The sequence below is a fragment of the Meriones unguiculatus genome, chromosome 2 (assembly GCF_030254825.1).
Source record: "Meriones unguiculatus strain TT.TT164.6M chromosome 2, Bangor_MerUng_6.1, whole genome shotgun sequence".
Taxonomy (NCBI): Eukaryota; Metazoa; Chordata; class Mammalia; order Rodentia; family Muridae; genus Meriones; species Meriones unguiculatus.
The window spans coordinates 136124143-136259474 of record NC_083350.1 but is presented as its reverse complement, the minus strand read 5'-3'; the positions used below and the strand labels follow the sequence as shown (position 1 = coordinate 136259474).

The 135332-nt window shown below is 41.7% G+C and overlaps 2 protein-coding genes across 6 annotated transcripts; one reads left to right on the top strand and one right to left on the bottom strand.

Moving 5' to 3' along the window:
- Positions 1-832: 832 nt before the first annotated feature.
- On the bottom strand, positions 833-59686 carry Nceh1 (neutral cholesterol ester hydrolase 1). Its single transcript, XM_021653712.2, has 5 exons — positions 59338-59686; positions 21085-21313; positions 19833-19902; positions 6254-6425; positions 833-4761 (listed from the first exon to the last, which is right to left on the bottom strand). Exons 1-5 carry the CDS (start codon positions 59473-59475, stop codon positions 4144-4146), a joined length of 1227 nt encoding a protein of 408 aa, XP_021509387.1. The 5' UTR covers positions 59476-59686; the 3' UTR covers positions 833-4143.
- Positions 59687-75760: 16074 nt separating this feature from the next.
- Positions 75761-133604, top strand: Ect2 (epithelial cell transforming 2). 5 transcript variants are annotated; one of them, XM_060378152.1, is made up of 26 exons: positions 75761-75903; positions 77366-77448; positions 80432-80583; positions 81156-81235; positions 81341-81433; positions 83421-83603; positions 85926-86015; positions 86784-86891; positions 89683-89756; positions 91103-91233; positions 91656-91771; positions 91870-91932; positions 93411-93633; positions 95229-95365; positions 100493-100612; positions 102235-102303; positions 104260-104370; positions 105397-105493; positions 108303-108384; positions 109847-109925; positions 110308-110427; positions 114651-114789; positions 117349-117503; positions 127711-127818; positions 128616-128759; positions 132342-133604. In XM_060378152.1, exons 3-26 carry the CDS (start codon positions 80454-80456, stop codon positions 132429-132431), a joined length of 2742 nt encoding a protein of 913 aa, XP_060234135.1. In that variant the 5' UTR covers positions 75761-75903; positions 77366-77448; positions 80432-80453; the 3' UTR covers positions 132432-133604. The 5 variants fall into 5 exon arrangements, with proteins under 5 accessions (XP_060234135.1, XP_021509391.1, XP_060234137.1 ...); XM_021653716.2 differs by having other exon boundaries at positions 75761-75917; XM_060378154.1 differs by lacking the exon at positions 77366-77448.
- The last annotated feature ends 1728 nt before the right edge of the window (positions 133605-135332 follow it).

The window sequence follows — 135332 nt, the reverse complement described above, 5'->3', positions numbered from 1 at the left end:
AAGAGCATTGACATCAGGCACAGAGATGCACTATTTGGAGATTGCCCTGCTGGGTTTCGGTCTTGCTTTGGCATTTCCTCACTATTTTTCCCTTTCCTCACTTTTGAAATGATAATGTATATCCTGTGCCATTATAGTTGGAAGTATGTGATCTGCTTTTTTATTTTAATTTGATAGGAGGCTTCAGTTATGAGTCTCAGAAGAGACTTTGGACTTTGAAACTGTGTTGAGGCTGATGGGTTATGGGGTGTGATGCTGGACTGAACGCATTCTCACATTATGAAATGGCGGCAAACCTAAGGGGGCCAGAGAGTGGGATGTGGCGCTTCCTGCCACGCTGATAATGAACAAACCCTCTGAAAACAGGAAAGCAAGCCCCCAGTTAAATATTTTTGTCTTTTAATAGTTGCCTTGGCCATGGCTCTGCACAGCAACAGAACAGTGACAAAGACAATACTGACATGAACTTAGCATGATAAATTCCTAAGATTAATAGGAGTACAAGATGAAACGGGATAACGAGAGTCAGCTTGAGAACTTGTTTGCCCTGTCGCTACTTCTCTGGCTGAGATCGCTCAAGGCCACATTTTTCTAATGTCAGCACTGAGGACCAACATGGGACATGACAGCCTGTCCATGACAGGCTTCTTTTGGACAGGGAAATGAGTGTCATCAGGAAGGCCACAGACTCACATGTCTGTGACAAAAAAAGACAGAGTTAGTCTAGGGGAGAAGATCTGGGCTGTAACCTGGATTAAAAAAAAAAAAAAATGGGGTCAGTGGCTCCCGTTGGAACCAGGCAGGGCAGGCAGTGGAAGGAACAGAGGCATGCTTCCAGATGGACCCATTTTATTTCCAAACAAGATTCCAACATAAACAAACTTCCCCCGTACCATACTGGATTTTCACTCTATAAAATGCATTTGTTCCTAAAACTCTTCATAAAATCTGCCTTTCCCTTTGCAGTGGGAAACTGGCAACACATCAAAGATTAAAAGGTCATGCACAAAATATTTCATTCACATCATTATACAAGTCTTTGAGTCTTCACAAATGAACATGAAAACACCAAGATGAGTCATGCTTCCCAGTGCTTTGCAGCAAGCACCTCAAGTACTTCCTTCAGTATTCCAAACCTTTTCACAAAACAGGAAGATGAAACCAAGCTGTTCTATACCGGAAAAAAGAACAGTTTGAAGAGCATAACACACCAAAGAATAACACCCCAAAGAACAGCGAAACTCAAGTATTTCATTAGATGCAGTGGTAGCCCGTGTCCCCTTCATTCTCTTTTCACCTTTGAGAGAGCTTCCATCATCTGCCATCATTTACTGTCTGTGATGTCCGTAGAATTTGGCTCATAGTTTGGGAAGAAAAATACCATTTTAAGGAACTCTTTGAACAATTACATTTTCCTCTTTCTTAGAGGTAGATAAATCCAAAATATTATTTCACACCTTTAAATGGTGTAGAAGAGGACAGTAATGGAGCTTCCGGTATAACTCAGGGGCAAAGCACTTGCCAAGCATGTAAGTCCCTGGCTTCCATGCCCAGCACCTTGAGACGATGGCTGTCACTCAAATAAGGACTAAAATATCCGGTTTTAAAACACCCTGTGGTCGGATGCAGTGGCGCACACCTGTAATCCCAATGCTCCCGGAGGCAGAGGCAAGTGGATCTCTGTGAGTTTGAGACCAGCCTGTTCTACAAAATGAGTCCAGGATAGCCAAGGCTACACAGAGAAACCTTGTTAAAAAAAAAAAATTTAAAAACACCCTGTGATTGTTTTTTCCCTCCATAACCTCAGTTGAAGATGAGCATCAATTTATATCCTAAATGTGAACAATAGTAACCCTGTGGAGGCACTAATGCTATGTGGCCAATAAAAAAAAAAAAAAAAAAAAAAAAAAAAACTATAAGTAAAATCAGTCTTCAGAGATGAGTAGATTAGTGTAGACGGAATTATGAGCTACCAAAAATTACCCTACAGAGGGATGCTACTGGAAGAGACCTCAAAGATCAGGCAATTCTGCTCTCAGATTTTAGACAAAAGGGAGACCAGTAACAGTGACTTGGTCACACCAGCAAGGTAGCCTGAACAATTCTTTTCATATGCAGACAGCAGACACAAACACACATACATTGTTACATTTGTCTTCTACATAAAGAGTCTAGTAGCTTTACGATAGATGAAAAAGTCAGTATCCAAGTTTTCATTTGTTGTCTCGTTGCTGGAAACGAGAAACACTCATCCTTCCTGGCCCAGAAAGATCCTGCTCTCTTCAGGATGCACTGGACCGTGACCCAGCTGAGTGTTCTCTGTACAACTCCTAAATGAAGCATAGATTATCAGCAGAAGTTGGGGGTGACAGGAAGGAGGGCAGGGTGCTCGGAGCATATCTAATCTGGAGTCCCCTATCATGCTCAAGATGCCCAAACTGGCAGTGAAAACCTTTTATTAAGATAAGGCTGGGCAGTTATAACTTTTAGACCAGAATGGAAGGAGAAACAAAGGAGTGGGCAGTGTTGGCATCTGCCCTCCACTCAGAGGGATTCCCCTGGGGCTCCCTCTGGCCACTGTGGGCAGAGATGCAAGTGTGTCTTCCCTAAGCTATTACACTCTAGGTTGGGTATCCCTCATCTGAAGAGCTTGGAACCAGTGTTTCAGGAGTTCTGATTTCTCTAGACTTTGGGACAGTTGCACACACATAATAAAATATCTCTCGAATGGGACCCAAATCTAATTGAGACATTCATTTGTGCTTTTTATCTACGTAGCCTGAGGGTAACTTCATACCACTGCTTTAAAATTTTTATACACAGGATAAATGTTCATGGCCTGGAATTTTCCACTTGCCCCATCAGAACAGACTCAAAATTCTAGCTTTTTGGAATCGTTCAGATTTGGATTAGGGGATGGCCAACCAGCATAACCTGGGTAACTGTACAAGGTAAAAAGTTTCTAATTATTTTAATTTGCATATGCATATAAATATCAAAGTATTTGATCCTTACATGTGGTACTACTGTTATTAAGCATATCCTCACAAAATTACATGTGCATATAACTCTATGATAGTTTCTTTTAAAAATATCTTCTATCTTAAAATTTTTATAATGTCTTTCAGAAAACCCTGTTTAGCTATATATTAGCACTTAATAACTTAAAAAATAAACAATACACTCTACCAAAATAGTCCCATTTTCAGCTACAAATGAAAGAGTCCAGTTTTCAAGAATGCACTAGCCCTCCTTCCAAAAATGGACAAGACTTTCTAAAGGTATTTCTCATAATCTTAAGCTATTAATAAGCATAATTTATTCCCTTACTATCCCAAATATATACATACCACTCTTAGTGTTTTATGCCAGGAGTACTCTTAAGTAACAATAGGCTGTTATTTTTCTATCTTTACCTATTTCCTAATAGGAAACTTACTCTACATTTAAATAAGTTTGTTCCCAAAAGATTTACCCAAGGGAATATCCAGTACACGTTTTCTTAGAATAGAAATAGAAAGTAGCTTTCAGCCCCACTGAATTTAGAGCATTTAGCTCATAAGATTAACACTCTTGAGGAAGATGAGCTTTTGGGACGAAATCTGTCTTGCTAGAGATACTGTCAAAATTCCCACAGGAAACAGAACCATCCTGGAAGGCAGAGGACAGGCAGTCCCAAGGGCTGGCCTCCAAGGGTCCCCAAGACCCAGCTCTGCAGCCACGTCATCCTGAGCAAACTGAAGAAAAGCTCGTGATTTTTGTTTGTTTGTTTGTTTGTTTGTTTTCTTTTCTTTTGTTCTAGGTTGCTTAGGTTCACTACCTCATCCACAGCTGGGAAAACAGCTTCCGGAAAGAACACAATAGGGGCAGGACCTACGGCTATTTCTAGCTCCTCAAACTGCAGCCACCTGTAGCCACTTCCGCTACAGAAGAGCAGAGAAAATGACCCATGTGGGAAACCACGTTCAGATGGTCTTAAAAGTGTTAGCCAAAGTCACTTTTCAAACGCGGATTACTGTGAGATCTGTAGGGTCCACTACTAATGAGAAACAGGGAGAAGGTGCAGGGTGATTGAAAAGTGCGGGTCTTCCCAAAGCAAACGGAGGAGTTCAACAGCTCCGTGCATCTCAGGAGATGACCCCGTTACAGGTTTTGATCCAGCCATTTGATGTAACTATTCCTAGTCCGGATTCCCACGGAGAAGTTGGTTGGCCAGCTTGTAAAAATCATGCAGCCGTGGAAGCCGTCCTCGAAGTGGTCCAAGGTCACGTTCACACCTACACTCTCCAAGCGCTTGGCGTACATGATGCCATCATCCCGCAGGACATCGTGCTCGCACGTGAGGATGTAGGTCTTCGGGAGGGCCTGAAGCACTTCCTCGTCTGCGATGAGGGGCGACGACGTGGGCTCCAGCAGCTGAGGGATCTCCCGGACGATCCTGGCGTCCCCTGTGGTCTGTAGGACCGGCTTGTAGTTCTTTCTGATGGACGGGGGCAATAGGGACGTCCAGTTGAGGCGGGCCCTGAGGGCGGTAGCCCTTTCCACATCAAGTGAGGTGTGATTGTTCACGATCATTGCCTCCACAAAGTCGTAGTCGCCCTTGAAGTAATCTACCCAGTACGTGACCATGACGTGGCGCGGCAGAATGGGCGCGTTCACGCTCTGCTGATAAGAGGGTGTGTTGAAGTCCAGAGCCTGGAGGACTGGGTAGATCAACGCTTGCAGTTTGATCTTATTTTTCAGGCTTTCAACGTAAGTAAACTAGAATAGAAGAAACATATTATTTCATTTTGCATGGATCCTTTTACAGAATGCTTTAAATAAATGAACTTTCTTTTCCCCCAGAATTAAGTAGAGCAGTCAGCATCAGCATGGCCTGCCAAGCTGATGGACAATTCCTAAGGAGTATTACTGTTTGTGACTCGTAGTTTCGAATGAATTCAGTTATGTGACCTCTGACGAGGCTCTCCAAACCCCCAATGACACTCAACTTCTATCTTTTCATATCTATACACCTTGTTGCATGTTACCTGTGAGTAAACTGTGGGCCTTATTTACTTTTTTGTTCCCTTTACGATGACAAATAACTACGGCCTCTGGAAGAGGAAAAAAGTCACAAATCTTCCTGCTCTAGAGGCTAGAAACAGTGAATGAAGGAATGGAGGGACTTCAGGGTTTGTAAGTGCTCAGTGACAAGCTGGGCCCTTCGTCTCTAGCCTGGCACAGTGAGTTTACGCCAGCAAGCCATGAGCGCATGCCCAGAGTGAGTTTACACCAGCAAGCCATGAGCGCATGCCCAGACTGAGCTTGAAGCGGAAGGGAAATAACTCCCTGTCCCAGCGACCTCAGCTCACCTATGACTCTCCACAGGGGTACTATATTGCCCCATTTTGTGTTCTAGCACTTAAAATCTGACATGTGGATGCTGCGTATAGAAAGGAGATGGTCTGTTTCACAGCAACTGAACAACCCTCACGTTAGAACCCCATCTCCTGGCAAGAACTGTGTGCGTATCATCTCCCGCAGTCCTCGCAACAGTCCTGCAGTGTGATGATGACATTACCCTCACATTACCGAGGCTCATAAAGCAAAGGGATTTAGCCATGGACTTATTTATACCTCTCCAAGGTGGAGCCAAAATTCTGTGTATCTTTGAAGCCTATGAGCCAGGAATGGTGGTATGCACCTACAACCCCAGCACTCCAGATGGCTAAGCCAATAAGATCAGAAGTTCTAGGCCAGCCTTTGATACAGAGCAATATAAACTGGGAGTGATGGCATATGCCTATAATCCCAACAGAAGGACCAAAGGTTCAAGGTCACCCTAAATCACAGCGAGTTTTGAGCCTAACCAGGGCTACATGACATCCTATCTCAATCAAATAATAATAAATAAATCTGAAAAAATGGCTTAGTATTTTAACTTCTCGTAAAGCTCTTAAGAAAACAACCGTAGGAAATGAAATTTAATATCCAACAACCCCACTTTGCAAGTCAAACGGTATGAGGCAGGTGAGGCTATTTAGGGTCCACGCTATTCAGTATCATCTTCCTGAGCAGCAGCAGCCTTTGCAGAGACAACCCTCAGTGGCCACTTCAAAAAGCCCTGTGAGAAAGCGCTCCGGACAGTCATATGAGGGCGCCTGCTAACATGGTGGGCAGGCCAGCACCACGTGTGAAGAACGGGGGAGATAGCTGGGCGTGCTCACCCTACCCAACTACCACAAGCACCCTGCGGCACTGCTGCTGTTACCTGCTGTCCAAGGGCAGCAGCCAAATTCCCACCAGCACTGTCTCCGGAGATGCCGACTCTGCCAGGATCCACCTTGTACTTGTCTAAGACTTCTGGCTGCAGGAAGTATTTTGTGGCACGGATGACGTCATAAATCTGCTCGGGAAAGTAAACCTGTGGGACTAGCCTGTATCTGTGAAGACAAAATCCGTGCATTTTAGGATGTCACAACATCTTTGTGGCCGCAGGACATTTAGAAGAGAGAAAAATGCAAAAGCCAGAAACAGACAAGAGCTTAAAATAAATATAAAGCATGAGCCATTTATTTTCTTGTAAATGATTTAGTAATTTGGTACTAACAAAGTCTTTTTTAAAACTGAGCTGGCTCTCCTAGTTACATTCAGCTGTTAACTTGGCACAGTGTTATCTGAGGGAGTCTCAGCTGGGGCACTGACTCCACCAGCCTGGCCTGTGAGCTCCGTGTGTGGGGGGGGCATTTTCATGCTTATTAACGTGAGAGGGCCCAGGCCACTGTGGCCGGTGCCACCCTGGGCAAGTGTCCTGGGCTCTTGTGAAAGCAGGTTGTGCACCATCCAGAGGAAGCAATGAGCAGCGATGCTCTGTGGACTCTGCTTTGTGTCCTCCTCAGATCTCTACCCTGATTCCCCTTGATGTGGACTGGAGGCAGGATGTGAGCCAAATGAGCCTTTCCCTCCCCGACACTGCTTTCAGTCATATTTTCTCACAGCAACAGAAAAAGCAAACTAGGACACAAACCGTGGTGTCCCAGAGGAGGCTGCAGCAGGAGGATTTGCGAGATTGATTTGGGGGTGTCGGGGGGGCTCTGTGTGACCACAGAGGTTAGCAGTGTCCATCAGTGTGAACCAAGAAGGAAGTCTTGCTCAAGGCGACTCCGTGGCTGATTTGGTTCAAGCTTCAAGACTCTGATACTAGGCAGCTTATTTCATGCATGTGTAAGCACAGTACAGTTGGGGCTGGGGTGGGGGAGGGATAAGTTTCCTGGTGATGGCTAACTCAAACCCATGTGCCCAATAAAGCTTAAGGCATGAGCCCATCAAAAAACCTGTGACTTCTTCCATAAAGATGGGTTCTACAGATTGACCACATGTAACATGTTAAGGATCTGGGGTGGATCTGGTGACAGGCGGCACAGAGGTCACCGGGCTATTAATGACATCCATTCTCAGCCTTCCGGGAGAAAAACAGGTGTACATCTCTTTCTCTGAAGAGACAACCCTGTGTGTGTAACCTTCCTGCTTCCCCTAGTGCCTATCTGTGAGCCCAAGGACCTGTGTGCTCACTAAAGGCTGAGGCCAGCCTGGGCTACATGGCAGGATCCTATCTCAAAACCAGCTTTCAGATATCAGACTTTCCACCACCACCCTCGAAAGGCTCCACTGGGGGTGCTCCTTATATTAAGACATAGATGGCTCCGTAATGAATTTGGGGGGTTTATTTCTGAAAGTCTACGTACCACTCATGGCAGCTGTGGGTTAAACGCTAACTAGACAGCATGAGCTGATTAACTGGCCTCACATTAACCACAATTCATCTGATAAATACAATAAAGCTGTCTGCTAAAGAGCACCATGCCAGCAGCCATTAAATCCAAGGAATGCGGGTGCACACTGGAACACCGCTAAAATGCCTTTTTAACCAGAAAGGGAAAGCTGAGTTGGCACACAGCCTCGTGGAGACCCTCTGGGACATTCCGGGGCTTCCTCCTAAGTCATACTTTGCAACAGCAGAGGTCTCTCTGTCATCTGATTCTGTCAGAGCCCTGATCTTGACAAGAGCCACGCTCGAGATGCTTTCAGTTCAGTGTGCCTCCTCACAGTTTCTCAGTCTCCAGCCCCCTCCTGTGCTTCATTTTACTTATCCTTTGAGCCTTAACTGGGAAGGCTGACTGCAATTCCACTCGCTTCTGGGGCTGAGGTAGGCATTCAAGGGTTGCCTTGGCATGGGCTTTGTAATCTCAGCCACTTAAGAAGTTGAGGCAGAATCCAGAATTCAAAAGTCCTGCTGGATTACACAGTGAGTTCAAGTCCATCCTGGGATACTTAGTGGGGCATCGTCATAAAATGAAAGAAAAAAAAAATAAGGCCTGGGGACTCAGTTCAGTATACCATTCAATACTAGATCCACAGACGGGGAGCAGAGGTGGTTTACACTGTTTATTCCACTAGGTGGCGACATCTCTTAAGATTGTATTTATCCCTGATCTTCCCATGTAATTTCTGATATGAAAACACACACCTCAAGAGTCAAGACATGAAAATATCATTGTTCTTCCCCCTTATTCTACCACAGTCATAGTTATGGTTTTTTAGTGCTGTGATGAAACACCACGAGCCAAATGCAAGCTGGGGAGGAAAGGGTTTACTCAAGCAGGGCTGGAACCTAGAGGAAGGAAGGAGCTGATGCAAAGGCCTTGGATGGGTGCTGTTTACCTAGTTTGCTCTTCATGGCTTGCTCTACCTGTTTCTTATAGATCCCAGGACCACCAGCCCAGGGATGATGCCACCAAAAATGGGCGGGGCCCTCCCCCATCAATCACTAATTAAGAAAATGCCCTACAGCCAGATCTTTTCGAGGCATTTTCCCAATCAAGGTTCCCTCCTTTCAGACAACTTTAGTTTGTGTGTCCAGTTGATGCAAGCCCAGCCAGCACGGTCACTACCCGTGTATCACAATCAATAATTTCTAGCTGAGCGGGAGGTCAGTACACATTTGTACCAGGATACCCACACGCATGAAGCTGAGTTTTCAGGCGCTCTTCTACAAAACGCCAAAGAACCTTTGGGTTGAGTTAACTAAGATCTGAGAAAACTGGTAACCTACTGACTAATCATGTCAGTTAATAACTTGCTGAGCCAACATGGCAAACAATCCTGAAAACAAACAGAGCATCATGCTAACATCTACGGTGCCACTGAAGATCCAGTCTAGTCCAGCCTGGTGGTGCCGCCTTTTGTTTAAAGACAAAGGCTAATAACTGTATAGCTCTGACTGGCTCGGAACTCACAGAGATCACCGCCTATCTCTGCCTCCTAAGCACTGCGATCGAAAGTGTGCACCGCCATGCCCCACATGTTTGCTGAAGATAAAATATCCATCAGTTTTACTCAGTAAGAAAAGCTACTACAGCCGGCGACGGTGGTGCACATCGTTAATCCCAGCACTCTCGGATGCAGAGGCAGGCGGGTTAGCCTGTGCAAAGCGAGTTCAGGACAGCCAAAGCTACAGAGAAAAACCCTACTTTGAAAAAACAAAAAGAAAAAAGAAAAAAAAAGATACTACTTTTGTAGAGCAGAGAATGAATACACTCTGCAGTACTTCAGTCACTTCAATGTGGTAAGATTTACCTGAGACATCCAACAAAGTCTGGATGTATCCACAGACACAGACAACTTACAGAGTCAGGAGGAAACTTACGGATGATGCCTCATCTAAAGAAAGTAAATGGCTTGGTCTAGCGGCACAGGCCAATAATGCCTCCTACTTGGGACTGGAGTAAGTCAACAGTAAGTTCAAAGCCAACCTGAGTAATTGCCTGTCTCAAAATAAAAAGCAGAGCAAAAGCCTGGATGGAGAGTTCAGTGGTACAGGGCTTGCCTAGTATATATGATGCCCAAGGGAGGAAGGGCAGAATGGATGCAGAGAGGGTACCTACTGTCTGCTGCTCAAGCTCCAAGTTATGTCCCTGGAAAGTACTGAAAAGCATGTGCCAGCATACCCAACTCAGAGCTAGAATCTTGTGTGTGTATGTGTGTGTGTGTTCCTGAGTATATAGTTTGTGCTTGTGTGGGTGGGTGCATATACCAAAAGAGGATGTGGGATACACTGCAGAAATTGAATCTTAGATAAAACAACTTTAAAACCCATGCCTACCTCCCTTTCTAAAATAAATCTGCAGTCTTCAAAAGCCTCAACACTGAAGGTTCACAGTACCTCATTTGAGCAGTTAAAGCCTCAAACTAGGTTTTTGGTATCTCAGAATCTATCTCATGATTTTGGTGGGTTAGCAATGTTCCTGATACATTAACAACACCCTTTTCTTAATGTCAGGAGAGGTGGCCATACACCTGTGATCCTGGCAGGAGGATCAGAAATTCAAGGCCAGCCTCAGCTATTGAGTGAGCTTGAGGCCAACCTGAGCGGCATGTCGTAAACAAAAACCTTACTCAACATAAGACATATTCTCTTCCTCACTAGATGTGGTAATCTACACACATGTAACTCCAGCACTGCACCGCGCTCATCTGCACACACATTTAACTCCAGCACTGTGCTCATCTGCACACACATTTAACTCCAGCACTGTGCTCATCTGCACACACATTTAACTCCAGCACTGTGCTCATCTGCACACACATTTAACTCCAGCACTGTGCTCATCTGCACACACATTTAACTCCTGCACTGTGCTCATCTTTACATACATGTAATTCCAGCACTGAGGAGGCTGGGAAGGAAGGATGCTGCAAGTTCAAGACTAGCTGAGATTCATCAAAAATACAGGCCCAGTCAGAGCTATAAATGTAGACAGTGTCCAAAACAAACAAACAAACAAACAAACATGATCAATATCACACACACACACACACACACACACACACACACACACACACACCCCTTCTAAATTCTGCCTGCTGGCAGTTTTCAAAAACACTGAGGTGTGAGCCCTGCCCTCAAATATTCCAATTCCAGTACCGTAGGGTGAATTCCTGCATCTATTTTAGAAGAAAAATCCCCAAGGAATCCCAGAGCTGCACCAGGTTGGACATGTTGAAAACACATCGCACACGCTCCTTTCTCTCTCTCTCCCTATCCCTACCAGGCCACTTCCGGTTGCTATCCCTCCTCATCCCCTGGATTTCCTCATCAAAAGTTCCCTACCTTTCATTTTAAATAAAATTAATTTAAATTGAATTTTAATTGAAATTTATTTCTTTCAGTAACTTTCTGAGTCCCTCTCCTTCCTAGCAGCCAAGGTCTCTCATAATACACCTCAACTCGGACATCTCAAATGTCTTGAGAAAAGAAAGGTTCAGAATGGTTCATCAAAGAGTTCTACTGGGCATTGGACCTGTGGGCTAATGCTTCGTTTGTTTTGCTGAGGCAATGTCTCCTGTAGCCCAAACCAGCCTCAAACCACAAAGCTGAGGATGACCCTGACCATCTGATCCCCCTGCCCCCACCTCCTGCGTGCCAGAATTACAGACACGGGTCAAGTCCTGCTCGCATGAAAACCAGAATTTTATGCAATGCAAGCATTCCACCGCCAGCTTCCAACAGTTACTTTAATATTTATGACAGTGACTGGGGAGAGGAGGCGGTGCAGAGAGACTGATAATCCGGACTATCACTGTCCAACAAGGCCAGAACAAGCATTGCCTGTCCCTCAGAAATGACATCACCTGCAAGCCATGCTGCCTGCAGGAGGACAATGTTTGCATCAGGTTGTGCCAGGTGGGTGAAAGGTTGAGTGAGTCAAGAGTGAAATCATCTTCCTGCTCGATTCAGAGCAACAGAGAGAAGGCTCGCAGCCTTTCCAGCTACTTCTGTCTCAGTTTTTTTGTTTTTTTGTTTTGTTTTTTTCCTCTCCAAAGAAAACTTCAACAAATTCATTGTGGGAACCTTAAAAGGTTCCAAGTTTGGAGAACCTATATCTTCAGTAGGGGCGTATCTCAAATAAATTAATAGTTATATCACACTCTGTATTGGATACAGATAACCCCAGAGGTGTGAGCTATGTATTCCTTTAACAGAGTTCTTCTCATTAAAAGAACATAGAGTGGGGCCTGGGGATGGAGATTGGTTTGCCCACTGTGCAGGAGGCCTTGGGTTCCATCCCTAGTGCACATAAAACCAGGCATGGTGACACAAGCCTATAAACCCAGCCCCCCAAGAAGCACAGGCAGGAAGGTCAGAAGTATAGGGTCGTCCTTAACTATATAGCAAGTTCAAAGCCAGCTTTGATTACATGAGAGCCTGTTTAAAAAAAAAAAAAAAAAAAAAGAGGAGCAAGCAGGAGGGAGGAAAAAGGGAGGAAGGGTAGGTCAGATAGCAGGACTGGGAATCAACAGCTCTTTGTCTTCTTTTGGAAGTGCAGTTTGGGTATGGACATTTGCGACCAGTCTCCCTTGCCCTTTCTGCTTTCTTTTTCTTTAATTTAAATTTATTTTTTATAATGTATTTACTTTATATCCTGAATGTAGCTCCCTCCCTTGTCTCCTTCCAGTCCCACTCCCTCTCTCTTCCCGCTCCCCCTCCCCTATGTCTCAGAAAGGGGGAGCCCTCCTCCCCTACCATCTGACCCCAGCCTATTAAGTCTTATCAGGACTGCCTGCATCCTCTTCCTCTGTGGCCTGACAAGGGGGAAGTGATCAAAGAACAGGCAACAGAATCCATGTCAGAGGCAGCCCCTGCTCCCCTTTCTAAGGAAACCCACATGCAGACTCAGCTGCCTATGGGCTACATCTGAGCAGGGGATCTAGGTCCTCTCCCTGCATGGTCCTGGGTTGGTGTATAAGTCTCTGCAAGACCCCATCAATAAAAGCCGCTTCTGCTTTCAACGTGGGCCTACTGGGAATAAGAAGAATTGACACCACTTTGACCACCAACACTTCACCAAAGGAGCATGGAAATTAGAGCAAAGGCTTGACTGACTGGGTAAGAATAATACTCAATAAGCCACGTGTGGTGGCTCCTAACTGCAACCCCAGCACTTCAGTGGCCGAGACAAGACTGTAGTGAATATGAGGCCAGCCTGGTCTGTGTGGTAAGGTACAGGCTAACCTTGGCTACAGGATGTGATCCTGTCTCAACAAGGTCGGGGAAGGCAGAGAGCTCAGTGGGTAAAGCACCTGCCTTGAGTACACAAGGAGGGCCTGGTTTTGATCCCCAGAACCCGCAAAACAAGCTAGCCGTGGCAGTATGTGCTTCAAATCCAAGTGGAGGAAAGGTGGGGACTGTCAGAGTCTTTGGGCTTCCTGGCCAGCCAGCCTACTCTGCTTCGTGAGTTTTAGGCCAGTGTCAGAACCAGTCTCAGGGGGAGAAAGTGGAGAACTCCTGAGAAAGGACTCCTGTGGTTGTCCTTTGACCTCTACACATGCGCACATGCGTTCACAAGCATACAAACACACACGGGCAGGGATTCAAAAGATTAGACAGATATTGGAGGCTCCACCAACTTCTCAGAGGTTGAGCGCCAGAGCCCAGGCCTGAAGTTTTTCGAAACAACGTGAATTTCCCAGTGTGCTGGGTCCCGGCTAAAGACTTCGGGGGCTCATGGCAGCTCAGTGGCAGAACACTTGCCTGGAGTGCATCAGGTCCTAAGTTTGGTCCCCAAGGCTGTGAGAAGGAAGTGCCTTCCTGAGACGTATCTGTGAAGCCTGAGCAGCCCCAGCTCCAGGTGCTTATCTCAGCTGCCTCCCCCAGTGCAGAGGCAAAGCTCTCCCTGAACCCCAGCCAAGATACTCTGCCAGCCTAGACAACCCAGGGAACCATGGGATTCCACCTTCCTCTCTTGGTGGAATCTTAGTTACAGAGGGGGATCCAGAAGACCCAGCGTGAACAACGGGACCAGACTGACTGCGAATGCAACCCAGCTGTGTGCACACGTGTCTCCTGGTACAAGCACCCGTGTGACTATATATATGTAGTGGACAGAGGTCAACCATGGCTAGCATACTTCAGTGCCGCTTTGCTTTGGAGACAGTCTCTCGTTGCCGGGAACTCACCGTGTAGACTAGGACGGCAGGCAAGTGAGCCCTGGGGATCTCGTTTTCTCCACCCCCCTTGTACTGGGATTAAACAATTGTCCTTTTCTCCTGTTTAAATTAGTTCTGGGGCAGGCACTTAGGCCTCCATTCTTGCACAGTGAATACTTTATCTCTCTGAACCAATCCCTCCCACCTGAAACACTAAAGCACCGAATGTTTTAAGAGAAAGGCCTGGGCTTTTCTTTCCCCAGTGGGTTTTTATTTAAGGAGCAATCAGAGACAACATAAATTAAAGAAGAACATTTGAAAGGAGTGATTTGCTGTTTAGCGTTAGCAAAGAAATCAAACAGTACTTTTTTGGAAGCAGCCACAGGATCTTCTTTCTGTGGAATTAGATTTTGTGATGATGATTAATGCTGGCTGGGCAGACATGGCTGAATAGGCATGGGTTAGCTCATCTTCTAAGTTTGTGCTGTTCTGTGCAGAGAGGTTTGAGTTGGGCTGCTCTTCCCAGCTTTTTGCTGCTTTGTGTGTGTGCGTGTGTATGTGCACGTGCGTGCATGCGTGCGTGAGGGGTTGGAACTCAGGGCCTCACACATTTGACGAGAGCAGCCTGCTTCTGCGTCGCCTCCCCATGGCTCCACTTACCACTCGAGGGAGGAAGAGCAAAGACTTAGGGTGCAGTCTCTGTGTGCTTTTCAGGTTACACCTAAAGCCACTGACGCAGACGGGCACTGCACGGCGTCCCAGAGAGGCACGGTGGCTTTGGAAGCTTCTAGCTCAAAAAAGCAAAGCCCTGAAGTCTCCAGTGCTTATACCTCGATGATCAAAGCCCACCACACCAGCGTCTTGTGTGACCATCAGCAACAGGAGCCTCCAGCTCTGCAAAACTTCAAGCTCTCACCTGACATTTGGCAAAATGTAATGTGGTTTGAGGCACGTAAAACGGTGTACAAATGCAGAAAAAAAATTTTTTTAGTTAAAAGCAAAAACTTGAACATTCTTGACAACGAAAAGGGGTACATGATAAACCCCCTGGAAATGTAATGTTACCCAGCATTCTGTGTGTACTGACAACCAAGATTAGCAAGCCCTATTACTGTGATACTCACCTTGGTTGAGACAGCCACTGTTGAACCACCCAAACCACAGCCTCTGAGCCACTCTAATAAATAATCATTGCATACACGTTCATACGTACATACGTACACACACACATATCCACTCTACTGATCTGTTCCTTTAGACAACCCCAACTAACAAATAATCTCACACTGGATCTCTGAAAGAAACACATGAATCTTTCTTCTCCCTTACATCTTACGGTCCTAGTATTATGTTTTACCAGACAAAGCAGAGGTTAAATGGCAGAGTGTTGGAAATACCCCACTTTATGAATATCAAACATGATGGTCCTAGGCTATATAAAAAAGAATACAACCATGTGAATTAGATATAAGATACCTTTCATTTACCAGATACATATTGTATAACTGATATGTGATAATTACAAAGTGCCATAGAAGGCACTTAGTATTAGGCCCTGGCTTTACTGACTTTTTTTTTTTTTAAACTAAAGGCCTGTATGTATGTCAGCTGCTAAGTCTGTCCCCTGACCCCTGCAGACAGCACAGGCAATGCCTACGTAGGAAATCCAACTCTTGGTGCTTATATCCCATGAGGTAATTGCATTTCCAGGCTGCTCAGCCCTTGCCTACCAGCTCCCACAGATATAATCTTTACCAAAGTCCAATCCTCATGAAGCAAAGACACGACACCACTCCCTGCCCTCAGGGGACCCTGCTGCAGACAGTCTCTCTGCCAAGAGAAGGAGAGGCTCTGGCAGAAGCCAGCTTCTACCGAGTTCCGGGACTCACAGGATCCTCTGCCCTCATTCCTATTTTCCTAGGTGGGATCATCTCTTTCTTTCCAAAGGCTCTTTTATCTCATCGCTCTAGACTCTAGAACCATGATGCTCTGTCTACTTAGGTCCCAGTTTTTCCTTAAGGAGCTCTGTTCTGACATCACTCTTTTTTTAAAAAGTTGTTTGCTTTGTCCTTTTGCTTCTTGAAGACAGGATCTTATGCAGCCCAGGCTGATCTCAAAGTCGCTATATCGAAAGAATCCTCCCACTTCTCTGGCTCCAGTGCTGGGATCACACCACCATGCATTTCTGGGGACCAAAGCCAGGGCTGCGTGCATGCTAAGCAAGTATCTCCAGCCCCAAATATCACTTTTTTTAAAGGTGCCTTTTCTGATCCTTCAAACAATACACAGTCTTGCCCACAGATGCCTGTCACTGCTCACCAACTGCTTCATCACACTGTAACTACTAGATCAAAGTTTTTAGACTGTAAAGCCTGCTGTATCACCAGGCCTTAACACTCTGGCACAGGAGAGAAATTAAGTCAGTATTCACAGAATAGAAGGACAAGGAAAGAACTGAGCCAGTTAGAACTATGCTCCCAAGTTAGACGTCTGGATGTTCTCTTCAGGTACGACACAATGGTCACATGATACTGGCTATCCTTCAGCTAAAATACGGGATAAAAGACTTTCTGAGGCTACCCTGGACCGTAACCTTCTCATCTCATTATTTCTGTCCATAATAAATGTGTTCTGAATTCCAGGTGTGCACTGAAAATTTTGTTAGTTGACCCTTTGTCATTTTACTGTAGCAGTATTCATGCAGACCTGCTCAGTATTTTATTTTAATGAAACACTGCTTCAGGGTTTCACTGTGACAGGAGGTTGACATCTATAAATATATTTGATTCATTCTATAGTCATAACTCCCCTGCGCCATATGTAACCCATGGACTGGCCCCAGGTTGGACAGGCTTACTAGAACAGCAGAAGCCCTTTTATCCCAACTATATAAACTGATCTCTAGGCAGTTCCTTATCCCAAGTCAGCATGAATCTACTTAGTGTTTACCACACAGCCTTACATAAGGTGCTGGGAACCCATGTAAAGGGCCCTGGTTTTCTGTTCCCAGGAAGGACTGTTACCCCCATGTGGCTTATGAGTCTCAGTGAGCTGCCTGAAGGTGTCCCTGCAGTGAATGAACCTCTGGATGCCTATCATACAGAGAGAGCACAATGGGGAGTTAAGAAGAAAATAACTGCTTCTGCGTCTTAGCATTTGCTAAAAGGCTTGAAGACATCTCATCCATCTGACCATGTTCTTTGTTGAGCCCAGACTCCGAAGTAACGCCTGTGTCACTGGACTCAAGAGAAAGAGGGCATGTTGCAAGAGCTCAGCGAGTGTTGCCTACTGTTGAGACTGAAGTTCCAGGGTCTTCAAGAAAACAAGATCCTGCAGTGAACAAGAGCCTCTCGGTACCCAGTGAGGCCAGCCTGACTTCCTTCCTTCTCGAGGCCTTTGAGTTACTATAGCTAGCAGAAACCACTGAAGGGTCTATGAAGCTTCTTCAACACCACACTCTGGGTCCTTGCTCTAGGGCTGGGCCCCTTCAGTGTCCTTCTGTCCCCTGGCCAGTGGACCAGGCCTACAGACACAGTTGTTTCTTGGATTATTCCTGCGTTGCTGAACTTCATTTACCATGGGTCCTCATGGATCCAAAAAGCCTGACTGCATAGCCTAGGAGCTACGCAGAACAACTGTAGCTAAATCTGCTGAGGTGGCAGCCTCCTCAGCCACACTGCGTGACCCACCCCAGGCTTCTGTTTGTATGGTGGGGTTGCCTGCTGCCTCAGTACAGCAGCTCTTCACACAGACTCCAGCAGGAGGATTCTCTTAGACCTCATGTCTGCAGGAGTGTGAGAGGAAGGTAAATGATGAATGGGAAGAAAGCGGGGGGAAGGGAGAACTGGATGGGCCTGGGTCTTATCAGCAGACAGTGAAGGCACTGTCTGGCCACTTGGCATTATCAGCTTCCTCCAATCCTGTCTTGATCATCAGTAAGGTATGGGGTCCTCTACAACGTCTAACCTGGAGTCAGTCCTGCACCCACGTACTTAGCCATTTGACCTCACATAGATGATTCACTTCTGTGAAGGAAATAGTCAAATACCTATCATGTGGGGGGGAGGGGGAAGGAAGGGAGGGAAGTTAACAATCCATGTGTGCTGGTTCATGCTCCGGTGTGTGAGGAGGCCAGAGGTTAACACTGGGTGTTCTCTCTATTGTTCGATACTTATTATTTTATTTTACTTTACTTTATGCACATTGGTGTTTTGACTCCATGCATGTCTGTGTGAGGGTGTGTCAGATCCCCTGAAACAGGAGTTACAGACAGTTGTGAGCTGCCATGTGGGTGCTGGGAACTGAACCTGGGTCCCACTCTGGAAGGGCAGGCAGTGCTCAGCCATCTCTCCAGCCTATTGCTACTTATTTTTTAAGACAAGGTCTCTCAGTGAACCTGGGGCTCAGCAACTCGGCTAGACTGGATTACCAGCAAGGCTCTGGAATCCCCTAGTCTCCTTCTCAGCACTGCAATTATAGCATGCACAACCACGGGTGGTCTTTTTTTACATATGTGTATGTGGGGAGGAGGCCTCCACACCCTTGGTTTGTTTTTTAATTTTGTTTTGAAACAAAGGACCTTACTCGGATCTAGAAATTATTACACAGCCCAGACTGGCCTTGAACTTGTAGCAACTCTCCTGTCTTTAGCCAAATGCCAGGGTTACAGACATAAACCACCATGCCTGGGTGATTTACATGAGAATTCAGAAACCTAGACTCACACAGCTAACGACCGAGACGTTTCTGATCACAACTGATTCAAGCAATGGACAAAAGTCCCAAACATCCCCACATGCTTTAATTCCTACTGCAAACATGGATGGCCCGCCAAACGTGGAGGATGGCTTTAGAGATATAATAAAACATAGAAAAGTGGCTGGACTTTTCCATGGAGCTAACAAGAAAGGCCTTCATAACGGGAAATCTGAAGGAAGATAGAAGTGAGAGATAAGGGACTGAAAGCCCAGGGACAGTGCTGGCATGAGACAGAGAGGAGCTGTGTCATCACCACAGCAACAACCATCAAACTATTCAGACACTTCAGAGTCGCTCAAGAAACAGCTTAGAGGAGAGCCAGCAGAGACAGGCCTAGCACAAAGTTTTCTGACAGTTATGTGTCGCTGAGCACAGTGCTAGCTATCTCCAGGAGTCGCAGAAACTTATTCAGTAGCTTTCAGCCCCACTGAATTTAGAGCATTTAGCTCATAAGATTAACACTCTTGAGGAAGATGAGCTTTTGGGACGAAATCTGTCTTGCTAGAGATACTGTCAAAATTATTTACAGAAAATAGCACTGGCTGCAAACAAGATTCTCTTTAAAATCCCACCTGTTTTTGGTTTTAAAATGTTACTATCAAAGTTAAAGTAAAACTGCATTAAAAAGGCACCTGGGACTCCAGCTCAGGGGTAGGCCCTTTCTGAGCGTGTATGAGATGCTGGGTTGAGTCTCTGGCATTGCAGACAAACAGCAAATGCATAAACATTTAAGATAAAGTAAGTAATAACAGTTCAAAAATATTAAGTAAACAGACAAGGTGACACATACCTGTAATCCCAACATTTTACATTATATTTTATTTTTATTACAAAGTTACTAGACTCTTACTTAGAATTTCTTCCTAATAAAAATTAAGAAGAGGCTGGAAAGATGGCTCAGTGGTTAAGTGCACTTGCCGCTCTCTCAAAGGACCAGAGTTTTATACTAAGCACCCACATTAGGCAGTCCACAAACACCTGAAACTCCAGCTCCAGGGATCTGACACACTATTCTGGCATGTGCACATACCCACACACAGCACGGACACAAACACATAAATACAAAATAAAAATCTTAACGCTCGTGACCATTGGTAACTACTCACTCGATTGAAACAATGACGGCGTTCAGCTCCTCGGCCATTACTGTGCACAGCTGGTCGTAGTAGCTGATTTCTAAGAGACAAGAATGCATCACTACAAAAGTGGCCATTTAGGTTGTCCACTCTTACACACTTCTGAGTCTAGATTGTTTTTAGACTAATGTAATAATAGCAACAAACACTGAAAAAATGCTTGTGAGCCAGGAGTGGTAGCACCTGCTTCTAATCTCAGTACCGGACAGGTAGAGGCAGGAGGGCTGGAGTTTAAGGCTAACATGGACATCATTCTAGGATACGTGAGCGTGTCAAAAACCAAAAGAGAGGAAGGGGTTAGGGGAAGGGAAAGGAAGAAAGAAGGGAAGGAGGGAAGAAGGAGCAAAGAAGGGACAGAGGGAGGAAGAGAGGCAGGAAGGCTTAGAAAGAGAGGGAAAGAAAGAATGAAAAGTGATCAAGTAGACACACTCAAGTCTATTTTATAATAAAATGTAATTACTGTGACTAACAGGAAATCAGTATTGGGTTACTTTTGAATGTTTTTAACTTCATAATGGGCTATATGAAATACATCAAATTAATTCTGATTTTAAAGCTCTTCAAATACACCCTATCAAAACAAATCACAGCAAATTAGCAGTTTTCTCCTTAGAATTATAAGATTTTTATACTTTTAACATCCTCATTTGCTGTGATTCAGGAAAATCAGCAACGTGAAGAATTCAGCAGTTTCTTGAAGCCAACAGAAAAGAAACAGAATTTCAGGAAGTTTTAGCATTTCCTAGAGAGGGGACTCAAATCTGGTTTATGGAGCGCTGCGGATCAAACTGAGAGCTTCAAATCGAGGAGGCTGTGCACACTGGACAACACTGCCATCTAAGCTACATTCCCAGCTCAGAAAAATATTTTCAAAGCAATATGCCAGGGCTAAGAAGCAAATCAGCAAGGGCTGGGGCTGCCGCCCAGCGGTAGAGCCGTTGGTCTTACATGCATGGCGTAATACTTTCAACCTCCAGTGCTGCAAACAGGAAAAAATGAAGGACAGGGGGAAAAAAAGGAAGGAAGGAGAAAGGGAAGGGCCCAATACGCAAAACCTTTCCAGACCAAAATCGTATAAACGAAAGCGGCACTGCTACCGTGGTTAGGATGACGGTAGAGACCAGGATGGTCCCGGAGAACACAGCCCAAGCTTCCCATTCTTAAACAGTGCTTACACCCCCTCCCAGAGCCAAGCACAGCGAAGCACCTGGGGGTGACTTACTTGCACTTGCCAAGGCCCAACCTCCTCCGTGGATGTAGACCACACTGCGCCGGAGCGGCTCATCGGGTTTCGGAGAACCTTCGAACACTCGGACTTCCACCCCGTCAAATTCAGTGTCCGTCACCTTCACTCTCGGAGAAGACCTTGCACTTTTCTTGCCCAAAAAGATGATGATGAAATTCAGTGCGATCAGATGGTGGCTCAGTCCCAGGGAATGGATCAGTTTACTCTGCAGGGTTGCGGGGAAGAAAATGGAGCGCTGTCAACAGTTAGCTCCAGACAGGTACCCAGCGTGACGCTCACCAACGCATATGGATTGTTTAGTTTGCCTTACTTTTTTCTGAGCGAGAACAATGTGTACATGTGTCCAAGCACGTATATAAGTGTGTGAGAGAGAGTGAGAGAGAACACAAGAGTCTCACTCTGTGTCTTCCTTCCCCCAGGCTGTGAACTTGCTTTGCTAGACCAGGCTGGCCTCAGACCCCCCAGAGCTCCACCTGCCTTTGCAACTGAGTGCTGGGAATAAAGGCAGGCATGCACACCTGGCTCATTTTGCTTTTCTGAAATAGGGTCTTCACTTAGTATTCCAGGATGGCTGGTGATAGTTGAGTTCTGGACTAGAGAGGCCACTAGACACTTAGAACATGACAACAAACTGTATTCACTTTCACAGCATTTTCTCCTTCCCTTTCTCTCTTACCCCCTTATCTACTTGCACATCCTTTCTTTTTTTGTTTTTTGTTTGTTTGTTTGTTTTGCTTTTGGTTTTTTGCTTTTCCAAGACAGAGTTTCTCTGTGTAGCCCTGGCTGTCCTGGACTCAAGGCTGTCTTGTCCTGTAGACCAAGCTGGTTTTGAACTCACAGAGATCCGTCCCGTCAGCCTCCAGAGTGCTGGGATTACAGATGTGTGCCACCACACCGGGCTTCACACCCTCTTGTTTTAAGGGTAGTTTTTACATAGAACCTGTGCACTTGCTCCAAGACTTTATTGCATGCAGTGCTAGGGGTGAAACCCAGGGCACCAAGAGTGCTCGACAAGTTCTCTACCACCAATCCATACCCCAGCCCTGACAAAAAAGATTTTCAGCCCTCTTTAAAACTCTCTTTCGGAGACAGGGTCTCACCAAATCGCCTGGAACTCTTTCTGTAGCCCACTCTGAAGGACCTGGAATTTCAGAATACACCACCAGCCTGAACTGAGTTGGGCAGAAGGTAAGATATGAGCAACTAGGAAAAGTGCTAAAGCCAGGTTCAAAAGGGTTCGGCAAACGCCGACGGCTCGAAAAGGCAGAGCAGCAAAGAGGAGGCAAAGGGGCAGACGGTGGGGGAGGTGTAGGAGGGGGATGCCAATAAACCCTTCAATTTGGTGCTCAGAACATCTATATCATGTTCCCCAATCCTACCCTGCGCTTCCCAAAGGCTAAAGGAACATCATAGAAGAGAGGGCAGAAAGGATGGGAGAGCTGATGACAGGGAGGAGGGCTATGAAATGCTGTTTTCACGACATGCTGTGGCCACTGTGCCCACAAACTCACTGCAGCTGTAACTACCTAAACAACATCAGTCATCGCTCCAACGGGCACAACTAACTTGACTCAGCAAGTTAGAAACAAAAAAGAGAGAGGACAGGAGTGGGAAGAGGGACAGGCTGGAAGTGCCTTAAGGGAGTAGAAAGGGAATCTGGGGTGGATGCCATGTACATGTGTGAAATGATCAGTGATAGATTGATGTACATATTTATAGAGAGACGGTCACTCTGAAAGCGACAGGACCATTGTACAGAAGCCAATGGTGTCAACTCCCCAGAGCCACTATGGCAAAATCCCAGCTCACTCGTACCTAAGTCTTGGAACTCTGGGTCAATTACTAAGACCGTCTATACCACAACTTTCCCCTATTAACACTAGCAACCATGTCAGAAGTTGGTGGTGGCCGTGTAATCCCAGCACCTGGGAGGTGAAGCAGGAGATCAGCAGTCCAAGGTTATCCTCTGATACATAGTCTGAGGCCAGCCTGGGCTACAGTGAGACTCTCTCTCAAAAATAAAATAAAATGCAAAACAAAAAGACTGATAAGCATGCTGTGAAACTGTTGGATAAATGTTATTACCTCCAGAAGACTTTCACATATGTGTGCTGGCTAGCTGTTATGTCAAGTTGATACAAGCTAGAATCATTTCATAGGACAGAACCTTAATTGAGAAAATTGCCTTCACCAGATTAGCGTTGCTACTTTTTTTTTTTTTTTTTTTTGATTGATGTGGGAGGCCCCAGCTCACTGTGGCTAGTACTAGCCTGGGCTAGTACTAGTCTTAGATGCTGTAAGAAAGTGGATTGAGCAAGCCAACAGGAGCAAGCCAGTAAGCAGTCTTCCTCCAGGGCCCCTGCAGTCCCGGCCCTCACTTCCCTGGATGATGGGCTATAAACTATAAGCTGAAGTAAACCTTTTCCTCCCCAAGTTCCTGCTGGTCAGGATGTTTTATCTAAGTGATAAAAAACTTAATAAGGCAGTTAGCACTCGTGGCTCCCAGGGGAGAAGAGGTGGCCCGGGAAGAGCCTGCTGTGTGGTGCTCACCCACATAAAGATCTTAGTAAGCTGCAACATGAGCCCCTGCTCTGAGGACTCCACCGTAGCTCCCGGCCTGCTTCACTGCTCTTCTCCTGTCTGATGGTCTAGCTTCTATGTCAGTGCTTCAATTTTTCTAGCATGTTCACTTCTTTCTGTCTAGCATCTTTTTCATTCCTCTCATCACATTCTGCTCTTCTGAACTAATTATAGCAAAATACATACTTGGATAAAAAAATCTTTTTTCTGCATCAAAATCTGATCATATTTATGGACTTTTTATTACAGTTATTATTTGGGGTGGGTTTGTTTTGAGACAGTCTCATGTCTAAGTATACTTTTAAGTGCATATTTGGGGAGACGGGGGTTTAAGACAGGGTTTCACTATGTAACCTTGGCTGTCCTGGAACTGGTTATGTAGAAAAGGCTGGTGTTGAACTTATGGAGATTTCCCTGCCTCTGCCTCCTAAGGGCTGGGATTAAAGGCATGTGCTACATGATCAGCTTGAAGGACAGATTTAATTGTGATTGCTGTTAGCGCTCAACTTCCATGACTTTATTGTGGGCTAGAGAAGGAGGGGAGAACAGTGGTGGAGAGATGTGTTTCTGGTTGTGCGTAGGGGTCCCACACTTCAACCACAGCAAGGATAGGAAGAGAGTGTGAAAGCATCAAAATGACCCCATTGTGATAAGATGACAAAGCTTCATCCCCGCAACCCTGCCCATCTGCCTCTGCCCTCAGGAAAGCTGCAAACCTTCCTGTTGGACCTGCTCCATCTTGACTTCCAACTCAGAAAAATGGCACTTTCTTCCCCTTCCTATCTCCTTTACCACAGCAGCTGCTGAGAGCTCTGGCTCTCATGTTTCCTCTCTCCAGCATATCATTGTCTAAATCTCACATGTGCCATTTTTCATTCTTCATATACAATACTAAGAACTTTTTAAAGAGATTCTGTGCCCATAGAGACATAAACATTCAGGATCCTGAGGCAAACGGGTCAAACATGAGTTTAAAATAGATATGTCAAAACAGAAACAAAATAGAACCTTGGAGCACAACATGATTTAAATGGCAAGTTGGCATGAGACAGACAGACAGACAGATAGATAGATAATGCCACCTGTAAGCAATCCTATCTCTGCTCCCTTTCTAGGTCAGGTACAGAACTGCAAGACAAAGTGGTTGCAATCCATAGCACACAGCCAAGACTTACTGAAGCAAAGGCAATTCTCCATTCAGGCTATTTTTTAGGGTATATAACAGGGCCAGGTCCCCTTTTCCTTCTTGAATTGGATGGGCAAGATACACTTTGTGGGCTGGGCTACTTTAAGTGACAGCAGGAATCAGATGGAAGCAGACAGACTTCTGAAATACCCGTGGAGAAAAAATCCTGTGCCTGGAATAGGAATAAACCCTGCCAAAACAGGGATTCTTTCAGACAAGAACCGGGAATTAAGCCATTTTGGATTAAATGAAAAGTATTCAGAGAATCAGTTCAGGGCCTCTGTGTCTAGCTACTTACCTATTCAAGAATTAACTATCTCCTATCTTCCCTTGGCTAGATGGATGGATGGATGGATGGATGGATGGATGGATGGATGGATGGATAGACAAATGGATATATAAGTGGATTATAGATGGATGAACTATAACGGGTTGGCTTTAAAGAAGGCAGTCTGAAAATGCACTAAATTCTTTGAGCTAAAAGTAGAACTCAGCCAGGCCTGTAGATCCAAGATTATAGCAACAGTTTTCAAGAGTCAAGGACAAAAAGATCCCCAGTGTCAGACAGGCGTGGACTACAGAGATAAAAAAGAAAGGGGGCAGGGGCACAAAACAGGGAGGATAAAGGAAGATTAAGGTAGAACTGCCCCAGTGGAAATCACATTCTCCATGGGGTGAGACCTACCCTCCTGCCTGCCGCCTATAAACAAGCTTACTTGTGAGACCTCTCTGGAGACCAACCCTGCATTTGCTATTCAGGTCCTATCTTCTTTCTTCTTTCAGGATTGTAACTCACACCATTCTTTTCTATGTCTTGTCTGTCACAAGCTTTCTCAAGCTGCACACCAAGTCCTTCTATGCTTAAAGTCTTCACTTTCTCTTTCTTCTGACCCACTGCCCTCTTGATCTCAGTGAAGTTGTCTGTCCAATTAACACTCCTGCTTCTTCAGCTCCCTCACCATGCGACCGACAACATTCTGACTTCCAGCCCCACATCTCCAAAATAAATTCATCAATGGCCTACTCAGTCAAGTATCTATCAACCTGCTACTCAAAGTTTCTTCCCCTTTAATTTTTCCAGGCTCTTGTGTATTGTGCCAAAAGACTATCGATCGATGGATCTATCTATCCATCTATCACTGGGGGAGGGTGTCGTATTTTTTTGAGAGAGTCTCATGTAGTTCAAGCTGGCCTCAAACTCACCATGTAGGAAAAAAAAAAATAACATGGGCCTGAACTTCTGATCCTCTTGCTCTTAATTCCCATGAGCTATGATTACAGGGATGTATACCATGCTCGGTTTTTGTACTGCTGGTAATCCCATGGCCTCCTGTATGCTACGTAAGGTGGCTACCAACTGAGCCACATTCCCAGACCTTGTTTTGGGTTCTGAGACAAGGTCTAGCTTTGTAGCCTAAGCTGGCCTCAAACTCAGGATCTTTCTGTCTCAGCCTCCCAGATGCTGGGATTCCAGATGTGGCCAACATGAACTTGTGTATATGTGTATGTCTTATAAACTCGTTCTTTATCTCTGTCCCAGAGCTTCTTTGGTTTGTTTGGTTTTGGGGGGGGGGGGAGAGCAGGATATTGAGACAGGGTTTCTCTGTGTAGTTGTGGCTATCCTGGAATTTGCTCTGTAGAGCAGGCTGGCCTCAAACTCAGAGATCTCCCTGCCTCTGCCTCCCAAGCACTGGGATAAAAACCTAGCTCAGAGTTTTCTTAAATAATGGTGTCTCCAAAGATCTATTTTTTTTATTCTGTTTCATTTTGTTGTGGAACTAGTGCTTGATCCCAAGGCTTCTCAAATAGTAGGTGAGGGCTCTACCACTGAGTAATCCCTCATTACTCAGTCCACACACACACCTCTTTTAAACTATTCTGTTTTGAAGCATAGTCTCTCTCACTAAGTTTCCCAAAAGAGTCTTGACACAAATTAAAGCCATCACTTAGGAAAATACCTCCATGAGACTGAACTACAGGTAAGCCTGTAGGGCATTGTCTTAATTGGTGATTGATGGAGGAGGACCCAGCCCATTGTAGGTGCTACCATCCCTGGGCTTGTGGTCTGGGGTTCTATAAGAAAGCAGGCTGAGCAAGCCATGAGGAGCAAGCCAATAAGCAGCACCCTTCCATGACTACTGCATCAGCTCCCGCTTCCTGGTTCCTGTTCTGTTTGAGTTTCTGCCCTCAATGATTTTGATGATGAACTGTGAGTGAAATAAACTGTTTCCCCCACAATGTGCTTTTGGTCATGATGCTTCTTCACAGCAATAATAACCCAAATTAAGTCAAGGTCAGAGGACAACTTTCAGGAGATAGTGCTTTCCTTCCACCGTGGGTTCCAGGAGTTGAGCTCTGGTCATAGGCTTACATAAAAAGTCTTTTGAAACTGCCGAGCCATCTTGCTAAGCCCAATGTGGGCTCTCAATCCTCCTGCCTCAGACTCCTGAGTAACTGGATTTATAAGCTTGCATTTGACAAAGCTCAATATTTTATTGTATTTAGTGTCACAATTCCTGCTTGCCTTGCAGAGCAATGAACTTCATAATGGCCTGGTTGCTGGCATGAAGGTACACTTGCTGCTTGCTAACTTGAGCTGAACTGACTCTATCTGGGTACTGATCACTTTGGCACTGCCTCCCATCCATTGTCTGTCTTTTTCAAACTCCAGATCCACCTTTCCTACCATGTCCAGGTTCTAGTCTATAAATTCCCCAAATTTGTGTAGACAGGGCTGGGAACATAGAGCGCCACACATCCTGCGATGGTTAATCTTTATTGCCAAGCTGACAGCATTTCCAGTTACCTAGAGACACACCTCTGACAAACTGCTGAGGTCACTTCCAGAGCGCCATAACTGGGGACAGAAGACCCACCCTGATTATGGGCAGAAACTCCCATGGGCCGAGTTCCCAAACAGACCAGGAAAGGGAGAAGAGAAAACTAGCTGAGTACCAGTATCCGTCTGTCTCTGCTTCCTGACTACAGAGGTGACCACATGCCTCATGCTCTTGCCAGGACGACTTCCAACCTGGATGGACTGTATCCTCAAACCATAGAAAACCACAAAACTATCAGCTTTTCTGTGGGTGTTTTGTAGTAGTAATGAGATAAGTAACTAATAAAGGTTTGATCCCAAGCACCACAAAAGAATTAACACCTGGTCAGGTATTAACAGTTCTCAATCTTTAGGTTGAGACCCCTTTGTTGGTAAAATGACCCTTTCACAGGGGTCACCTAGGACCACTGGAAAACACAGATATTCACATTGTGATTCATAACAGTAGCAAAATTACAGTTATGAAGTAGCAATGAAAATAATTTTGTGGTTGGGGGTTACCGTAACATGAGGAACTGTATTAAAGGGTTGCAGCATTAGGAAGGGCCACACCTTTAATCCTAGCACTTGGAAGGCAGAGGCAGGGAGATTACTATAAGTTCAAGATCAGCTTGGTCTACACAGCAAGTTCCAGGGCAGCCAGAGCTACATAAGCAAAACCTCTGTTCAAATAAAGAAAGAAGAGAAAGCAAGGAAAGCAAGAGAGAGTGAAGAAAGAAAGGAAAGAAGGAAAAAAGAAAGAAAGAAAGAAAGAAAGAAAGAAAGAAAGAAAGAAAGAAAGAATTAGCATGGTCTACTCTTCCACAACAGTAACACACTACGTTGTTAGCTTGATTCTTTGCTCAGCTCCTTCCTTTGTTCTCAAGATTTCCAAGCAGCCCCCAATTCACCTCTACATAACGTGCCAATGTTTTCTGAATATAGCTCTAATCAGTCCCACTGTCACAACATCCCTCTGCTGTAGCCCTGGCAAGAAGCAGATATTACACCGGGAAACACTTGTGCTCTCTGTTCAGCAATCCGACTGCTGAAATAGGGATCCTAAAACCAAAGCCCCAGAGAATGCCATGCTCGGGGTACCAAAGAAGACCTGATGTCAGAACACAACCAGAGGAAGAACTTGCCTGGCAGGAAGTGATCTCACACTGTCTCTCCATTAAATTACCATGCACATTTTTTTACAGGCTTTTGTCTTATCTTTTCCATAGAACTGTAGCCACTGATGTTGACATCGGCCAATGGGGTGCCTGCAGACACTCTAAATTGTCTATTAGCTGTCACACCCTGAGAGACTACATTTCACAAGCAGCATTTGAGTCTGTTCAGCGGAGAAAGGATGACTGTGCACTTTGCTGGACCCAGAAATGGCACCATCTGTCTGGCATCCCCATGTGGCACAGCCTGATAAAGGACTTACGCCTGGGAGAGGAGTGCTCTTCTGTAAACGTGTAGGGATGACCTGGGGGTATAGGAGCACATGAGCATATTTAAATCACGTGAGGTAAACAGGCCCGAGGACTTACCAGGCATTAGCCTGAGGAAAGGATGTAACTTTCCCACCTCCACCCTCTAAAGTGGAAGAACCTGCACTGGTGATGGCATCCACTGACTGGGTCATGTGACCACCACCAGTGTGTGTATTCATGAACCAACAAGCAGACGACTCCTTGACTCCAGGGACTTCAGCTCAGCCCAGGCAATGCCCCTGATGTGGCCTACTTGGAACTGCTGTCTGTCCTGTCCTCTTTGTCCTGCTGCCTGCACCTGCTCTTTGTCTATCACCACAAATGTTCATCTGGATCTGGTCCTACCCTCTGCCACTACCACGTCCAGCATCCATTCAGCTCAAACCTCGACACGGAGGACTGCAACCAACAGGTTTCATTAGTTTACAGATGGCAAGTGTTCTGTGCACGCCCAAAGGCTCTTTGCATTCCTATCCTCCTCAAATTCAGCCACTGGTAGGCCTCCTTGAAACTCCTGGGATTCTGCAGAGACCGTTTTAACCCTATGTAGCTATTCTGTAACCTAATTATGCACCTAAGCATATTACATATGCAGACAGAGATAACGTATATTTGCTTTGTGATATGTGTTTGCCTCAGCCAGCTCAGGGAATGCCGGGACTCTTGGCAACTGCTGCTAGCAAAACCACTGCACCTTGTGAGTTTACTGTTATTCAAAAAAATTCTGACACTGAGAAAAAGACACAGATGTGCCCATCTGTTTCTGGCATAGAGTGCTCACTGCAACTGCTATAAGGAAGGTAGAGAGAAAGTTGGAGTCTTTGTTCCCAGCTTGGCCAAACTGTAAACAAACACACCTTCCTGTTACCACACCTTTCCTTTTAAACTAGTCCATGGATTCGTAGACCTGTATGCCTGGCCACACCACCAATAACCTTATGCTGCCTAGGTTACATTGCTCAGCATATCCAGGGCTTACCAATGAACCTGAACTGCAGATAACACCCTCTAATAACCTGTTACCCATTGCTGCCAGAGCTCCTGCCCTGAAGGCTGACATTATTCTGGCTCCTGCTGAACACCCTGTTTCCTGGGGCAGGGGTTATGTGTGTGCACTAAGCATTCCAGTTTGGTCTTATTCTACATAGCAATCTCATTTCTTGGCACCCCACCCTTCGTATTCAGGCATAACTTGCATAACTTATCTGTTACCTGCTGTCCCGTTCAGCAGTGCCTTTGGAAGCAAGCAGGCTCCGAACTTGCACACACAAATAGCAGCTGCTGCCTTTACAGAGACTCAGTACATCAGTTGACAGTAGTCAGGAACTTGGGCCTGGGTGGAGTGTGGATGTTCTGATCATGGAAATCAGCACACACTACAACTCAGTGTAGACCTACTCAGACTCCTGACTGTTAGGAGAGCCTCCATCGGGTTCCAAATCATCCCTGTATCTTCCTGGCTCTGTTCTTTTGTTCAATGTTATTTTGTCACATAAACCTTTTCTTCCAACACGGAGACTATGTTGGACCCAGCGTTCTTTCTGGTGCCCAGCTGTATAGCCTCCACAGAAAACCAGCACAGAGCATCACTAGGCCACGCTGAGGCTGGATTTGTACCTCCTGCTGGTAAAATGCTTCCTTAGCAGAACTGGGTTTGATCCACAGCACTGCGTGAACTAGGTATGGAAGTGCATGCCTGTAATCCTGGCATGTGGAAGGCAGAGGCAGGAAGAACAGAAGTGCAAGGTTATCCTTCGCTATACAGCAAGTTCAAGGCCAAAGTCAAGAGACTTTGTTGTCTAAAGACAAATAAATGAGTAAAACTAGCTAGGCAGTGGTGGCACATGCCTTTAATCTCAGCACTAGGGAGGCAGAGGCAGGTGGATATCTTGAGTTCTGAGCTCAAGGACAGCCTGGTCTACAGAGAAAGTTCCAAAGATAGCTAAAGCTACACAAAGAAACCCTGTCTCATAGACAGATGGACAGACAGATGATAGAGGAAGACATCCTCTGATACCTCAGCTCTATAACAAGGCTCTCATGAGGTCATTCTATTAAAGAGCTGTTTAATTTGTTTCAGCTTGTTTTTCTCTCATTTATTTATTTTATTCACTTTATATCCTTGTAGCCCCTTCCCAGTCCTACCCTCTCTTCTTCTCCCCTCCCCTTTTTCTCAGAAAAGGGGAGCTCCCTTTCCCTTCTAACCCAGCTCATCAAGTTGCATCAGGACTAAATGTGTCCTCTTCCCCTGGGACCTGTCAAGGCAAGGGAAGGCTAGCAAGTGAGTCTGTGACCAATGCAGTCCCCATTTCTTTACTGGAGTACCCCCACTTGGAGCCTAAGCTGCCATTTTGCTTCAGGTTGTTAATCTGCACATTCAAGAATTCTATCACAGGTCAAACCTGAGAACCTTAAGTCCCCAAGAGACTCTTGGCCCAAGACAGAGGGATCCAATACACCCAAATATTTCCCTCTAAATGCAGTGTATTGTCTCCCTCCCAAAACACCTCAAAGGCTATATAGCTTCATCTCAGGAAAGCAAAGAGGATGTGCTAGCCTCTTCAGTTCCTTATCTGTGGCTTGTCTGGTTTTCTCACTGTTGTCTGTTCACTACCACCAGAAATTAAGTAGTTTCCATAAGGCTAATGTACGAGTTAAATTCCAAAAGCCTCCTGTACTCTAAAAGATCATCCAACGGAACAGATTGCATGTGCTGCCACAGGCTGCTCATCACTATGAAGAAAGTTCAGACAAAACTGACCACAGATGAGAACTGGGGAACTGAATTTGCTCCAAGTACCATTACTACCTACTGTACAGGTACATCTACTCTCAAAAACAGACACATCTAAAATCGGATCTCCATCACACACCGTCTGGAACACTTAGCCTTTCATATCACACACATTGAAGCTAGGATAGCAAAGGATATCTGAGCATCTTGGAAAGGATATGGGACTCTTCCAGGCTCAACAACGATGGTCAGGACCAAGGATGGCTCCAGCATCACCTCTCTCCCTGCAATCCTCCCTCCCTGGAACACTCTCGGCCCTACTCACATCGTCTCCCTTGCCTTCCAAGCACAGCGTGAAAGTTAGAATAAATGGTCAGAGTTCAGGCTGGGGGTATACTTAGTGGAGGCTCAGCACCACCAAAAGAGACAGACAAGAATTAGGCTCTTTTCTCCTCATGCTGTAAACACCCTGGCAGGAATGAAGATCTTCTAAAGACACACCTGCCACATTCCCCTAGGCTATTAGATTATTGATATAACAGTCCCCAAAGAAATGGAATTTCCTCAAGAATGTTACCTTGAGAGAAGGAGGAAAAGGCTGAAGCCTGGTGCCAGCCAGCTGAGGAACCTGTCTCCCAGGAGGAGATTTCATAGCCTGACTTGTCAGAGGACAGGCAGGAGAGACCAGAGCATGCCAAAAGTGGGAACACATGGAAGCCAGGCCTGCTAAGAGCTACCTGGTTTTACCCCTCTGGTAAAGCTGAAATCTCCTGTCAAGACCTTGAGGTTGGACACAGAGTCCACAGAGTCTTTATTTATGGTCGCACTACTTAAATCTTCTCCTCTTCATTACCACTATAACTGCTCTGTTGTGGACAGGTGATGAGTCAGGTTGGGAGGGTGGCCAGGGCCAGTCTCTGACCTTAACAGTTCTGGAAACAATTTCACATTAGCTACTTATCACATTGCTAACTAGGTCATGAGCCCAGTCAGATAAGATCTGGGTCTGAGGGCCCAGGTTTTTTTGTTTTTTGCTTTCCTGGGGTGGGCTGTAGCTTATTAGTAAGGGAATAAAAGCCTAGCATATGAGAGACCCTCGGTTTTCCCTAGTGTCAAAAAGAAAAAGACCCTAATGGCTGCTGTGATGCCAAGCACTTTTTATGTGATTATTATTTGAGTTTTAAGAGCTTTATACATACTGGATATAAGTCCCTTTTCAAACACATTATTTGGAAATATGTCCTTCAGTTTTGTGGGTTTATATTCATTCTTTGTTTTTTGTTTTTTCTGTATAGGTATGTGTGGTATAGCATATGTATTTGTTAGCATGGGGCGTGTTCATGTGTATCTATGTATATGTGTGTTTATATGGAGGCCAGAATTCAATTTTGGTATCTTTCCATCATTTTTTTTTTTTTTTAATATAGGGTCTCTCACTGGACCTGAAGCTCACTGGTCCTGCTAGGCTGGCGATTCAATGAACTTCAGTGGCCTACATGTCTCCATTCTCTCATACTGAGATTGTAGGGATATGCTGTCTGCCCAGCTTGTGGAAAAAACAAAACCAACCAACCCAAACAAAACAAAAACTTGGGTTCTGGCAATCTAACTTCAAGTCTTCATGCTCACTTGACAGACATTTAACCATGAGTCCTCATGTTCACTTTCTGTACACTGATTATTTTTTAATATCCGTGGAAGTGTTATTTTCTTACCACCCCCTCAAAAAAAAAAAAAAAAAAAAGAAAAGAAAAGAAAAGAAAAAGAAAGAGAAAAAAAAGAAGGAAAAAGAAAAGCAATGTTTTTACTGCCTTGGGTACTGATCCTCTGAGGCTGTCCTGCTCAGAGCCTCTTCTGATAGCCAGGACAAGCGGCTTTTGTTTTCGCTTCATTGTTCCAGACAGCAGCTGATTCAATCTGTGAAAGGGTTAAATATGCAGAACTAACTCTGTGTTGTTTCTCAGACTCCATCCAAGGTTAGCTCGTCCCTGGAGTACCTTGGTTCCCACCCTTAAGTGCTGAGATAAAAACCACAGAATGTTCTCAGCAGCCTGCAGCAAGACACAGCAACTGAGGCAGACTGATAAAGACGGGGTCAGTTAAGAAAACATAAGCTGTTCCCAGGGTCGCGGTGCTCCTCTTGGCAAGCTGTTCCTCTCTGTGGTTTGGCCAGGGGCCGTTAATCAACTAGGTGTATTTCATTCCTTTATCCTTTGTCCAATCATGTAACACCAAGGCTTGGAAGCCCCTGCTTGCATTTTTTTTTAAAGATTTATTTATTTATTACTTATGCAATGTGTGTTAGCATGTACACCTGCACGCCAGAAGAGGGAACCAGATTTCATGTTTAGATGGTTGTGAGCCACCATGTGGTTGCTGGGAATTGAACTCAGGACCTTTGGGAAGAGCAATCAGTGCTCTTATCCTCTGAGCCATCTCTCCAGCCACCTTGCATTTTTTTTTCCCCTTTAAAAACCCTGTTCTCTTGGAGCTGGGGGCCATTCTCCCAACTTGCTATGACGGGTGGGATTGCGACCCAAGCTGGAGCTTGAATAAAGACCCTTGTGCGTTTTGCATCGGACTCGTGTTCCTGGTGGTCTCTTTGGCGGGGGGCGGGGGGGAGTGTCTCATGACCTAGGCATAACACCTGCTGCATAAAAGGTTGCAAACAAAAACTTCCAACTCCCTTCTGGAATATAGCAATCCATGCTTGCCCACTCATGACCTTTGCCTGGCTTCACACACAAGTTCTGCAGAGCACTGCAAAAGCTGGATTTATCTGCTTTCTATAAAGTTCAGGAAGCAGAAAATTAGGTGAGCTCTTCAACAAATGACTTCCTGTTTTTACATCTAGGGCTCTCTATACCTTAAGATCTGACTAGCTCCTACATGATAGGATATACATTATTCCTCAAATGGTACACAAAATCTAAACATGCAAGGAAAATTATTTTTAGAGATATTTACTAATGTCTGAGGAGTTGGGCAACGATAACCTGTTCATGTTTATCCATAATAATAATAATAATTAACTAATGTATTCTATATAATTTTTGTTTCTCAAGACAGGATTTCTCTGTGTATCCTTGCCTATCCTAGACTCTCTTTGTAAACCAGGCTGGCCTCAAACTCACAAAGATCCGCCTGTATCTGCCTCCCCGAGTGCTGGGATTACAGTCGTGCACCACCACGCCTAATTTGAAATATTTAAAAACACATTTTGGCCGGTGGCGGCTGCAGAGGGCGGGTAGATCTGTTTGAGTTCAAGGCCAGCCTACTCTACAGAGAGAGTTCCAGGACAGCCAGAGCTAAAACAGAGAAACCCTGTATTGAAAAACCAAATCCAAAACTGAAATAAAACAAATAAACAACACTCAAACATTATGTACCCTTTGTATGGCTTTAAATCATTTGAACTTTCACTCTCTGGATTCTTTGAGTCTTATGAATGAGAAAGGCGAGCAGCCCACTTAGTTGCTGCTATTTCAGGCTGAGATGTTGATTGCCTTTGCCCAGATTTGACAGCACCAGATCATAACCTGAGTATCTGACTCAGCAGTCCACCTGCTTCTGACTCATCACTGAATTACATCGCTCCTTTGGAAGGCAGCCACTATCCAAACAGCGCTCCAAAGCACACCTCTCCTCTCACACATGCTTTGCAGCATTAGAATGTGCAAAATTTAAAATCCGGATGGAGAAGGGGAGAGGGATATGAAATGTCTCCCAAACTGTCTTCCTGGCAGCACACTCTTTCCGCCAGCAGCTCTGCTCAGCTGTGCAGCAGGACCAGGGTGTCACCAACAATGGAGCCTGAGAAAATCAGCCTCAGACTCGTTCAGTCGGGCTTGAAAAACTACTTCTTCTGCCCTCTCTTCCCTAATTCATTGATTATAGGTGTAGGTCATCATATGGCATAATGGCTCTCCAGAGCAAAAGCCCAAGCCTCTTCAGCATGAAGAGTTTCCACAGCCAGTGGATAGCTTCCAACCTCCCTTCCAACCCTAGGCAGCAGAGAAAGAAAGTTAGTAGGGGCAGGGGAATGTAACCTCTTTGGATGTACTTCCTTGTGGTGCTTCCATTCTTCACCATCAGGTTTCCCACAGTTTAGCAAACCAGCAAACCAGCAGCAGCGGTAAACACAGCTGCAGAACAAATCAGCAAACCAACAAACCAGCAATCAGCAATCCAGGAATCCAGCAATAGCAAAAAGCAGCAACAAGGATATGAAGCAGTCTCTGAAGTGCTCTCTCTAGGAGAGTGCAGAAGTGAAGCATTCTCTTTCTCTCAGGGCTCCTATTTACATTCTCCAAGTCCTCCATAGGATGCTTCTCAGGTGGCAAAATCGTACTCCTACATTACAGGAGGCAGTTTCCAGATGACAAGGATCACATGCCCTCTCACAAGGCTGTTTATCAGTTGACAAAGATCAGGTATGGATACCTGCATCCCACACTCGGGATTACAATAAAAACATATTTATATAATATAACCAAAGCTTCCACTACATCAGCAGTTAAGAGCTTGCTGCTCTTTCTGAGGACTCAAGTTTGGTTGCTAGCACTCATGTCATGAGACTCACAACCACCTACAATTCAAGGTCCAAGGGATCCAATGCCCTCTTCTGCCCTCTACTAGCATGCACACTCAAGCACACATACCCCCACATACACACACATAAATTAAAAAAATCTTAAAAAGGGAAATCATTTAATCTAGACCTATAGTTACAATAATGCAAGCTCTTTAATACTAAACACATCCAGTCAACAGCAAACATCTATAGACAAATGGGATAATAACCTATTACTAGTCCCCTCTAAAGGGAATTTATGGGTTAATTACAAGCAAAGGGGTCCATGTGTTTAATTTTCATTAATTCTTTTTGTTTTATTGTTTTTGGAAATTAGGTCTCACCCTGTACTGGAGGGGCGGGGGAGCTAGGAAGATGCCAGGGACTCAGGGAGCTAGCTCTAGGTCCAGTGAGGAGACTGTCCCAAAAACTAGAGAGGGATTCTAAAGTCGATCTCTGGCCTCCGTGTAATGCACACACAAGAGGACACGCACATCTGTGCACACCGTGAATAAGGAAGTAAATGTCTGCTTTGAAGCTGGGTGCCCATCCACACAAGCCATAAGAAAAACCACAATGCATTTTTCTTCTTACTTACATGCATTTTACAAACTATTTTTTCTTGTCACTTACTTACAATGCATTACTTCTCCTTAACACCGACAGTCAACAAACTGTGGCGGAATCAGCAAATGCTGAAATAACGCCCAAAGGTGAATATTTAAAATTGGCTCATTTCAATAACATTTGCTAAAGTTTGGGGCTTTACAATCTCTCAGGGCTACACTTCCCCCCACCTCCACCCCCGGGACAACTTTGAGGCAAATTCTTTTTTTTGACTACTTTAGTTTTGGTTGTTTGTCTTTGACACAGGGTATCTTGTAGCTCACCCTGGCCTCTAGCTTGCTTCAAGGAATTGCTGGAATTCCAGGAGTGTGCCATACGTGTATGTGCTTACGTGTGCTGAGGACCGAGGGCCAAAACCAGGGCTTTGTGCACGCTGGGCAAGCATTCTACCAACTCAGCTAGCCCGGCCCTTAGGCAAAAATGTTAGGCTTCAACTCACTGCCAACAGTCTCAGCAAAAATAATGACCCCACAGTCTTTTCAGATGCCGCTGAAAGGTTCAGTGGGATCTAACCTCGTTGGTGCAGACACGTTCATAAAGGGCCATTATGCCATACGATGACCTACACTTCTAATCAATGAACTTGGGAAGTGGGAACAAGAGAAGCAGCCCTGACTGAACTATTCATCAACTTTGACAGCAGCCTGGACTACATGGGACCTTGTTTCAAAACACAAATAGCCAGATTTTATTTATTTATTTTTATTTCTAATTAGGTGAGAGAGAGAGAGAGAGAGAGAGAGAGTGAGCACCTGAGTACAGTGCCTGTGAAGGCCAGAAGACAACATGGGATCCCCAGACATGTAGTTACTAACTATTGTGAGCCTCTTCCTATGGTGCTGGAAACCCAATTCCATTCCTCTACAAGACAATAGCAGTGTTCAGTCTTAATCACTGAGCCATCCCTCCAGCCCTGATAGATACATAAATGATAGGAGACAGATCCACAGACAATACTAAGGACCTCCATGCATTCCTTCTCAGCCCTGGTACCAAGTTCTCATTCTGCTACCAGGTTCCTCGAAAGGACAAGTAACCGTGTGCTGAGAATTGCCTCAGCCTCTGAACCCCTCAAGCAGTAAGGACATCTTCAGACCACCATGCTAGACTGGAGCTGAGAAATAACGGGTGAGACCACACACTGACCAGGACTGCTTAATCATGCTATCTTCTGCCCAACGCCTCAATTTTATTTAACCCTTGAGATGAAATCAACCCCCCGTAAGAAGGACTCAGGGTCGCTGCACCCCTTTATGGACCACTTCTTCCCAATGTGGCCACATCAATCATACATCCTCCTCACTCTGCTTGTTACACTTACTCTCCCTTTAACGGGCCCACTGGGGATGAGTGGCCAAGCCTAGCCTGCTGGGACTGTCTGTGTCCAGAATGTTGGCCTAAAAACTCCAGTTTCAGTAGCTGTGTGCTGACAACAAAGGAGGAAGAGCTCTGTGACTATGAGGCAGGGCTCCGTTCTCCTCTCAGGTTCACAACGGCGCAGCCCTTCAAAGACACCAAAAAGCCCTAGTGCTAAAAAAGACACCTCTAAAACTCTGTTTAATCTTTTCACATCTACTGACTTCTCTTAAAACTAGTTGAGGGGGTGGACTGAAGGGATAGCTCAGTGGTTTTAGAGCACTTATTGCTGGTGCAGAGGAGAAAGGCTCAATTCCTAACACCCGCATGCTGGTTCACAGCCATTGATAACTACAGTTCTGGAGGGCCCCAGGCTCTCCTCTGGCCTCGGCAAGTACCACACATGCATGTGATGCATATACATACATGTAAGTAAACACTATTTCTTATAAAATCAAACAAGTTATGAAGACTAGGTTGGAGAAGCCTTGCCTAGTCCTGCACATTGGTTTTACAAATGAGGCCCAATTCCAACCACGCAAAGAACTGGCCTGGGCTCTAGCCTAGCAGAGTGAAAAGCTGGACCTACTTCTGAAGCACTGCTTGTCCCTTGCAGTGTCCGCCCACCCACCAAACCCTGACTCCCAACTTTTCACCTTGAAGACCACAGATGTTCACAGAAACTGCCAGTCAGGGGCAGGAGCAGGATGGATGCTCACACTTATTCTAGCCTGGTCCAAAATCCAAAGGGCTGTGCTGCTGGTGCCAACCTGTACAACTTCTTCTATGCATTATTAAATGTTGCACCACAGACAAGCAAAGCCACCTGAGGACTCCTCTCACAGGTTCCAAGAGAGAAACAAGCCCAGAACAAAGCATCCCAGAGATAGCACGCACTGAGACCCTTCACAGCAGAGGATGAGCTGCTGTGAAGCCTTGGCCCTCACGGCTTAAGCAAGGCTTAAAGCAAGGCTGTCCACATATGCAACTAAGCCCCAGCCCCACACAATATGAAGAAAAGACACGCCATTCTACAAACGGTGCAGGGTAACTGGATATACACGTAGCAAGTGGAACTAGAGCTGTATCTTTTGCTGCTTACAAAAGCGCAGCCAAACTGCATTGAGGACCTTGATGCTAGATCTAACTCAGAAACCACCAGAGAAAAAGGTAGGAAAACGTTCTAAGCGACAGGCAGAGGGGAGGGTCTTCTGAAAATGACTCCAGTAGCACAGGAACTGATTCCAGGAATTGCCACGTGGGAGTGTGTGAAACCAAAAAGCTTCTGCACAGCAAAGGAAACAGTGTTGGAGTGAAGACTCACCCCCGGACAGGAAGGAGAACGCTGCCCACTGTCCATGGCACAGGGCTTAATACTTAAAACTCAGTAAGAACTGCAAACAGAGCTGACGGCCCAGAATTTTGTAAAAGCACTTACCATGTAAGCCTGCTGCCCTGATTTCAATCACCAGGGCCCTGTATAAATGTTGTGGGAGAAAGTGATTCCATAATGCTGTCCTCTGACTTCCACACGTCAACAAGTAAAGTAATTAAAAAAAAAAAAAACTGCAAAACTAAACACTCAAATCACAAATTACCCATAAATAGGCTAATGAACCAAAGACGCAGTTCTCTCTTCTGTGTTGAGGTTGTAATAGTTTTTCAAATCTGTTCCTTTTCTTCCTGGTTGTTAAAATAAGCTTCATTTTTTTTTTAATTTTAATTTTTGAGATTATAAGTTTTGTTGTTGTTGTTGTTGTTTTTTCCAAAACAGGCAGTTCTCAAAAGAAACACCCATGGATAATACACATCTGAATAATGGTTCAACATCCTTAGCTATGGGGAAACCGAAATTAAAACTGTCACAGTTCTATCTTGGCCCAGTCAAAATGGGTATCTCCAAAACAATGAAAACAAATGCAGGTGAGGTGGAGGAGAGGGACTCTTCTATCCTTCGGGTAGGAAGACAGCTCTGCATAGTCACTGGGGAGATCAGTGTGAGCTCCCCCCAAAAAGGAGAAGCAGAACTGTGAGCCAGCTGTCTCACTTCTGCGTCTTTACCTAAGGGGTTTTAAGTCAACACATCACACAGACGTGTATGTGCCCACAGTGATCTCTATTCAACGTAGCTAAGATGGAACCAGCTCTGGGTGTCCATCGACAGACGAATGGATAAGGAAAAGATGGCACCCGTGCATAATAGCATTTTATAGCCATTCAAAACATGAGCTCATGGGCTGGGGATATAGCTCAATGGTAGAGCGTTTGTCTAGCTTGGGCAAGTTTCTGGGTTCAATCCTCAGTGCCAAAGTTAAAAAAAAAAGGAAACATAACATTCTCAGAAAATGGTTAAAAGTATAGAAGTGTGCGTGTGCGTGTGTGTGTGTGTGTGTGTGTGTGTGTGTCTTTCTGTCTGACTTTCTGTAGCTCATGAGAGTAAGAAGAAGGCTGACCATTAGCAATGAGGAAGACAGAATCTAATAGAATACACATGACAAGACAAGGGAAGAGGGACCGATTTGGGTGCAGAAGGAGGATCAGCAAGAGGCAGCGTGGCAGGCAAGAGGGAGGGTGGCACACAAAGACGGAGGAAGAAGAAAAACAATATTGGCATATATGTATGAAAATGCCACAACGAAACCCATTACTTTGTATGCTAAGTCTTAAACATGCAATCAGAAAGCTGAGCATGGTGGTACACAAATTGAATCCCTGTGCTCAGAAGGCAGAATCAGGGGAAATCTCTGTGAGTTCATGGCTAGCCTGGTCTACCTTGTCAGTTCAAGACCAGCCAGGGCTCTAGCTAGCTCAAGCCAATGACTTAATTAATCTCCGTTTTAAAAAGTCAGTTGTGGTAGCGAAACCTTGGAATCCCAGCACTCAGGAGGGTGAGGCAGAAGAACTGGTCATAATTTCAAGGCCAGCCTAGATTAAAAATAACAAAACTTTATTTACAACAACAAAAACCCAGAAAGTAGAGAATGGAAGTTATTTGGGATGAATGGCATTGGTAGAATGCTTGCCTAACATGGTGGGGGGAGGCAATAGGTTCAATCCCACATGGCATACATCACAGTCTAAAAGAGGGGAAAAGGGGGAACAAAAAAAGTGAGAGAGAAGAAAAAAAAAACTATAACAGATTTTCTCATAAGCAGAGTCCAGATGTAGACACACCCACAAGCAATAAATGTGAACAATAGCTCTCTTTCCGCCATCTTGGCGCCTGTGGAGGCCTGCGGGGAACAAACATGCCTAGAAGGCTGTGGTGCAAGGTCATTTTTGCTGGCTACAAGCAAGGTCTCCGGAACCAGAGAGCACACAGCTCTTCTTAAAACTGAAGGTGCTTACCCGAGATGAAACTGAATTCTACTTAGGCAAGAGATGTGCATAAAGCAAAAAATAATACTCTGGTTTTGTTATCTTTGCCTCCAGGAGTGATCTGGGGAAAAGTAACTCGGGCCCATGGAAGCAGTGACATGGTTCCTGCCCAATTCCGAAGCAACCTTCCTGTGAAGGCCATTGGACACAGAATCGGTGTGCTGCTGTACCCTTCCTGGATTTAAACTAATGGAAAGTAGTTAATTAAAAGTGGAAAATAAATAAATGTGAAAAATGTGTTTCAAAGGAACACCACTGACCTATAGAGAAAACCCAGCAGCCACTGCTGTCTCCCTCGGCACTTACCTGAGACACTATTTTCATATCCACTAACCACTAAGAGGAAGGCTATTTATAACCTGGTGTTAGAATGAATGATGCCCAAAACTGTGCTAAGGGTCACAGGCCATGCTTAACAACAGTTCATCTGACCCTTGTCCTTGAGGTTGGCAAATAGCTGTAGACTGTGTGGTAGCCCAGAAGTGCCCTGGACAACCAAGGGCTGAACAACCAAGCATGGGTGGAAGCTGACCGTGACCCAACAGAAGAGCATGTCCAGAGCGGATAAATGTCTCCCCACCTGGCAAAGTAGGTGCAAGTTCATGTGTGATCCCTCATGGGTTTTTATTAACTACTTCTCTGCTATAATAAAATGCCATGACCAAGGCAACTTACAGAAGGAAGTGTCTGGGCTTACCGTTGCCAGGGATATGAGTCGATCATGGCGGGAAGCATGCCAGCAAGGAGTAGGCATGGGAGTCAGAGTGGTAGGCTGACAGCAAATGGAAGCAGGGCAAGGCTTTAAGCTCTCTCTTTAAGCCAGTACCCAATGGCATACTTTCCTTAGCAGGATCACACCAATGAAACCTCTCCAAACAGGACCACCAGCTACAGCCAAAGTACCTGTGCCACACTGGGCCATTTCTCATGTAACCCTCCACATTACCACTGGGTAAGTTTAATTGTGTAACTGCGTGCAGAGGCTTTGCTTCACTCCTTTAACATAAAGCTGTGGGAATAGCGCTCGGGATGTAACTAAGTTGGCAGTGTACTTTGTCTAGCGTGCATAAAGCCCTGGGTTCAATCCCACCACTCAAGATGTAGGAAGTCAAGGTTCAACTTGCTTCGAAGACCCACACCAAGCTGTGATACAACTGAAGGCTTACCTTTGTTCATGAACACGGTGAAATTTTATGAGACTTAAGTTCACACTGACTTACGAAATGAGTTGGAATGAACTATTTACGGACATAGCTTAGCAGTGTCGTGTGTGCTAGCAACGGACCCCACGCCATTGCACATGCGCCTTAGATCAACACTCCTGAAGGAAGGCACCAGCCTAGAAGGCCCTGCATCTGCCTTTCTACTGCACCACAAGGACTGGGGAAATAATTGCAGAACTGAAACCAGACAACGTGCACTCTTTCTCCAAGCTACTTGTCACCTGCCTGAATTTGAGCAGCTTTTGTTCCGGTTTGGTTGCTCTGTTGTTTTGCCAGACTGAACCCAGAACTTCCCTCATCCCAAGCAAACACTCTGTCCATTACGTTACACTCCCGCTTCTCTTTCTCCACTTTTTGTTTTGAGACAGGGTCTCACCAAGTTGCCCAGGCTGGCTCTGAGCTCTTTTTGTAGCTCAGGCAGGCCTTGAACTTGAATTCCTTCTGTCCCAGCCTCCTGAGCAGCTGGGGTGTTCAGGCTTGTACCCCCAGGCCTAACTGAAGATGGCGTCTGAAATAAATGGATGCACGGTGTCACTGCTTATGTTTCTCTTCCCTGTCACTTCTAGTTTCATGTTTTCTGAAGCAGTGGACCATGTATCCTATCCACTTCTTACTTAGGTTCCTCATGGGAAGGAAACAGATATGATGGGCAAAAGCAAACAGGCTGGCTGGCTGGCTGGCCCTATAGGATGCTGCCTGGCTGGAGAGATGGGCTGTAACTTCCTGTGAGGTGTCATCACCCCTGCCCTCTCTGGTCAAAGCTTCTGGGGAACTCCTGCTCTCTTACCCACGTATTCATTTAGGAAATTTACAGATGTTTACTTGGTGCCAGGGACTTTTCAAAGCTAGGTCCGCAAGGTGGAGATGGGGGGAAAGGGGGCACAGACATGTCCCTTCCCCGCTAGAGAGTCTTCCAACCAGTCAGAGAAAGACAGATTTAGGTGGGGAGACAAATTATTTAAAGATAACTGAGCAAAGCTGGGAGTAGTGGCTCACACTTATGATCCCAGATGCAGAAGAATGGCCATAAGTTCAAGGCCAGCCAAGCTAGAGAGTGAGACACTGTCTCACCCAATACCACAGGACCTGTGAATACTGACCTTCTGTCCTCAACAAAAGTATCATTGCGTTTCAAGTGGCCAACTCCTGACTAAGGAACTAAGGAGTCTAGATTTTAGCTGGGGAAAAGAGAGGAAGAGGGATGGGAAGAGATTCATTAATGGGTAAAAAGAATCAGCTAGATAGGAGAAATGCATTTAAGCTTCTATTATGCAGAAGGGTGATTATAATGAACATGATAGATAGATAGATAGATAGATAGATAGATAGATAGATAGGTAGATAGATAGACAGATAGATAGAGAAAGAGAGTATGTGTGTACATGCACACATATCAAGTGTAGGTCACCAAACCAGAGGCATTAAATCCCCTGGATCTGGAATTACAGGCAATTGTGTGCCACTACATATATGGGTGCTGGGAATAGAAGTCAGGTCTTCTGCAAGGGTAGTACACAGTCTTAACCACTAAGCCATTTCTCCAATCTCAGTGAATGACTTTATAGCACCTATGCCATAATAGTTAGGAAAAGAATGCTGAGTGTGGTGACACGCAGCTGTAAAGCCAGCACCTGAGAGGTGAAGGTAAGGGGACCAGGAGTTCAAGACCAGTACACAGCAAGGTGGAGGCCAGATTCTGTCTCAAAAGAAACAGAACAATGGTAAAACGTTAGGAACGTATGTAGGATGTTCTCAACCTCAAGAAATGATAAATGTCTGAGATGATGGATGCATTTACTGAAAATTACTGCACCCACATTTATACAATTACCTGCCAATTCATTAGTTTAAAGGGGCAGAAGAGATGGCTCAGTAGTTAAAAGCACTGACGGTCCTTGCAAAAGACCTGGGTTTGATTTCCAGCACCTACAAGACAGCTCACAAGCATCTTTAATTCTAGTCCCAGAGGGTCCAATGTCATCTTCTGGTCACCTTGGGCACAAGGCTTGCATGTTACAAATGTATTTGTTTTTTGAATTTTTGTTGAGACAAGGTCTCACTTCATAACCCTGGCTAGCATGGAACTCTGGCCTATACAGGGCAAGCTGGCCTAAATTTCAGAGAGATATGCTTGCCTCTACCTCCCACATACTGAGATTAAAGATGGGTACCACCACACTCAGCTTTTTAAAAAAAAATGGGGGAGGAGGGACGACTTGGTAGCACATGCCTTTAATTCCAGCACTCTGGAGACAGAGGCAGACAGAGCCCTGTGAGTTCGAGGCCAGCCTGGTCTACTAAGTGAGTCCAGGACACCCAGGGTTACACAGAGAAATCCCGTCTCAAACAAACAAACAAAACTTAAAAGGAGTCCAGGTTGTAAAATATACCTTCACAAATTTCCCACCATTCTCCTTAACCTTGGAACTCTTTGCAATGTGTGGCACACCATGAAAGCAAATAAGAAGGCTATCAGCTGCAGGCTCTCCCTAAAGCCAGACTTTCAATCAACAAACCAAAACCCAGTTCAATATAAACAGTAAAAGGAAACTTAAAGTTACCCAATCAGAAACCGCCAACTAACCTCTGACCAAGAACTTTCCATTGACTCATACCTAAGTAAGGCAAGGCCCTGGGCTGCTTCACCATTCTCCCCTCTTAGCCTTCCTGTGTTCCTTAACTCATAATCGCCTTGCCTCTGGTTCCATTTTCATTTCCTTTGAGGCTCGTTAGGAGTTTAAGTCACACCCTGTAATTTTTGCTTTTAATTCTGATTATCTGTTTGGTTCAACAATAAAAAGACTTGTGATTTTTAATCAACAGACTCCAGGATAGTCTGCTGTTGTGCAGGGATTACAGTTCTTCCCATTCACACAGTTTCAGTAGTCGCTGCCTCACCTGCAGAGCCGTCTCATTTGTTGTAACCCTGAGAGCTGCTTTCTTCCTTAGAGGTGTCCTTTACCCCACATGAGTGGGGCTGTTCAACACAAATGTAGCCGTGGATTTTTGTGAATGAGGGTCGGCCTGTCAAATTCATCTTATGGAAAAATAGTGGGATAGTCTTAATAAATGTTAATATCATGAGTTATATTGTGAACGTTCTGACATTCAGGATCTTTTACTCAAAATAAAGAAATCCTTGTTAAACCAGGAAGGAAAAAAAAAAAAAAAAAAAACAGATTAGGTAGATGGGGGGTGAGGGGAGATAGGTAGATAGGCATACAGACACTCTAAGCTTTGCCAATGAAATTATATGTTTTGTCTGTGTACCTCTGGATGACCTGGAGCTGGCTTTGTAGCCCAGGATATCCTTGAATCTTCCTGCCTCAGCCCCCAAAGCACTGGGAGGACAGTGCCCCACATCGGGCGGGGATCTGTGGTTTCTGCTGATTCTGTGCTGCCTGACTGACCAACTGTTCTTCACTCAAATATACCGTTCAATTTGCTCTGTCTCAAGGTTTTTTGTTTTTGTTTTTAACAATATTAAAGTTTCCCAAGACAAAATTTATCTGTTCACATGTTTATAGGTTTTTTTGAGACAGGGTTTTCCTGTAGCCCAGGCTGGCTTCATGCTCATTACATAAAGAGACTAGCCTCAAACTTCTGATCCTAACCTGCCTATATCTCCCTAGTGCCAGGATGAAAGGCATGCATTACCACATCATCCTTAAAAGCTGTAACATGCTTGTCCTGGGTAAAGCATTCACAAGGTATGAAAGAATTTAAAGTTGGGGCAGCAGAGTAGGAAGAGGTAGAAATGGGAAAAACTAGACTAGAAGTTTCTAAATAAAAGTGAAATATATATATATATATATATATATATATATACACACACACACATATATGGAAGCCAGTAGCTTAGCAATCATGCTTCTGTAAACCAGTTTATGAATTTTTTCCCCTCCCCCTGTGCCAGGGATTGAACCCAGGACCCCATGCAAGCTAAGCAAGTCTCTGCCACTGAGCCTCACCACCAGCCCTCTGTTTCTTCTCTTATAAAATGAGAACATTACTACGTTCCAAAGTGGCTGAGTTTCTGATTCACTACATAGCTCCTCCACCTCAACACCTGCAGCAGGCAGGAGAGCTGGCCCTGCCTCTCCACGACAGCAGCACTCCAGAGAGCAGGCTCTGTACTTCACCTGGACGGCACAGTAGAGCTGGCCCTGGTGGCGCGAATGTGGGTGAGCCAGCCCCAAGGGCATGCACACAGGACAGCTGGTCCCACCACTCACCACTGTGCCAGTAGTCCGCTAGTGAGGTGGCGTGGGCACAGGAGAGATGCCCTCCCCCCCCCCCTTGCCACCTACAGGTGGGAAAGCTGGTCCCACCTCTTGCCGGCTGCAGCATTGGGTGAGCTATCCAGGGCAGCGCTGGAGAGCTCACCCTGGTTGGTGTGGGCTGAGCAGCTCAGCTACTACCCAGGCTCAGATCCAAGGCTTTGAGTTGGCTCACCCCAACAACTGGCCCATGTATAAATTGCTGGAGTGTTCGAAGGGGCAGATCCTGCAGAACCAGAGCCACAGGATCTCCATGACACAGAGCAGCAGTAGGATATCCAAGAGGAGGCCCCGTGAGGATCTAGTGTGATAGTGTAGCCGGAGCCAGAAGCATTGAACCAGACCAATGACTCAATGCAATGAACATGTGAGAACAAAGATCTGTGGACAAGAGTATACTGTGTAACACACAGTACAGCTTTAACAACCAGACTTTTTTTTTTTTTCTGTTAGGGGTAGGTTGCCCGGGTGGAGGGCAGATAGGAAGGAATGGAGAGATGAGTGGGATTGGGGCGCAATATGTGAAATTCACAAAGAATTAATAAAAACTTAAATTAAAAAAAGAAAAAACAAACAAACAAATTTAAAAAATAAACAAAATTTAAAAAGTAGCAAGCTAAACACCCTTACCAAAATGGACATTAAAACATTCAGAGGAGGGGCAGTAAGATGGCTCAGCAGGTAAAGGCACCTGCTGCTATCCCTGATGACCTGAGTCCAGTCTCTGCAGCTGATGCAGGAGAGAACCGAGTCCCAAAATCTGAATTCTGATCTCCGTAAGTGTGCTCTGACAGAACTGTGCCCACCTCACACACAAAATAAATAAAAATAAAAGGAAGTTTAAAAAAAAAATCAAGCATTCAGAGCAGAAAAAAGTTAAGCTGCCTGTGGTAACATGAGCCTGTAATGCAGGCACGTGAGAGGCTGAGCAAGAGAAGGTTGCATTCAAGGCCATTTTGTACAGAGTGACTGTGTCTCATTAAGCAGGAAGGAAGGGAGGGAGGGGAACTCTGAATAAAACCCATAGAGTTGGGGGTCACCAGTTACCCACTAAGAGAGAAGGCTAGGATACTTTCATGTAAAGATGGAAGCTTGCCTGCCATCTTTGAGGATGGCGTAGAAGGACAGCTAATATTTACCGAAGAAAACCTGTTGCTAATTCATTCCAAAGTCAAAAAGAAGCATAAATCTTTTATTAAAAAAAAATATTATGAGGAAGTTGGAAACCCAGAAAACAGCAAGGCTTGCAAAAGTAAAAGAAAAAGAAACTCAGAAAACAGCAAGGCTTACAAAAAAAAAAAAAAAAAATCTGCAAAGGAAACAAAAGGCCGCTTGTAGCCAAGTTCAGAGTCAGAGGCACTTGAACACTAAGGTCAGACCCTTGAGGCAGTTAGGGCAACAGGCTGAAGGAAACAGAACCAGAAACTCCTCTGGTTTCTCTATCATAAATGACTGTCAAGAACCAGAAACAGTCAGAGGAAAAGCATGTCTGGTAGATGAGAATGCTGGGGATACACTGATGCTCAAAGATGTGTGGGGTATTGGCCAAGGCGGAGGGCTGGAGGGCCTCTGAAGCAGAAGGGGCAGGACGAAAGCGGTCAGACACACAGATACAACACACGTTCACAGCGAGGCTGCAGGTCTCCTCATTCCAGGAACAGGAAGATGTGGGTACAGACCTGGTGACTGGAAGTTAAGTAAGACAGGAGCACGCTCCACAGCCACAACTTCCGGGCCCAATGTCAACAAGTCTGCCTAGGTTAACTGTGATTAACATGCTGGCCTTGGGTCAGTGAGACGGCTCGGTTAGTGGAGGTGTTAACCAAGCTGACAAGCCGGGACCTGACATGACAGAAGGGGAGAACCAATTCCTACAATTTGCCCCCCCCAACTTACATAATGCAGTGGCGTGTGTGCGCGCACGCACACACAGTATATTAATTATTAATAATTAATTACTGCTTATTATTAAGCAATAAATATTGGTTATTATTATTATTATTAAGTGTCCTTGAGCTAGGGAGGAAGCTCACTGGCATTTCCAGCACGCAAGAAGTACTTGTTTCAACACCCAACATCGCAAAAAGCTGGGGGTGGTTATTACGAGTGCAGTCTTAGTACGGTTGGTGGAAGCAGGAGGCTCAGAAGTTCATAACCAAGGTCATCCTCAGCTTTTTGGCCAGTTCTGCACATCCTGAGATAAGTTAAAAGGAAAGAAGTCAGGATGCAAAGAGTTCCACAGTAGCAAAGTATACACCGCACCCCAGCAGGAAGCATAGAAGCTAGAGCCTAGAGCCTTTCACTGCAGCTCATCAAGTGACCTTGAGGTCACTGACCTTTGCTGAGCCTCACGTTCTCAACGGACAAAAGGCACAGCAGTGCCAACCAGTTAACAGTTTTGTTTCTTTAATCTACTAAATGAGGCAGGAAGTAAAATCTTTCCCAAATCCTACAGTGCTACACAAAGTACATAAAAGCCATGTTTGTTTGCCTGGTTGGCTGGTTCTGATTTTCTAGGACAAGGTCTCCATATACAGCCCAGACTAGCTAAGACTATGTAGGTCAGGTTGGCCTGGAGCTCTCACTGCTCCTACCTTGGCATCGTGAGTGTTGAGATATTAGGTGTGTCAGTGATGCCCTAGACAAGATGCCCCAGTCTCCCTCTATCCCCATACAAGCCCATTTGCAGTGACCCTCAAGTGCGCATGAGCAGCCAGGTCACCATCCAGTGTGCCAACACATTCAGCTGCGTATTATCATCTCCCTGGACTGATCCCAGCGATGTTCTCCAAGGTCCCTAACCCTGCCTTCCCCACCAGCAGACCCTCTAAGCCAGGGTCGCTGCTACCTTTCATGCAGCTGTCTGTCTGTCCCAGGCTCAACACAGCTCCTTTCTCTCATTCCTTAGCATATCCCACAGCAGCAGCCCTGGTCAGTTGCCTTCAAAATCCACTACTGACACACGTCTTCATGTTCTCCGCTGTATAACATCTCTTCCCTGGATTCTGCTTGAAACTTCCGTTTCTACACTACCAACGGGGACTCTTCTAAAGACTTATGGGTGTAACTCAATGATACAGTCCTTGCCTCTTATGTATGAGGCCCTAGCAACAAACCAGGACCAGGAAGCGAACAAACAAAACCATTTTTGCGTGCCGGAGGAATGCCTTACTTGAGATGTGCTTGCCTCTCATGGTGGAAGCCCTGGGTTGCCAGAGCTCATCAACAGTGGTGCATGGGTATGATCTCAGCACTTTGGAGGGCATAAGAAAGAGCATCGGAAGCTCAGGGTCATTACTAGCTACATGGAGTTCTTGGCCAGCCTGAGCTATGAGAGTCTTAAAATAAAAAATGCTGGGTATTATTCTAAAACAGACTTGACCACGTGACTTCCTGCCTTTTTTTTTTTTCTTGACCACAGACAAGAAGCCACTCCTTTGCCCAGCCCATGCTTCCCTCTGACCTCCACTCTGTTCTTTCCACTTTTAAGGCTCTAGCTGGTCTAGTCATTTTTAGGTCTTCAACTCTATCACCATCTCCCCTTGGGCCCTTCATTCATGTACTGTCACTCTGGCTGAAAAGCCCTTTCACCCCTCTCTGCTAAGTGCCTAACTTCTGTTTTCTCACCGGGTCTCTGTGCAAAGTCAATCAGCCCCTGAGCAGGGGCAAGGCAGCCTTGCCTTCTCCAGAAAAAACGCAGTTGCAGTGATAAAACTGAAACACATGGAAGGCACTGAGCACAGGGTCTGAGAGGAAGTGCTCAGAAAGTTTAAAGATGCTAAGTGGGCTGTCAGCATTCAGCCTTGAACATGCCGCAGTACCCGGGGCCACTTTCTGTTGTTTGGTTTCAGCTCTCCAGTACTGGGATTACAGTGTAGTCTGCCCTGCCCTGACCCCAGGTCTATGTCCGAAGTCCTTTTCAAGGATATTACAGGAGCTCCTAAAGGCCCCATCTTTAATAAGTAAACAGTTGCTGCGGAAAGCTGCCCGTCTCTGGTGGAGCTGCAGGACACCATCATGCATGCTGGGATGGGCTTTCCCGTGATCCTCTGAATCACCCATGCTCCTGTAATATGCTCATACCTTCACTGTCATTAGTGCCTGTCTGACTGCTGTGAAGAGACACCATGATCCCGGCAACTCTTATAAAAGGAAACATTTCATTGGGGCTGGTTTCCAGTTCAGAGGTTTAGTCCATTATTGTCATCATGGGAAGCACCGTGGCATGGAAGCAGACATGGTGCTAGAGAGATAGCTGAGTGTTCTAGATCTGGACTGGCAGGCAACAGGAAGAGAGACTGACACTAGGCCTGCCTTGGGCTTCTGAAACTCCAAAGCTCCCCTCCCCACTCCCCCATGAAACACTTCCTCCCACAAGGCCACACCTCCCAATAGTGCCTCTCCCTGCGAGTCTCTGGACGCTATTTTCCTTCAAACCACCACTTTATCTTGGATACATAGATATTTGTTTGCACCTCACCAAGAAAATCTCCACAGTGAGATTGGTTACCTGTCTGCCATTCATTCTGCCGCTCCTAGCATTGGTGTTCAGTTAGTATTTCTTAAGGGTTGGAGGGATGGCTCAGTAGTTTAAGCCCTTGCTGTGTGAGGTTGGAGTCCCCGGAACCCAGGCAGATGTGGAGTGAAGAGTACTGGCTTACCAATGATTCCAGCCTGGGAAGGCAGGGACAGGGGATCCTTCCAACAGGCTGACAAGAGACAGTGGCTTTTGCAGCGTGCTAGATTTGATCTAGAATAAGGTGGAAGACTGACTTCAGAGTGTTCTGGGCTCAAGGACAGTGAGATACCTGAGTTAGTTAAGACACCTAGTGGCAAGTTCAATCTCACAGTGGAAAAAGAAATCTGAGTCCTGTACGATGCTCTCTGCCCTCTGCATGAGTGCCATGGCATGTGCATGTCTACACATGTCACATATGTCCACATGCATACATACAACATAAAAAAATGCCCAACATTAACCTCTAGCCTCCTCTGCCGGCACACACATGCGACACACATGCACTCACCACAAACACACACCAAGAAAAAGAAAAAAAATTTCTCTATTGAATAGGCCTAGGAGTGTGTGGCTCAATGATGGAAGACACCCTTAACATGCATGAGGCTCTTGGCTCAATCTCTAAGCACACACAGTATTTATTCACATAATATATATGACATATAGACATTGGATGTAATATATCTACGATATGGCGACTTCTAGGTGGTAGGATTTTTAACTTGATTCTAGAAACACTAAAAAAAAAAATTGCTACTGTTTCATAATATGACATACCTCAAATTGTCCTGGGAGTGCTGCCAGGCTTGTCACTTGGCAACTTAACGGCAATCCAACTCAATGCTTTCTTTCCTTTGTGTAGTGCTAGAGAATGAACCAAGAGCCTGATGCAGGCTCGGCGAGTACTGTGCCACTGAGCTACACTGCCGGGCCCTATGCCTTCACTCTTCCATTCCACTTGGTTTTGAGATAGGGTCTTACTATGCAGCTCAAACTGACCCTGGAACTCTTAGTCCTCCCACCTCACATTCCCAAGTTTGTATCACCTCACACTAGCTCTTTTCTTCATAAGCATAAAATAAAGGGAATAAATAAGCTATTTCAACAAAGTCTCACTGGAGGCTAAGATAACACAAGCTAGTTATTCACTTACTTGTTATTGTAAACTATGCTTGAACCCAAGGCCTTGTGTTTGTTAGGCGCACATCCCCCATCTCTCCCTACTCACACCCCCTTTGAGTTCTTATTTTGAGGTAAGTGTCTCAATAAGTTACTCAGACTAGCCTTGAACTTGTCATTTTCCTCTGTCAGCATTTCCAGCCACTGGGATTGCACAAGTATACCACCATGCCTAGCTAAAACCAGATCTCTCTCTCTTCCTCTGTGTGTGTGGGGGGGTGAGGGGTGTTTCTCTCCCCTTCCCCTCCTCCATCCCTCTCTTCTTACTTCCTCTGGGGTGCTAGGAATAAAATTCAGGTCTTACTCATGCTAGAAAAGCACTCTACTGTTTCCACGCCAGCCTCATACTCATCATTTTTACAGTAACAGCGCATAAAAAGAAAATTTTAGAATCAGTGCTGAGCCACACTTCACAGAAACGTCTGTGGATCAAGCTTGGGCTGCCTGTGAGAAACAGGATAGGTTGTCTCACAGAAGGCCACAGCAGAACGGTAGCGTCTCTGTGCTCAGGGCTGTATTTGCAGAAGTGCGAGAAAAAAGTTAACATGAGTCTGATGCTAGCCACTGCCTTCCACATCTGGTGGCTGAGTCGGTCTGACCTTAGCATTTCCTAAGTGCAGTCTGCAGAACACAACTCAGTCTGCTCAACTGGCAGACACCTCCCTGGAGGTGAAGCCTTTCGGCTGCCCTGTGTTTGTAAGAAACCCAACCAAACCAGCTAAACATCACTATGGTTACGGAACCCTCCAACTTCCATGAAGCTGGAGGGGGCATGCAAAACTGGTTTCCGGCCAAGCATAGCAGCCCACAACTGTGGTCACAGGGCTCCAGAGGCTGGCGGTGAGTTATCGCAAGTTCAAAACCAGCCCGCACGAAGGACACAGTAAGTTTCAGGCCAGCCCGGCACACAGTGTGTGATAATGGTTCAAAAAAAGAAAATCATTAAAACTTATTTGCTAATATTTTAAAGTAATGAGATCACCACTATTCATCTTTTCTTCCAGGCCACAGATGCATGTGAGCAGCTGCCTCAGCTCCCATCCCATCCCTTCCCCATGGACGGTATCCCCTCAACCCACATGCCAAAATAAACTCTTCCTATACTGAGGAATAGTTCAAGTTTATCCAATATCAATGTAATTTCCAGTTCAAAAGTTATGGCAAAGGTCAGCACAGGGGATCTCTGCACTTTCCAGCTAGGCTGAAATTTCAGTCACACCCACACAACACAGGAGCCCAGAGAGGCCTGTAGAGCGCTCAGGTGAGGTCACATTACAGCTCCAAGCATGAGGAGACACCTAACAGCTTTGCTTAAGTAGTCCAAGAGCTTGACTGTCTTACTATTTCCGTAAGAAAAAGAAAGACAGAGCCTGGTGGTGTGGTGCTGTGCTCAAAAACGGGGAAATCAGCAGACTTACATGCCACGTGCAGTAACCTTTCTTTTCCATTACACCATTAAGAAGATTCATAACTGACATACCTAGAGCTAACAGACTTTGCTAGAGTGGGTGCCCAGAAGCCTCCGGTCTCTGCCTCTATAGTGCTGGGAATTCAGACATGTGATGGAAATACAGACATGTATACTGTATACAGGTTTTACATGCACACTGAAGATTCAAACTCAGGACCTCATACTACACAGAAAGCATCTTACTTTGCTGTGTGAGCCACCTCCCAGCCCCTACTAAACATTATTTTACAGTACAAGCATTCTAGCTGCTTAGCACTCCAAAAGTATGAGGTGACTACAATGACTGCAGGGTGCCGGAATTGAACTGAAGGGCTAGCCCATGCAAGATGAGCACTCTGTCACTGAACTGCATCTCCAGCCGGCTTCTTTTTAATGCAGAATGTTTCCTCTACTTCTTACAAATGACCATGCACTTTGCTGGAGGAGGAGGTTCTCCATCCTGTAAAATACCTGCATCTCTATCAACAGCTTTGCCTCTATCTATCATGACGTAACAAAGTCCACCCCAAAAGACAGGTGGCCAAGAAAAAAAAAAAAAAAAAAACATGCTTCAGAGGTTTCTCCTGATGGGCACTGCCAAACCTCCACGCTCTCCCCGGTAGTGCTCTCCCCTGTAGTGCTCTCCCTTAGACCAGTGGTTCTCAACCTTCCTAATGCTACAGCCCTTAAATACAGTTCCTCATGTTGTGGTGACCCCAGGCATTACATCATTTCATTGCTACTGCATAGCTGTAATTTTGATACTGTTGTGGGTCATAATATAAATACCTGATATGCAGGATATCGGATATGTGACCCCTGTGAGGGTCAAGATCTGCAGATTGAGAACCACTGACTTAGACCTAGAAGATCACCTAACTAATTTTTATAACTTAGTTCTATATGTGCTGGATTACCCAGCTAGGTCAAGCAAAATATATATATTATCCATAATATATGCAAATAACATCCTAAATAAATATTACCCATTACAGTATTGAGTCTTGTTTATATTATAGTACAATTTGAAGGTTTTTTGTTTGTTGGTTTGTTTTTGACAGAAGATTTCAGTATCTACTCCCTGTTAGTCTTGAAATTGAAGCAATCATCTTGCCCCACCCATATGAGTGCTAGAACCACGATTCTTTGATAGAACAGAAATCACCCTGGGGACTCTTTAAAGAAAAGACTGCTTTACCTGGCTGGCATAGCCAGTGGCACAGTGCCTGCCTAGCAGGGGTAAAACCCTGGTTCTACAGGCACAAGGCAAACTACTACGAAAAGCACTGAAAACACCCAGAATTCTGAGTAAATGTGGCATGAAGGATGGCCCAGGCAGGAGGAGTTTTCAGGCAGTCCTAGCACTGAGGAGCTAAAAACAGGAGGATAAAGGGTTCGAGGCTAGCCCCTGCTACAAGGAACACTTTCTCAAACAAACAACAAAAAGCAAAAGAAAGTAAGATCCCTGAGCAGCTTCAAGGGACCCAAGGAAGAAAAGCTCAATAGACATAATCCCAATGACCTGACACAGGGCACAAGATTAAATATGAGAATGGTGTAGGCCAATGACAACAGAATAAAGAGGCACTCAAATTATTTTTAGACAGAGGCTCACTGTGTACCCTGGCTAGCCTGAGCTCACTATGTAGAGCAGGCTGGCCTGAACCCACACCCACAGAGATCTGCCTGCTTCCACCTCGTGGGTGATGGAGAGGTTTGAGTGATCCTACCGTGCAGCACTCAAATATCTTGCTATTAGGAAGAACGCCAAGTTTAATCTCTTAAATAACTTCAATGGCTTTTGTAATTGAGCCAAGAGATCTAACCTAAAATTATTTGGCAAACAAGGTTATGCCAACATCACAGCAGCTCTCTAGGTTTTAAAGCTATAAATCAGATTATCTTATTGTTTGAAGAAAATTGGACAATACTACAGATTTTCCCCAAATTTTTACCTCAGCTGTGGGAGAAACTCTCAGAATGACAGACAATCATCAGCCTTTAAATAAACTCCCAGGACACTTGGGAGGCTGAGGCAGGAAGATTGTGAGCTGAAGACCAGCTTGAACCACATAGCAAGCTGAGGACAGCTTGAAACAGGTAGCAAGATCTGGATTGTAAAAAACCAAAACTAAAAAACAAACAAACAAACCTATAATCTGAACACTACTACGGACAGTTTAAGGACTATACAGCAAGTTCATAGCCAGCCTCAGCTACATGACACTGTCTCAAACAATGAGAGAGAGAGAAAAGAGAGAGAGAGAAAACTGCTAGGAATTTGAAGGGAGCTTGGCTTAGTATATTTCAGGTCAGCCTGGGCTATATACAGTGAGAGATCAAGTCTCCAAAGATCCAACCAAACAAAAACTATAACAATAGTTGAGGTACGCGGTGGTATACATTTTTATCCCAGCACTTGGGAGGCAGAGACAGGTGGATCTCTGTGAGTTCAAGGGCAGCCTGATCTACATAGTGAGCTCTAGGCCAGCCAGAGCTACATAGTGTGACCCTAGAGACAGAGATAGAGAGATGGGGAGCAGAGGCAGAGACAGAAAAAGGGAAAAAGAAAGGGCCACAAACATAACTGGGCCAGGGTGAGGCTGTAGTTCACTGTCCACTCCTTGCCCAGCATGTACAAAACCCTAAGTCTAATCTCTGGGAGAAAACTCACGAAAATTGCATGCCAACTAGAATGTGCTTTCATCTGTTCTGACTGGTCTTGCCAACATTCTCAGTTTAGCAGGAAGGTGCTCAGAGTCACTCTCTGAAAACTCACTTCCAAGCCAGCATCAGGTAAGAACACTCATGACCTCACCAGTTCCTGGACTGCCTGCTATTACACTCCCCAGTTCCCAGCATGTAGGAGGGACCGCCATAGAAGCCTAGAGTAGGCTTGCCCTGGTGATTTGAAAGGCATGTTGGAAAAGAAAAGCTTTTCCCGAAACCTAGACTTTGCTAAATTTCTATGATTGGGAAGAGTTCTTCAGTGACCTAAAACATGAATAGACAAAGCGTCTTCACACCACCACGCCATTCTTCTTTCCTTATTCTAACCTACTGAAGAAGGCCAGCCCTGCCCCTTGCTCTCCAGAATCTTTGTGAAGCGCACACTCACCTCCTGAGGGCTTCCTACGAGAGACTGACTTTCTTGGTAGCATGTAGAGAAGAGAACACCATCGTTCCAATACTCTACTAAGGCCCAAAGGTTGGCTCCGTCCTACAAATTCAGCACTTGGGAGGTAGGAGCAGGATCAAGAATTCAAGACCAATCTGGGCTACACATTGAGTTCCAGGCCAGCTAGAGCTACACACTGAAACTCTGTCTGAAAAAAAAAACAAAACAAAAACAAAAACAAACAAACAAACAAAAAAAAAAACAAAAGGAGCTGAAGCTTTTGGGTTAAGAGCGCCTGCCCTGGGTTCATTCCCAGCACCCACAGAGAGACTCACAACCCTCTGTAACTATAGTCCCAAGTGATCCAACACCCTCTTCTGATCTCTGTGGGCACGGAACCCACGTGGTTCATGCGGGTAGAACACCCATACATAAAAATAAATAATAATAAAAAATAATGGATGTTTATATACCTTATTTAAAAAGGGGCCGGGGGAAGAGGCCCACGCCTTGATCCCAGCACTCCTGAGGCAGAGGCAGGCAGATCTCTGAGTTCGAGGCTGGCCTGGTCTACAGAGCAAGGTCCAGGATAGCCAGGGTTACAGAGAAACCTTGTCTCGAAAAACAAGACAAAACAAAAACAGTATTAAGGCTCAGTGTTGGCCAGAGGCAGGGGATGGCTTGGTTGTGGAGGAGCAGTGGGAACCCGCATAACACAGACCACTCAGAAACACTAAGCAGCCATAGTGTTCAGCCTTGGCTGCATACTGTGCTTCTGATACTAAAAACAATCTTCCTACCAGGGAGGAAACCAAACAGTGACACTGTCCTCCCCACGGGGGAGCAACATACTTGGGCAGGACACAATGCAGAGAAATGCCACCCTACAGGTTAAAAGAGGCCACACGGCCCTGGCTCAGACCAAGGTTATCTCTGGGACATCGAAGGACGCAAAACAAACGCTGAGGCGGAAAACAGACAGAGCCTACAAACGAGGGCCTTTTACAGCCCTCCGGGCTTCCCAGCCTCCGGGCTTCCTTTTCTTCGGCTGCGCCGAAAGGTGCCAGGGACGGAAGCAAAGGTCAGAGCGGTTCCTCCTAGCCTGCGGTCCCCAGAAGGAGCGCTGGGGCCTGGGGACATCAGGAGGCTGGCCGCGCCCGCTTCAACCCTTCAGGGAATTAAAATCCCTTTCGTTAAAAACATTTAACTCCTCCTCTGCCAGCCGGTGGACCTAAGAAGGTGGGGGCGGGGTGGTTTATAAACTGCCGAAGGCTTTGGCTCAAGACACAGCAAACCAAGAAAGCCGGGAAGCTGTTTAGGGACTTAGGGAAGGTTAAACAGCTGTCACAGAGACTCCGCGAACTTCACCTATTTCCAGACTCGTATCTGCCCGCAGACTTCAAGGATGCGAAGACCCTCGGTGCCTGGGCTAGGGGCCCTGCGGAAGCAAGCACTCGGGGATGCGTGGGTGACACCGGGTGTCCCCATTGCATTACAAGGATGCAACCATGACACCCTCAGCACCCAGGGGATCAGAAGCGATGGAAGGGGAGGGGGCGGGGAGATGCGCGTTCACTGGAACACGGAAGACACGGATTATCCCTATTGCAGTTCCAGGATGTAAATGTGGCACCCTCAGTGGGCAACCTGGAAAAGCGATGCGGGGCTCGTTCGGGGGAACAGGGACGACAGACACGGGGCATCCCCTCCGCTCAGCTCACCACTTGCTGTGCGCCGCGGAAAGTGGCGTCCAGCAGCATCAGTTTCCAGGGGTCGGACACCGCGCCGGGCACAGGGATGTACACGTAGTAGGCGGCCAGCGCCAGCAGCGCGGCCAGTAGGACGCACGACGACCTCATCGTCCGCAGGCCGGGCTGTCCGGAGCTGACCGCGGTACGGTGCGATGCTACCCGGAGACGGTCAGCAAGTTTATGCCAGCCGCAGCCGCTGCTTCACGTGTTCCTCCTAAGGCTGCGAGCCAATCACAGGCTGCGTCTGGAGGAAGTGGGAGCGTGGATGTGCCCCCTCCGCGGTGTCCTTTCGAAGAGCTGCGGGCTAGCCAGGTTGCAGGAAGCGCGGTGGTGCTGCAGCGCCCGGAGCACGCACAGCAACCCCTGGCGGACACTGTGAGCGTGGCCGCCTGCGATGCCAGGCTGCCTCTGCCGGTTCGCAAAGGGCGTTCCAGGCAAGCCAGAGCTGCTTGAAACAGTCTCAGAAGAACAACTGACAGTAAGAAGCAAACAAACGAAAGTTGTCTTTAGTACTCTCCCCTGCCCATTTTAAAAGTAAGTAGAGGTAAGTAACTGACATGGGCCATAGGAATTTATATCCCACAACTGTTCTCAAAGGTCTCCCTCTCTCATGACGAATTCTTCTGTATTCAGTATCAACCCTTCAGTCATTTGTGAGATTTAAACTCAGTATCTTTGTATGTCTTTACCTCACAATTAGGAACGATGTACTTAGTAATATACTGCTGGATAGTCTGTACCTTCCTTTCAGAAATACCTCTTCATATCCTTTGCCCGTTTTCATCAGGTTGTCTTTCAACTTAGATATATTTTGGACATTTACCGCTTACTGACTGAATGGATTTGAAACACATTTTTTAGATCTTTGCCCTACATGTGCATTCTGTAGATTGTTTTGCTTTATGAAAGTTCTTCGGCTTTATGAAATCTTATATTTCTGGTTCTTTGATTACATTTGTGTCTTTTGATTTATGCCACACTGTTTGTTTCCCAAACTCATGTCGTGATATTCTGACGAGTGTTCTCATTGACTGTGTAAGGCAGTCAGCTGTCATAATTAAGTCTTTAGTCCATTTGAATTGGTGTGTTTATGTGTTGTAAGATGAGGATGTAATCACACTCCACTTTATTTTTTTAATATTTATTTATTATGTATACAGTGTTCTGCCTGCATGCCAGAAGACAGTACCAGATATCATTATGGTGGTTGAGAGCCACCGTGTGGTTGCTGGGAATTGAACTCAGGACCTGTGGAAAAGCAGCCAGAACTCTTAACCTCTGAACCATCTCTCCAGCCCTGCGCTCTACTTTAAATATATATATATGTATTATAAAAAGCTTGTAAATGAAAAAAAATCCCTTTTCAAAAAAAAATCATCTGAGAACTGGGGAGAAGGCTCACTGGGTAAGAATGCAGTGCAAACTTAAAGACCTGAGCTTGAATGCACAGTCCCATGTACCCTCAGGCCTGTGAGAGGTAATGGCTGGGGCTTGCTGCCAGCCTAGCACCAGGTTCAAGGAGAGACTGTCTTGGAGAGTCAGAATAAGGCTGAGAGATATAGAACAGGACAGCCACTATCTTCCTGTAGCTTTCACGTGCCCCGTGCTGAGGTTACAGGCTTGGGCCAAATGCCCCGTGGCTCTTTGTATTATGATTGTAACTTCTCGCTGATGTAAATTTTCCTTAATCCGAGGAAGGTAACCCAGCAGATATAAATTTACCATTAGTTCCAAGGTATGTATGTGTGATGGCTATTCTTGGTTGTCACCTTGACTACATCCAGAATTAAAAACTCACTGGAGCAGCTGGGCATACCTGTGAGGGGTTTTTTAATTAACTGGAGCATTTGACGTTGGAAGACCCACCTTAAGTCCAGATCACTTGAGGTCAGAGGACTCTCCCTAAATCTAGGCCACACAGCTTCTGGTTAGGGGCAAAGTCATATACTATGCTCCTCAGGCTTTCCTTCCTGGTCTCAGGGTGTACTTCTTCAGGATCCTGCCATACATAGAAGACATATTATATGTTTATAATATATAATATTAACATGTTATATGTTTATAATATAAATATATATGTATATCTATTATCAGTCTGTTCCTCTAGAGAATCCTGAGTAATTAAATTTTCTCGGTATGGAATTCCTTCCTGGGCTCTGATGCCCAACAAATTTAGGACAGAGCTTTTGGCCTTGTCACAGGAAGGGGGAGACATAGCTGGGGAGGGGAGAGAGGCTGGCTAGGCAAGCTTTACAGATTGAATTGTCTTGAGGGCTAGAGGCTGGCGACTGCCTCCAGAAAAAGCTGTAACTCTGATAGTGAGTGCCTGCTACTGGCAGGAAGAAAGGATCTAAATATGTGTTTTGAATCCATACAATCAAAAGAGGTAAATGTCCAAGATATCTCTGAGTTGAAGGACAACCTATGAAAATAGCAAAGGATATGAAGAGGCATTTCTGGAAGGAAGACACAGAATATCTAGCAGTATACTATTAAGTACGTTGTTCCTAGTTGTGAGGTAAACACATACAGAGATACCGAATTTGAACTTCACAAACGACTGGGTGGCTGATACTTAACATAGAAGGACTGGAAAGTGTGTGACAGATGTAATTTTGTTTTGATTTGGGTGTTTTAGATTCTAGAGGCACTGTCTTGCCTTACACAGGAGGCTCACTTTGAACCAGACACCCTCCTCCTTTAGGCCTTGGCTAACAGGGCTTACAGGCATGAGCTACGGAATCTTACCTGGGTTGAGGGACTTCAGAAGTGTAGGGTGTGCTAGATTGCTACTACATCTTTGGGAAACAGATGAATATTACAGGGCTCCAAGAATTCCAGAATTATGGGCAACTGGGTGGATGGTCCCCACAGGAGAAGAGCTAGGTGTTATACACGCCTGTAATCTCAGAACTTGGGTGGTAGAAGGAGGAGATGCTTAAAATGAAGGTCAGTTGATGACCAGCCTGGGCTACATGAGATTACGTATCAAAATGAAGAGGAAGGTCTGTGGGGAAAAGGTACTATCAGGCTTTCTGAAACTAAAGTTGAAAAAGGTCTTTTCTTTCTTCTTCTGAAAACTTGTGTTTTCAAGGGCGAGAGTCTGGTGGGCAGTTCAGTGTGTCGATTTGGATCTGAAGAGAGATCTGAGGTAGATATTAAATTGAATATTTAAATATTAAGTTGAATATTTAAAATATTAACAGTATGAAAAGTGAGAAAAATGTCAAGTGTAGTGGCCAGAAATAACAATGCTTATGCAGCCCACAAGCTCTTTTGTTTTCTCTTTTAAATGTATCTTGGGACTAATTGGCAGACGATGATGTCCCTCCAATGCACCAGCTTCGGGATCTGTTCTCAGCTTCTCAGAAGAATATTTTTAATTATGATATTTCTTATCCTTGCGACAACATACACATATACAGTAAATTATGTTGATATCCACCCCTCATTTCCCTGCCCCAAATCCTCCTCAACATGCCCCACCCCAACTTATGCCTTCTTCTTATGTCTCCTCCTCCTCTTCTTTTTTGATAACCCAGCAGGTCCAATTAGTGCTAGCGATATGTGTATGAGCGTGGGCTCATCCCCTGGAGCATGGGAAACCGTGGGCATAATCTCTTGTGTACTGTGTGGATTCTTCACCTGTCAATAAATTGCTGACTGGCCTATAGCTGAGGCAGGAAATTGGAAGGAAGAATTCTGCCGAGAATGAATGCTGGGATAGAGTGAATCCTGGGGAGTCGCCTGCAACACTGAAGAGGAACAGAAGCATGAAATGTGAGAATAGAATAAATGAGATTAATTATGAGAAAGTCAGGGAACATGCCTAGCTATATTGGCCTAGGCTTTTCTAAATATATTGAGGTCACAGAGTCATTATTTCTGGCAACAAGGGCTTGAGTGAAAAATATGAGTTACAGAAAAACCTCCAACTTCAGGAAACCTGTCAGTTGGCCCAGCCTCAAAATAGAGTGATTTCCACTCCTCCAGCATTTCCTCAGGAAGGGATGGGATGAGAACATCTTTCCTATCTATGGCTGAATTTTGTCTGGGTTGATCTCATGTAAATCTTGTACCATTAACCGCACTGCTGTAGGGGTGTGTGTGTGTGTGTGTGTGTGTGATAGCAATGTCATATCCAGAAGATAGCATTTCATAGCCCTCCCTTCTACCCTCCAGCTTTTATATTCTTTCTTCTGCCTCATCTGAGCTATCTGTTGAGCCTTTTCAGTGGTGCAGGAGGGTGGGCAGAGTTGGGATAGGAGACTTGATAAAGACAAAGACATGCCATGTTAATTAGCTAGGAGCACCCACTCTCTCATTCTCAAGTGCTTTGGTCAATTATGTCTCTGACTGACTGACTGACTGACTGACCACCGTAAAAAGAAGCTTCTTCGACCAGAACAGCCCATGTTTATGCGTATAAACGTAAGTATTTAGAAGGCAATTTGGCTAGAGGACCATTGAACCAGATTTTGACCAGGATTACAGTGCTAAACATGAATTCCATATTCTGGAGCAGGCCTCAAATCCAATCAGAAAGCAATGCATTACCCTGTAACAGTCGTGCCACCATTGAACCACTGAGTACATCTTGCCTGTCCAGTCAGCAATGTAGCATGCAGGGTCCACTGCTGAGTAATCACTGGTCTAGATAGCAAGTCCAGGACTGCCAGGGCAGCAGAGTGAGACCTTGTCTCAAGCACTCATCCACAAGCCAAGCTCTAATTTCAGAACTTGGGAGGAAGTGGAGACAAGAGAAATAGGAATTTAAGGTCATTCTTGGCTGCATCCTGAACTCAAGACCAGCCTGGGTTTCATGAAACCAGTCGTAACAACAACAGCAAAGAAGGAGGAGGAGGAGGAGGAGGAGGAGGAGGAGGAGGAGGAGGAGGAGGAGGAGGAGGAGGAGAAGGAGGAGAAGGAGAAGGAGAAGGAGAAGGAGAAGGAGAAGAAGAAGAAGAAGAAGAAGAAGAAGAAGAAGAAGAAGAAGAAGAAGAAGAAGAAGAAGAAGAAGAAGAAGAAGAAAAAGAGGACAGGCAGAATGTTTGGGTTTATAATCACATCCACATTCTCAGGAGAAGTGATGTGTTAGTTCCTTCATTCTTCACCTTCCTGGAGGTGAGACAACAATAATAAAATCACCACCACCAAGAAGAAGAGGAAGAGGATTTTAACTTGAAACAATGAAACAATGTAATTTAAGATTACTGATAATGATCTTAATTATACAATAGTGTATGTAATGACTGTGTAATCTTCAAAGAAGAAGCATGCAAAATGTTAATGAAAAATTAAAGAAAATTATGTCTAGTGAAGGAGAAAATAGCCCAATATTTTAATAGCATCCATAAAATTAGTTCAACTGGGTGTGAAAAAAAAGGTGAAAATAATGAGCATTTCCCCCTTACAATGGTGACTGTATCAAGCACCACAACGTTCACATTAGTGCTCATTAGGGAAACATTTTCTTTTTTACATATATTAACCAAAATTACCTCTCTATTACAGATAATTAGTACAGCTATAAAGCTTCCTGTGTTCCAGTTATACAAAAATGAGAGCAGTGTGGTAGGATTAGAGTTATCTGAGGCTGGCGGGGACAGGAGGGGGGGATGCCCAGTTGGTGGGGTGCTAGCCTAGCATCCACGGTGCCCCGAGTTTAACGACAGCACAGCACAAACTAGGCACGGTGGTGCACACCTGTGATCCCAGCAGTTGGAAGGGGGCATTTTATTAGCTATAGACCGAGTCTCCAGAAGCCTGGGCTTCATGGGGTCCTGCATGAGTCATAACAATATTACATCAGTGTGGTTCAGTTTTATCCCAAGCACCCAGCATAGTACCTGGCAGGTAAATGCCTAATGGATAGAGAGCTGTACTGATTGGCTTTGTAGTGTTACGAGTACTGCCCGGCTACATTATTTGATTTTTGGTGTGTTAGAGTTTTGAGACAGGATCTCGTGACCTTAAACTTCTGATTCTCCTGGAGGTGGAGGTGGAGACTTCCAAAATACTGCCATTGCAGTGCCTGCCACCACACCTACCCTGCTGGCTCGCCTGAATTTTAGGTTTCTCCCGATTTCCTCCTGTTATTCACATAGAAGTATCTATGTCCAAGTTACTTCTCTTTCTCTCCCCCTTCTCCTTTCCTGTCTCAAGAGCTCCTGGTGGTTCATTAATCTCCTACAAAAAAAAAAAAAAATGTTCCCTTATCATCTACTTGCTTAAACATTTGATAGAATTCCCACTAAAACATAAGCTGAAACCTGATAATGTCATATAGGCCTGAAATCAAGGTCAAAGAGCCACTGCTTGTTGTTGTTTCTGCTATCTCTTTATTTCCTTATTCGTTTTTTTGTTTTTCTTTTTTTTAGACCAGGCTGGCCTGGAATCCACAGAGATCTACCTGCCTCTGCCTTCAGAGTTACATCACTGGGAGTGGTTGGGCTTGAAGTTTCAAAGCCTCATACCATTCACTCTCTGCTACTTGCTTACAGTTCTAGATGTTAGCTCTCCTCTGCTCGCTGTGTCAGCTGCCTGTGGCCACATTTCCCTGCTATGGTGGACATTAGCTTTATAGAACCATAAGCACAAATAAACTCATTCTTATACTGCTTGCCTTGGTTACCGACTTTTATCACAGTAATCGAAAAGTAACTAATACAGGTAACTTGTTTCTTTGCGTGGCCCAGAACTCACTATGCCAATCAGACTAGTTGGCTTCCTCTGCCTCCTGAGTGCTTAAATTACAGGTATGTGTCACCATGCCAGGCCACACTTTTATTTTAGCTGTACTAGCAATTATTCTATTCATTTGACTATAATCACACTCAAATTTTCGTAAATGAATTGTCTAGATTTAAAAACTCTACCATATCTTAAGTGAATCCATTTGGTAACCTGTCACATTAACACTCTTCCTTTCATAACTGGGATGGCTATGGCTTAAAAATTCATTCAGTTCCTGGGTAATGTTCTCAAATGTCAATTAAAATGTAAGTTATTTCAGCCTTGATGACCACTAAATTTACTACATCTAGGAGAAACAATATGATTACAAACACACAATAAAATAAAAGTAAAAAAATTGCGATTTCATATTTTATTATTTCAATGTTTTTGTTATTTACCTGATTTTTGGTACTGTGATAAAATGGTGAGCAGAAAGGCAGCGCCCTTTCAAGTGCCAGAGATAGAAAATAAAACAAACATCTCACCAGTCATTACACCAATACATCAATAGAAGAGGTATTTATGGTTGTTAGGGGTTAGGGTATGGGATTCTGTAACCGGAATTTTTAGTACTTTGTGGGTTCCTTACTCTCTTTCACCCTTATTGCACCCTTCCAACTGCCCTCCCCCCCGACACTAGGTAGAAGAGAAAGAAGGATGGGGGGCAGGAGGATATCATTAATTTAGACTACTTCCTGCTCATTAGGGGTGTTCCTTGGGAAAAATTTGATCTTCGTTGTCAGATTATCTAATTTCTTCTTGTTCTTTGTGTGCAACCACCTGACCAACCACCAACCAGCCAACTGAAGCATTTATATACCTCCTGGAAAGTTCCCAGAATGTCAAACTTCACACACACACACAGAAACTATCCGCAGCTGGTAAAACCACACCTCTGCTAGAGCATGAGGCAGATCATAGTCACCGGCTGTGAGGCAGCCTTCTATCCCCACACCTAGGATTAAAACGAAAAGCTATTCCCATAATATTTAAAGAAACCCAAATTACAAACTTCTTACTACAGGATTCTGACACTGTGAACAGTTAGAACAGTCCTTGAAAGGTTTAAAATTAAAGGAATAGAGAGGTTCTGGGGATGTAGTTCAGCTGGCAGATTCTTGCCTAGCATGCTGAAGTCCTGGGTTTCATCCCTAGCACCCATGAACAGGGCATGGCAATGCATGCCTGTAATCTCAGAACCACACCTGTAACCTTAACAAGGAGGAGGATCAGAAGCTCAGGGTTATCCTCAGCTCTAGGATACCATGTCTCAAACACAAGCACACACACACACACACACAAATGGGAACTAGGTGATAGAGGAACAAGTAGAGAAAGGCAAATATATGTAGAGAGACCCTGATAAGGAAGAAAAGTGTAGTTAGAACTCAAGAGAAGGACACTGAATAGTAATGAGCTCAGTGGTAGAGCTCTTGCCTAATGTACAAGAGGCCCATAAAACCCTGAGTTCAATCTTTGCACTATAGTGTGTTGGAGGCAGGGGGTATGGATGAGTGTGTGTATCTGTCAGATAATAATCAGGTATAGTTGAAATCAGACCTACTAAGATAAAGCACTTTCTGGAAGACATGACTTGAGATTTGTGCCATGTCACCTTGCATGTTGAAAGTAGTATTGATTCTTGATCATGTACAATGTGATTCTTATGGTAAGTTTTGTGAATGGCTAGTGACTGTTACTAGGCTCTGGGAATAAACTGAAGGGCAAATCAGTAAGGCTCCCATAGAGAGAGCTTCAGTTATTTATTCAGTTTTAGTTGGTTGTTTTTGTTTTTGAGATAAGGTCATATGAAGTAGGAGATAACCTTGAACTGAGGTAGCCCAGGCTGGCCTTTAACTTATGATCATCCTGCTTCAGCCTCCTGAATACTGACTTTTGTTTGTTTTGAGACAAGGTCTTTTCACTCTATAGCTCAGGTTCGCCTGGAACTCACTATGTAGGCCAGGCTGGCCTTTAATTCTTGACCTCTCTGCTTTACTTCAGCTTCATGAATATTATTTTTTCTATTTAAGATAGGGTCTGTATCCAGGTTGGTCTGGGACTCACTATGAAGTCCAGACTAGCATTAAATTTATTCCAATCTTCCTGCATGAGCCTCCTGAATCTTATAATTACAGACATAAGTTACTGCACCTGTCCCATTCCCAACTTTTTAATTTATGTGTATGTCTGCATGAATATATGCCGCATGTGTCTGCTGTCTGCCGAGGAGGGTAACAGATCATGCCTTCACCTCTCCAGTTCCTAAAAAGGTAAAACTTATAGATAAGTATATTGGCACTTTTGCATGCATGCTGTAAACTGTAAATATCCCTAATAAAAATTATAGATTAAAGCCAGGCGTGGTGGCATACGCCTTTAATTCCAGCACTTGGGAGGCAGAGGCAGACAGATTGCTGTGAATCTGAGGCTAGCCTGGTCTACAAAGTGAGTCCAGGACAGCTAAGGCTACACAGAGAAAGCCTGTCTCGAAAAAGCAAAAAGCAAAAAGCAAAAAAAAAAAAAAATGTAGGTTAGTATAAATGAACCTTTGATCTTGGTTTGGCACTTAATAGTTAGCTAACCTTGTGTGAGCCCTCTGTGGCTAGCCTTGCAAAAGGTCACATGTAAAATAGAAAAATGAGACAATGTGAAGTCTTCTTTCCACAGCTAACATTTTGCTATTCAAATTACGCGATTTGAAAGAATGCTTTTCTCTGCTTGGCTCCACTTTGGTCTACCAGAGGAATAAATTCTAGTGCGCAGAGAAGCACCTGAGCTGTGGCTACAGTCTTGCAAATCAGTGTCAAGTGATTTTTAGCTTAATGATTCACATGAATAAAGCAAAAGATTCATGTATTAATTATTGACTATTGAAGTGTGCGGAACAGCTTCCTCCGGCTCACAGTGGTTATAATATCTAAAGCTTGTTTTACAGGAAAGGTGACAGGTTAGAAGATGCTAAAGCATAACCATCTTGGAAGTATTACAAGTTAATTAGAAGATGCTGCTAGTTTTTTTTTTTTTTTAAACATTGACAGAAATTTCATGGCTATTCATTAAAAAAAAAAAAAAAGCCTTAAATGAAGTTCTTAGAGGGTCTGAATCTTTGTAACTCTATTTCGTGTGACATTGTATATAGCTTTGTTTATAAATGAGGGTAGTGTAAACTGTCTGAGATTCTGTCTCAAAACAAAAACAAAAGCAAACAAACAAACAAACAAACAAAAACAGGGTATCATACTCATTACAGCCTTTAATCCTTGGCTTCATGGCTGTGTGTTGGAAACCTTGATGTCCAAGTCTAAAAGGACCCACGAACCTGTGTAATTTAGATGACCCCCCAGCCTCAGGTCACAGGTATTCCAGGAGTGGTCCCCACAAAAGAGGACAGTCTGCCCATCTAGGAACCAGACGTGAGGCAATATGATGGGCATCAGAGGCAAGTCTGTGAAGGAGGGCCAATCCTGTCAGCTGTACCTGATAATGGGCTAATAGGCCTGGCTTTGAAGGTTCTGAGGGAAGTTTGAGAGTTCCCTTAAAGATTCCATCATGGCCATTCATGACCATTTGGGGCTGAAAAACTAGTAATATGCAAAAGCCTTTGCTTTGCTGGGATAAGAGATACTGGCCAGTTGGAGCTAAGAAATTATTTAGGACTAAGAAGAGGCCAGAATTGTTGAGGTGAAATCTCTGAAGTGTTCCCTCAGGGTCAGCACCCAGAGGTGGTCCAGAGAGGGCCAGGGTTGCATCTTAGGCTGGCAACGAAACTCAGTAATATACAAGAGTCACCCAGGGAGCGCTGGTTTTTATGCCATTCATTGTGGGTTGACTGCTGAGGACAGCAGCTCTGTAATGAAGCTGGTCTGAGCCCATGAGATGAGCTCTACGAGCTGAGGCAGGCAGAGAGAAATGAAGCTGCCTAGGCCCAGCTCTTGAGTGGATGCCAGGTACTGGTCACTGTTGGGCTTCGGTTTTGCTGTGATCTTTTTGTAACTGTGGTACGGTTCTTCTCTCTTGGTTTCTTCAAATGACTAGCCTGAATTGGTAAGTTGATGGGTCCTAGACAGATGCAGATAAATTGTGGCTCCCGGGCTTCCTCAACTTATCAGTGAGCCAGTGAGCTGGAGCCTATTGCTTCTTTCTGTATCTAGCTTGTCTTCAACCCCATGGCTGATCACTCGCACAGAGCAATGCTATCACTAGAGGAGGATGCCAGGACTCATGTAGATGTGCCTATAAGGGGAATGGATATCACTGGACTCATCAGCAAGTCTCTCTCTCTCTCTCTCTTTCTCTTTTCTGTGTAGACTGCTAGATTCAGTCTTACAGGGGAACAAAGGCCTTTCTCTACACATTACACTGTCACGTGCTGTTTGAGAAACTAGCTCTGGAGGTGGGACTTGGCCTTCACACTTTAGACTCTAGCATTTTTTTTTTTGTTTCAAAATATCCTCCAAAGCCCCCTTTACTGCCCACTAACTCTGTAACAAGGAGAAAGGAGAACAAGAGAATGTTCAAAGAATAAAGATGATGTGACCATTATTTATCTCATGATATAAAGCCCTGTCCCTATCTGCTACTTACACTTATTCAAAATCAAAAGTATGGGTATGATAGCTTGCTCTTAGTGTATAAAGACTGTCTTGCTGTGTTTTCTGTAGATTTTACCTGGGAATTTACCAAGCCCAACAGTTTAACAGTGCATACTCAAGTAATATTAATTCACTATGTATGCTGTTTGGATATATGAATTCCTTCCATTAACGTGGCATTATGTAATACCATCTCCCAAGACAAACAACTGCTACTACCTTAGCTGTGCCATTTTGCAGTTGCCATGGCTAGGCTTACTGAGTATTGGTTTATTAATGTTATTATGTCTTCTAAATTGGCTGGATAATTTTTGAGCAGGGAAAAGAAAGCTTGAAAGTTTTAAAAAGTCAAACGGGTCTGAGAAAGGTATGTAAAAAGTCAAAGTTCAAAACACTGATGTCAAATCTCTACTTAAGTCCAAGGAGCTACTGGTCTTTTTTCCAAAATAATTACAAGGACTGGGTTAAAGAACAAAATTATGTCTGACCAAAGTGAATTTAAGTATTTGGTTTTTTTCTTAAGTTATATCTAAATATTAAACAGTAATTTACAAGAACCAAAATGGTATAACCAAACTTCTGGCAGTTCAATGGCCGTATTTGGGGGCTCATCTATGTGATAAGAAGAATTAAAGGGGAGAGTCTTTCCCCCTTGTTCTCCAAGGTCAAGTACTACCAGGAGACTATAGGCATTTCAAGATGCTCTGCAGCTGTGGGAAATCACCTGTTCTCTTGTGTTTTCTTTTTCTTCCTTTCTTTCTAGATTTATTTATTTGTATGAATGCTCTGCCTGCATGAACACATGAAAGTTAGTAGAGGGCATTAGACCCCATTACAGATGGTTTTGAGCCACTGTGTGGGTGTTGGGAATTGAACTCACTACCTCTGGAAAAGCAGCCAGTGCTCTTAACTGCTGAGCCATTTCTCCAGGTCCCCCTCAGTCTCTTTCATTCTTTCTGCTTCCTCTTCTTCAGTGTTCTCTGAACCTTGGAGTGGGAGAAGAAGCGAAAAAATATCCCACTTAATGCTGAGCAACCCAATGGTCAGTTATCCTCAGCTCTTTGTCCCATTATGAGTAGCTATGTTGTCTTCTGCAAAAAGAAGCTTCTCTGACCCAGATTAAGAGCAGCACTAAGCTATGGGTGTTTGACATCCCTTTGTCCCTACATGATGCAAGGCGTGGCTGGCACACCCTGCCCTCTATCCTGAATCCCTCACCGTGGGGGCTGGGCTTCCCCTCTCCCAGAGGCCCTTCACTATATAATCCAGACATTTGGTTCCTCTGCACCTTCCTCCCTTCCTTCTTCTCTGCCTCTTCCTGTCCTGTCTTTTTTTCTGTGTCTCTCCTCTTTTCCCTCCTCTGTCTCTGCATGCTTCTCCCATCTCTCTTTCCCCTCCCCTCCGCAGCCGCTTCCAGTAATCCTGCATTTATTTATATATAACACCGTCTTGTCATTAGCTCATTCTGTTATTTCAATCAATGGTTATACGCATAAGTATTTTATAAGGCAGTTTCACAACAATGTCTGTGTAACGAAATAATGATAGCAGATTTTTCTTAGGGTCTAGGACCTCCACAACCATGGGTTTTAAAGCAGGTTTACAGCACCAAGCATGAATTCTCTTCTCTGGAGCAAATCTAATCAGAAAGCACGTGGTTACCCTGTAACAGTTATGCCACTTATTGCACAAGCAGCCACATGTTTGCTGGCATGGCCTTGAACTCTGGATCCTCCTGCTTTTACCTTCCAAAACTAGAACTGTCAGCATGCATCACCATGCCTAGTCCTTTGGACTAGTCCTAGTCCACTGTCGAGCTTAGGGAAGCCTGGAACTGACCGTGTAGCCCAGTCTGGTCATGAGCTTCTGCCTCTACTGCTGTGTGCTGGGATTATTGGTGTGTGAATTATTCTGAGCTTTTTTTGAGAGGTTGGCCACAAGTAAGTAAATAAATCAGTGCCTGGTATTTATTTATTTATATTTAGAAGTTCAAGGTTACTATGTCTTCAGTTAGTTTGCTCATACCCTATCTATAAATGTGTTATTAAAATGATTGCTAGATGTAGACTCAGAAGCATGAAAACACTTGAAAGAGCTTCGGAATCAGACAGTTATTCATGTTGTTGCCCATGTATCCAAAGTTTTCGAAAACCTTTGTGTAGAATAAATGTTAATTTCATCCTGAAGTCAAGGTCCTTGTCTATCTTGTAAAAGGTCTAGCCTCATTTCTAGCATTCTTTTAACTGGATGCTCAGTAGTTACAGTGTGATTGATAACTGTGAGTAAAGGACTGAGAACAGCTTTAACTTAGTCCTTGTAGAAGTTTGGCACACTTGCTGCTTATCTGGGAGCAATATAGCATTTAAAATAAATTCACATTAAAAACATGCTTGGATTTACATTTTTTATTTTATGTGTATGAGTGTTTTGCTGTACGTATGTATATTTACTGTGTGCATGCCTGATGACCACATCTGGTTAGAAGAAAGCATAAAATATAAGATCCCTTGGAACTGGGGTTAGGGGTGGTTTTGAATCACCATGTGGGCCCTAGGAACCAAAGCCAGGTCCTTCAAGAGCCACAGAGCTCTTAACTGCTGAGTCATTCCCCACAACCCCACTCCTTTTCCCCCCCCCTCACACTGCAAATATTTAGGCCATTGAGATGGCCTAGTGTATAAAATTCCTTGCCATGCAGACTTGATGACCTAAGCTGGATTTCTCAAACCCACAGTAGAAGGAAAGAATTGTCTTTTCAAAGTTTTCTTCTGACCTCCAAACAACTGACACACACAGAGTGAGGATTCAGAGTAAAGATTGTGGTTTATTTCACAGGATCTGCACTCTGTTAAGTATAGTTTGGTAGCAATCATCTCACATACATAATTATCTAAAATGCTCCCCATACATTATTTTCTCTATTAGGTTTCCTTTACATCCATCTGCTATTTCTGAGTTCCTTTATATTTTTAGACAGGGTTTCACAAGCTGTCATCATTATAACATCAGGCTGGCCTGTATCCAAGGCTGACCCTGAATGCTTGCCCTTGAATCCCTGGTGAAGAGATAACAGGTGTGCACCACTACACCCTGACTGAAAGGTCGGAACGAGCTAATTTGCAAGATGAAGTTATAATATATAAATAAATGCAGGTTTATCGGAAGGAGTTCTCTTGGCTGCCATGCAGGAGGGAGGGAGAGAAAAGGGGGGAGGAGAGAGAGAGAGAGAGAGAGAGAGAGAGAGAGAGAGAGAGAGAGAGAAAGAGAGAGAGAGAGAGAGACTCACAGTGGAGGGGCGGGGGCCGGGGGTGGGTGAGGGGGAGGAGGATGAGAAGAAGAGTAGAAGTGGAGAGGAGAGGGCAAACAGGGAGCCAAAATGTGAAGGGAAGCCCCTGCCGCCTCTGGGCTGGAAAGTTCAGGTTTGAGATCTGGTCATGCCAGCCACGCCCTGCAGCAGGTAGGAACTGAGCGGAGGCCTGAAACCGAACACACCTCACTGCATTCTGCCAGGCTAGATCTATACTTTTATTCATGTTTTTACCCCAGGCAAGTACGGTGGCTTTCTTACAGTTAATACACATTTGCTGAGCACCTACAAGTGAAGACGGTATCCCTCATTCGCTTCTCCTCAAACCGCTGCACGGGCTTTGAAAGGCCAGCCTCACCTGCCTGCACTGACATCACTTCTCTCCCAACAGACTGGGAAGCTTGTTTTCCTAAGGCCGAGGCAAAGGAAGCTGGGCTGTCGTCAGCTTTAGTGAGGAGAATGTTTGGAATGCCAGACACACCCAAGCTTAAGTTACAAGCACACTCGGGAGGGCAATTTCAAAGCCTATTTTTCTTTTCTTCTGCACTTGCCCTAACGGCTAGCAGGGAATTCTAGTGAATGAAAGGCCGTAGATGTTGGTGAGCAGGAAAAACTAGGACTACAAACTGTCTTCCTCATTCTGTGAATAGCATCACGAACTGTTCAGGCTGCTAAAGCTCTCAGGGAGTTAGGTTGTTTGACAGTAGGTTTTTGGCTGCAGAGCTGTTTCGGTGGTTAACCCTTGGTACTTTCCCAGAGGACCTGGGTTTCATTCCCAGCACCCACAAGGTGTTTCATAATCCTCTATCCTCTGTAGTTCTAGTCCCTGGGAATCCAGCCTCCTTACCTCCAAGGGCACCAGGCAGTCACATGTTGCACACACATGCAGGAAAAATACATGTATGCAGGCAAAAAGTCAGACTCATAAACAAATCTAAAAAAAGAAAAGTAGTTTTCTATCTCTTGAGATTTGCGGCATAGCAACAGATCCCCTCCTCCCTTTTCATTTAATTCAACCATCACTCGGTTGGGTTTTACTTAAACTAGAAAAATAATCGTTTTGAGACAGGCTTTCCTGTGTAGCTCAGGTTGTCACCTCCAGCCTCATCCTCCTCAGTGGTGGGGTCACAGGCTTTAACAACCACACTCAGCTAGAAGTGTATGTTTAAGAGATCGTGTTATAAAACGTCATACCTAGAAACAATTTTCAGAGTAGCCATACTGACACCCAGGAAATAATTGGTCACTTCTGGTCTAGATTTCAAAGGACAGGCACTAACATTCTTAGGCTGGGCCGGAGGGGGATTGGGAGAAGTTACCCAGAAGCACTTTTGCCTCAGGGAATTCTTTTTTTTTTTTTTTAATTGCTCAGATGCAAGCTCGTCTTTAAGAATAAAATCTGGGAAGTAGGAAGAGCAGAAGGACTTGCGGTGCTTGGTACTTTTTCTTCAAGTTGGAGGTGACGGTAGAGAGACTGCTCCTCAGGAAATGGACTGTTTACTCAATAAACAAACGGTAACCACAGAAACACCTGCAGCTTCTAGAGGCATTGCGGAGCCACGCCCCCTCCCGGCCACATCCGGGCCCTCCGCTGACGTTCGCACGCTTCATCCGTTTAGCTTATTTGAAACACACGTACAGCCAATTAACCGGTGTCTCCTCGGGGGCGGGCTTTGGGAGCTGACCAATCAGCACTCCCCTAGGGGCTCCAGCCTATCAGAGAGAGCTTGACAGGGCGCGCCAATCAGCATGGCTCTTAGAGAGAGCGGCTGGATTTTTGAATCGGCGGCGGCAGCCTCCCGCGAGCCATGGCGGCGCCAGCGGGGAGAGTCGGCGTCTGAGGAGAGTAACCAAGGACCGCTGCGGAGGGGTTATTTTTTTTTCTGTCTGAGCCTGGTGAGCACCGCGGGGTGAGTTGGGGACGGGCGGGGATACGGGTGGCCGGAACCGTGGGCCTCGGCCTCCGAGGCCGGCGTGGTCCCCGGGGCCCCCGTCACGGGCTCCATACCTGCCTGTGTCCCGCTCCCCTCCCACCCCTCCTCCCCATCCGCCCCTTCTCCGGCCTCCATCCCCGGCCCGCTCTTTCCTTGCGATCTTCCTCCTCCCTGTGGTGCTCCTGCCGGGCGCCCCAGGGCGAAGGACGGTCTCGGGACCGGGATTTTGGCTGGCGGCCCAGTCCCGCTGCCGCCCTGATTGTTTTGTGGTTTCCCTCTGGAATTCCTGCAGAATTCCGATTTTCGATTTTTTACATATAAAACCCGGGCTGCCCCGCCCCTTCCTGGCCACAGATGTGTGTGGTTAGTGGTTAACAAAGCGCTATCAGCGGAGTGAGACCCGGCTTGGAGTCGCTGTGGAAGCAACTTTAGCCACAACTGGATATAGCAGCAGTATTCGTCTGTTAGGGCGGCTGCAAAAGTCAAGTAAGCGGCAAGAAAAAGAGTTAGGACAGCACCTGTAAACTGTTAAGCTCCAAGGAAATGAGGATTGCTAATCACACTGTTATTAAGAACGTGCATACTGTTGTAATTTTGGTTCTTTGCTTTGGATAACTTTTTATGAAAAAGAGTCTATTTAAAAGGAAAGCTAAAATGACTGTTTAAAAGAACCTATGTGTTGTGAGACAGGGTTTCGGGGAGCCCAGCATACGCTTGAGTCATGGAGCCAAGGGTGACATTGAACTTATGATCTGCCTGCCTCCCCCTCCTGAGTGCCTGGGTTACAGGTGCACGTTCACCATGCCTGGTTTATGAGGTGCCTGGGGATGACTTCTTGCATGCTACAGCGGAGCTACAAATACATACAATATGTGAAAATGAAAAAAAAAAATTGGTGCATTTCAGTTTGAAATCAGATTGTTGGATGCTAGTTACATCATTACTTTACCATATAGCTCTTCTGCTGTAAATTCTGAAACTTTTGAAGATAAATGATACATGCATTCAAGCATTTTTTGGGGTGTGGTGAGAAAGAGCTTAGCTGTGTACTCCTGTCTCTGGCTTGTGGGTCCTGGAATTTCAGGACCATGCCTGAAATTAATTATCAATCAACTGTTGTAGTGATTTTAAAAGAGGGTCAAGTAGCTGGGAGGTGGTGGCACAGGCCTTTAATCCCAGCACTCAAGGAGGCGAAGGCAGGTGCATCTCTTGGGGCCATCCTGGTCTACAGAGTGAGTTCCAGGACAGCCAGAAATAAAATAGAGAAGCCCTGTCTTGAATAACTAAAACAAGAACAAAAACAAACAAACAAAAAAGGGTCATGTAAACTTATCAATAAAATCCCATTGTAAAGCTTTGGTACATAGTTGTATGTAATTATGGGATGTATGTTGACATTTCTTTTTCCTTTTATTTTTCCCCAGAACCTCATCCAGACTTTACCACTAAGCTATATGTCAAGCCTTAGTATAATTTTAGTACATTTATGCAGTGTGTAATGATCAAGGTAATGGTTTTATCACTGGAAGCATTTTTTGTTGTTGTGGTTTCTCTCTCGTTTTTTTTGTTTTGTGCATGTTTCTTTTTGTTGTTGTTTTGGTTTTTTTCGAGACTAGGTTTCTCTGTGTACCCCTTGCTGCCCGGAAACTTGCTCTGTAGATCAGTCTGTAGGCTAGCCTGGAATGCAGAGATCTTTTGTCTCTGCTTCCTGATTGCTGGGACTAAAGATATGTTTGCTCCACCACTGCCTGGCTATTTTTGTTTTTTCATACAATACATTCTAATAATTTCTACTAGATCCTCCCCATCTCCCCACCCATCCAACTCTACAGCCTCTTTTGTTTCTTTAGAAAACTAACAAGCAGAAACAAAAACAAAACAAAGAATAGAAAAAAAATTCAAACAGAAAGAAAATACAAAGAAAAAGCGTGAGAAGCGCATACATAAGCAGAGACACAAACAGAGAAAACCACAAAATTGGAAACCATGGTATATAAACAAGGACCAGAAAGGTTTAAATAAAAATACCCAGACAAAGTATTATGAGGCAGAATATCGCCACAAAAATACCGGAGTTCATTTTAAGTTGCCCATTTACTGTTGGGTCTGGAAGCTGCCCTTTGTGCTCTGTATACCCAGTGAGACTCTTTGGGAGAACATTATATTTTGTTTCGTGGGTGGTCAGTTTGTGATAGCTTCTTGGTTAGGGGTAGGAGATCATGTCGACCTCCTCCTCTCCGCTGGAACCCCATTTGGCTGGGACCTGTGCAGGCCCTGCGCATGCTGCGTCTGTCTCTGGGTTCATATGTGCATCAGTCCTGTTGATTTAGAGGCCTTATTTCCTGGCGTCCCCATCCACCATGACTCTTACTCTCTTTCCTGCTCTTCTACTGAGGGGTTCTCTGAGCTCTAAGGGGAAGGATTTGATGGAGATATCCATTTAGGGCTAAGTGTTCCAAGGTCTCAGTCACTATGTAATGTCTGGCTGTGGGTTTCCGTATTTGTTTCCCTTTGCTGCAGGTTTTAGCTTCTGATGATGGCTGAACCCAGCACTGATTTATGGGTATATAGCAGAATGTTGATAGAAGTCATTTTGTTGTGACATTTCCTTAAGTGACTGAGAACCTTGTGTTTTTTCACTAGAAAGGATTTTTAGAAGATGAAGGAAAAGGCTGTATGGAATTTGTATGAACAAAGAGCTTTTCTGTAGAGAACTTTAGAATATTGATTGCTATAGATAATAAACAATACCGAGTTGTGAATACTGTATAAATATGAATAGCTATTTGTCCTTTCAAGATGCCTATATAGTTTCTATCACAACCTGGATAGGAGTCATATTACTATGTCTGTTTCTTTCATATGGAAACTGAGACTTAGTGCAGAGCTGAGCCAGACACAGGTATCAGACTTAAGTGTATGATTTTGACAATTGTGTGTAGTGTGTACATTTTGCACTACATAGACTCACCGCGCAGAAACAGAGATTCATACCATACTGTTTCTCCAAGCACACAGTTTAAATTGTCTTTCCTAAGAATCTGGAGCAGTCTCTGAGTACTTTATGAGTCTGAAGTAGGACAAGTGGGTCAGACATTTTTTAATAAAGTGAGGCTAAGCTCTGAGGTAAAGATGAGACTGTTATATGTGTTGAATATTTAAGATATTTATTCCACCCCCTCCCCTTCCCTAGTTGGGTATAAAACCCAGAGTCTTGAGTGTGGTAGGCTAGCACTCACCACTGAGCGACAACAATCTCAAGCTCCATACCTGAATTAAACTTTCTTCCCTGCCTTTCTTACCTACCTTTGCAATTCTTAGGTCCTAGATGCCTTTCATAGTCTAGATTTAAATTGGTACTAATTTATATTTATTTTTCTTGTCAAATCTTAGAGATGGTTGGGAATTAATATAAAAATACCAATAATTATGCGCTGGACAACTACCTATAAAAGGTTCTGAGAATCCATAAAGGTTGAGTCAAGAGTGATGATTGAAGTTGATATGCTAAGTAGAGCTGATCACTAATAAAGCAGTTATGAAATACATTGCAATTTGAGCTTGACAGCTGCTCAGAAATTCATTGTTGGCACATAGAATTTGAAACTAGAGTTACTTGATTTGAGACTGATGTTGGGCCAGGAGAATGAGTTGAAGAGTAAAGGTGGGATTATTGGTGGGTAGATAGACATGTAAACATTTAGGACAAGAAATAGGTTGAAGATAGATATAAAAGAAAGGTAGAAAATTATTTGTGCCTTTTGTGTGCTTATATCACTTTCTTATCTATCTATCTATCTATCTATCTATCTATCTATCTATCTATCTATCTACCAACCTGTCTACCTATCTATCGGTTTTTTGAGACAAGATTTCTCTGTGTAGCCTTGGCTGTCCTGGACTCCCTTTGTAGACCAGGCTGGCCTCGAACTCGCAGAGATTTGCCAGCCTCTGTTGCCCAGAGTGCTGGGATTACAGGCATGCACCACTGAACCCAGCTAACTATTTTTTAATTTATTTCTATAAACTAGGCCTGAGCTGTTTTATTTTATAGAAGGGAGAACTTAGATTCATGGAGATTTTAAGATAGGGCCTCTTGTACCCCACATTGCCTCTGAATTCATGGTGTAAGGGATGATCTCCAACTCCTGATTTTTCTACCTCCAGCTCCTATGTGCTGAGATTATGAGCATGACCTCCTACCCTGCCACCTGGACCTAGCTTATAAATCTTGCATACACAAATACAGTTTCTAATGTAGTGTTTCTGACCCCTTTGGTCATCACAGATATTCTGCTTTTCAGATGCTTATATTATGATTCATAATAGTAAAATTATGGTTATGAAGTGGCAATGAAATAATTTTATGGTGGGGGAGGAACTATATTAAAGGTTTGCAGCTTTAGTAAGGAGAGAACCACTGTTCTAAAGCTTGTTGCAATTGACCGTGTTTGTTTCGTATGTTCACATTTCAAATTTTATTTTTTTAGCCTTCATAAAATATTACCAACAATGGCTGACAGCAGTGTATTAACATCTCCTACTGAGATAACTAGCTTGGCAGACTCTTCCATTTTTGATTCTAAAGTTACTGAAACTTCTAAAGAAAACTTGTGCATGGCATCTACTTCAAATGTTGATGGTAAGCTTATTACCTGCGTTTAAAAACACAGAATTATTATTTTAATCCTTAAGTACTTCTGATGTTTTGCTAACTGATGTAACAGTTGTTAAGTTAAAACATGGGTATTCAGTAATTAGTGTTCTGTGTCTGCATTCTCTGTCCATCATTTGGGCTATTGCTCCCCCACTGTGAGAAATACTTACTGTTGTTACTGCTTTATTTGTATTGAGGCAGTCTAGCTGTACGGTTGTTTAGCTAGAATTTATTCATGGTTAAGGGAGGAGCCACTGTATTTTACTGCTTTGTTAGATGTACTTAAAGTTTGATGTACTTTAGAGGGGGGTGGGCCATGCTTCATAATGTTTCTTTGTGGGGCTGGAATTGTTTCTTGATGTTGTATGCTTTCTGATACAATGTATTTTCTCTTTTTAAAAAAAGCGATACATGGTCAAATATTTTTGTAGGAAATTTAGAATTAGGTTATTTTAACTTCTGGGAAAGTTCTGCTCCCAGAGATAGGATGAAGGCCTAGAAACTAATTGTGCTCTTTGTATCTTGTTACTATGTTGAAATGTTTTACATTTTAATAGAAGAAATGCCTCAGGTTGAAGCAAGAGTGATAGTGGTCCAGGAAGCTGGGAAACAAGAAGATCTTCTAAAGGCCTTAAAGGTAAGGAATTTGGGTTTGTAGTTCATTTCTAAAGAGATTCTTCACCCATCTTTGTAAATACTTTCCTATCTTTCATAATCTTATACTTAAGTCTCTTTTCTACAGACTGTTAAGATAATGGAAGTCCCTGTTTTAAAGATAAAAGAAAGTTGTCCTGGAAAATCGGATGAAAAATTAATAAAAAGTGTTATTAATATGGTAGGTCAAGCATCTCATTGCATGTGGCATGCTTCACTTCCCTCGATTGAATTGCTTCGCTCTGGTGATTGGAATCAGGCATGACGTGTATTGTACACTCTGAATTAGAAATGTAGGAAGTAGTTTATTTTAGAATTCTAGAATTGGGTTGTTTCTGAAAGCCAAAACTATAGCATCTATTATAAGTTCAAATTTTAGAGACATTGTTATTTTAAGTAAAGGACAAAGATCTGTAATTTTCTTTATAGGTTTAAGTACTTTTCCTCATTAATTTTATGTTTAGTTTAAATTCTTGCTGTTTTTTTTCCCAAAATATAAATAAGCAGTGATTATTGATTACGTTGCCTCACTATTTTCAGTATATCTAATTCTCTAGTCCAGCTTCATAATAATCATTATTTATTATATTTTGGCAGATTGAACCCAGGATCTCACGCATGTTAAGCAGCCATTTCACTACCAAGCTAACAGCCTGGCCCTCAGTTACATTGGTTTGCTAGGCCTGTTCAAACAAAGTAACACAGATAGCTTACACAGCAGAACTTAGTTGTTTCAATTTGGGGAGCTAGTCTAAAATCGGTGCCAGCAGGTTTAGTGTCCCTGGAGGCCTCCCTTGGCCTGCACATGGCTTCCTTGCCACAGCTGACATGGCCTTGTTCATGTGTAGTACGTTGCTGCTGTTTATTACATATGTTCACATTTCTTTCTACTTCTCTGTCTCTCTTTTTTTTCCCCTTTGTATTTCGAGACAAGGTTTCTTTCTGTGGACAGCCTTGGCTGTCGTGGAACTCTCTCTGTAGACCATGCTGGCCTGGAACTCACAGAGGTCTGCCTGCCCCTGCCTCCCAATTGCTGGGTTTAAAGGTGTGCGCCACCACCACACAGGGGATGTTCAAATTTCTTAAGAGCACCCTAGTGAGATTGGATGAGGGCCACCTGGGACATCACGTTTAACTTTAGTTGCTTCTGTAATGTCCTTAGCCACATACAATTACATTGTGAGCTAAGGCATTCTTCATTTGGGTTAGCTTTCAACATAAGAATTTCAGGGACAAGTGGTTTGGCCCATCACTTTCAAATTAAAGCCCAAATAATGTATTGATCTATTCAGAGTTATTTTTTCTCTTCTTTTCACACAGGAATTAACATTCAGTATGTTGATTTTTTTTTTAATGAAGCATTATAAGATACTTGCCTTTGTATATTATACATCTGTCCTATGCAGCCAAATTGGCTCATGCTCTCTCTATACCATGTCTGTATTGAAATGAGGCTGTTAATTGGTATCCTTTTATCTTTTTAGGTGTTTTTTTATGATTTTGAAGACAGAATGTATATTAGCAATTTTCTTGGTCAGAAAAAAAAAACCGCTGGGGATTATATACTTAATGCAATGCATCAAAAATACGTATACTTGATTTATTTATTTATTTATTTTTATTTTTAAAGTGGGGCCTGGTGGTTGACGCTTCTAATCTTATCACTCAGCAGACTGAGGCCAGGAAGTTTGCTGAGGGCTTAAGGCTAGGCTGGGCAACATTGAAACCTTGCCTTTAAAAAAACAAAACTAAAAAGGCTGTGGCAATAGCTCATTGGATGAGTGTTTGCCTAGCATGTTTGGAGTTCAAGATTCATTCTCCGTTACTACCAAAACCAAAAACTATAACAACAGAAGGGACATTTTCTGGTGTCTTAGTACATCGAACTTAGCATGCCTTCTAGGTGGTTTATAGACCACAGAGCCATAGAGCCTACATTTATGTCTTCACAGTATCGATCTGAAAGTCTTAATGTGAATGGAGATAGATGACCTAAGTAGAGAAATGTGGTTTTTCACTATTATATGTTATGTCGAGAGTTGTGTCCTTTAACACTTAAATTTTCTACAAATCTTAAAGTTGTCAAAAAAGTACAGGAGTCATTGCTTATTTTATATGACCTATCAATTATTTTTATTTGTAATAACCATATGAAAAAAAAAATCTAGGAACTTAAAGTGCCCTGTGTAAAGATGGACTCAATGGAAGAATTTGGAAGTTTGGATTCCCCAGAATTTGAAAATATATTTGTAGTCACTGACTTCCAGAATTCTGTCTTCAATGACTTGTACAAGAATGACTGTAGAATTGTTGGACCACCAGTTATACTCAGCTGTGCACAAACGGGAGAGGTAAGAAACGTGCTTTTTTTTTTCCTCCAAAGATTTATTATGTATACAGTGTTCTGCCTATATTTATGCCTCCACCCCAGAAGAGGGCACCAGATCTCATTGTAGATGTTGTGAGCCACCATGTGGTTGCTGGGAATTGAACTCAAGACCTTTAGAGGAGCAGCGAGTGCTCTTAACCTCGGAGCCATCTCTTCAGGCCCCAAGATATATGCTTATCACGCACGACTTTTCAAGAGTAAATTTTTATTAACAAAATTTTTTTGAAACTTCATAATTAGAAAATCCTGTTACTTGTTGAGTGTATGTATCACTTAGAACAATTCATAGTTGCTGGGTGTGATGGCTCATGTCTAGAATTCTAGCATTTGGGGGTGAGTATAGGAGCATCAAGAGTCAAGTTCATTCTGGCTGCTTGGTGGGTTCTAGGCCAGTCTGGCTTCATGAGGTCTCTCCTGCAACAAAAAGATAATTAATAGGGGCTATTCTTAGGTATTTCTTTTTAATTTTTTAGCAGGAAACCCAAGGCTATTGGAAGTCACACAGTGAGGACTGTGTGTGCATGTAGAAGCACGCACATACGGCCTTACTGGTACACCCGTGGTGTCTTAGGGGAGACTTCCTGAGACTCACCTTCCAGACGTGTGTTCACACACACCTTTTCTCTTTCTACTGAAAACTGGGTCATAGCCGTTACCATAAGTCTGTAATTAGGGAAATTATTTTAGCTTTTTTCCCCCTAATTTTATTTATGTTTACTGTGTGTATGAGAAAGAGAGAGAGAGAGAGAGAGAGAGAGAGAGAGAGAAGACAACTAGGGGAACTTTTTTTTTGAGACAGGTTCTCAGTTCTCATGTAGGCAGGATTTGAACTTGGTGCACAGCCAAGCATGACTTGATCTTGACTGTTCCCACCTTCCTAGTACTGAGATTACAGGTGTTGATTTTAAACCACTCCCCTGTCCCTTGCTCTCTTTCATTCTTCTTTGAGACAAGCACTCACCATGTAGCTCTGGCTGTTCTGGAACTTACTATGTAGACCATGCTGGCCTTGGACTCATGGAGATCCTCCTGCCTCTGCCTCCTGGATGTTGGAATTAAATGTATAACCCACTACACTTGGCTTAAATCATAGTTCAGTATAAGAATTCTAATGTATTTACTTCCTATTTGGTTTGTTGGTTTTGATGTATTTTTTAGATTTATTTTATGTGTATGTGTAGTTGCATTTATGTATGTGCACCATATGCATGCCTGGTACCAGTGGAGGCCAGAAAAGGGCAGCTGATTCTCTACAACTGTAGTTTCAGGGGTTTGTGATGCCATGTGGATACATGTGCTTTATAAGAACAGCAAGTACTGTTATAACCTCTGAGACATCTCTTCAACCTACTTTTGCCTTTTTCCCCCTCTAGTTTGAAACAGGGTCTCACTCTGAGCCCTGGTTGACTCTAGGCCAGTGTGGTTTATATATGGTTTAATGTTGAGTCCGAGGCCAGCTAGGGATACACAGTGAGACAGTTTTCAGAAACCAAACAAAACAATATAGCAGTAACAACAATAAAAACTAAACCAAAGAAATTGAAGTGTTTTGTATAAAGATGGACTGATGTTTGAGCATGTATTTAAAGTATGATCTCCAGTCTATCTGTAGTATATAGGCTCAAATAATTCATGTTTTAAAGTTAAAATTTGGTTAAAGTGCATGCATCATATCACCTAATATTTATTTAAGATGCCTTTGAGTTTTGTTATTATTACATTTTATTTAGTGTGTATGCACACGTGTGCTGTTGTGTACTTGAGTTCAGAGGACAACTTGGTTAGTTTTACCTCTATCATGTAGGTCCTGGGGATCAGTTTGGTAAGCTTGACTTCTGGAGTGAGCCTTCTCACTAGCAGTGCTGCTTGAGGTTTTCCTAGCGATGGGAAGCTATTACAGTAGTGTCTGACTCTGGAGTCCAGTTATAAGGTATTAATTAACTATGGTTTGAGAATCATAAGATGTTTTTAAAATTTTGAGGCCAGGTCATTTTATTGATTCCTGAGTGTCCATGAACTTATGGTCTTCCTGTCTCAGCCTTCTGAATGCTGAGATTGCTAGCAAGTGTGTTTGACTAGACCTGGCTGGGAGATACTTAGTTGTGAAATTTACAGTCTGACTTTTGTTACTTCCCCCACCCCCCCATATCGGAAGAGTCAAGTAAACCTTGGGTATTGAAAAGTTAATTGGCAAGAAGAGAAATTGTTAACTCTAGGAAATGTTTTCTAAACTAAATGTTTTCTTAACTAAAAAGAAAGCTCATGTTTAAATTCTGTCCTGCAGCCCTTGCCATTTTCCTGTCGGCCGCTGTATTGCACGAGCATGCTGAACCTGGTGCTGTGCTTCACTGGATTCAGGAAGAAGGAGGAACTCGTAAGTGTGATGGCAGCTTAGCAGCCAAGACAGCTCCTAGTCACACTGATCCAAACTATTCAAACTGTTTTACTTTCTTGCTATTTATTAGTCTCATTGGCTAATTGAAGTTTTTTGTTAACACAAAATATTGTTATACAAGCCAAGTATAAAGTATTCTCACCACCATAAACAAGTCATAGAAACTCTTTTGGTTCACAATATTTTCTAAGTTGGAACTGGTAAATATTACTGTAATTTTGTATTTGGGGCTGGAGAGATGGCTCTGTGGTGAAGAGTACTTGTTGCTCATTAGAGGACAAAAGATTGCTTCCCAGCACCCCTGTCAGGTCGCTCACCACTGCCTATAATACCAGCTTTTGGGGAGTCTGACCCCTCCTCTGGCCTCTGGTACCTTCTTGTAGGTGTGCATACTCACAGACACATAAAGAAAGATAAACTCACATGAAAAATGAAGTCAAATGTATTTGTTTGTGGGTGTATGACCTTGGCTTTGATCCCCAATATTGTAAAAAAAAATAAGGCAGAGAAATGAAAATAATAAATCTGACCGTGTTTGAGCCATTTGTCTGTTCATACACTCTCTTATTTGTCTCTATTGTTTTGCCTGTAACGATAGCAAGTGACTCTTTGAAAAAGTTTTTTTTTTTTTTTACATATAATTTAGCATTTATAAAAACCTTGTGTAGTTTTGTAGTTATGCTAAACAAGTTATTAGTACAGATTTTGTTCACATTAAAATAAATTTTGTTCAATTTTTCTTTTGAGGTCAAATTGGTGACATTGGTTCATCACATGGGTGGAGTTATTCGAAAAGAATGTAATTCCAAAGTAACACATCTGGTGGCAAATTGTACACAAGGAGAAAAATTCAGGGTATGCAAACTTACTCTTGTTCTTTTTTTTAATATAGTACTCACTGCGCTAAAATGTTTTTTTTTTGTTTATATGTTATGAAATGGCCTCACACTATATAGTCCAGGATAGTCTACAAATGTACAAATTATTTGGCTAAGCTAGCTTTGAAGTCATGAATGCCCTCCTGTTTCTCCTGTTCAACTTCTTCATAGGCATGATCTACCTTGCCTGGCTTGGGTTATTAATGTCACTCTTGTTGATTCTACCATTTTTTAGGATCAGATTGAAGTTTGCCATTGGATTGTTGAGTGAAGGGTTTGTGATGTAGCTCAGTTATAAGAGTGCTTGCCTAGTACGAAGAAGGTCTCGTTCAGTCTGAGCACAAAAGTGAAGCAAAACACTCTTCACTACAAATTTAAAGCACAATTTAATTTAAATTTAAATTAAAACCTATGTTTTAATTCATTGTGGACCAGATTTTAAGAAGGCAGTGAAACTTAAGTTAGATGTTGAAATACGGTGTGATTGTGAGGTGAGGTTGGGGACAATTATTTCTGGTAAAGGCTATATGACCAGTAGGGACTGGCCAGTCAAGGATTGTGAGAATGTCTCACTGTTGTCTTTATGTAAACATAGCTCTTTTATAAAATTATCCTCTGTCTTTGCATGTGTAAATTATCTATCTATCTATCTATCTATCTATCTATCTATCTATCTATCTATCTATCTATCTTTTTTAAAAAAAGAATTGAAAAATCAGGAGAAAGTATTTTTCTGCCAAGAGAGGGTTGCTTTTTATTGGTTTGTTTTGATTGTGATAGGGTCTCTGATACATAACCCTTTCTGTCTTGAAATTCAATGGATAGGTAGGTCATGGTGGCCTGAAGCAGAGATTCCCCTGTTTCTGTCTCTCAAGTGCTGACATGTAGCCTTCTGCCCACCTGTGTATCTAGTCTCATTCATGATCTCTTGCCTCAGCATCCGTCTGCTGGGATTATGGGGCTGTGCTGCTGTGTCAGCAGAAAGTAACTTAGTGGGTATGAATCTGTTCAAAGTTGTAGTTGAGTGTTGCATTTGATTCATTTTGTGTGTCTGTGTTTGCATGTAGGTTAGTGCTTGTGTCTTGACCCATATGTGTTCAGAAGACAGCATGCAGGCATAGGTTTTCTCCACTTATGTGGGTCCTGAGAATTGTATGACGAGTTCTTAACCGCTGATTCATGTCACTGATCCTAGCTGAATTATCTTCGCAAGAGTTTATCATTCATTGCCACATTTTCAGTGTACTTATGTAGGAAATAGTAATTGGCTTGAATTTCCCTTAAATTTGTTTTCACTTCTGTGTATTTGTGTGTGTGTTGTATGTGCATGCATGTTGAACATGTGTAGACCAAAAGAAAACTTACAGAGCAATGGTTTTCAGCCTTCCTAATGCAGTGACCCTTAATACAGTTCCTCATCTTGTGGTGACCTCAACCATAAAATTATTTTGTTGTTACTTCATAACTGTAATTTTATTACTGTTATGAATTGTAATTTAGGTATCTGATATGCAGGATATCTGATACACAACCCCCAAAGTGGTCATAACCAGCAGGTTGAAAACCATTGGTCTATAGTATAATAATGTGAGTTAGCCATGATAGGTATACATACCTTATATGGTGGAAGCATATCATAGGTACATTTGAAAATTAAATTCACTTACCTAATTTATTCCTGTATACTAAGGAAGAAATATCATTCAATATTACTAGTAGACTTACAGTTTCCTATTGTAAAATATATCTAAAAGCTACTGTCTCAATCATTTTAAACTTGTAGTTCAGTGCCATTAGCTACATCTACATTACTATGCAATTGTTACAATCCAGCAATTAAATCTTCTTGAGGGTTTCTCTCCTCTTGCCTCAGAAAACACTTATTTTCTATCTTTGTAAATGTCAGTCTTCTAAGTAACTTGTTAAGAGAAATCTTAATTTTTGTCCTTAATTGTATTTTAAGTGTCAAACATTCTAGTAGCTCACACCTAGTAATGACAACTTACCCTCACCCCAAATATATGTATATAAACAGTGTCAAAATATTTATATAAGTTCACAAAATTTGGTTGGTAAAGGGCATTCATTTATATGTCAGCTTTATGGTATACAAAGGAAGCTTTTTACTTGTTCATTCAGTACTCTATAACTAGTAAGTAACACTATTGATAGAACTCGAGTAATATATGTTACCTTTGTTTCAAGACTGTAATATTGTAAAAAAGGAAACAAAGTAATATGAAAATACAGATTGCTTTTTTTATAATGCTGCATCATTCTACATTAAGTTAGACAACAGGATTATTCAAGATCACAGGTAGTGTCTTCATATTTGTCTTAATGATATCAAGATCGGGGTTAGAAGTTCTGGTACTAGCATAATGCCATGACCATCCTTCTGCCTGTACTCCCCCTCCCCCCTGGGTTGAGAACACCTGTTGTAGAAGTTTGGTTCTCTTCAGTTTCTAGATCTTCCCTAGAAATCTCATTCTAGGAGTTTAGTGACTTAATCACATGCTATCTTTTGTATTCCTATTTTGGCCAGTACTTCCAAGGTGTGAAACAGGAAAAGGGAGAAAAAATTTAATAAGGATGAATTTAAGAGTTCTCTCTATAGGAAACAGAATAAAAGAGTTTCGGTACTATGGAACTTATTTTAATGTTACCATAACTTTAACACTATAATGTATAATTTATACATACAAGCACTTGCTTGAATGCAGTTATTTAAGGTGAAAACTCATTGTAATTGATGTTAATATTCTTAGGTGGCTGTGAGCCTGGGTACTCCAATTATGAGGCCAGAATGGATTTATAAAGCATGGGAAAGAAGGAATGAACAGTAAGTGCTTAGGAACCTATAGTTTATTGTGTGAATTGGACATCTTATTCATTTATATAAGAAACAATTTGTGTGTGTGTGTTTATTTGTGTACTTGAATGCATGTTTTTATACCACATTATACAGTGCCTAAGGAAGCCAGAAGGTGGCATTAGAGCCTCTGGAACTGGAGTTAACATGTGGGTGTTGGGAATCAAACCTGTGGCCCCTGGAATAGCAGCCATCTCTCCAACCCAACATGTAATTAAAAAAACAAAAAAAAAACAAGTATTTTTAGCATTTGTTTAAAGACAAAACTATGTGCCAACAAAACCTAAATTTGTAGATAGTATAGAAAAATGATTTTAATCTTTGAATAGCTTAGGAAATAAAACATAGATTATGAAACTGTTAATTGAAAGATTTGGTACATGGGGTTTGACTTTGTAATTTTTAAAAATTAGAAAAACAAATCTTTGTGTGTGTATACCTGATAGTATGTGTGGGCATGCGTGCTGCAGCACATATTTGGAGGTCAAGAGATGATCGGAGTTGGTGTTCTCTGTTTACTATGGTAGGAGTTCTAGGGATGTGCCTTTGGTTGTTAGGTACTCACGGCAAGTGCCCTTAACAGCTGAGTGATCTCGCAGGACTGACTGTAAGATCATTTTGACTGCGAAGTCCAGATGCGCTGGTGGTGGAGGTATTTGCTATGACCAGCAGTTGATTCCCAGGGCTCCCATGAGGAGAGAATGGGCTTCTGGCCATTGTTCACTGACTTCCATGTGTGCAGTGTAGCAGCAGTGTGCACCATATGCACACAAACAAATAAATTTTGATTATCATTAACATTATAAAATTTATTAGATAATAGCTTAATGTTTTCAGGTATTTGAATTATGTTTTTTTTTAACTTTATGTTCAGATTCATAGGAATTGGTGCTTAAATTTTATTATCTTTTTTCCTAACTTTGCAGTTGTTCATTTTGTGCTCATGTAAAATTTCATGAAGTTGTAGAATGTCTATGTTGAAAAATTTCAAAAACACAGCCAGATTTGAATGATTTGAAGGTTTGTGATTATTTTGTCAGATGTAAGGAACCCTCGGGCATGTATATATGCTGATTTCAATTTCTACTAAGGAACATTCCAGACACCCTCCCTCTTAAAAAAAAAAAAAACGAAAAAAAAAACAACAAAAACCAGGCAAACAAAAGCAACTGTAGTTGTGAATACTTGAGGACTTTATGTAAAATATTTTCAGTAAGTACATTGTGCTAAGGCTTGAAAATTATGACACCTCGCAAACTGATGTGCCTAGCTGATGGAATTTAAGCTAGCTTTACAAGTATACATTTTGTTCTTAGGTGTTTCTGTGCCGCAGTTGATGATTTTAGAAATGAATTTAAAGTTCCTCCATTCCAAGATTGCATTTTAAGTTTTCTGGGATTTTCAGATGAAGAGAAACACAGTATGGAAGAAATGACTAAAATGCAAGGTAACATAACATGATGTAGTGTGGTTAACATTGTCCAGAAACAAGCATCTGAGCATACCTGTGAGACACTTTCTAGACTGCACTAATGTCAGTGGAAGACTCACTATCGATAGGAGTGGTCCATTCCTTGCATACAATGAAGGAAGTGAGCTGAACACTGCATTTATTTTTCTGTTTCCTGCAGTTTGATTAGCTACCTCCTGCTTTTGCTGCCAATGCTTACCTGCCATGAATGGACTACCCTTGAACTGAGCCAAATAAATCCTTTGAGCCCTTATCAGAAATGATTGATATCATATAAAAGTTTTCTACATTTAATTCCTCAGGCTTATTTAACCACTTCCGAATAAATAGCTGCTTTAGAGTTGGAGAATTGAAGAGCAGTTATTTGACTGATTTGTCTGTGTTCCTGTTTTCTTTAGGAGGTAGCTATTTACCAGTTGGGGATGAAAGGTGCACTCACCTTATTGTTGAAGAGAACACAGTGAAAGAACTTCCATTTGAACCTTCAAAGAAACTTTTTGTTGTCAAGCAAGAGGCAAGTAACTACAGAATGAAACTATTTAGCTTTACCAGTACTGTAGCGTCTGTGCTAAGGTAAATTGAAAATCTTAATTCAAATATTTTTCTCTCTAGTGGTTCTGGGGAAGCATTCAGATGGATGCTCGTGCTGGAGAAACTATGTATTTGTTTGAAAAGGTATGTTTTTGCTCTTGGTTCTGTGAATTTGTTGTGCAAATTTTGTATCCAGAGCATTTAGAAGCATGCATGCTATAATTTATATTTCTAGCTGTTTAGAAGAAATAATTGAATATATATTTATCTACATATATATTTGAATATAATTGAATATATATCTACATATGTATACACACAATTATATGTGTGTGTGTGTGTGTGTGTGTGTGTGTGTGTGTGTGTGTGTATTTTAGTTCCTTTAGACACGATTTCTCTGTATAGTCCTGGCTGTCCTGGAGCTTGCTCTGTAAAGCAGACTGGTCTTAAACTCAGAGATCTACCTCCCTCTGTCTCCTGAGTGGGATTAAAGGCCAATATCCAGCAAAAATCGTTATTCTTATTGTACATCAATTTAAGTGAAACTATGCAGTGCAATGAGTCTTTTACCATCCTGACTAGTTTTATGTCAGCTTCACACAGAGTCATTTGGGAAGAAGGAACCTCAATTGAGGAAAGATGTCTACCAGATTGGCTGTGGGCAAGCCTGTGTGTACATTGCCTATTGGTGTGGAAGGGCCCGCTTCACTGTTGGCTGTGCTGTCTTTGAGCTGGTGGTCCTGGGTGCTATAAGAAAGCAGGCTGAGCAGTCCATGAGGAGCAAGCATTTCTCTGTGGCCTCTGCTTCAGTCCCTGCCTCCAGGTTCCTGCACTCACTTTTCTGCCTAATGGATGGGCTGTAAGCTGTAAGATAAAATAAGAGCTTTCTGCACCTAGTTGCTTTTGGTTAGGGTGTTTTACCACAATAGTAACAACCCTAACTATGACATTTAATATAACAAGTTATTCTCTGCTGATTTTTGATGATACCGTCAACAGTAACACCCTGTCTTTAGAAACTTAGAGCCCTACTAGATCAAATGTGTGTTACAACTGAATATTGTGTTCTGGAGTCTCATTCTGAGAGACTGGAGGATTGGCTAGGACAAGTCAATATTGAACCAACATCCTAGGCTAACCAGGTAAAGACATTAGCTAGAGGTAAGGAAAGCTCGAGGCAACATTAAGGTAGACTCTTGTTCTTGATGTAGAATTCTTTAAAGCTTAAATTTGCTTTAGATGAAAGAACTCTTAAAACTCTTGTTTGAACTTGGAATATTTTTCAGGAAATGCTGGTGTATTCAGTTCCTTCCCTGCTATATTCCTGAGATATAAGGAAAAGAATTTGTGGCTCATCCTCTATCAGTTCATGCCTTAAAAAGAGTAGCTAGCAAAAATACAGTCTAAAGATGGTTATTCAGTGGAGAAGGTGCCCTGAGGAGTGGGAAAAGTATTACATTGCTATTTATAGAGATGTCTTGACCATTCTTTTTTATGGAACTTCTGAATTGCCTATAAGATTGTGAGAATTATGTACAAAATTCAGAGTTTTGTCCATGAGATGCATCTGTCATGAGTCAGAGCCATTGTAGTAAAATTAGGCTTTTGTGCTTTGATTTCAGGCTAATACTCCTGAGCTCAAGAAATCAGTGTCTCTGCTTTCTCTAAGTACCCCAAACAGCAACCGTAAAAGACGAAGATTGAAAGAAACACTGGCTCAGCTCTCCAGGGACACTGACCTCTCCCCTTTCCCTCCTCGTAAGCGGCCCTCAGCTGAGCATTCCCTCTCTATTGGATCACTCCTTGATATCTCCAACACACCTGAGTCTAGCATTCACTATGGAGGTAATTCACACCTTGCACAATTAATCTTTAAAATGTAATTAACTGGAATGACTAATACATTAAATCCCCACTACAGTGAATTTATAGGAAAGGCTTTTCTGTTAATTACCCTTGTTCTAATTGAGGAAACAAGACTCCTCGAAATCTGGGTGAAGTGACTCACCCCTGTAATTCCAGGACTGATCAGGTAGAGACCACAAGATGATTTTAAGACAGGCTGCCAATATGAGACTGCCTTAAAACAAAACAACAAAAACCCAGAAAAGAAAAAGAAATACCATAAAACAATTATTGTGCACAATAATGCTTTTGTTGAGTGATTGTTTGCTCAGGAGCTGCCCTGGGCTGTAGCTGGAAAATGACAGCAATTGCTACTCTCCCCCTCACCCCCCCCCCCCCCGCTCCCCCTGGAGATCCCAGAGAGAGGGTTTCTCTGTGTAGCCTTGGCTCTCCTGGAACTCACTCTGAAAACCAGGTTGGCCTCAAACTCGGCAGTCTGCCTGCCTGTGCTTACTGAGTGCTGGGATTAAAGGCATGCACCACCATCTGGCAAATGACAGCAATTTTAGAAGACTTTTTTTTGTTTGTTTGCTTTCTTGAGACAAAGTCTTATGTAGCTGGGGCTGGTCTTAAACTGTTGATCCTTCTCAAGTGCTAGGTTTATAGGCATGCACTACCACACATGTCTTAATTTTAACAATAAACAGAATTATAAAAAATGCTATGGAGAAAATGAGGTAGAATGAATAGGTAGAATTTGGAGGAGGGTGCTGTCACTTTGTATTGAACTGACAGTAATACTCCTATAATTAACCCAGTTTTGATCACCAGTATTTCTTTGGTCTGAGAATATGTAGCATTTTCTAGATTTAAGATACAAAAGGTAAAAGCTTTTGACTCCATAGTGTTCTCTACTAACTGTCCCACATGCCAGGGAGTACCTTTCCACTACATTACCAGCCTGTGTCTTGAGACAGGAAGGAGAATAACTGTAGTTCAGGGTGTCCTTGAAGTCATGCTTTCCTTCAGCATCCTGAATGACGAGATTGTAGACATGCTTCACTATAGCTAGTTTGGATACATTTCTTAACCACGTAATAGTCATAACAAACTGTTAAACCATGAGTAACATGAACCACTGCCCTATTTTAGATTTCTCTAATCAGGTCTTAATCATGACCCGATTACTAGGCCCCGTCCCCAACAACAACAACAACAACAACAAACTTGTATTTTAGTTTAGAATCTAATCTAGGATACACATTATTTCCATCATTTAGTTTCTTATCATTTAAGGAACTTCCCTTTAATTTAATGACCTGGGCAAATTTGAAGAGAGTAAGCCATTTATTAGTAAAATGTTTGTCGGTTTAATTGGTATTGAGATTGGCCCTAGAACTTTATATGCCACGTGAGCTTCTACCATTTAGCTATATTCTCAGCTCAGAATCAGCAATCTTTTTGATCATTGCATTTTTCTGTCCTTATTCCATGAGGAAATTTTACTTTAACAGAAATCCCTATGGTGGTGCTATATTTTTAAGTCTGTATAATGTTCAGGTCTGCCTACCAATTGAACCTTTCTTCCTTTTCAGAAACACCTAAGTCTTGTACTAAGTCTTCTAGAAGTTCTACTCCAGTTCCTCCAAAGCAGTCAGCTAGGTGGCAAGTGGCAAAAGAACTCTATCAGACTGAGAGTAATTATGTAAATATACTGGCAACAATTATTCAAGTGAGTATGAGTTTGGTTGTAAAATGATTCCTACTGTCTAAAGGCTGTTTTCCTCTCCTGTAAAAGTAAATTTTATTCTCCTGAATTAAAAGTTGTCTTTGAGGCTTATTGCTCCTGTCTGCTAACCTAGGCCCAGTCCTGGAAATTTCTTGCTTCTGTACAATCTATTATAGGCTGAGAACTACATTTGGGTTTTTACAGCTTTCACATTGTTCAGACACTGATTTACATTTAGAAGCAATAAAATTTTCTGAAATTTGTGTTCCAGGGAATTTGCACTACTTAATGCTGCATATTCGTGAAAAAAGATAGTCTGAACAATAGCTGAGAAGCTACACAATACTAATGGCAGTATTCGTGTGATCCATTAATTGGGCAGTAGTTAGACAGAAATGTTTAATGCTTTGCTTACCTGTACCTAAGTGTTCTTTGAGCTGGGCATAAAGATGTAGACTTGTAAAGTCAGTAATGTCAGTGTGCGTCAGGTTGAGACAGAAAGTTGAGACCAATAGTGTGTATGAAAACTGTCTCAACTGATTCTCTAACCAAGGACCATGCATGGATATAACCTAGAACCCCTCTGCTCAGACGTAGCCCATGGCAGCTCAGTATCCAAGTGGGCTCCCTAGTAAGGGGAATAGGGACTGTCTCTGATATGAACTCAGTGGCTAGCTCTTTGACTTCAACACCCCCTGTGGGAGGAGCAACCTAGCTAGGCTACAGAGGAGGACATTGCAGCCAGTCCTGGTGAGACCTGATAAGCCAGGGTCAGATGGAAGAGGAGGAGGACCTCCCTTATCTATGGACTTAGAGAGGGGCAGGGAGGAGATGAGGGAGGGAGGCTGGGGTTGGGAGGACATGAGGGAGAGGGCTACACCTGGGATGCAAAGTAAATAAACTGTAATTAATATAAAAAATCACTAATATATGATTATTAGTGTTCATTGCCAACTTGACACAATCAAGAGTCGCTTAGGAAGGTAGTCTCAATAAAAATGTGTGCCTTAAAAAAAGAAAACTGTCTCAAAAAACAGCCCAAGTACCAGAACAAAAAACTTGTGTAGTACTTCTGATGGAAAAGACAGCAGTACTTTAAATGAATCCCAGTGGCATTAGAATTACAGTGCAAAAGAAGTTTCAGGTTTGGTAAGATGGTAACAGAACATTATTGCCATATGTAAAGTAGTTTTAGACAGGGAATGAGATCATTTGACTTATTGTGGAAGTCTTCTATCTTAGAACAATAACAAAATAAGCTTTAGTTTTTAACTGATTTTTTTCCCCCTTTGAAAATAATATCAGAAGATACTGTAGCCCAGGCTGGACTCAAATTTGTTGTGTGCTTTGACCTTCTGGTCCTCTTGTTTCCACCCCTACAGTGCTGGAACTATAGGTGTGCTCTACCTTGCCAGGTTTGTGTTGTGCTGGGGGTGGAACATAGGGCTTCCTCCATGCACTGCGTATTAGGCAAACACTGCTAAATGAATTGTATCTCTAGTCTTAGTGTTTTGTTTTTTTTTTTTTTTTTTTGAGACATGATTTTATGCACAGAAACACAAAAATAGAACAAGTACAGTATAGAACAAGTAAGGAACAGCAGGAAGGCCTGGGGAACATGCTCAGATTAAAGTGTTTGCTGGGCAGGTGTGAGGCCTGAAGGTTGGATCTCCTTCTAACTGCTGCCTGGCTGAGCTCTGTAATTGTAGCCTCAGAAGTTGGTGTGGATCCCAGGGCAATTTGACTTAAGATTAGTCAAGTTAGGCTGGCTCTGGGCTTGACTGAGAGAGCCTGCTTCAAGGTGGAAGCACCATGGAGGATGATTCTCAGCCTCAGTGTTAGGCTTCCATGTCTCCAGGGAAAGTATGTATGCAACATACATGGTTTTAGTCTCTACATCATTAATACAACTAACCCAAAACTTAAGCTACACAACAGTTTATACTTTCTAAAACATAGGCACAGGCAAAGCTGCCTTTCCCACCCCTGGTTTTTATAAGTAGCTGAGCATGGTAGTAGATAACTGAAACCCCAATACTTGGAAGACTAAGGTAGGAGGAAAAAAACACAAATTGTAGACCAATGTGGACTATGTAGCAAGAGCCTATCTTCAAAAGACAGAAGCAAATTCTGGGTATTTGTTTGATTTGGGTGGATAAATTAAAATTGATTTTTTTTTTTTTTTAAATTGGTTCCAAAAGAAGAAACACAAGTCCTAAAACCTATCTTAAAGAGAAAGCTCTTGGGCTGGGGTTAGTTCACTGGTAGAGCTGTAGTCTTAACACACGCAACGCTGCATTCACTCATTAACACCATGGTTTGGGGCCGTGGGAGAAAAGGACAAGAAAGCACTATCATAAATACAGGTCACAGCACTTTAAATAAACCTTTGCTGAGTTTATGCTGAGAAAAGTGCCATGAAACTTTGCTCGATGTAATATTTTCACATGTTTATTTAAAAAGAGTTTCAGTTAACTGGGCATGGTGACTCCTGCAAGTAAGCCAGTTCCCTGGAGGCTAAGGCAGTAGGATGGCTATGAGTGGAAGTGTAGAAATACGGAGGGCAGAGACAACTCTGAAGAGCTGGATATCTGACAGTCATGTGAATTCTGAAGATGGAGGTTGTCAGGCTTGGTGGCAAGCATCTTTACCTGCTCAGCTATCCCGACAGTCCTTTTTTACTTTCATTCACCCCCTTCTGCCTTTTTGTGCTATTGCCATATATGTTAATAACCAAACAACCTTTATTATTATTACTTGACTAGTAGCTTTAAATATTTAGTTGTTCTTGAAGGGTATATACAGTTATATGAGTTTATGTGGAAACTTCTGTGGCTACAGCTTGGAGTCAGAACTGTTTTGTCTTCTCGCATCTCCCTGGAATCATCTAACTAGAAAGTGTCTATAGCTTCTTTCCCCCTTTTCCTTGTATTTCCCCTCCTCTCCCTTCCCCTTTCCTTTTTTTCTGACAGTTTTACTCTAGGCTGTCTGAGCTCCAACATTTGGTTCTTTAGCTCATCTTTGCCCTTGCTAAAACATGTACTATGCAGAGATTGTCAAATTTTTACATTGTGTTATTTCCTTCCTGAGTTTTGAGAGTTCTTTGTATGTAATTTTGAGTTTTAGTCCTTTGTCATGTGTGTTATTTTCAGTATTTTTAATTGTTTATAACTAAGAAAAATTCTAAATATCTTAGGAAAAAAATTTATTTTTTATTAAAGGCCTATTTTTTGTTTTTATTCTCATTTATGTTTTTAAGGTCATGCCTACAAATTTTACCTAATTCTAAATCATGAATATTTTCTTCTATAAATTCATGAACTTAGATTTTTCTTTCAGGCCTATGCTCTATTTTGAGTTAGTTTTTGCAAATGGGGTTTTTATTGGGGCTGATATTCATTTACGGCTATCACAGATGGTGTTTGGAAGACCATTCTTTGAGTGGTTAATAATCACTTAGCTGTGTTTGCTTATTTGTTGTTGGATTATTTTTCCTTTTTTCTTTATGCTTTTGTCAGAGTGTAAAAGAACGGCATGGGTTACTTGCCATGCCGTTCTCAAACTATATGGTGGAGGATGACCTTGAGCTCTCGCTCTTTCTGCTGCTTTCCTTCATGTTAGGATTGTTAGTGTGGTTTTAAATTTATATAAATTGCATTAGTTTTCATTTATTGGATTTTAGTTATATTGTACACACCATCTTGAATATTGTTGTTTTCTATTATGAAATAACTTTGCTTCTTCACATATTTCTAGTATCAGATTTTCTCTTATCTACAGAAAGTCCTGGAATATTGATTGACTTTGTCTTGAAACACCTAGCTCAACAAGCAAGTCTGGCTGTGTTGAGTCTTTCAGTGTATGATTGTGTGGCTTCATTTGTTTAGGTCTTTATTTCATCTGTCAGCTCTCTGGTTTTGAACTTGTGCATCTTATACTCAAGTGTTGAAATTTTCTTTTCTTTTTTTTTTTGTATTAGATGCTGCTGCTTTTTACATAAATATTTTAACTTTTGAGAGATAGGGTCTTACTATGTAGCCCAGGCTATCCTGGAACTTGCTATGCAAACCAAGTTGGCCTTAATATCACAGAATCCACCTACAGCCTCCCAAGTACTGGGATTAAAGTTGTGAGCTGTCATGCTCAGCATAAATTCTGTTTTACATTTCTTTCTGGGTCATATGAATAAAATGTACATGCATCTTGTGTCTATTTGTGTGTTGCCCTTTAATCCTGTGACCTTGCTGGACATAGTCATTATATGAGGTTTTTTTTCCTTTTCTTTTTTCTTTTCTTTTTTTTTTTTTTTAATACTCAGTACAGCAGGACCAGTTCAATAGCTAAAAACAGTTGCCTTAAAAAACCTTAGAGTTTGATCCCAGCATCCCAAGGTGGAAGAGAAAACTGACTTCTGAAAGTTGTCCTCGACTTCCACATGTGCCCTTGGCATGTGTGTGCCCATGCTTTCTCCCCATCTCCCCTAGATGTACAGTGATGGTAATAATAATAATAATAGTAACAATAGTAACTGCACAGAGTCCAGGTCTTCTCATATGAGATTGAGACATCTAATTTCTTTGCTCCTGGATTTCTATGAAACCATTTCTAAAATATTTAATAAACTATTATGTATCTAGAAATCTTACTGTTTTCTTTCTTATGAATTGAGTCAAAAAGTAAGAATTACTCTTTCACTAGTTCTAAGAATTTGTTTGGTTCCCTTATAAAAAAGAAAAAAGATTTATTTTTATTTTATGTGTATGGGTGTTTTGCCACAGTGCCTGTGAAACCAGAAGAGGGCATCGGATTCCCTGGGACTGCAGTTATGGAAGGTTGTAAACCACTTTGTGGGAGTTGGGAACTGAACCAGTGTTCCCTGGAAGAGCAGCCAGTATACCTTACAGTGTCCCCCCCCCACATATACACAACACACATCATGTGTGTTCATGTGCACAAAGTATATCAGTATAAGCATGAAGATAAAATGTTATGAGAAAAGATTGTTAAATTTAGGAAAAATACTTTCCTTGACTTTTCTGATGTTGACATTACTGTTTTATCATAACTCCTTATATTTTAGCCTTTTTTCCCCCCCTCATAGTTTGCTTAAACCTGATTTCCCCCATTTAGTTGTTTCAGGTACCCTTAGAAGAAGAAGGGCAGCGTGGTGGGCCTATTCTTGCACCTGAAGAGATCAAGACTATTTTTGGGAGCATCCCAGATATCTTTGATGTACATATGAAGATAAAGGTAAATTGTGCTTAAAGGACAATAGCATTATTTTTTGGGTTATTCTAACATTTGAGGTATTTCAATCCAGCCACATAAATCAATTTTGTGTGTAAAACTTAATGTCTCACTGTGTAGCTGGTTTTGTGCTCATGGTGGTCCTCCTGGCTCAGGTGGTATGCTTAAGATACTACTCGAGGTTTAAATATGGTAAATGCCTTGAATAAAAGGAATTTCTAATACATTGTATATGTATGACTATTTTGCCTGCATGTTTGTATGCCCACCATGTGTGTGCTTTGTACCCACAGAGGTTAGAAGTTGGCATTCATTGGATTCCCTGGCATGGAGTTATGTATAGATATCCGTGCTGGAAATTGCACCTGGATTATCTAAAAGAGCGAATATCCTCTTGACCCCTGAGCCATCTCTCCAGCCCATTCAAACTTTCATGATCATTTTATGCTTTAGGATGACTATGAGGAATTTTATGGACCAGGGATTAGCAAAATTATGGTTTATAGGCTGTATCCACCCCTGTTTCACTAAAGAGTCTTACAGTAGAGCCTGTTCATTTTCATACTTTTTCTTACATTATATTTTGATCATATTCTTTCCCCTACTCTTCCTCTCAGTTTTACCTAATTTTGTGTTCCTTGTCTCTTAAAAAAAAAACCAATAAAACCCAGCAAGACAAGATATACAAAAGCAAAAAAAAAAAAAAAGCCCATATAAAAGAGAAAAATGTGGAGACCATTTTGTGTTGACCAACTGCTTCTGGGTATGGAGCGGCCCTGGAGTGTGGTTGATAAATCCAGTGACACTGCATTGCAGGAAACTAATTTTCTGTTTCCCAGAAGTTATCAGCTCCAAATAACGTCTTGGTTACGGGTAGGGATTATTTCCCCTTTTCAGTGATCAGATGTTGTCTAGCTTGAACATGTGCAGTCATATGCAACATACTACAGACTGCTGCCGTAGTCTCTGTGAGTTTATGTGTTCCATTGTATTGTATCTGGAAGATGCTGCTTGCTTGGATTCATCTACCACCTCTGGCTCTTACAGTATTTCTGCCTACTCTTCCACATACATCTCTGAACTCTGAGGAGAGGTTTAATAAAGGCATCCCATTTAGGACTCAGTGTTCCATTCTCTTCACTATTCATTTGCATATTTTGTATGGTTGCTTCTATTCTGCAGAATTGAGTACTAGTAACAGAAGACATATGGCCTTGGAATATTTACCATCTGTCCCTTTTAGTACAATTTGCTTGACCCTGCTACAGGTTATAATTTTTAATGATGTGTTAAATTATTTGCTACAGCAGCAGTTTTAAAAATAGCCTTTTCATAATTAATAAGGCCAATCAATTTTATAGTTAGTAAAACAAAGCATTGATCTTTCAATCATAATGGGGAATTAGGATTGGCCTGCCTGACAGTGCTATTTATATTTTCTTAATTAATTCAAAGGTTATTTTCCTTGTAGACAAAATCTAATTCTTTGTTGAGACAAAAAGCTTGCACATAACATTAACATACTGAATAAAGTGATTTTTTTTTTTCTAGCAAAAGATCCCGTAAATGTTATTAGATGTGTAAGGAGCTGTCGAGTTTAAATGTTTCTATTTGTTCTATTTCAGGATGATCTTGAAGACCTTATTGTTAACTGGGACGAGAGTAAAAGCATTGGTGACATCTTTCTTAAATATGTAAGTGTTTGTTTCGCAGTTTCAAGGACTTTTAAAAGAGTTCAGATTTAAGTACTATCTCATTAAGGTCTGACAGGGAAGGAACTGAAAATACCATTTAAATATTTCACATGGTTATCAGATACACTAGACTTGTTCTTGACTTTTGAAACATGCTTTCAATATGCCCAGCTGAACATAAGAGTATCATTGGAAGACAGTTGTATGGTGACTTTTATACAAAATTATTTGCTATCCCCGAATGGTTATATATTTAAGATTTAAAAATTTTGCATATATATTTATATATATATATACACATTATATATGTATCCATACACATGCATATATATACATACGTGTGTGTGTGTGTGTGTATTTTTTTTTTTTTTGATATCTCTGCTTGTCTGCTTTTGTTGAGTTTGCCTTCCCAATTAGGATTAAAACCACAAAGAACCACATATGAGAGGATGTAGCTCAGGCAGGTGCTTGCTTAGTGTTCATCACACATATAAGTGGGTGAGAAAGAAAGAAACTAACCATTTAAGGCTAAAGGTCAGGATAGTTCGGTATTAAGAGTGTTTGCTTACAGTGTGCAGCCTAGATGCAATCTCTAGCACTTTTAAAAATTTCTTCAACAAACAAACAAAAAGACAAGCCAGAGTATAGTTGCATAGATCTTTCCTTCCTGCACTTAGGAAAGAAAATTGTGAGTCTGGGGCCCTCCTGGACTATATAAGGATATCTCTGTCCCAACAAACAGACAAAAACCGTGTAGCTTAAATTTAGGAAGTAATTAATTTTGTACTAGGCATGTGGTTTATATCTGTAATCCCAGCACTTGGAAGCTGAGCAGGAGGATTGCTATGAGTTTGAGGCTAGCCTGAATCCAAGGTGAGACCCTGTCTTAAAACAAAAAAACAGAAAATATTTTCATCTTCTTGAGGTCCTGTGAGTGTGAACAGGTCTTGTTTGAATCTCTTAGGCTGGATTCTGCATTTGCATGCCTGATGTTCTTTCTACAACAGAATGCTTTTGTCTTCTGAGACCGCCTTCTCTTTTTATAGATGTTTCTTCAGCTTGTTTGAGGATTCTAAACACAGAAGTCATTAATGTATTTATTTGATGACTCTTAATATGTTTAATTAGCCAAGACATTTTTTTGTTTTTAAATATTTTACTTTTTGATTTTAGTGGACTGTATATATGTATGTGGGTATGTTCACCTGTGTGCAGGCAGGTTCTTACAGAGCTAGAGGCTGCATTAGATTTCCTGGAACTGGAGTTACAGGGAATTATGAATAGGCTCTGCCCCATGTGAGTACTGGGGACTAAACTTGGGGCTGCTGCAAGAGCAGTAAAATCTCTTAATAGCTATGCTAGCTTCTTAGACCATATTTTTTCTTTAAGTTCTTTAAGCATGTCTTGGCTAATATGATTGATATTTTAATAGTGTTTTAGATTCTCCAACATACAGTAACTTGCATTTTTAGTCTTGCTTAGACCAGCTTTAATTTAATATATTCTGAAACTAGAAAGTTTTCAAATGTTGAAGTTTTAGAGATAAATGTCATCGCGCTTGAGACTCAAAAATTTGTCCCCTGTGTGTGTGTGTGTATTTGTGTATTTTTTTTTTTTTGAAGGATAGGCTGTGTGTACCAGTTAATGCAGTTTGACTAGCAGTGAAAAAAAATTTTTTTTGAGATGAACTCTCATTATAACGTTGAGAATGTCCTGGAGCTTGGCTGACCGGTCTAGTACTGCCAGTCCTGTTGACTTCCAGGTGCCGAGGTGTGGGCTATGTATGTAGCACCAATTTATTTGTAGAACAAATTTCTGTATTTAACAGAAATTGTGATCAACTTTAAAGTGTTTTCTTTTGCCTTTAAATCCAACTGTGATTATAGATTGTGTCCCACAGAGTCATTGTCCAAGGGTAGCATTCATAATAAATTGTTTTTCCTTTTTTGATTCTAGTCAAAAGATTTGGTAAAAACCTACCCTCCATTTGTAAACTTCTTTGAAATGAGCAAGGAAACAATTATTAAATGTGAAAAACAGAAGCCCAGATTTCATGCTTTTCTCAAGGTAATATAAATTTCTTTCATACAAAAATCTGAGAATCATTTCTGAAAGAATTCATTAAAATAATTTTTAAAAGAGTGAATCATAACAGTAAAATTCTACTCATGTAAGAACACCTTAATACTGGTTTTAATTTTAGTTGTACCTTTTGAGTGTCTGTGCTATTTAGACTTAGATGATTTGGCATTTTACACAGCATAGGCCAAGAGGCAGTTGAGTGAATGGGAATGTTGTATGTTGTTTGATTTGTTTTGGCTTTTTTTGTATCAGTGGCCATTGAACCTAGGACCTTGCATATGGTAGACCATATGTAGTTATTTTAAAAAGAAATGTTATTCATGTTTCATTGTTGAAACACCTAATGATGCTTCATTGATACTGTGTTTTGCCTTTAATGATTTTTTTTTCTATGCCAGTGCTTTTCTTTAACTAATGTTGATACGTTAAAACATTTTTTTTTTTTTTTTTCAGGAATGATAGTCTTTTTAGAAAGGCCATCTGTATACAATTGTGTAGAGGATCTATGTTCTTTGTAACATGTTAACCTTTACTGACCAGGAAAGAATTTTAGGCCTTGGGAAATTATTGAGGCATGGTAATCCACCTAAGAGCTACTATCCTATATATTCTCCATGAATTGTTTATTTGTTTGTTTTTTGAGATAGGATTTCTCTGCGAAGTCCTAACTGTCCTCGAACTCACAAAGATCCACCTGCCTCTGCCTCGAGAGTGCTGGGATTAAAGGTGTGAGCCATCACCGCCTAGCCTCGACATGAATTCTTAATTCATTTATTAATTTATTTGTGTGTGTACTTTTGTGTATGTGTTCATGCCAGTGCCTATGCATGATGTGCAGGTGAGAAATTCTTTTCTTTGATCTTGTCGATTCTGGGCATTGGCAGCAAGTGCCTACAGTCACCTGCTGGCTCTTTTCTGTTAATTCTTGACAAAGGTGTTTGTGATAGAATATTTTGAAGTTTTACACAGAAATTAAAATATATTTGTGTGTAATAAAATACTTCCTTGTAGATAAATCAAGCTAAACCAGAGTGTGGACGCCAGAGCCTTGTGGAACTTCTCATTCGGCCAGTACAGCGGCTACCCAGTGTTGCTTTACTTTTAAATGGTACTTGTTTTGCCTCTTTTGTTTTGTTTCTTTGTGTGTTTGGTTTTTTTTTTTTTTTTTTTCTTGTTGTTGTTTGCTTATTTTTTTATTTTAGATACTATTATGGAAAAGTTTTTTTTTCTTCTTCTTTGAGAAGGTGAGTCTTCTGTAGGCCAGCTGATCTTGATCTGATGCCCTGAGGATGTTCAGTCTCTTGAGTGTAATGATTACTATCTTGTTTATAAAGTTCCGTCCCACAGCTTCATCCTGTCTACCAACAGCCCCACCTTTAATCTGCAGCACTTTCTTGAAGAGTTGATATCTTTATTTTCAAAGTTTATTAGATCTTAGCATTAAAGTTTTTTATATAGATATCAATTTTATGATAATCTTAAAAAACAGTCTCTAAAGCTACAAATACTCAGTTTTGCCTCTAATTCTTTGTTGTAACAGTGGTCTCGTTCTGCATAGAAGTTCTTTATATTTCCTGGTGTCACTATTTCTAAATCTATTGAAGTAATGAAATTCCCATAGAAACGTCACAGGAGGAGGGCTTATATATCTCAAGTTCCTAGTTCTCTGAATTTTAGTTAAGTTTCTTTTTTCTTTTTTCTTTTTTTTTTTTGTTTTGTATTTGAGTTTTGTATTGAACCTTTTTTAAAATCTCAGATTGGAGGTGGGGATGTTGTTCAGTTTGGCAGAGTGCACAATCTTTAAGTTTGGTTCTGAAGGACTTGAAAAACCAGGCCTGGTGCTGCACTCCTCTGTAGTGGCAGCACTGGGAAGCGGGAGCAGAGGGTCGGAGTTCCAGTGACCTCCAGAGAAAGTTTGAGGCCAGACAAGGATACACAAGAGCCTGTCTCACATCAGCCAACCTCAGGCTTAGTGCGCCCCTGCAACCTGCTTCTGTTTGTGTTAGTGCTTAAAACTGCAAGTATCAGTAGGATTTTCTGCCCCATCTTTTATGATTAAATTTTACTTCTGGCTAAAAAGCATATGTTCATTATTTATACTTAATTGACTAAAACAATATTTTTTAGGGTAATGTTAGCTTTTGGTTTTAATTTTAAAAAGCAAAGTGTGAATGGTTGTTTTTTTTTTTTTAATAAAATGTTTTGGTTAGTATAAATTACAGAGCTGACAAAAAGGGGGATTTTTTTTTTCTCTTACAGATTACTTTTGTCAAAATTACTGCTTTATGAATGGTTTCCCTGGTCTTTAAGTCTATCCTATTGTATAGTTTATGCTAACAGTGTTTTCAAAACTGATTGCATACCCAATTTCATTCTTTCTTCCCCCTCTTGTCTTTCTTCCTCCCTTCCTCCCTCCTTCTCCCTCTTTCTTTCTTCCTTCCTTTCTTTTTGGGGGCAGAGTCTACTTTAACCCAGGCCAGCCTTACCTCAGGGATTCCTCTAGTCTAAGCCTTCTGCATGCTGGGATTATAGGTGGGATCTCAGGAAGACTTTATTAAGTAGAAGTCTATCAAGTGTTATCACAACTAAACTGAAATTCTAAGCTTTTTTATGTTTTCTAAAAATTTTTTTAATATAATTTTTATTTATTACTGTTTATTTACCTTGTATCCCAGCTGTAGCCCCACCCTTTTTCATGTTATTCCACATAAACATTAGGGTGACGTGGTGCTAGAGTGGGTATGGCTTGGGTAAGAATGTGCCATGTCTGGCATAGGAAACAGTAAAAACCTAAGAAGAGCCAGGCAGAGTGGTGCCTTTAATCCCAGCACTTGGGAGGCATCGGCAGAGGCGGTTGTGAACTTCTGTGAGTTGAAGACCGACCTCTTAAACTAGAGTGACCTTGTATCACACTAACAAATAACAAAAACACCCATTAAAAATCCCCAAACCCAGACAAAAACCCAGAGAAGCAGAGTTAGCATGTTAAATACAAACCTTTACAATAACACAAAGCTTATTCTTAAGGCATCCAAAATGTTCTTTGTGAGACTAAAAGGTAATCAACAAAATAATGCTTACAAAAAAAATCAGTGCTTCATATTTGAAAATTTAATCAGTAAAACAGTTTGGAAACTTTAATGGAAGACAGTGTTTTAGAGAATTTGGTTAAAATTATTTTGATTGTTATTAAAAAAAATTATATGTTTGTGTGTGGTGGTGGTAGTAGTTGCATACATTGTGAGTTTGAATGCCCACAGAGGCCAGAAGAAGGCATCAGATTCCAACAAACTGGAACTGTAGCGGGGAGTGGCCCAATTTGGGTACTGGCCCCTAAACTCAGGAACCTCTGCAGATATGTCCTAACCATTGACCCACCTCTCCAGCCACCATAGCCCTGAATGTCTTGGAACTCACAATGAATTTTTAGATATAAGTTAGGTTTAAATTCTATTTAAATTATAGCTTGAAAACATTTTATACTGAGTGATAATCTTTGGGTTTAATGTAATTAAGTCCACTGGTGAGCTGATAGATATTAATATTAATGTGTCGCCTCCAATTAGGTGTATTAATAGGTGGCCTACAGTAGTATTTTCACCTCTGCCTCTCAAGTGCTACCATTCAAGGCATGTACCATCATGCTAACGAACAAACAAGCCTAGGACCCTGCATATACTAAGCAAGTGTTCAACTTCTAAACTTCATGTCTAGCTATGGGTTGCAGCCCTCTACCTCCAACTCCTAAGACTATAGACATTACAGATCTGCCGTACTATTCCTGGCCACAAATCAAAATAAGCCCTAGATGTTATCTTTAAGAACAGTTAACCTGTATCAAGCTGATGTATTTTTAAGGCATTGGTGGAAAACCACTGAACTTATTTAATAATGGAAGAAACATTTTATTATTACAGATCTTAAGAAGCATACAGCTGATGAAAATCCTGACAAAAGCACTTTAGAAAAAGCTATTGGATCACTAAAAGAAGTGATGACGTAAGCAATTTATATTTTACTTTAAAATGTTATTTACATTTGCGTGTGTGTGAGTGACAAAATATGAGCGTGTGAACACATGGCCTTCACCAAAGGTGTGTGGAGGTCTGAGGACAACTGTGGAGTTGGTTTCCTCCTCCTACTTTTCTTTTTTTTTCCTCCACTTTTACATGGGATTGGGGGATTGAACTCTGGGTTGTTGGGCTTGCATTTTGTAAGTGCTTTTTACCTGTAGGTCCATCTTGCTGGCCTGTTTTCATGTTTTTGTTACTGGATTTATACTGGAAGTGATCTTTGTCATAAATAGAAAATTGTCAGTAGCTCACTATTGTAAAATATCTAAATTATTTCTTTAGTAGTATGGTTATAGTTAAAATGATAGGTATTACAAGACTATATTGACCAAAATATTTATTTCTGAAATTCTATGTACAGAAACAGTAATGGAAATTTAAAAATACCTATAAATGCGAAAGGCATGCGTATGGCCTTGCTCATGAGGATTTTCTGATTTCAATTCTGATTTACAAAGATGTATTTCTACAAAACCTTGCATTCATAGGTCCTCTCAACCACATAAAACTTTTTTTTTTCATTCTACTTTTTATATTTCTTTACTTGAATAAATTTTCTCATGTTAAACTTCATTTAGTGAAGAGAATTCTTTATGCATTCTTTAAATTCATGGCGTTTCCTCCAATGAATATTCTGTTGAATAGATCCCAAACACATACAAGTCTTCCTCTGAGACTTACATTCCTAAGGCTTCCGCTGATGCTGAGCAAGGCATTAGCCTCACCACTACCATGGAGGTTCCTGCTGACGCTGACATTCTCAGCTTCAGTAGAATTTGCACCATGAGTAGAAGCTTTTCCACATTTCTTGCCAGTGAGCTATAAGTGAAAGTTCCCATACTATTACATTCATAAGCTGTTCACTGTATTGATTATTGGTATCTAATAAGATATGATTGCCAACTAAAAGCCTAGTCCAATAAGTACATTCTTGGGCTTATTACTTGTATGCATTTTCTGATTTCAAGAAGATTTTTAGTTTTGGACACAAGGAAGACAAGAGGAGACTCCTTAACCATCCTGTTAGCAGTAGTTGTGGTTTTTTTCTTTGCTGTGAAATAAGTACCATATGACTTAAGAAAACAAAAACCTTTACCTGAAAGTATATTTCAAACTTTAGAATTTTTTTTAACATTAAGCATTATACAGTCTATGTTTTAGAAAGTGTAAATAATGAGTAAAATGTACCACAGTGAAACATAACATTTTGATATATTATGTGGAATAATTTTTAATATTAGGATGTTTTGAAGGAATGCTTATCTGATTCATGATTCAGAATTAAGGCACTTAAATGAAAGTCAGGCTTTGTGACATGATATTTATTTGTGTGCTGATTTCATGTGTATTTTAAAAGAGGTTTTATAAAACAACCATTAATTTTTCAGGCATATCAATGAGGATAAGAGAAAAACAGAAGCACAGAAGCAAATTTTTGATGTTGTTTATGAAGTAGATGGATGCCCAGTAAGTTTTTAATGAATACCATTGAATTTTCTGCTTTAATGCGGTTTCTGTTGTTTCAGTATAAGCAATCTCAGGATGTAGAGATGCTTCAGTGGTTAAGTACACTAGTGGCTCTTAGAAAAGACCTGAGTTGAGTTCCCAGTATCCATGCCCGGTGACTCACATCATATGATTACCAGGGATTCGACACGCTCTTCAGAGTTCTGAGAGTTCCTTTACATAAAAAGCATATATGTGAAGACACACACATATATAAGAATGATAGAAACATCTTTAAAACTTTATTAACAATCTTAGCACCACTTTTGAATGACAGCTTATTACTTGATAACATTTAACAAGTTACTTGATAACATTTAACCACTTTTGTTAATGTTCACAGGCAAATCTCTTATCTTCTCATCGAAGCCTAGTACAAAGAGTAGAAACAGTTTCTCTAGGTGAATATCCCTGTGACCGAGGAGAACAAGTCACTCTCTTCCTCTTCAATGACTGCCTTGAGGTAAATTTGGACTCACTGTAGTTTAATATTGTTGTATTTGTTTTATTTCCGTAAATATCTAAAATAAAGATTTGATTGAAGTACAATATAGAAATTTGAGGTATATTCAGTTATTTTTTTTCAAAAGAAATTAGGACCAATTGCTGATTTCATATTGTGGAGGAATACTTTTGGGAAGAAGTCTAATATTAAGTTTGATAAATTTCCGGACTGCAATTCTAAGTCAAAATTTCTTACAAGTAAATGCGTAGATCATGAGTATTGGCGACCTTGTGTTTTTAAGTATATTTATTCAAGATCTACACGTTGAGCTTTTTTTTTTTTTTTTTTTTTTAAGCAGTTAAAATTTAAGTAGCTTTTTGCAGCCAAGGTGAAGTCAGTTGCAGAGCTAACTTGATAATTTAGGACTATGAACCTTTGATTTCTTTTTCTACTTTGATAGGGTCTCATTCTATAGCCCAAGCTGGCCTTGTACTTTGGGCAGTCCTTCCACTTCAGCCTCCCTGAGTCCTGGGATTATAGGGATAAGACACTATGCTAAATTGGATTCTTTAAAATTAGAAAGTTTTACTGATAAGATCGAATAATTCTACTTCCAAAACTCAACTGTCTGTGTTATGTATTTTCTTCCCAATAGTACCCTATAGGCAAATATTGAATTCATATATTTTTTAAGCTTCTTTTCCATTCTTTGAACATGTAGGCTTAAGTAATTAACCAGATTATGAAAGGGGGTGGTTTAGTCAGGGTTTCTATTGCTGCTATGAAACACCATGACCAAAGCAATCTCGTGAGGTAAGGGTTTATTTGGCTTATACTTCCACAGCACCAGTCATCATCAAAGGAAGTCAGTACAGGAACTCAAAATAGGGGAGGGACCTGAAGGCAGGAGCTGATGCAAAGGCCATGGAGGCTTGTTGCTTACTGGCTTGTTTCTCATGGCTTGCTCTGCCTTTTTTTTTTTTTTACTAGAACTCAGGACTACCAGCCTAGGCATGGCCCCACCCATAGTGAGCTAGGCCTTCCCACATCAATCACTAGTTGAGAAAAATCCTCTACAGGCTTGCCTACAGCCTTATCTTATGGAGATATTTTCTTAATTAGGTTCCTTTCTCTCAGATGAAGTTAGCTTGTGTCAAGTTGACATAAAACTATCCAGCACAGGTAGGAAGTAAGGAGTTTTCTTTATTTCCGAAAAGAAAAGATGTTCATTTGGTACAACAGGCATTGACAAGAAACTCTTTGACATGTTTATTACTGGGTAACTTTCTGTTCTTGTCATCAAAGTTCCTGCTGGCTTTTCTTTAAAGTCTGTCCATTCCTTCATCCCTTTCTGTATTGCTTCTTTTAAAAGGACTTCTTTTAAAAGACTGCTCTCTTCCATCATGTACCTTATTGTTTAAAGTGTAAAACACTAACAAATCTTAGCGATGAGGAAGGCATGCACATAGTAGTTTTAGGTGCAATAAAGTCTCAAGGAAAATCTACGTCTGTTAAAGGGCCTTGTACTTAGAGATTAAGAAGTGATGCTTTCATTTGGCCAGAAATGTTACAAAAAGCACAAAATCGTGATAATCTGATATACAGCTGACCACATAGAGTAAGAAATATCATATAAGTCATGCAGTGGGTGATTGTGGACTGCCTGGTCCTCCCACAGTAAGAATTTCAACATGCTCTGCTTTTGAAAACCAAGTCAGGAGTCAATTTTAATCCCATTTTATTTGAGTTTATATTATCAAGGGGTTTAGCTATGTATAGTCTGATTTTTTGTTTCTTTCTGTTAAGCCTTTTTGAGCGTTTTTAAAAATATCTCGGTCTGCCAACCTCATTCAGTTAAGGTTGGGTTATCTGGATTTTCTTAACAGTTTGTTAGGAAATTTATTTTTGCTTTTAGTACAGCAGTGATTTGTTTTGATATTTTTTTTATGCTGCCTTCATATTTTGCCATAATTGGCCCATTGACTTCCCTTCTCTTTAATTCTTATTGTGGGCAATCCCTGTACCTTCTCAGGCCCTGACTTCCCATTTTTTTCACCCTTGTGTGTCCAGTGACTTTTTGTTCTTCTCTGTCCTAGTCAGCGTTAATATCCTGTGATAAAACACCATGAAAAAAGCAACTCGGAAGAAAGGCTTACCCTTCCATATCATTCATTGTTCATCATCAAAGGAAGTCAGAACAGAAAATCAAACAGGGCAAGAACCCAGAGGCTGATACACGGGTCGTGGAGGGGTGCTGCTTACTGACTTGTTCCCATGGCTTGCTCAGTCTGCTCTCTTGGAGAACCCAGGACCACCAGTTCAGGGATGGCACTACCCACAGTGTGCTGGGTCCTCCCCCATCAGTCATGAACAAAGAAGATGCTCTACAAACCTGCCTATTGCCTGATCTTATGGAGGCATTCTTCTCAATTGAGGGTTCCTCCTCTGATGACTAGCTTTTTTTCAAGTTGACATAAAAGTAGCCAGCAATGCTCCTGGCCGCTGTCTCTGTTGCTTGAATAGAAACTGCTGTTTCTGCTTTTTATTGTTTATTTTATTTTTAGTCTAGCAAGGACTGGCCTTGTAATCCTCTTGACTCAAGCCTCCTAGTTTCTTCATTACTGGCATGTGTACCCACATTATATGGCACGTTATTATGTACCCACAGCCCAACTGCTTTAGTTTTAAGGCAGGGTGTTAATGTCTCTTCTGCTGCTTTAAGCTAGCTCAACCTCTCAAATGCCGAGGTTTCAGACATGTGTCACCATGCCTGTTCAGCTGCCATATTTCTAATATTAAATTTGGACTTCAAGATTCAAACGTCTAGATAGACCCTTATTATTTAACTCCCTTAAGAAGACTAAAACTCTTAGGAAATTTGAAACAAAAATAGTTATTTTTAATATTTTAATGCTATATAACAAAATCCCAAAGCAATCACTATACTTACACATTAAGAACAGGTAAATATCAGTAGAATCTGTACTGTCTTTAATATGACAGATGACTAACATTAAACTAAATCTACATTTAAAATTTATCTTTTATTTGAATATTTTGTGCTTTGGGTTTTTACTTTTAACCGTGATTTATTAATATTTGTGTCATTAGTTTTAATGGTCTTTTCTTTTTCAAAAATAAACCTTAAGGTGTTACTTTGTTTAGCATGTCCATTCATTGCAGAGGAGTTAGAGGATTTGCTGCTTACTTTACGCTTATGTAAGAGAACCTTTAGTATTTGATATATATATGTGATATATAGAGGAGAAATTTCAATATCTGCTTCAGAGTGAATAGGATATGGGTAGTTCATCTTATTCATTAGCACAATACCAGGTAATATATTTTTAACTGTATTTGTCATGATGACCATTCTCAATGTAAATATTTATGCTCACTTTATGTTAATGCTTTTCAGTAAAATCTGTATTACTGCAAAGGAGCCTTTTTTTTTTCTCTCTCTCTTTTGGCAAAATCTCAGTGTATCACAAATCACAAGATCTTTCTGATTTTGCTCTTCTCCAGTTACCTATCTCTTCCTTTTGCATGGGTATCCAGTTAAGGTAAAGTTATAGCCTAATACAGCACTTTGAAATTATTTCTATTGCTTGTGTGTGTGTGTGTTGTTGATTTTTTTCTTTTTTTAAAAGACAGTTTCACTATAGCTCAAGGTGGCCTGGAACCAAAGGTCCTTTCCTCCCGTAGCCTTTCCAGAGCTGGGCTTTTTTGTTGGATATGTATTTACTTTCCTAAAGCTTCCCTTTATCAGTATTATGTAAGCAGTCATGAGAACAGGAACTTCTGTTTGATTCTTTCTCTGTAGTATTCTGTCACTAGGAGATACTGTTTCAATTACTTACTTAAACTAAAATTAATGCCATTTTGAGCCCTAGATAATGCCTCAGAACACCCATCCCTGTGTGAGGTTTGGGGCTTTATTCAAGACTCCTGCTGCTGTTCAGAGTGTTTTGCAGTGCTTCTAGTGCCCGTGGGACCTCTTACACTCCCTATCCCTAGGCCTGTTTTTCTGGTTGTGACCTTTCCTAATACAGACATGAGCATCTGGCTACACAATTACATGTGTGCTTTTTGTCAGTCTCTTGCTTTTGTCGCATAGTAACTGGAATGGCTAATCATCAGATTAGTTGCATATAGATTTATGTGATTAGTGCTGTTATTTTTAAATGTGTGAATTTTTGGTTTTATCACAATAATGATTATGACTTTGCCCCTACAATCAGATAGCAAGAAAACGGCATAAAGTTATCGGTACTTTTAGAAGTCCTCATGACCGTACCCGGCCGCCGGCATCTCTGAAGCACGTTCATCTAATGCCTCTTTCTCAGATTAAGAAGGTGCTGGACATCAGAGAAACAGAAGGTAAGCTCACCTCACAGGTGGTGTTGGGGAGAGTATTCTTTAAATAAGAATAGCTTGATCTCACTGATGCCTTGGTTTTCTATTATAAATGTTTTAACGTATAAATTTTCTTCAAGTGTGGCTCACCTTTCCTAGAGCACTTGTTCTCATACATGTATATCAACTCCATCTCTAGGTACAGACTTGACGTTTTCATTATTTCAAATGAGTGTTGCACCAACCTGCAGAATATCCTCTCTTCAAAGTCAAAGGGCTTTTCAAATGGTTATGGATTGAAATAGCAACTTAGCTTTTCTTATTCCTACATCAAAATTTACTAGTAATTCTTCAAAATACAAATAAATCACCAGTGCTGTTCTGGATCATATCTTTTCCCACCAACTGTGCATTTTGGGTTATCTTTTTATTTTCCTCATTAAAAAAAATGTTTAGTCTGCATGTCTGCGTACTTTATTCATACAGTACTCACAGAGACCAAAAGAGGGCACCAGATTCCCCGGACCTGGAGTTAAGATGGTTGTGAGCCACCATGTGGGTGCTGGAAATGAACCAGGGCCTCTGGAAGAGCAGCCACTGGAGTCCTAACCACTGAGCTGTCTCTTCTGTTCCAGGATATCTTTAAAATATTTATTTGGGAAGGGAGTTGGGGAATGAAGAAAAGACATGAATTCAGTCTTTAGAACCTACATGGTGAAAAAAAAAAAAACTTAACACAAATCATCCACTAATACACACATAATCTCGTATATGAGTGTGCCTGGGAATTTTTTAAGGAAAGATAAGAGATCAGGAGCAGGTGTATGTGAAATAAATAGCTCATAGTAATAGCTCATATGGAAAAAAATGGGTGTTGGGTGTGGTGGCTCAGTCTAATACCAGCATTTGGGAGGCAGAGGCAAGCAGATTTCTGTGAGTTTGAGTCTAATTAGGAGTACGTAGTGAGACCTTGTCTGAAGAATAAATAATAATTAAAAAATAAGTAGGCATGTATATGTGTGTGTGCGCGCGCATGCTCCTTTGTGTTGCATGTACCTGAGGTAGTTTATAAAGATAGGCTGATAGGTTTGGAGATTTCAGTCCACTCTCTTTTGGTCTCACTGCTGTGAACTGTGATGACATGGTTCATTAGGTTGGAGCCTTATGCCTGAGCTGTGAGGAGGAAGCTGTCAGGGTCCCATGGTCCCCTTAAGGCTTGTTACCCACCATCTAAAACCTACTGATGCCCACCTGGAGACCAAGCCTTTGTCATAGCTTTTGCGTGACATTCCAGATCCAAATTACAGTTTTCCTACTGAAAACTTTTCCTTTTAACTTCACTAGTATTCTCTGTAGGTCTGAAAAAGCCAAAAGTGGACATCTTACCTAAAGTAATGCTGTCCATCTATTTAGTACTTAGTGTTATATGTTTATGGTCCTGTCTTAGGAAACAGCTTTATTTTGTTAAGTGACGTTAAGTGTTTTCAGTGGTCTACTTGTGAGTTGTAAGGCATGAGCCTTTACTTTTTTTTTTTTATAATTATTTTTATTTTTATTAATTGCAGTTTATTCACGTTGTATCCCCCCTGTACCTCCCTCCCTCCTCCTCTCCCAATCCCACCCTCCCTCTTCCCCACCTTTGTCCCTCTCACATTCCACTGAAAAGGGAGGTCCTCCTCCCCTTCTTTCTGACCCTAGTCTATCAGGTCTCATCAGGAGTGGTTGCATTGTGGTCTTCTGTTACTTGGTAAGGCCAAGTAACATGTAATGGCAAACCCATCAGAATCACAGCCTTTCCTTTTTCTTCTGTGTTGCTGGTGATCAGCGCCAGTGCCTTGTACCTGCTTGTCAGGTACCCCACCACTGAGCCACATTCCCCATGCACAGTGACGTATACAACTATTTCCTTTCAGCTGTTCAACTCCATATTTGTTAGAGCTGTAGTTGTAAAAGAGCTCACATTAGGGGGAGTCTTTAAGATACCGATCAGGGAGGTAGAGGGGGGTGGTGAGGTGATTCAACAGGTAAAGGCACTTGCCATTAAACCTGGTAAGCTGAGTTCAGTCCCAGGGACCCACATGATGGAGAGAACCGTCCTTCATGAGTTGTCCCCTGGCCTCCACATGTTCATTGTAGCAATTTAATGTATTTGTTTTCAGTTTTTTCAACTTTTTTAGGATTATATTTTAAAATAGATTATTTCAGTATCTCAGTTTTAAAGTATGTTTCAATGTTTGTACAGTTTTTTGAATGTGATTTGTGTAAGTTGCTAGTGATGTATGCTGTCATTTTAATTTTGAAACTTAAATGCTAGGAATGCTATCAAGTGTTACCTGTTTTTTAATTATTGAGAAATTTAAATGTCACAGAAAACACTATTTGTTTTCAGGTTATTGTTGGGTCCTTATAGAATATACATGATACTAATTCTTCGCAGTGCTTCAAACTACTGCAGCAATGGTACCTTTTTAGTTGAAAAAAGCAGGGATAGGAGGGAGAGGTAATTGATTTTGGTGTTCTGTGGAAATGAAATTTCTCAACAGCCAAGGAGTAACACTGTTTGTGGTTATTCTGGATCCCTAGATTGTCATAATGCTTTTGCCTTGCTTGTGAGGCCACCAACAGAGCAGGCCAACGTTCTGCTCAGCTTCCAGATGACATCGGAGGAGCTTCCAAAGGAAAACTGGCTGAAGATGCTGTGCCGACATGTTGCCAACACCATTTGTAAGGCAGATGCTGTAAGTTCTTAAGCTTGTGTCAAATACAGGTAAACGCGCACAGTGTAGTGAGACACATTCCTAGTGAGAGTTAATCGTGGATGGGAGAGAGCCTTCAGTTTTATTCCTACATTGAAAACCTAGGTTGTTTTGGGGAAGGGTTTAAATTTTTAGGCACATGAAATATTCCTTGAGTCCCTGACTCACAGATGGTCCCATTTAACTGTTTAGCTCTTGTGGCTGCAATTTAGTGAGGCTTCTGGGGACTTGTAATGCACCATGTGCTTTTCACAGATGCCTTTCATTTTCATCAAACAAGTTAATAAATTGACAGTAAGGTAATTTTGAATATATAAAGTCTTAATGTAGCCATTTTGCAAGCACTTTCCTAACTTTATTTTTTGAAATAAAAAAATTACCATTTTGTGTTTATGGGTGTTTTGCCTATATGTTGGTGGCCTGGTGCCCATGGATGCCACAAGAGGCCATTGGATCCCCTGAAACTGGAGTTGCAGATGGTTGTGACCCAGCATATGGGTATGGGAATCAAACTTGGGTCCTTTGAAAGAGTAGCCAGTGTTCTTTACTGCTTTCTAAGCCATCACTCTAGCCTCTTCAAATCAAATCCTTCCTTACAGTAATGAAAGTCTTTGCCCAGTTCTGTCTCAGACTTTCTGTAAGTCTCTTTATTCCTGTTTTCTTTTGACTGTATTTTGTGATGACCTGCCTTTGAGCTCAGTATTTATTTTTATTGTTTAGTTTATCCTGCCACTGATGCCTTCTTCTGTTGTCTTTTTTTAACATTTATATTCTTTCTGCACAGTGATTTTTTAAACTGCTTCCATCACTGTTAAGTGTGTCTTTTGACTGTTGAATCTTTTCTGTTTTCTTGAAACTTGAGTTTCCTTAAAATAATAGTTTTTAAAAGTTCCAGAGTGTAGTCCATCACAGTAGGGATGGCAGTTTGCAGGGCTGGTGACATTGCTTTCACAGTGAAGAGAATGGTAAATGCTGTGCTCGCTTTACTATCTCCTTTCTATATAGTTCAGGGTCCTAGAATAGTGCAGGACAGTGCCGCCCACTGTAGACAGGCCTTCACACATTGGTTATCCTAACTCCTGCATTTTCTAAAGGCATGCCCAGAGGATTGTGGATTCAGACTAACTGTCCTGCTGGTAGAAGCTCAGCATTTGCTTTAACTGTGGTATGCCTGTTGGTGAGTTTCATGTCCAGGGCCTGGACTTAATTCTTCCCCAGGCCAGAGGCATCTTCCTACTTTGCTTCAAGTTGAGGAAAGAGTTACGCATCCTGCTTCTTCGCGGTGTGTCTCACCTGTCTTTTGCTGTATCCTCTTGTTTGACTTTTCTTAGCTCTTAGGAAGATCTTGTTTACTATCACTGTGCCATCTTGCTCAGCCACCTCAGCCACTGTCTTGCTTTGTTTCTACCCTGTAATTTCCGTTGGTGTTCTTAGGTATGGTTAGTACAGGCAGACTATTCCTTTTACAAAATGCTTGGAACCAGAAGTGTCCCATGCTTAGTCAAGTTTTTCAGATTGTGAAATATGTACAGACTTTCCTGGTCAGATCTGTCTCTAATCTGAAATTCCGAGACAAAATGCTCCCAATATTAGTGCTGGTTGCATTGTCTTCAGAGCGTTTGGGGCTTCAGATTGCTGAATTAGGGATGCTTGACTGTAGTAAAAGCACATTTTGTTTTCTTTCTTACTGAAAGCAGGGGAAGCTTGCTTTTCCTGTCAGGACAAGTTGCCAGTCCAGTTTTCTCACAGAAACTCTTAAATTACCTTTATACCAGATAGATTACAATGAAGAGCTGGGTGTGATGACTGGATGAAAATAAATTGCCAGAAATCTGAAAATCTTTTGTAGGTTTTGGATGAAGTCAAGGTCCCTTGAAGATAACTTGATTTTCATGTGGGATCAGGATGTTAGGTAGAGCACCCTTACCCTGCAGAAATGATACAGTGAATAGAACATGCTGCTGAAATAGATTGAACCTGTTTACCAGTAATGTTAAGATTTGCTCTGGACCTTCCCATGGGAGTAACATTTTATTGTAGTTACATTTGCCTTCCAAAGATATTGAAGTTTACACATATCATGGTGAGAAATAGGATGCTTATGCAGTTTTTTTCTAGGTGTTATAAAGTTAATAACACTGAAATGTGAAGCTAATGGGACTTTTTTTCTTAAAATGTGATTATTGACTTACTAGATGTAAGATGAATAATCACAGTAGAACTGAACAGCAAGCAACAAATGCAGAAAATTTCAGAAGTCTCATTAGCCACAAGATGGCAGCAAACATTTACCTATGTTCTGATTTTTACTTACATCAGAATTATTCCTGTCTGTTGACATTTTTTCATTAGAATTGTGCTTATACATTCAAAGATTCAGTGGCATCAGTTAAGCTTTTTCCTGAGTTTAAGGTTTCACACATAGTAAAAAATTTTAAAGGCCCTAGTTAATGTCTTATTTGAGAATATTTTATCATACTGAAGAAATGATGTTTCTAAATATGTATGCTCAAATATAAATATATGTATAACATTTTCTTTAAAAAGCAATTCTGATTATTTGAATCAGCAGGGTTGTTTTGTTTTGTTTTTTTAAATTCTTGGTACCCTAAATAGTATAAGGTTGCTTTTTTTGTTATTGTTGAAATCTCTCCCCCCCTTTTTTCTTTTCTTTTTTAATGTAATTCCAGGGAGTCCTCAAACCTGTAGCAATCCTCTTGCTTTAGCCTCCTATATGCTAGGATTACAACACCACCTTGACCCTGCTTAACTGAGTAAAATAAGTAAAATGATTACTGTCTGTACTGTTTCATTTACTGTGACCATTTGTAGATGAGTTAACAATTAAAGCTTTCAGGGTGAAAGAAAGCTTAAAAAAATCCACATGAAACTAAAACCAAGAACAATGACTGATGATTGTATGAGCAAATTCTAGGGCTCAGGCATCTTTATTCTTGACACTTTAAAATGTTTTCATTGGTTCTTTGTGAGTTTCACACCATGCACCACCCCAGTCCCACTCAACTCCCTCTCTCCTCTACCTGCCTTCCACCCTTGCACCCCTGCCCCCAACAGAGGAAAAAAAAATTCATTTTGGAAACTATAGTATGTCAGAGTATGTTGTACAGTACAGTATACTCTTTTCTTTATACACATTAATCTCAGTGACCTGTTGGTCACTTGAGGCTTCTTGCTTCTGCTACTCTATCAATACTGGAGCCTCACTGGGACTCCTCTAAGTTATCCTGTTGTCGCCCTGTTTCATAGAGATCCTAAAGTTTTGGATCTGTAGGACTAGCCCCTTCATGCACTCTATTAGTTCATCAGTGGGGTAGTTGTTGGGGTGGGCCAACTCGATCTGGGCCTCAGAGGTATCTGAGCTGGCCTGCTTTCCTGATCTCATGCCCTTAGTCCAGCTCCCTCCCCTCTTTTCTCTCCCAAATCAGGGTCAGCTTTACTGTGCTGCCCAGGTGAGGTGCAGGACCCTTTCTCCCAAGTGCTATAACTTGTGAGGGCCAGGGCCAGCTCTCCTGCTTTCATGACTCCAGGGCCAGATCTCACTTCTGTCTCATGTGGTGAGGAGTGAGGGGAAAGGAGGCTTTCCCTGTCCATATTGTGGCACAAGAGACAATTGGTAGAGCCAGCTCTTTCCATGCTCATATCCTTGGAGCTGGCTCACCCACAACTTCTGTAATGTGTGGGTACACCTTCCTGAGTACACGGCTGGTTAGGGCAGGGGTCAGCTCTCTTGCCCTGTACCCCAGAGCCAGCTCTCCTATGGTGCCTAGGTGAGGGGTGGGACTGTTTCTGCATAGCTCTCAGTCGTCGTCATGTCCCTGGTCAGCAGCCCAGACCAAGGCCATCTACCTGGCTTTTTGTGGCCCTTGGTGACCGCATAGGCTAGGACCCAACCATGGTCCCAAGTGACATCAGGCTGTTCTCACTACCCTTGAGTCTCCAGTTCTGCCTCTCTTCATTGTGCCCACACCCTTCTCTTTCTCTTCCATTTTTTCACTTTCTGGAAGAAAGTGGTGCCTGGTATCCGAGTGTCTGGGATTGTCCCAAGAGTGGTCTTGCCTATGGAACCAGGCAGGGGTCATCTTGGGCATGGTCTGGTCCCCGCTCCACCTCAATGCCTGTGGTGCTGGACTGATGGTCATTTCAGGCTAGTTCCCTGTCCGGGCACTATGGTGCTGGTCTGGTGGTCATCTTGGGTTCACCCCTCATCCAGCCTGCCCAGCTGGCCCTCTTGCAGGTAGTCTATCTTGGGCATGCTCCCTTCTGGGGCCCGCAGTCCCAGGTGATATTCTGCTGACCTCCAGCTCACTCCCCACTCCAGACCTGCATGGTACCAGACTAGTGGTCATCATGGGCCAGCTTCCTTGTCCACGTTTGTGTGGAATCTTTTGCCAATATAATTAGTCTAGAATTAACTTAAGAATTAAATGCCTTATGCCACAATTTAGTATTTTTGCCCCTAACTTAATGTCTCTAATAAAAATAAAAAACATTCTATATCTTGGGGCTGGAGAGATTGGAGAGATTGCTCGTTGGTTAAGAGTACTTGCTATTCTTACATAGGACTCAGGTTCTGTTTCCAACACTTTTATGGTGGCTTGAAACCTTCTGTATTTCTAGTTCCAGGGGATCTGATGCCCGTGCTTGGCCTCTGTGTCATCAGGCATACATGCAGTACGTACACACAGACACATACACACACACACACCCCACACAAAAACATAGGCAAAGTACCCATACACGTAAATAAAATGTTCTATATCTTGATTTTAATTATAGCCACTGATTGCTTATGAATAGCAGTATTTTGGTTTTCCTAAACTTGTAAGCAGAATTAATTGCTATTAATTGCTATAGACACAGGATATGTAGGAAGAGATTTGTGTTTGAGCCAGTATTGTTTATAATGAAGTTAATATATGATTTATACTTACAACTATTCTGCAAGTTATTGGGATGAATATTCCTTAATATCCAAAATTGTTGGATCCTAAATGTAAGGATCCCATATATTCCAGATTTTAGACTTTTTTCTGTATTTTGAAATGTTTCATATGCATAATATGATAAATTGGATATTACTCAAGTTTAAACCTATGGTTCATTTGTTTCTTGTATTCTTAGTCTAAAGGTAAATTTTTTTTTTTTTTTTTTTTTTGTGCCTTCGGGAGCTTAAAGAAGTAACTAGTTAGGGAGATAAGCTTAAGAAAGGAAAGAAAAGGAAAGGAAGACACACCTGATGTCAATGAGATGTTTTTAATGGCTTAAGATAGCAGAAATGTGAGGTCTTTGTGTGTGTGAATTAGCATTCATGAGTAAGCTTGTAAACTGTAACTGAAACTCCTTTCAGTTACCGAGGACCCTGTACACCTCAGTGGGAAAGCTCAGACTTTGCTTTCCAGTTTTAACTTCAGTGCTTCTGTTTCTACGCTCATCTTGTCTCCATAGGGATTGGAGTAATTGAAAAACTGTCCTCATAGCTTCTTCTATGTGTGACACACTTTGACTAAACTCCAGATAGTTTCCGAATTACAGAATTGTTTCAGAAAATATAAGCCTGAGCTATGCTTTACATTTCATTCACATTTGATTTGAGACACTCAGGTAAAAGAATTTAACATGGGTATTTTTGAAAGAGCTGTAATTACTAATGAGTAGCAGAAGCCGCGGACTACTCAGATGCATATTTGCCTGTGTCTTCTCACTGTTTTTTTTCCATGCTTAGATAACTGGGGGACGTGCTTCTTTGCGTTTTAGCAAACAGCTTTGTTGTTATTTTGCCCTCTAATGTAGTACCTGAGTAAAATTTCCCCTTTGGTTCATTCTGGAAGTAAACCCTTCTAGGATTGCAAAAGACGTTATGTTTATCTTCTCCCCAAATCAGAAGGATTTATTTGTTCTTTCAGAAAAATAACCATGAAACTAATTTTTTCCTTAGTTCTTAGGTAGTTATTATATGGTCATTAATAGTTACAGCAATAGAAAAACAGAGCATGGACTTTCTAATACAACGTTTTTATATCAATCAGTTACTTAATTTTTTTTAAATATATTTTTTATGCAGTATTTGCCTGCATGTATGCTTACATGTCAGAAGAGGGCACCAGATCTTATTACCCATGGTTATGCACCACCATGTGGTTGCTGGGAATTGAGCTTGGAACCTTTAACAGCAGTCAGTGTTCTTAACCTCTGAGCCATCTCTCCAGCCCCAGTTGCTAAAGTTGTAAATTATATGTGTGTTAATGTTTTGCCTATGTGTGTGTATATACATACACACACACACACACACACACACACACACACACACACACACACAAACACGTGCCTGTGGAGGCCAGAAGAGGGCTTCAGAGTCCCCAGAAGTGGTGTTAACAGCTTATGGTGTGGTTGCTGGGAACCATCACTGTGTCCTCTGCAAAGAGGAATAAATGTTCTTTACTGCTGAGCCATCTTTCCAGACCCTAGAGTCTTAAATTTTCAAATTCTTCATGGTAAAGAATATTTTACAAAAACTGAGTGGAGGTGGAGTCTAGGTTCATTATCTAAGCTGATACCTTTTTTTTTTTCAAGGAATAAATTTTAGTTACAATATGTTTTTATTTATGCTCCAATTTTCACTGATAAGTTGAAAAATAGTATTTGCACATAAGAATAAAAACAAATCAATTAAAAATAGTTATGTTGCAACATACGTGTCTCAGTTCTTTAATGTTGGCAGTTATCAATTAGAAAGTATAGAAAATGACCTTTCCCAATAAAGTTTGTTATGAAATATGTAGGAATAGTTTTTTAAGAAACATTAGAACTATTTTAAGTATGAGTTTGGCTAGAATTATAGTTCAATGGTAGACTGTTCTTGGCATTCCCAAGACCTGCTCTCAATACCCAACATAAAACCAATGGAATGGAAATTTGCAGTATTTAGAGCCTTGATATGCTATTCCCTAGTGAATATCGTATAACAGGTTTTGATTCATCTTTAATTAGTTCACAGATTTTTGCTGTCTCTTAAATCCTATGGAGAACTTGTAGAATTTGACAGAATGATCCCTAAGATAATTTCTGGAAAAAAGATGCCTGGAAAATTTAGTAGTACTATTACGGTATGAGAACTAAATCATACTTAAGCTTTAATATACATTTGCTTATTTGGGATAGTAGGATGTGTATGGCCCTGTGCTTGTGTGAAGGGGCGTAGGATAGTTTGTGGGAGTCCGTTCTTTCTTTGTACCACCATGGCAGGGATTGAATGCAACCATTAGGCTCGTAGAGCGATGCCTTATCCACCAATTCATCTTTCTGGCCCTAAAGTGATTAAAAAAAAAAAAAGTTACAGTGATCAGATTACGATTGCATTGTTTTAAGGCTTATATATGTACCTATAGGATGAGTCTTATTTTACACAGATGGGTGTTTTGCCTGTACTTATGTCTGGGTACCATATGCATTCAGTGTACAAGGAGACGAGGGAGGGCATTGGATCCCCTGGAACTGTAGTTAAATGATGCTTGTGAGCTGACAGATCAGATTACGATTGCATTGTTTTAGGGCTTATATATGTACCTATAGGATGAGTCTTATTTTACACAGATGGGTGTTTTGCCTGTACTTATGTCTGGGTACCATATGCATTCAGTGTACAAGGAGATGAGGGAGGGCATTGGATCCCCTGGAACTGTAGTTAAATGATGCTTGTGAGCTGACAGGTGGGTGTTTGGAATCGGACTCCGGTTCTCTGGAAAGCATCAGTACCCTTAATTGCTGGGTTATTTCTTCAGCTCCAGAATAGATGTTTATGAAGTAAGACTATTTATCATACTAGTGTAGGTGTTAGTTAAAGCTGTTAGCTCATAGCATTACAAATATTAGTTAAGTAGTTAAAAACTACTTACTTCATAAATTACAGATATAAGTGTGAAAAAATGAAGAACCATTCCAAAAACAAGAAATGCATGTGCCATATATTTTCCTCTTTCAGTGTGAAGTACTTGGTAAGACAGGAGGGCTATAAGGAAAGGAAGTTATATAATTTAATGAATGGCTGTCTGTATGGTTAAATAAGGAATGTTAAAAATAAATAATAAAACACATTGACAAAAATGAGAAGTAATAGAAATAAAACTATCATTTACTTTTTGACTTTTAACATTCTTTTTTTAAAGATACAGACATTGGCAGAATGACTTTCCTTTTTTTTAATTTTTTTAAAGATTTATTTATTTAATGTACATGAATGTTCTATCTACATGTATACCTGCACACCAGAAGAAGCCATCAATCAAATCCCAGTATGGATGGTTATGAGCCACCATGTGGTTGTTGGGAATTGAACTCAGGACCTTAGGAAGAGCAGACAGTGCTCTTTAACCACTGAGCCATCTTCTCCAGCCACCTTTTTTTTTTAATTAATTTTTCAATTAATTTATTTTTATTTCATGTGCATTGGTGTTTTGCTTGAATATATGTCTGTGTGAGGATGTTGGATCGCCTAGAACAGGAGTTACAGAGAGTTGTGAGCTGCCCTATGGGTGCTGGGATTTGAACTTGGGTCCTCTGGAAGAGCAGCCATTGTTCTTAACTGCTGAGCCTTCTCTCCAGCCCTCATTTTCCTGTTTTTATTTTTAAAAGATTCATCTTATTCCTAGTTATCTGTATCTGCATATAGGGTATGTGCATGTGTGTGCAGGTGTCCATCCGTGGATGATAGAAGACCACAGCAATCTCTTGGAGTGGAGTTCCAGGCAGATGTGAGCCTCCTGACATCTGCTGAGGAAGGCACTCTGCTCTTCTGCTACACAGTCTGTGAATTAACCACTGAGCTACATCTTTGGTCCCAAATATAATGACTTTAATAAAGAAACTAAGGAAGTTTCAGCCAAATAAGCCTATTTGGCTAATGGTGGATAGCAAGATAGGTGTTTGTTTTTTGTTTTAAATAGCCATTTTTAATTGTAGGCTGTGCTGTTTAATATTTTGTGTTTGTAGCTTGGCATTTCAGTCAGTTCTGAGTACTACCAGGCTCCTTGTAAGTGTTGTGGGCTAGACACACCAGATATCTTTTCCACTTTGTATATATCTATATCCACACACACACACACACACACACACACACACACACACACACACACAACATATATACTGTATATATACATTATATTGTTTTTATATTACACATGTTATGTAAATACACATGTATATACAATATGTATATATTATATATCATATGTGTGTATATTTATATATATGAGGAAACTTTCAGAAAAAAAAGTCTTTCACAAGATGGTATATAATTCTCTGTCGCTGCAGACTGATGTGCTAACAAGTGGCTTCATGGTGCTTGAGGAATGAAGTCATTTGCCTTTTCTTAGTCTAGATTAGTGAATTTAAATTCATACGAGTAATGTGTAAACTTTCCTTTGATAATCCAAACATAATATGGGTAAGTAAACTTGGATCAGGACTGTCTGGTACTTCAGAGGATGTGGGACGAGGGAGAATAGATCCGATAAATGAGGCTGACCAGGGTCTCACGCAGTAACAGAGCATCAGACAATTCATAGTAACTCTGAAGGTTAATAAGAGCCCTGTGAGTAAACTGTACAGTCAATCACAAGGACAAGCCACCTGTTTTTCTATAGTGGCATATAAACAAATAGCTACTTATAATAATTTGAAGTAAACTCACTCCTATCTACCACACCTGGGCGGAGGGGCACAAAACCACAATTGAACGTCAATTTTGTGTGTCATAAGACTCTTGTTTTCTCGGAGTTTTCTCACAAGCACTCAGAATTTTCCTCAGATGACGCTGTTCTTGGACTTGTTCTGACAAAGGCTAATTTTGGTCTATGGTTTGTAGCACACTCTAGGAGGGCTTTTGCTCCTTGGGGAATGTACTCTATATTCTGTGAACTCTCCTCTTAGGAAAGAACACTTTGTTTATATTTATACAAAATACTTGCACAGTTTCAAGGTTGTTACATACACCCTGATTTCTAGCTGCTATTCCTGTAGGGACCCTGGTTGGTAGGCCAAAACCTCTAATTTAGATTTCTTCTAGACACAAATTGAGGAGGAAGGTCAGGTGTGGGTGTCTTTTATATGTGTGTGTGTAATGGTTTGATTATAGAATCAGTTGTTTTTGAACTTTAAATTATTTTTTCAACAGGAAAATCTTATGTACACAGCTGACCCAGAATCTTTTGAAATAAATACAAAAGATATGGATAGTACATTGAGTAGAGCATCTAGAGCAATAAAGAAGACTTCAAAAAAGGTGAGTTTTAGTGGAATTTTGGACATATCTCTAAAATGTATCTTTCACATTAAAATAATACTGCCTTCAACATCAGTAAAATGGTGTAGAGCTGTTGTGAGGACCTGAGTTCTGTCTCTAGAACCTAAAGGGGCTGGGCTGTGGGACATTTATAATCTTAATTCTGGAAAGGCAGTCAGGAGAAGTCTTGAGTTTGATTGTCAGCTAGTGTAACCTTGGTGAGGTCCATGCTAGTAGCAATCGTGTCTTTAAAAAATGCAGGCACACACATATACAACACTTAACAGTCTACAACAGAACTGATTTACAGTTCTTGGAAATGACTCACAGTTTAAAGCTTATGAAATTCCCCGACTTCTTTGTCGCAGCAGTTACAAACAATATGCTGTTGCATTCTTGTTTCAAATGACTATTGAATAAACCAGACTTGAGTAGAAATATACTGTTGGTGTTTAGCTGAGGATGTAGCTTTTTAGCACACGAAAGTCTTGGCTCCAATCCCAGCACTACAAAAAGAAAAGAAATAGAAAACAAACCACACAACAAATTCCTACATTTCTTGTGTCGTAGGCTAGCTGTTTTCTTTCCGCTTCTCTCTCTTCCATTGAACTGCAGTGCTCCTACATGCAAGAGGGAGTCATCTCTAGCATACTTCATTTTTTTCCTGCTTACGCCAGGCACAATTCAACCACATCTTATTTGTTTCAAATGACATATTTGGCTTTCTTTATGTAGAGATATTTTTATGGCCCACCTTAGGTTTGTCTAGCTATAACTGATACTCTTTTAAATTTCAGGTTACAAGAGCATTCTCGTTTTCCAAAACTCCCAAGAGAGCCCTTCGGTTGGCTCTTTCATCATCCCTCAGTTCAGAGGGAAGGAGTCCTCCCAGCAGTGGCAAACTTGCTGTGAGCCGTCTGTCCAGCACATCCTCCTTAGCAGTAAGTACTGGTTTGATGTGTTGAAGTACTTACTCAAATGTGTATGTTGATGAACTTTTTAGTAATGTAAAGCAATCTTCTATTTTTAAGAAACTTTTTAGGTTAGTCTACAAAGTAGTAGGCTTTGTTTTATTGTCTAAATATCTAATCTTTATTTTATTTACAAAGGCAACTGAAAAGATCTTTTTTTTTGGATAGGTTCTATGTAGCTTTGGCTCTCATGGAACTACTATGTAGACCAGGCTGGCCTCAAACTCACAGATCAGCTTGCCTCTATTTCTCCAGGCTTGTACACCTATTCCTGGCAAAAAAAAAACAAAAAACAAAAAAAAAAAACAAAAAAAAAAAAACCTGTTTTTAATGAGTTAGATGTATATCTACTATGCAGTTTTTAACTGTTGAAATTTTACTGGAACTGAGACATAGTCTAATTTCCATAAAAAAGTATGTTTTGAGCTGACTTATCACTTTATTAATATGTTACATTTCTTTGATGAGTTCCAATAATATTGGACTAAGGTTTATTCCTTTTCAATTGGCTTGCTGAGTAGGATGTAATCTGCAACCAAACTATACAGGTTTCTCTGGAATTAAGCTCACGTGAAAATATTTAAGTGTTCTGAAACAATCTGCAATCACAGTTTTAGAATGATTAGGTGAGGACATTTATAAGTGTCACATCACCCAAGTATGTAAGTGTTCCCATTAAATTAATATTAAGCCAAGCTACAAAGGTTAAAGAAATCAAGTGCCAGTCAGTTCTTAGCTGTGCATCTTTTAGCAAGCTTCTGAGTTTTTGTAAACAAGAGGTCAATAATGCTTACCTCAGAGAACTAAGTTATATGTAAAATAATAAGTAGATGTCATGTATACCGAATATGCAGGAAGGCAGTTTAGGTAATAAGAGTATAAGCTCTGAAACCCAAATTTTCAAAACCTTGTTTTGCTGTTTACTAGTGCATAACTAAATTATTGCGAGTTTTTGTTGTTGTTGTTGTTGTTTTTATGTGTTCATTTTTTCACATAAAACAATTGTGAATTAATTGAAATAACTGTCTGTTAAATACTTAGTATGGCACACTGGGTGCTCTAGTATTAATGAGCAGTTAGTTTTGTGTTATAGAACTAATACAGACAAGGAACATAATAGTAGAAGTTATTTCTTAAAAGCTAGTTAAAGTTTTTAAAACTTCAGAGTTATAGCCAAAAAAAATGAGTCTTTTTTTGTTTGTTTGTTCGTTCATTTGGTTGGTTATCTTTTTTCTCGAGACCGGGTTTCTCTGTCAGGCTGTCTTGGACTCGCTTTGTAGGCCAGGGTGTCCTCAAACTCATAGCAGTCTGCTTGCCTCTGCCTCCCTGAGTGCTGGGATCAAAAGTGTGCACCACCATACCCAGCTAGAGTGTATTTGTAAGTACATGCAAAGCAGGGCTGGAAATACAGCTCATTTGGTTGAGTATTTGTCTCACATGCACAAAACTATGGGTTTAATCCCCCGCATGCAGTGAAGGGGAGGTGGGAGGACCAGAAATTTAAGGTCAACCTTGGCTATGTAGCTATGTAACCACTTTGAAGCCTGCTTGAATTGCATGAGACTCTGTCTTTAAGAAATACAAAACAACATCCAGAATACAAAGTGAATAAATTGAAATAAATAATAAAAAAGAAATACAAAAAGAAGATGAAAGATGTGTGCAATTGTAAACACAATGCAGATAGGTTTTGTTAGTTTATACATTTTCTCTAAGTTTTATCTCATGTTTTTATTGTAATTAATGTAAATGTAATGTAAATGCCTTTAAATGATGTAAATTGTTTTTATAGGAAGAATTGTAGGAAGTTTATATTATTTGTATTAATGTTTTTATATAGACAATGTGCATGTAAGTACTTAAAAGATCATTAGGACTTCCATGTCCTCTCCTCAATTGCACATTCTGTCTTCACAAGCTCTCTGTGTTTTGGATTGAGCATGCTTATGTTCAGGTCTCAGATTGCACTGGTGCACACACTTAGTATTCCTGGTTTCCATCTATGCATCATTCTGCCTTCTGGGCTAATGTTTTCAAAATTACTAGAAGGAAATAACTTATTTTTCAAATTTCAAAGAAAAGTTCTACCCAAGTCACCTTTGACATTTGTGAAGAATTAGGAGCTACAGCAAGCAGTCTTGTGAAACTTAATGTCAGTTTGTTGGCTATTGAAAATACTTATTTGTTAAAAAAAAAAAAAGACATTCTTTCTGCATTGAACTCGCTTTATGTAGGTTGGGTCTTTGAATTCACAACTTTATTGTTGCTTTGAATTTATAGTATGTTAGATTAAATAGTTTTTGCATATTGCCAAATAAAGATGTTGTTACAAAAGAATTTATTAGTTTCACGAGAAGCAGGTTCCATTAAGTTTTTTCTTTCTTAGGAAAATGATCATCTAAAGAAGAGTAGTGCTATGATATGGAGATTCTTAAATTTATGGCTTTGTTTAGTAAATCATAAAAGTTCTACCTGAGGAAGACAGAGTTTTGCTGTTGAAGTCATTATGTTTTATCACTTGAGTGGTACTATTTTATTTATTTCACCGCCTTTTAAATGAGAACTTAGAGCCGGTTAGCTTATAGGCCCTGAGTTTAGATATAGTTTTCCATTTATATGCATTTTTTTAAAAGGAGACTTTCAGTTTATTTTGATTATACCCACACTTGGGTTTTACAACCTGCATGTTTTTGGGTATAGCTTAAGATTCTAATGATGATTAACTTTGACCTTTGAAAGAAGAAGTTTAGCTTGCTCAGCAATTTAACAATTACTGTTACTCAGTACTGCGATCCTATTCAGTTTTCATGTGTAGTGAAATATACACACATAAAAATACATACATACACATACAGGAGTTATGTATATAATACATTACTCATTGGGAATATGTGATTTAATTTTAGATTATTTTCATGATGCTATATTTTATCCTTTCTAACTTTGATTTAAGAATTAAGAAAAGGGGCCTGGAGAAGGAGCTCAGCAGTTAGGAACATTTTCTGCTTTTTTAGAGTACTCAACTTTGGTTTCTATAACCCATGTTCAAGTAGCTCACAAGACATACAAAAACACATATCACACACACACACACATACCCCTTTTAAATAGGAATTAAGAGGGAACAAGGTAGGTAGCTCAGCAGGTGTAAGGTGCTTGTCACCAAGTCTGAGGACCCAAGTTCAGTCCCTGGAGGAGAGATCCAGCTCCTGACAGTTGTCCTCTACCTAACAAACAAGTGCCTCAATTGTTTATCTTTTAACTGAAAACATGCCAACTCTTAAAGATTCTTTTTTTAACTGTACCACTGAGCCTCAGAGGAAAGGCACCAGAGTTAAATCAGTCAGTCATCTAGCTTTTGTTTCAGAATGCTAAACTAGTATTAATTGTTTTATTCCTACTCCATTCCTCTGATCTTAAGTTTTGTATTTAGAACTGTTTGTCTTGATTGTCATGTTAATTAGTAGAGGGTAAGAATGGTAGGCATGGCACTTAACTCTGCTGTAAGTGTTGAGAAGAAAATTTGAAGTATGTTTGTCTTGTCTTTCACAGGGTATTCCGTCTCCCTCCCTTGTCAGCCTCCCTTCTTTCTTTGATCGGAGAAGTCATACATTAAGTAGATCTACAACTCACTTGATATGAAACTTAAAAACATGGGACCTCGTACTTCAATAAGATGCTGACTTAAATGGTACTTTTAATTAGCACTTGGTGAAGGTTATAAAGAAGATAAGTAACACTAACCAATACCGTTTTATTTTCTTGAAAAACATTTTCCAGATAATCTATGTAAAAAATTTATTGATTTTGATGTAATTTATCTCTTTGTTTGAATCTCACATCTGAAGAACAGTAACTTAAGTTATTCATGATAATCAGTAGCTTTGTAACCCTGACACAGTAAACTTTATTGGTGGGTGCAAAATACTATTGTGTATTTGTATAGTATCTTGAATGAAATTTTGGAAGTACATATTTGTGTATCTCAATTTTTGCAGAGACTAAATGGCAATGCAATACTTACTGAATAAAAACCTGTGATTAAATTCTAGGGGCCTATTCACATGTATTGTTTGATGTACTTTACTGCTCTTGTGCAGTTTATTTTATTTTAAAATAAGAGATCTAGCACATGAACTTGAAAGGATACATCATTTTTAGCCATATAATTAAGATCATTTCAAAATATTTTTGCAAACTGAGATAAGGACAGAAAGATTATAAAACATTGTATATGTTGTGAATATAAGATATTAGTATGTACTTTGTAATTGTTTCAGAGACTTTATTTTCTTGCTCCAGCCACTAGCAAACCTTGATTTAGTTTTGACTACTGTATTTTATTTCAAAAGATAAAACCATGGGAAAACTGTGTTAAGAATTGCTTCTTTTCTCTTTATAATTGTTCTGAAGCTGCCTTCAGTTTTGCTAATTGTCTGTGAAATGCGTAGACATAAATGTGTGGTCAACTTTTTATTGTAGTCATATTAAATATAAGATTGGACATTTATTGTCAAGTATTTCACAACTCTGCCTTTATCTTCTACTGTATTATTTCTTATAGTCAGTAATACACAATGATTGGGTTCCTATGGCCAAGTGTATTTTTATTTCTTATGTGTTCAAGGGAGTATTGTAAGTTTCTTTGTTAACTTAATTTTCAGTAGTCTGATTTAATAGTTTAATGACTGGATTTTTTTTTCCTATGCCATGTATGTGCCACTTCACAGGTTAGTAAATGACCTCATTTTGCTATATTTTAAAAGCAGTTAAACTAACAAGAACTTTGTAAATAAATAGTTTAAAACACAAGTATCTTTTATGTGTCCTGTTTCACTTTCTTCAGAGAAATTTTTATAGCCAAATGTGAATGCTTCCTTAGTCTTTGGACTGTTTTTTATTTAGCTTATTCATGTGTTTCACTAATGTTTCTGAGTATTTGTATACTGGGCTATGTGTAGGATGGGGTTTTAAGCTGAACTTTACAGAAGGGAGTATAAATCCTGTATTTCATGTAAAATTTTGTATTTATGTCTGTATACACTTATTTTTTTTTCTGGAAGAAAACATGTAGTTTTTATTGTTTTCTCGAGATAGAAGTGTTGCCCTACCACTAAAGACTGAGCTTTCCAGAGAGAAGTAATAGCAGAGGTTATGAACTTGGAAAACTATTGAGTGTACTGTTAAAAAATATCATATAAGTGACTAGTCAATTTTAACTTAAAATTAGCTGTCTGGGTTTTATCATTAACTGTCTGCTGTAGGGCATTGGTATGTTCCCATTATCAGATAAAGGCAGTTGCATGTGCACTTTAATGCATTAAGATTCTGCATCATGCAGGATTACCAGTAACTTTTCCCCTACTAAGAAAGTAAGACCTGTTTTGTTATAAGAGTCATTACAGTGTTTTAAAGCTTTTAGAGCATCAGATAGTGTTCTTTCAAGAGTGCAAGGGTGGTTTAATATCAGGATATTTATTGATATGAGTTATATTGACAATGTAAAAGTGAGAAATTCCGTTATCACCAAGTTTCAAAAGGTTAATATTCGCCTATAGTTAAGTGCTGAGAACTGTTTGGCAGCACAACTAAACCAACTGTACTTGGTGCTGCGGATTAGACCCACTTCCTCTTTGTAAGTAGGCAAACTGTACCGCTGAGCTATCTGTGTCACTAGCCCCAACATCAAGCATGTCTTTATGAAACATAACAAAGAATATTGTTAATATGTAGCCAAAGGGAAAATAACAATGTGGAAATCATTAGGTATGAAAAATTGAAAAGTCCAATGGTGTTAGGGACTAACTCATTCTGTTGAGGAATAAGAATTGGTACCTTGGGGCTGTGGAATGTTCTGGAGATGATACCTTGGGAATGCAGATTATTATGTACAAATACCTCACATAAATCCTAAAATTTAAAATGTGGTCCTAGCATCAGAAATAGCTTTGAGCATATCACAGTTTCAAGCAACAGAAAAGGCCTGACTTTAAGGTCGGAGTGCAATTAAAAAAGGAGATGAAGTGTGGAAGAATAATAGATGAAGCAAGTAAAATCTGTCAGCCAAGAAAATAATAGGTTATATAAAAATACATACCTACATATACATGTATGCTCAGGCTGGAGCGATGGCTCGGTGGGCAGAAGTGCATGTTCTGTGGACATGAGGACCTTGAGTTCAAATCCTCAGAATCTGTTTTAAGTCCTGCCACAGCTCTACGTGCCTGTAACCTCAGCACTGGGAGGCAGGCAGAGGCAGGTGAACCCTGATACCTCACTGCTGGCCAGCCTAGCTTAATGGCAGTTTTTTGGTTCAGGGATAGTCCCATCTTAAGGCAATTCTATCTACAGAGAATAAAGAGGAAGATACCTGGTGTCCTGTTCTGGCCTCTGTGTTTGGAAGTGTATACACCACACACATACAAGCATACACACACAAAATAATAATAAAGAGCTTATGACGGATAACTGAGCAACATAACTTTTTAATATTTAGTGAAGGTCTGGAGTGGTGGCTCACAGCTGGTTGTAGTTCCAGGGATG

Coding starts and splice junctions, on each gene's coding strand:
- Nceh1 (XM_021653712.2), bottom strand. CDS start 59,475: ATGAGGTCGTCGTGCGTCCTACTGGCCGCGCTGCTGGCGCTGGCCGCC. Junction 21,314..59,337: donor TCCGCGGCGCACAGCAAGTG/GTGAGCTGAGCG, acceptor GCAACCCTGCAG/AGTAAACTGATCCATTCCCT. Junction 19,903..21,084: donor TTGGGCCTTGGCAAGTGCAA/GTAAGTCACCCC, acceptor CTTGTCTCTTAG/AAATCAGCTACTACGACCAG.
- Ect2 (XM_060378154.1), top strand. CDS start 80,454: ATGGCTGACAGCAGTGTATTAACATCTCCTACTGAGATAACTAGCTTG. Junction 89,757..91,102: donor TGGGAAAGAAGGAATGAACA/GTAAGTGCTTAG, acceptor TTTTGTTCTTAG/GTGTTTCTGTGCCGCAGTTG. Junction 102,304..104,259: donor GTGACATCTTTCTTAAATAT/GTAAGTGTTTGT, acceptor TTTTGATTCTAG/TCAAAAGATTTGGTAAAAAC.